Source organism: Furipterus horrens, unplaced genomic scaffold (genome assembly GCF_987537825.1).
Source record: "Furipterus horrens unplaced genomic scaffold, mFurHor1.1.pri manual_scaffold_2, whole genome shotgun sequence".
In the NCBI taxonomy this organism is placed as follows: domain Eukaryota; kingdom Metazoa; phylum Chordata; class Mammalia; order Chiroptera; family Furipteridae; genus Furipterus; species Furipterus horrens.
In genome coordinates, this window is record NW_028327172.1 from 187,777,693 (window position 1) to 187,899,588 (window position 121,896).

Here is a 121,896-nt window from a genome sequence, read left to right on the forward strand (position 1 = left end):
AGCACTTGCCCCTTTTCTAGGCACTTCACATGCTAGCTGATGCCCTTCTAGCTAGCTGTTGCCCTGGTTGTCGTTCCCAGAGTGGGTGGTTTTGTGGACTTTCTAGGACCATGGGGGCCCTCTGAACAAATGGACTCTGCTGAGAGACTGGAAGTTTCTCCCTTTGCCCCAACCCCCAAAGGTTTTCACAGTCAGAAGCAATGAGGCTTTATTTTCCCCGGCGCTGGAACAGTGAGCTGCATGATCTAGTTTGGGGCTGGGATTGCTCCCAATGTGTCCCTCCTGACTTTTATAATGTGTGGCTGCTCTTTCTGCCAGCCAACAACTGCCACTTCCTTGCTGCTGCCACCACTGCTACCACTGTCACCATACCGCGTCTTCTCTGTCCTTGCTCTGCCCCTGTTTGGATGAGTATTATTCCTTTATATCTTTGTTTGTTGGACTTCCATGCAGTTCAATTTTCTGATAGTTCTGGTTGTTTTTAGTTTTGAGGTAGATGTAATTCTTCTTATGGTTGTGGAGGAGGCAAAGCGTATCTACTTATGCCTCCATCTTGGCCGGAAGTCCAAGAGTATTAAATCTTTGAAATTGTAGAGAAAAATACGGTTGGTGAATAGCTTTGGAGTCCTAGATATGAGACTGGTTGGGATCCCTGTTTCTGCAGTGGGAGGTACTGCATGCAAGCTCATCTTCTCACAAGGTCTCCAGATGTTAGACAGCCAGCTTTCTCAGCATTCCTCAAAACTGCTGGCAATTAAGCTCAGACTGCCCAAGCAGTCCATTTGTCCCCATACCAGTCTCATCTTCACCTTGTCTGAAGGAATGAGGACTCTCTAGTAGAGGATGGCCCCATATTATAATCCAATGTGTCCTAGCTCAAGTATGTTTCTTTTTAGAATGTATAAAGAAGGGGGATCCATTCAACCCTTTGACCTGGAATTTCTGCTTGCTCCACATGACCCCACTGTTATCACTGTGGTTAGCCACAAAAAAAGCATCTTTACTTATTATAAATAACAATAGTGTGTTAGCTGAACTAGTTGTTTATTAAAAGCATTACAAATTATGTAAACTTCTATCATAATGTATCATAATATATAGGAATAAAGATAGTGATGAAATAATTTGTCTTTAGAGTCTCAGTATCTATCTACCAGACTTCTTAGCACATAGGAAACTCTCAATAAATGATTATTAAATAAATTAATTAAACTTTAAGATGTTAAAATTTTTATTATTTCTTATGAATATAAATAATTTAAAATATCTTGATTTTTAAAAAATATCTGAATTAAAATTCAGACCAAGATTTTTAGATTTTTATATTTAAAAAAAATCATCTTCATCTATGATATGAGAGGTTTTGCCTGGAGGGTCTTTAACCCTTTCAGCCTCTAAAAAAATGTAATTCTATGACTTCATGGTGTTCAGTTCACAAATGTCAAAAAAATTCAAAACTAGTTATTTTTCACATTTAAATATTGCTTTCTTTATTTTAAGAAAAATACCCCAGAACAGAATTGGCATGTTTAGGCCAGATCTATACTGTCATTGGAAACAGTTGAGAAGTTATCTAGTCAAGTGGATTCAAACAGCATAGTTGTGTGACTAGTTTAAATAATTCTTGCTTAAGATAACAGAATGTAGACTATTTTTATAGTTAGTGAGGATAATTTTTTAAAATGGCTCTGTGCTTTAAACAGTCTTTTTCACACTCCATGTTGACTATGCACATGGTCTGGAATAAAATAGAATTAGAGTAAAGTAGAAATACTCCAGAGGCAGCTCATTGACAGTCAACAGGTTTGAAAGCTTGGATTACAAAAATCACAGAAATTCCTGGAGAAGGAGGGAAAAATAAACTTTATCTAACAAAGTGCTCTTCAGCCTCTAGTCCAGAATTTTGTCTAGTTTCAATAGGGGCACAAAGGAGTGGCAATTCAGAACAAAGAGAATCCTGACAGGTCTGCTCCAGTTTAAAAGATCTATTCTAAGATGGAAAAATCAATCCCTAGTCTGGAGGTTCCAGAAACATTTCTGAAAAGATTGTGGGCAGTTTTAGGGTCAAATGAGGAATCATCTTCAGTCTAAGATGACTAGGGATCCCTTAATACTATGAACTCCAATGGCAGTGTTTCCCAAAGTGTCATGTCTAGGGTATTGAAGACAACGCCACTTTTCCCTGCCTACCCACCTATGAATGCACTACCATGGCATGCCCTGGTCCCGTGCTGTCCATACGGGGCCACTAGGCACATACGACTGGCTATTTAATACTTGAAAGTGGCTAATCCAAATTGAGATACACTGTAAGTGTAAACTATATACTTGATTTTTAAATTTTAGTACAACAAAAAGAATGTAAAGTGTCTTACTAATGATATTTTGTATTGATAACATGTTGGCAAGATCATATTTTGGATAAATTGGGTGAAATAAGACATTATCAACATTGATTTTTGCCTGTTTCTTCTTACTTTTTTCAATGTGGCTATTAGAACATTTTGATTACATGTGTTGTCTGCATTTGTGACACACATATATTTCTACTGGACAGTGCTGCTCTGGATGGACACCACTTGCCAGAACTCCTGTCGATCCCAGTACTCCACTCCCACAGCATGCTGGGAGTTGTATCTGGGCTCTATCTAGCTCAGGCCAGTGAGGAGGATTTATCTGATGGCCAACAGCTGGGGGCTGTGTTGGGAGCTTGGTGCTGGGTGCTGAGGCTGTCTGGGGCTGTAAGCAGATGAAATAGAGGGAGGAAGTAACAGATTTTTGAACTTTCAGTTTCCTTATTAAGTAGATTTATTAAAGTGAAAGAAATGAGTGTATTAAAAAATATATTAGTCTAGGTATGTCTGTGGATATATAAATAAAGCAATTGAAGTTCATTTTATATATCAAAGTGACTTTGAACTTAAGATTCTTTGAATAAAACCATTGATATATATATTATAATATTATTCACTAATTTTTATTTTAAATCCTTAACTTTCCTATTTCATAATAAATACAGCACGGGGTACATTTTCTTTATCACATCAGGAGATAGCTGGCTTTGGGCCATTCAAGAAAGGAGAGATGCTAACTTCTCTGCTCCACACCATTTCTTTTCTAAATTTATCTACACCTGCAGCAGTCATATTTTACACTAAAGTGCAACTGACACTTAACCAAAGTACCTAAACTTAGGACCTGTGAGAGGAGTTGGTAATATGCTAAGCTGTCAGTTTTAAATGTTTCTATTAGCCCTTGAGGACTGAAGTTGCAATTCTATGAATGGATGTTCAAGAACTTTCCGTTTAAATAGGATAAAAGAGTTCTACTGAAGATATTTTTTTCCCATTAAAGCCAACAATAAGGAAATTATAAAGAGCAGAAAAACAGCCTTAAAATGAAGGTAGTTTTGAAAATACAACTGAGTTTATTAACCATTTCTTCTACAAAGAGAAATTTATTTATTCTCCCATTTGGCAATTTGATGAGTCTCCCAGCTAGGTGCAAGGTGAAAGTATACAGTAGGTGCCAATTTCATGAACTCTTGCAGGCAATTAAGAAGAAATCTCACAGAGGTTGATTTCTAATCGACTTCTAGAAAACCCAAAATTGGCAAAGGGGGAAGAAATTCATTAAAAAAGAGAGAAATATCTTAATTTTTTACCTCTTGTAAAAGATCAAGAGTGCTACCATCAATTCCAGCAGACTCCCTAACAATAATGTGTCTGGTAGGCCAAATTTTCTAATGGGCTTTGTTCCCACTATTGTTTAGGAGCCAAGGATTGAGTTGAACTGAAGAAGCCTGGCTTGTTTTTGGTCATCATATTGTATTACCAATGTTATGAAGTAAAACGCAGTATTAGAAAAACAAGCACAGGAAAAGGGAGTTCTTCATAACTTCTTTTTTTCTTCTGTATTTAAATTATTCCTAGGGGAAAAGAGAACAGAAGAGGAAAAATGTTTCTTCCATTTTATAAACACATGTAATATAAAATCTTCTTAATTTGGAATGAATTTGTCTGAGCACCTCCGGGTGGGGGACGTGCCTTGATCTCAGCTAATTATATAACCAGTTGCAGCTATTAATGAATCCACGACTCCAGGGTGTAAAACATATCATAATCCTGATTTTCCTAAATTCAATGTTATCAGCTTTGAGCTCTCACCTGTTTACCTGGCAGGAAATCAAATTTCAGTTATTATTCAAGCCCCTTTCTTCCGCAGAACCATACAAACGTCAAAGGCTTACAGTGTCCCAGGAACTTTGGGAAGGGGCCCACATTTAGTCCTTGGGTGGTTTTTGACTTCGTTCGCATTGATTCATCTCCCTAAAGGGGCCACTGATTGCTGCTACCCTAATGGGCAAGACTGTGGTGAATGAAGCAGAGCTTTGCTTGGTGCAATCATAAATTCACTTGGAGGAGCTATCAGCATCTATCTCAGGTGCTGTACATGAATAGGGCCCAAATAGCTGCCATTCCTAGAACCAAATCCTTATTTAATCTGTGAGCATGCCCCGTGTTAGCTTGGGTTCCACCCAAAGAGTCGTAAGGACTTTTATGCAAGCAGTATACTTAGTGATCCTAAGACACAGGAGTGAGATAGTTGAGAGAGTGAGACAGGGAAGGAAGAAAAACCAATATGAGGGTGTGTTATCATGGTTGATGCTTTGGGCAACAGGGCTTTCTTTAATTTAGCTGAAACCTTCCGAGTATCATACTAAGTGCCTTGCATAATTGTCTGCTCAAATAACTGAAGGTGGAAAATTTTACATATACATCAGATAGTATCCCCCATTTGTGGTGGATTGCTGACTGCCATAAAAAAATTCCACAGACTGAGTGGCTTAAACAACAGAAATATATTTTCTCACGGTTCTGGAGGCTGGAAGTCGAAGATCAAAGTGTCGATTTGTCTGTTTTTTCCTGAGGCCTCTCTCCTTGGTTTGGAGATGGCCGCTTTCTTGCTGCGTCCTCACCGGGCCTTTTCTCTGTGCCCTGTACTCCTCTTCTTATAACAACATCAGTCCCGTTGGATTTGGGCCCCACTCTTTTGACCTCATTGAAACTTAATTACCTCCTTAAAAACTCTATTTCCAAATATGGTCATACTGGAGGTTAGGTTTTCAACCTATAAAATTTTTTGGTTTCACCCAAAGGCAGGGAAACTGGAGTATTTATCTTCCAGTCCTCATCCATCTTGGCTGGTGGCAGCTTCCTGGGGATGTTAACTCTTCTGGCGTTTCTGTCCTGCTCCTTATAGGAGCATCAAGAGAAAACTCTCAAGTGGAAGTTGTCCAAAAGTGACCTTGTACATCTAAGGGAAAGGCGAATGCCAAGGTGATACATGAGGAATACTGATAGATACTGCAGTGGGGTGAGGTAGGGAAAGGAGTAACGGCAGTTAGTTTGGAAAGAAGATGAACCAAGTAATTAATAGTATTAAAATAACTGGCCCATAGGAAGCTTTTATTTTTTATTTTATTTTTATTTATTCTAAAAATTTATTTATTTACTTTATTAAAAAATAAATACATATGCTGCAATATTAGCAGTACCTTTCAACGTTTGCTTTGTTATACTTACTTTAAAAATATTCTAAAATTTAGACTTCATACTAATTCTAAGGGTTGTTCTACTGTTAGGTTTAAATTAATGTAGTTTTAATTATTTTTCTCTCTCCATGGCTTTTTTATTTTTCGGGTGCAAGGTAATGTCGTATGCCAGGGTCTAAAAACTTTATCGTCTAATGGACCTGGTGGGTAAAATCAATGGGTGCAAATGCAACTAATGATTGTACCTGTATCATTGAGTTGTTGGGAGGATTAAATGAATCAAGTGCTTGGAACCATACGTAACATTAAGAATTTAATAATTCTTGACTTCCGGCCAAGATGGAGGCTTAGACGGACACGGTAGGTCTCCCTCTACAACTATAGAGGAATACAACTACTTCAAAACAAAGGATAACTAGAAATTCCAGAAAATAAAACTACACGGAAGTCCAACATATGAAGTTATAAACCAGCGGTGCCATTTGGGCAGGTAAGAGTTAAAGAGGGCAGTGCTGTTTGCGGTCGCACCCGGAGCGCGGGCGGCGAGGAATCCCCGCTGCGCAAGCCCCTGGCGGTGCGGGACCCCGGCGAGGAATCCCGGCGGCCAAGCCCCTGGCGGTGCGCGACTCCGGCGCTGGGGAGAGCGGCCGCGCATCGCCTTGAACAGTGAGGCCCAGGGGGGCGGGAGGACGGATCCCGGTCTCCTAGCTGAATAACTGTGTGAATCCATCTTGGACCCCCGCCCCCAAAGAAAGCACCACAGGGCTGCGAAATAGGTCGCGGACAGGCAGGCGCCGGTCGCTAATTTGTGACGCGTACACAGGCACTGCCCCCGACAGCCAGCCCAAGAAAACAAAACGCATCTGTCAAAATGAGGCAGGCAACTTTAGAAATACCGGTAACACAACTCACCAGGCAGCAGATAGAGAACCTGACAGATGAACAGATAAGAAACCTGTCAGAGGCTCAGTTCTGGGCCATTGTTATCAGGTGGCTTACAGAATTCACAAAAGAGCAGGAAAAAGATATGAAAGAAGCGAAAAACTTTCATAACGAAAGGAACAAAACCGCATACGAGACAGAAGGAAAGGAAATAAAATCCAGAGTTCATTTCAACAAACTGGAATATGGAGAAGGAACAAGCAGTCAACCAATGCAGCGAGAGGAAATGGGAAGCAACAATGAAAGGATCAGAAACCTCTGGGACAGCTATAAAAGGCCCAACATAAGAATCATTGGTTTGCCAGAGAATGAGGAAGATGAACTAGAACTTGAAAAATTGAGTGAAAATATAATAAAGGAGAACTTCCCAGACTTGGGGAAGGGAATAGACATGCAGGTCCAGGAAGCAAGGAGAGTTCCCAAGAGACTGGACCCAGGGAGAACCACTCCAAGACACATTATAATCAAAATGTCAAAAATTAAAGATAAAGAGAGAATCTTAAAAGCAGCAAGAGAGAAGAAAAGAATTATGTACAAAGGGGTCCCAATTAGACTATCAGCTGACTTCTCAAGGGAAACCCTACAGGCAAGAAGCGACTGGCAAGAAATATTCAAAGTAATGAAAATCCAAAACCTACAACCACGAATACTCTATCCAGCGAAATTGTCATTCAGAATAGAAGGACAGAGAAAGTGTTTCCAGGACAAAATAAAACTGAAAGAGTTCATTAGATCCAAACCACTGTTATATGAGATGTTAAAGGGACTGGTTTAAAAAAAAACAGAAGCTAGGGAGATGAAACAAAGGCAAACTAAATAGGCAACGAGAGTGGAAGAGGAACTGTGGGTACGGGAAGCATATTGGGGGGAGGTCAACAGGGAGGGGGAATGGGGAAAGGGAGGGAGATGATATAGGAATTGGGGATCAAGGTAGGAGGGAATGGAATAGACGGAGAGAGGTTGGGAGGAACTGTATGCACAACTAATGGACATAATCTAAAAGGGGGGGACAACTGGAGGGAGGGGGGCCACCGGGTGGAGGGGAGCAGAGGGAAGGGAAATTGGCACAAATGTAATAATTTAATCAATAAAACACATTAAATCTGAAAAAAAAAAGAATTTAATAATTCTTGGCTACTGTCATAATCAGCTGTTAATTACATTTTTAATTTTGGCATAATTATAGATTCCCATACAGTTGTAATTTAAAAAGTACAGAAGAGATCTCATATTTCTCAGTTTCCTCCATTGGTAACATGTCACAAAACTATAGTACAGTATGACAGCCAGGATATTGATGTTGATACAGTCAAGACACAGAATAGTTCCATCTCCTTCCGCATGGTTTCTGAGAAATCTACTGCTTGCCCCCTATAGGTACAGAGTCATGGCTCTCTTGTTTTTAAGGTTTTTTTCTTTGTCTTAGTTTGTGGATTTCTTTGCCTTTTCCCTGTATGAAGTTTGTTTAATTTCTTGATCTGTGGGTATATAGATTTTGCCAAATATGAAAAGTGTTTTGCTATTATTTGAGTACTTCTTTAGTCCTCTTTCTCCTCTCCTGATAGTCTGATGACAAAAAATGGCAGATCTTTTGTAACAGTCCCACAGTCGTTCATGATTTTTTGTTTTGTTTTGTTTTGGTTTCGTGCCTGTTTTTTGGACTAATTAACTTCTATTGCTCTGTTGAGTTCACCGATTCCTTCCTCTATCCCATCCATTCTGCTGAAGCCTATCCATGGAGTTTAAAATTTTTAGTTATTGTATTTTCAGCTCTTAAACTTCAGTTTGGTTTATTTCATATATTATATTTCTTTACTGAACTTTCTATTTCTTTGCTGAGACTTTCTGTATTTAAATTTTTTTTTTCAAGCATGTTTGTAATTGTTGAATCAGTTTTATGACGGCTACTTTAAAATTATTCTCCCATAATTCTAACCACTGACGTCTTGATGTTGGTGGCTATTGATTATCTTTTTCATTCAGTTTGAGACCTGTTTCTTAGTAAAGAGAGTTATTTTCAACAGAAACCAGGACATTTGGTACATTATGTTATCAAATTCTGGATTTTATTTTAGCCTTTGGTTTTAACTGGCTTCTCTAACACTGCTTTGGCAGAGGGAGGGGACACTGTCTTCAACATCTACTACTACCACCTGAGATTAGAAATTCAGATTTCCCATTGCCCACATTGACAATCAGGAGAATGGGCTCCCCATTACTGCTGGGTGGGGTTGGGAGTTCCAGCTCCTGACCTGGTCTCCAATGATATATCCCTACCTGGGAAGGATAGGAATGTCTTGTTCCTGCTTCCCAAGTGGCCTCCAGTGACACCAGGGGGTGAGGATGTGTGTGATCTCAATAACTGGTTTTGTAGTCTCATTTGAATCTATTTTGAAAATTTATTTTGGTTTTAAATATGTAAACTGCTGTAAACATAAACAATGCATAACTAATTTTATATTTATATGTATTTAAGTGAATTATGGTGATGACGTCTTTCAAAGGGCTTTATGTTTTACTCAAGCTTAAGAAACACTGACATGGATGACTACATGACATAATACCCACACCAGAAGTCCTGGAGACATTTATATTTCCCTTTAGGTTCTCTTAAGAAGGACTTGCAATCCTGACACTGTAGAATATCATGCTAGTCTGACACTGACTTCTTACATATAAGACAAAAATAAATTCTTACTAAGTACTCTATTTGTTGCCTATTGCTGCTGTAACACATTGCCACAAACCTATTGGCTTAAAACACAAATGTCTCCTTACAGATATGGAGGTCAAAATTCCAAAATCAGTTTCAGTGGGCTAAAATCCAGATGTCAGGAGGGCTGCGTCCTTCTGGAGGCTCTAGAGGGGAGTCTGTTTCCTTATCCTTGCCATCTTCTAGAAGCCGCCTGCATACCTTGGATTGTGGTCTCTTTCTTCATTTTCAAGGCCAGCATTGTAGCATCTTCAAATCTCTCTCTTGCTCTCTGTCCTCTGCTTCTATCATCATATCTCCTTTTAATTTTTGATTTTGTGTTCCCAAGGGTATATATATATTTTAATCTTAGAGAGAGGAAGGAAGGGAGAAAGAGGAGTAACATTGATATGAGAAAGAAACTGATTGGTTGTCTCTCATGTGCGCCCAGACTAGAGACTGAACCCACAACCTAGGCATGTGCTCTGACCTGGAATCCAACCAGCAACCTTTCACTTTGTGGGATGACACTCAACTAACTGAGTCACACTGGACCAGGGTCCCAGGAATATACTTTTTGATTTTGTGTCTGACATAATAAAAAATTGCACTCCTGGGAACAGTTGACCAATCATTCAAAGAAAGAAAAAGCATCATTACAAAGTATGTTTATAATATCATCACTAATAATAATAAAATAACTAAATGTCCAATAACAGGGAAATGTTTAAGCAAAATATATCAATATTATCAAAGGGGGGTGGAGGGGACTGGAAGAAATTAGCCAAAGAACATACATGCATATATGCATATATGCATGGTCCCTGGACACAGACAACAATGTGGTGAAGGGAGGGGGTGGTTGAGGTGGGATGGTGGGAGACAGGGTGGGCTGGGTAGAGGAACACAAACCAGGGGAAAATGGGGGACATATGTAATACTGTCACAATAAAAAATTAATTAAAAAATAAAATTCTTTTCTTTACATTGTTAAGAAAAAATGTTTTTCTTTCCTTCTATCAGTTCAAAGAAGCAACTATTTTCAGTACGTGATGGAAAGAAAGGCAGACACATCATACTACTGCAAAGAAGTCATCTCTATGTAGGAGCAGACTCTCTGTTCAAGACTGAAAGGTATGCATTATTATCATCATTGTTGTCATCACTCACTCATTCAACGAACATTTATCATTCATCTAGGATGAGCCAGGTTCCTTTTGAGCAGGAAGAACATTACAAAAGGAAGCCAGGGATTTACAAGAAAAGAGTGTGAGAAACTCCAAATACAAATACCACCTTATTTACAAATCTTCCAGTCTGATTCTATATATCTCCTTATGCATAATGTGGAATCTACATGCAAACCAAAAAGGAGAATTTTCTTCTACCAAAGAAATAAAATTATGTCAATCTGATATTGCTCATATACAAATGTTATAGAAGCCATGGAGATATCTTATAAAAAGGGAGTCCCTATCTCTAAGAAGTCATATAATGCCTCTTTTTTCCCCTGTATCTCAATTTTATTAAAATAAAGTCAGTAATAATATTGTTTGACTCTTCTTCTTGGAGGAAAGGGAGAAATCTTTTGAATCTTTTGGATGGGTACTCAGTGTAAAAGTTTGAATTATATAGGCCCAAATTTTGTACTCTTATGAGAACTTTTCACATAAATAATAAAGATTGACTTTTTTTAGCCTACCACATCCTGAGTTCCGTTTTACACCTTTTCATCAATGTAGTTGAAATTTCCTAAGTATCTTTCTGTCTCTGTCTTTTTTTTCCTCCTGACAAGAACACTTGCCAGTGCTCTTCACTAGATGCCTTGGGATGACATACGTGTGGCAACCACCTACTTAAACTGTTTGATTAATAATGTAATGAATGCTTTCTTCAGGAAATGGTATAACACTATGGAAACAACCCCAATTATCATGGATAAAGAATTATGTTGATCTAGATGTTTTGTTTACAAATCAGCCCTCTCTGCTTTTCTTGAGAATGAAGAGAGACGATATTGACATTCTCCTCTCTTTTAATTTTAAACTTTATGAAGAATTTGTTTCCCTTTCAATCAAACTTCATAAACTTTGACAGCCTCATTTCCATTAAGTCAGAAATACGAACCACCAAAATCGTCTAGCATAGGCAAAGCGAGTTAAAAATCAGTCTTTCTAGTCACAATGATCAATTAACCCCCTTAAGACAGCTCTTTTGGGGATTAACAATTTGATGGAAGTTCTAAGGCCTCTCCTTATATGTGTATGTATATGAGCATTTTTCTTGGGTGAAAACCAACTTTATTACCATAATTACCTAACTATAACACACACACTCTCTTTCTCACACGTACACACATTTTATTTTTTCATACAATTTCATGTTTCTAGCCTCTGCTCTGTCAAGAACACTTGCCTTGTGAGAATTTATGTCAACCTGTCAACATGAGTAACTGAATGGGCTAAGAGAGGCAGTAGAGACTGAGGCTGGGAGAAGACAATTAGATCACAAAAGAGAAATTTTACTAGATTCACTTTGAGGACAGGTCTTTCAACTGAAGGCTCTCACCAGAGTTAATGAGGATTTAGAATCAGAAGGCCTTGGTCCAGATCTGTATCCTCTTTCCACTCCACCCCCTACCTGTCCTTTCCTAATTGTATGACTTTAGGCAAGTCCTTAAACCTCCGTGACCCTTAGAATATTTTTCCTGTAAAATGGAAGCTTGTTGGATTTCTTCGCTGGATTATTGTATGATTAAAGGAGAGATAACATAGAAAAGCATATTTTAAAGTCCCAAACAAGCATGAGGTATGATAAGTTTTAATGCACTTGCCAGTCCCTTCTTCATCTTCAAGCTGACTGCTAACTCTGTCATTCAGCTCTCAGCTCCACTGTCACCTCCTCCTCGGAGCCTCCAGACCACCAGGTCTGAAGTAGCCCCCACCTCATCACTCTCCATTCCATCACCCTGCTTTATTCTAGCCCAAACACTTATTGCATATGCAATTGTTTCATTTTTACTTGGTTATTGATTACCGCTGGTCTTTCTTCCCACACTAACATGAAACTCCGCAAGGGCAGAGCCCTGTCTTCTATTCCCTAAGCCTGAAACATGGTTACAGTTCATGGGACACGGTGGACATTCAAATTTTGGAGTCAGGATAGCAGCGGTTTAGGGCACAGGCTCCAGGAGAGAACTACCTGGACTTGAAACCCAGCTTTTAAAGTTACTAGTTGGGTGACATTAGGCTGGTTAACTTCTCTATGCCTCAGTTTCACCACCCATGAAACTGAGGGATTCTGATAACATATACTCTATAGACATGTTAATATATGTGCCTGGAACTATGCTTGGCACATTATGGTCTTACACAGGGTGGGACAAACGTAGGTTTACACTTGTGAGTAAGCAGAAGCAGTTTATTCTTGTATTATTGTTTATTAATTATTGTATTATTTTCCATACAAACAATTGTGAACCTACTTTTGCCCACCTTGTATAAATTGTTTTTCTTCTTTTACTCTTCAATGAGTGAATGGAGTGTGAATATTAATCCTTTAGTATTAGTACATGTGATCCTTTAAGTATCAGATTTGCTCAGGTTTGACAGTGAAACTCCGTTGCTTCGCTCCACTGCATGGTGGCACCTGCCCGCTCCCCACCTCCTCCCCCCCAGCGGAAGAGGAGTTGCGGTCTCTAATTCCGACAGTCCCCTGTCACCCACAGGTGGCACTGCTCAGGCTTCTTTCAGTCCAGGACGTCCGAGCCCTCGCGCAGAGGTTCTCCCGAGGTAGGATGCTCTGGCCTAGGTAGGGCCAGCGTTGTGCCAGGGAACAAAGGGACCCTCCCTGGTCTTCCTTCGAAACTTCGCCGGGGCTCCCGGAGCTGGGACGCTGCTCCGACCCACTCAGGCCTCCGGTCTCAAACCCTTGGCAAGGCAGAGAACCGGTCTCTGCCGGCTAGTAAGAGGGGGCGGAGCGATAGGACAGGGCGAGGCAGGGTGATCGGGGGCGGGGCTGGCGAACTGCAAGCTCGGGACTCTGCGGCACTGGCCGGACTTCACACTCTCCCGGGCTCCGCGCAGCCGGCGCGCTCCAGCCAGGTAAGGGTGCAGTGGCCCGCACAGGGGACTGCGGTACTTCGGGTGCTTTGGCTGGGAAGGATCGGGACAGGGATGGGCGAGATGGAGGTGGCTTCAAGTTCAGAGACTGATCAGGAACTAACTCGTGGAACGAGGAAGGATTTTCTGTCCTCTGCCTTATGGTGAGCGCGAGCGCGCCATTCCGGTGAGGGACCCTGTCCTCTTTGGTCCGGGAGGAAGAGACAGGTGCGAGTACCAGCGCGGTCAGGGCGGCCGCCGCCTCTACACCTCCGGAGCTCCAGCGCTGGCTTCTCTGAGGAGCACCCTCCTCTTTCCCCTTAGATCCCGGGGCCGAGGCCACTCCGAGCAAGTTCAGCGTTGGGTTCACTTCCCAGCTGCGGGGCAGGGTAGAGTTCTGCTCTCTGCTTGGGTCCCAGCGCAGGCTTGATCGAAAGTTGGCAGAATCCATGGAGACATTACACAGCTGCACGTGTCTGAGTGCTTCACCCCAACAACCCCTCCCCCCCCTTTTTTAAATTTGGGAAATTGCGTTTGAATCTTAAAAACAGGGTTTCGGTGAATACTAGGCCCTTGACCCAGGAATGTGCACTTTCAGATCCTAAAATTCAGGTTTGAAAACACTCATCTATGGTCATTCGTCGGAAACTGGCATAGTTGATTAGACGGGTTGATTTCAATGTGATCTTGGAGCAACAGTGTGGTTGGTGGCTAAGTGGGTTTGAAGGTTAAACACAATAGTTAAGTGTTTTGAGGATATACCCTGTATTTTTCCAATGAGTGCCCATTTTTCCTCTTAGGAAATTCTGAGAATTTCCCCTTCCAGATGATTCTCCCTTAAAGAGCTGGGGAGGAAAAAACAACCCTGACAAATAAGTGGGCTTCCCAAATAAGTTCAGGATAAACGGATTAATTCATGACACCGGTAGTTCCTTAGTTGGTAAGAATCATGTCTAGTGTGTAATATGGAATGTTATGATTTGTATGGAGAAAAGAAAAGTGTGTGTAATTTTCTCATTATGTATTTGAAAGTATTTTTTAGTTTAGTTATATTTTCAGTGTCTAGGGAAAACATATACATTTCCTATACTCCAGTTAATCTGCTCAGTATATCATGACTCTTGCCAGCTCATGATGTGTTCTGCAGTGTGTTTATGTCAATGATCTTGATTCCTCTCACAAGGATGTATGCATTTTGGCTTGTGGAACTGTATAGTGCAAGTGTTTTAAACACATGGAAATCAGTGTTGTGCTTTAGTTGGCAATACCTTTGCCCTATATAGGTCCTTGAACTAAAATTTTCACATCTTGCCAAATAGGAAAGAATATAGAATATTAATGTATGTTCTAGCCTGATGTTCACCTACTTATTCTGTATCAAGTTCAAGACAGTCATCGTGTTTTCTCAACTGCTACTCACCAACAGGGGCCATGTTTTATCAAATCATAGTAAAGATCAGAAAATGGCAACTTAACACTCCCTGAAGTTGGGCCTTGAAAGGGTGGTTGGAGGGACTGTGGGCAGTGTCTGGCCACTTTTATGCTTGGGAAGGAATTGGTGTTCTCCCTGCCTTCCTCTGGTATGCAGAATGCTGAGAGCCTGGGCCTTGGGTCTCCAAGCACATCTCTGCCTACAGGTTCCCCCAGGTTAACGGAGTTGGTGCTTCCCCTCCCTGTCCCAGCTATTCTAACTCCTTGATTTCCATGCCATGCCCCTCATCGACTGCCGCTCCTAGGGAGAATCACCTTTTTGAACAGGGCAGGGAGACTTAGTCCACATGGTTGACAGGAGTGTTGACCCTTAAGCCTGGTGCTAGTTTCCATGTGAATTCTCCGTAAATATCTGTTGACAACAGTCACTTGTTTCAGAGCTCTTACTGTACTCGTCTCTCATCCAGGCTACACAAGAGAAGTGGAGTAACTGAAGTTGTATCCAGATCAGCTACTTCGAGAGCTACCTGTCTTGGTTGGATTAGGGTCATAAATTGGGCTATTTAAATCTGTTAGGAAAAAATGAAATTGGACCATGGTCCTGGCAATTGTAAAATTACCCTGTACCATGCGATTGTGCCGTAAGAATAGCTTTGGTGGCAAGAATCCCACAGGAGAGGGGCTTAGTCTTCCCCTCCATCTCCAAACTTGCCTCCATCTGGCCTTGACTTACTGTCTCTGCCCTAGCTCAACCAGTCCTTCCTTAGATTGGATTATAGCTATTAACTTTCCCACCACATTGGACTGCTCAGAACTCAGAGCTCAGATGACCACAGCTACTGTGGTCTAGAAGACTACATTTTCATTTGTTTAGGGAAAAGTGTAGCATGGTTCAGCCATGGTACCACGCTGCCATTTTCCCTGCCTTTACCAATAATAAACATTTTCTCACCAGTCTGGGCATATTCTCTCACTGAGCACAGTTTGGACCTCAGTTTCCTTCTTTTACCATTCTAAACATCCAATATCAATGAATCACATTTGTCATGGGAAAGCCTCTCTTTAGACTTAGTTTAGATAGTATGTAGCTTACTGGTCATAGTTACTATTTCTCAAATTCACTTGTCTAGGAAGACTCATTCTGTCACCTTGGCCTCTGACTCTCTTACCTCTCAGTGAAGCCCAGCTTCTGTAAGTCTAATATTTTAATCTTAAAGGTGAGCGTGGTATCATTGGTGACCTTGTGACCTCAGTGGAAGTTAGCTTGTTTCCTTCTTGATGCCAGTTTATCACATAATTGCCTTACCAGCAGTACCATCCTCTCTTCCTGTTTCAGAGCTCATGCCCTTCTTGGAATGTGCGCCAAGTTCCTGTTTCTGGCTGGGCTGGGCAGAGATGGTTGACCTTACCCTGCTTCTCATGGATCATCACAACTTTCCCAGCCCTGTTTTGCCAGTTGAGTCATTCCTCAGGCTTCCTTGAGGCACCGTGACCTTTCAGCATTCTATCTTAGTAGCTTGATAACATCAACATGACTTTATGCATACAGACAGAGGAATGATGACGAGTCAGCATCCATTGAAGTAGGAAGAGTATTGTTCTGCTCTACTTCCATGATGGTGGCTATGCATTGGGAATACAGAAAACCCAATGCTGGCAATTGTTGCAGTGCAGTAGGTGCATAGTGACTTGCTCTCTGGGGGGGTGACAGTGAAGGATCAGATGGTTAGAAGACATGTACTCAGCTAGAGCCCACTAGGTACCATTATGAACAAAAGCTTGGCCAACAGCAATACCTGCAGTGCCCCTCTTTCTTCTGTGCTTCCACAGGCATCCTTCCTTTTCTATATAAAACCTTTGAAGCCATTGAAACCTCTCTTTCCATGCGGCATAGTTTTGCTCTCATGTGCTGAGTGCTTCAGCTAAGTTCTTTTTTGTCTTCTCGGCTGGATCACAAACTCTCTTAGGGAAGAGCACAGTGCTTGATAAATACTTAATGCACTGAATGAATCTTCCAGATAATTCAGATAATTGTGGACACTTGGCAGTGAAGGAAAAAAAGATATTTGGTCATAAGTATTCAAGTTGTACCTAATAGCCTAAATTCTTTAAATTTTGATTAGATTTTCACTTCCCTTTGGCTGTATAGACTGAAGCATAGGGTATTCAATTTAAATTTTCTCAAATAAGTTGTTTCTTATTACTTAGAAATATTCTTCATTGAAAACATTCTTGAAAGAACAACATATACTATTATTATTATATTTTCCATCCATATAGTTCTTAGCATAGTGTTGTGATTATCTTGGTTTTTATGGCTAAGAAGAGTGGCTTTTGGAGGACAGAGGGAAGTTTATGCTGATTACTTTGTCCACCCTGGTGAGTTTAATGTTTTTAAAGGAGGAAGTCCTCTTTGGATTTCATTAATATATACATATTTCCTTTTGGAACTATATGTCATTTATTTTTCAGTTTAAAAGCATATATATGCTTAGTTGCATTATATCAAAGTGACAGACTTTAAATTATCATATACTATAAGAGATACTTATCATGCGGAATCCCTGTCATATACTGTTACTTCCTTTATCTTTAAATTTTGTGATGGTCTAGCCTGATTTAATAGGGAAAAATTTAACTTCTCTTTACCTTTAGTAGAGGTCCAGCAATGTCTTTCTGTTAACTACTTCCTTAGAAATTCTCATGTACTGTACTTATGTATCCCCCCAATATTACATTTCACCCACCTCTGTGGGATCTTCACATAATCACCAGAAAAATAAAACTGTGGCTTTTTTTTCCTACGAGGAGTGATTTCAGAGTTTATTTTCCTACAAATACAATATAAGCATGCAATAAAGGTACTTTTTACCACTGGGATTATTTGTTTCATAGAAAGCAGTTGGCTTTCTTTCTTATTCTCTTGCTTTGAGTGATAAAAATACTTGATTCTTTAACCATGCAGAGAAACAAGTACAATGTAACTGAGTTATGAATGCAGTTAAATATGTGAATTTAGGTATGAATGCTTTTCAAATTTTTAAAGGATTACCAGCTGGTTAAATTGTCACCTATTCAAACCAGTTCCAGAAGCATTGCAGTAAAGAATCCTTATTCATAGGTTGTAGCTGAAAAAAACTATTTGGGGCTCAGAGACTGGTGACCCACCATTCTGTCTTTCCCAGACTGAAGCTAGATCTCTGGATGCCACTGAGATTCTCCAGTTCTCAGTGAGCTTTTTGGACTCTTCCTGCCATCATTTAAAAATATGTCATTTTATATGTTTACTGTTAAAAATGTAAGCAATATGGAAGCTTACATAGAAGAAATTTAATGACTTCAACATCATTCCGGAGAGAATCTTAGTGAACCTCCTCTCAGTCATCTCTGTCACCATTGGAATTTCCAAAAATCTTTAGCCACTTTTGAGAAAATAATTAACATAATGAGCATTGTGTACAACTGTTTATGTAACTCAAATTCTATTTTATATATATATATGTATATATATGCCATTATTTTATGAGATTATAATGAGTCCAGGCATAATGTTCTTTGGGTAACATTATTTCATATAGGCTTTTTCTTGCAGGAATGATGATCATCTGTAATAGCTAGGTGGTAGTCTGTTGCGTTAATATGCTGTGGTGTTTTGAACCACTTCCTGAATGTTGGATATTCGGGGTTGTTCCCCTCATACTTTTATTTTTAGTAAGTAGTGTTACTACACGTTTTTCTCTTTGGAGGATTATCTCCTTGAGGTCTATTTCAAAATAGCATGCTGGGATTAAGGATTTCTAGCTTCTGTTAATTTTTGTCACAAGGACACAAAATAATAATTTGAAAAAGCTCATTAGTTGCAAAGTTATGTGTTTTTATTATGCTCTCTTTTGACCTGTTAGATCAACAGTATCCCTTGTGTGAAGACACAACGTTTAGCTGGAGCTACGGAGGCCGTGTTCCGTACCTAGTTGTTAATAGGTCAGATAATGAAGCCAGGGGCACAGGTCCATTTGCAGAGGCTGCATTCTTGTTGATAATGTCTAGAGCCTCATTTCATTTTGTTAAATGTCTGGTAGGAAAAGTGTCCAGGGATTAGTAATGAAAGGTGGAGAGGTTGTTATGTTATCTGTGAAACTATATTTCACCTCAGTACTTTGTCTAGGGTTCACGAACCTTTCTGGAAGTGGGATGAGGGCATTATAGGGCCATAGGAAACTCCAGCCCTCCCACCCATTTTCCCATTCCGACTGCAGGAGGAAGTGGGAGGGGCAGGGCAACCAGCCATAGTAAGGAATTTTGCATTCATGCGCAGTAATTTCTTGATAAAGAACCAGAGCAGAGTGAATTCCTATTCAGATTTCCCCCCTGACATCTTTCTGTCTATGTCTGGAGTCTGGGCTAGATTTCTAAGTCAGCTATTAACTGGTATTCCCATGCCTCAGGTTTTCCATCTGTTAAACAAAGTGTAATGACATGTAATTAACAGTTCAGTTCAGAAAGATTCATGGCCTAATGCTTATAAAGGACTTTGAGCTTTCCTCAGAGTGTTTTATACACATCATGAATAATGAGATGGCTTGCTCTGTTTGGCAAAGGGCTTCTGTATTATGCACATTTTATAGATGAGAAAAGTGAGCCTCATGGATGTTAATGGCTTGCTGAGAATTAGAGGGTAAATTTAAGGTAGTATCTATGGAATTTGTCCCGGGCTTTGTGGAACACGTGGAATCAAAAATAAATTCTGCCTGAGTGTGTATATGTTGGGAAAATGGCTTTAACAGTTTTTAAGCAAATATAGCCTTTTTGGGTGAAGGCTACTTCTTTGTAAGGAGGAATCATGTTTGAGAAATTTACTGAAGTTTTTAAAGATCATTAAGTAAATATGGAGGCTAGGGATAAACCCATTTTCAAAATGTTTTTGAAAAGACTCTCCACAAAGGCTGTTAAATAAATTGTCAGTGGAAGGTTGGGAGAAATGTTTTCACAAATCAGGTATGGGGAGGGGGCAAAGACAGAACAGAGATTAGGCATAGGTGGACCTTTTTCAGGATATAAGTGTTAGTAAACTAGTCTAATTATTATTTAAAAAAATAAACAATGTGAAAGAGGGAACACACAGTGTAAACTCCAAGTTTACAGTCTATATGAACTGACTGGGACACTAAAAAGTCAAACTGCTGGTCTCAAGTCCATGCAAAATGACAGGGAAGTGGTAAAGAAGGCATTTAGGAAATATGAATCCATCTGTACATGCAGATGGGCATCCAGTTTTTTACTCGGGAAAGAGGTTCAGATATTATTGTAAACTCTTAACTGAAGATGTTCACTAAGTGTATGACTTAGACCAACAAAAAGCTGGTAATTCAGAAATGCCATCTTACCCCATTTTTATGATATTTCAGTGTCTAAAATAGCTTCATTGATGTACTTACAAGACATAATGGACATAGAGAAAAGCAACTGTACTTATCAGTGGCACAGAGGATTGAGTAAAATACCCTCATGCAACTCTTCAGTCTAGACGGATAACTGCTGAGAGACATATAGACAGGGTGTGTCCTCTTATACCAGAGCCAACAGGGAGACCATTTATTTGCACCATCCTTATTCCCCCAAAATGCTCCACTCCCCTCAATAGTTAATGTCTATGGAATACAGAAGATGTGCCAGGCTCCGTGGAAGAGCCTGAAGCACAGGGAGATTTGGGGAGATTTGGTTAAGTATTGGTGCCAGAGTCCAGGATGACACAGTTGGACTCCAGAGGGTCCTCTTAGAGCTCTACTGAGCCATATGCAGTGAGCTACGCTCCTCTTCTTTCCCTCTTTTAATTATCCCTCCTAGTAAACAGAGTTGGACAACTTAGAAGAAAATGTGAAAGTCTGCTTCAAAGAAAACAAAAGCAACCATTCCCCTGGGTATCACTCCAAGCCCCTTAACCCTCTTGATCTAAGATGTCTTCAGAGCAGCACTTCAAATAAAAATATTCTGTGAGTCAGATATATAATTTATACATTTCTAATAGCCATGTTGAAAAGGCAAAGTGCAACAGGTGGAATTAGCTTTAATAGTGTGTTTTTTTGTAATCCGATATATAAAAATACTATAATTTCATGTAATCAAATTACTAACGAGATATCAGAAGCCACTCAAGATATGAACAATACAACACAGTGCAATGCAGTATAATAGCACATGCAGGGCAGTGGATAAAATGAAATGTAGTCCTATCAAACAATAAACTTGTGGTTAATGGAAAAATATTTTATATTGTTTCATTTTTACATTTTAAATGAAAATGAATTAAAATAAAGTAAAATAAAAATAGTTTCTCTGTTGCACCAGCCACATTTCAGGTGCTCAGTAGCTATTGCGGTCAGTGGCTACCACAGTGAACAGTGCAACTCTACAGCAAAGGTTGTTCTCTCGGTGCACTCCCTCTCTCGAGCTCGCTCACGCCTTTTCTCCTCTCCTCCCCCCAGGTGTGGACCCTCTGCTTTCCTTCTCTTAAGCTCCAAGGCTCTGGACCTTGTTTCCTGAGCCCACACAGCCCAGCTGACTCACCTCTTTCTACCTCTGGGACTTTCTAAATAAACTTTCTCATGTAATTTGAAAAAAAAAAAGTTATTCTCTTTTTCCAAAAGCCCACGAACTCCCAGATACTCCATCACCACCCCTAACTTCTCTTAACCCTCATCTCAGTTTTTCTGCCTGTGCCCAGGGCTACCATGTATGTACAGTTGTGTGCTGCAGAACTCTGGGATGTCATTCACATCATTCATCTAGTAACTGTTTTTTTCTTTTTTTTTTTTTATTGGACAGTTTTTTTGAGATGGAAGTAAATCATTTAAAGAAAGAGATACTTTTTCCTAATTCATGCAATGGCATTGTTTTGGGGGGTGGTGGTGATTGTAGCCCTTGTGTTCCTAGCATTTTAACAACTGGGCCTATGTGTTGTTCTCTTACACACTCAGCACTTCCTGGTGCCCACAGCCTATGCTTGAAAGTAATGAAGCAACTTCAGTCAACCTCTCCCCCCCCTACCCCCCACTGCCCAGTAATGTCACAAAGCTGTACTCACTCTTCATGGTAGTTTACCTTGGAGCCATATGTCTTATTCATAATTGTATCCTTGGTTCCTGCCATGCAATAGGTACTTACCGCATTTATTGATTTGAATTTATTTCTCAGTGTTCACTCAGGCCTCTGTATTGTGTTCTCAGTTGTCAGTTGCTCTTAATGAAACTTGACCCAGGGCTGATTTATCCAAATGTTGACATGACTCTCTGTTGCTGTCGCCCTTCATGTGGTACCCTTGTTCTGCATAAAAGTAATTGTCATTATTGTTATTTTTACTAATAATAGCTACCATTTATTTTGGGTCAAGCATTACACCTAGCAATTTATGTGCATTATTTCATTTAATCTTTCCAGACACCTCTAGGAAGTAGGTACTATATTATCCCCATTTTATAAGGAGGAAACCGAGGCACTAAGCAATTAAGTAATTCACCTGAGGTCACACAGCTAGTGTCAAGTTGGAATTTAAAACCAGTTCTGTCTGACTTCAAAGCCCCTCTGTACTTTAAATAGCAGGACTATGCTTCTCTTTTGGTATCTGGAACCAGACTGACAAGTGACCACACTGTAGGGGACTTATTATTTGCCCAGACTCCTTCCTTGGGGGGACTTCTCCATCCCAGTTCCAGTGGTTTGGGTGGGGCACACGATAACCCCCGGGTGGTCACGTGACTCAGCATCGGCCAATCTGGGAAGTGCTTCCACCTGCTCAAGTGACTGGATCTGAGGTAGCACCTGACCCAGGCTCTTTTTCTGCTGTAGTTTAGGAAAGGAGGCATTTTTGGCCTCTGGGATTTTTTTTTTGCTGCTAGAGTGATGTAACCTGGAGCTCCCGGTGACCGTCTTTCACAGCTACATGCAGGAAGCTGTTTGAAGTAGGAGAGGATGAACGCGGCCAGCACGCAGTGAGAAGTAGCAATGAGTGGTGGTGAGAGCCCAGACAGCATCATCCCCACCCCAGGATTCAGATGTGCCTGAAGCATTCCAGGACTTCGCTGTTACATGAGCCAGTACGGTCCTTTTGTTGTGTGGTTCAGTCTAGTGACAGTGTTGGCAACGGAAAGAGCCTGCCTAATATACGGACTTTTCAGAAGGTGGCTATTTCTGTGTTGGAGTGCACATGGCCTTTCTCCATCTACTTTTGGTTGAGCCCACTCCTTCTTGGGCCTTGGTGCCAGCTGTTCCCCGCACTGTGCGCGAAGGCCTTGGATCCCCGTAGACTGTTCATGTTTGACTTGCTTCCCCTCTTTTAGGTCTGTGAGCCCTGCCCTAGTGAAAGGAGATACCACACCCAGCCCCTCCTCACCACTCCTCCACCCTTACTGAGTGGCACAGCCCACACACAAGGATGAGAATTATGCATGAGCATTAGAGAAATCTATTCTTCACAGAAATCAGAAAAATTACTCATCAACCTGCTTTTGAATGCTGATCAAAAACTGTTGAACACTTAACTCATCTGACCTCTGACACCATCTGGGATGTCAGCCAGCTCTGGCCAAGGCTTTGCCTCTAATCCCTTGTTTCTTAGCTTCCAGCCTTTCTGATCAGCTGTTGTCTTATGTTTCTCAACTCCCCTGTGATTCTGAACTTCCATGCTTCTATTGGCTTCTCTCCAAATCTTTCCGGGGGGCCTCTGAGGGCGTTGTTCCATTGTGAATCAACACTCCCCCACCCCCCAGCCTCAGAACACTCCCTTTTCTGCAGCTGTTTGCTGTGCCCTTCCCCCTGCTTCTCTGTGCTGTCTGCAAGTAATGCAAAACCCTTTCTTCTTAAGAGTTCAAACCATTCAGGCAAACCCCCCCTGGTCTCTCCTTTTCCCACCAACTTCTCAGTCATTGTCCCTGATAGACTTACCTGGCTCCTGGTCTTCTCTCCCAACTCTGCAATTTCTGCGTCCATATGACTAACTTGGTATGCTGAGATAAGTTGTGCAATTGCCTGGGGGTAAAGGGAGTAGATTTGTGGTAGGAGTGGAAAATAAGGGATACTTCTTAAAAGAGATGACCTGTGATCAGGACCTTAAAAAATGAATACGATTTTAACAGGTACTCTTCCAGTCGAGAGAACAACTGAAGCAAAGGCATGGAGATATGAAAATGGTCACGTGTTTACTTGCTTGAAATAGTGGTAGGAAGGGAAGAGGGAATCCAGAAGGGATATGACATGATTATCTTTACTTAACTCAAGGAATGATCCTAAGGAGGGTTCAATATGGAGAATACAAAAGGAGAAACAGACTAAAAGGATAAAAGGAAGAAGTACTTTGAAAAGTTTTCAGAGGTGGGATGATATTGTAAACAAGATTGAAACTTTGGTTGATTGTAAAGGAAGAAAGGGGGTAATTAAAGCAGTTTAAGAAAGTTAATAATAAGACTACAGATGTAGAGAGAATAGGAGGCAGAAGAAGAAGTGTGAAGATTTGCAGAGCAGACTGGTTATGAGAGGGCAGGGAGCAGAGTGGAGAATCAGGCAAGACACCTGCTACTTAGGAGATAGGAGAGATTGAGGCTCTGCCTGCTGATGGGAGATTTGAAGGTGTAGAATGCTGGGAGAAAAACAGCTGCATACTAGATATGAATCAAATTGGTTGGCCTTTTAATTACATTTTGCATAAAAAGTAAAATAACTTTTTGGTAAAAATGACTTAAATTATGTAAGCTTAAGATATTTTCAAACTATTCTATAGAATACTACAACTCCAGGAGATGTCAGTAAGGTCCAGGGAAGTAGAAAGAGCTCTATGATCAAATAAAGTTGGGAAATGATACATTGTATATGATTCACAGTCTATTCATATATTAAAGGCTCAGAAATGCGCAAGAAACCAGTTTGACATTGCTTAACCCAGCTTTTTCTGAATATATTTCATTCAGCAAGCATGTGGTAAGCACATCCCATGATAGTATGTTTTTGGCACTGTGCTGGCCACTGGTCCTACAGTAGAGGATAAAACCAGCCAATGTCCTTGTCTTTATGAGATTATAGTTTGGTATCATCTGATAGGTTCCCAGAAACACAGTGTGGGAAACCTTGAGTTAAGGTGTTTAGATATTCCTGTTTTTGCTCTGGAATGGAATGGAGCGATTGTCTGCCAGCCTATCTCTGTGTCTCTGTCTCCATGTCTCCATATTACACCAATACCTTCACCTCTTTGAAGAATGCATCCTGCATCTCCTGCCTTGGCACAGACACATGATGACTAGGTGACTTCTGGGTCTGGGAAGTTGGTGACTTGCCCAAGGTCACCTAGCTAGTTAGGGGCAGAACCAGAGCCAGAACCCCAGCTCATTTGGTTCTAGGTCCTATGCACATTCCATTTTGGTGAGAAGGGACAATTTGAAATGCCTGAATATTAAAAAAAAGTATTTGGTAGAGTCAACAGCTTGAGTAAGATGCTATAAATTATGCCAATGTAATCAATATTAGCAGGGTTGACTTAGGTATCACTACCATCACTGTCATTGTCATCATTAATGTTGAGTGATTACTATGATACATGCTACGATCTTTACATATATTTTCTTATTTAATTTTCACAACAACCCTATGAAGAAGTAATTATTACCCCATCTTCAAGAAGAGGAGGCAAGCCCAGATATGTGAGTAGTATGTCTGTGTTTACATAGCTAGGAAGGAGCAGAGCAGAGCTTCCATTCTAGGCTGATTTCAGGGTCCAAGCTCTTCATTTTATAATTGAAATATTTACTCTGCTTCTAGACTTCCCTCTCAGAACTAGTCTGTCTTTTTTCCCTTACCATTTCAACTTGCCTAAGTCCTTCTTTTTTGTGAAAACCTGATCTCAGAAAGGATCTGATCATTCATTTATTCCAGGGGTCCCCAACCCTTGGGCTAAGGACCAGTACTGGCCTGTGGCCTGTGTGGAACTGGGCTGCACAGCAGGAGGTGAGCATCCAGCCAGTGAGCAAAGCTCCACCTGCATTACCTCCTGAGCTCCACCTACTGTCTCCCACACCCCATCCATGGAAAAATTGTCTTCCACAAAACTGGTCCTTGGTGCCAACAAGGCTGGGGACTGCTCACTTATTCTATGTCAGCTATCATTCATCAAATAGTTAATGAGTACCTGCTATGGGAAGAAATTGTTTTAGGCGCTGAAGATCCAGGGGTGAATACACAGATGAGGTTCCTGCTTGTGTGGAACTTATAATCAGTGGAGAGAGCATGTAATAGAAAAAAATCAAGAAAAATATCATTATTGATAAATATCATGCAAAGAATTAAAATAGAAATCTGACAGTGAATGGTTGTCTACTTTATTTGTTTATTTATTTAAATTAAATTTATTGGGGTGACATTGTTTAATAAAATATAGGTGTCAAGTGTAGATTTCTGTAATACATGATTGTTTTTATTGCATTGTGTGCCTACCACCCAAAGTCAAATCGTCTTCTGTCGTCATCTTATATTTGGCCCCGTTACCGTTTACTATTCCCACTCCTGACCCCCTTCCGTCTGGAAACCACCACATTGTTGTCTGTGTCTATGAGTTTTTGTTCGTTGTTTTTCTTGTTTGTTCATTTGTTGCTCTCAGTTTTACATCCCTCATATAAGTGAAGTCATATAGTTCCTAACTTTTTATGACTTATTTCGCTTAGCATTATATTCTCAAGGTCCATCCATGTTGTCACAAATGGCAGTATTTCATTTTTTTTTCAAGTTTCAGCTATTTTTAGTTAAAGAAAAACAGCCTTTTCCAAGGGCAACAAAGTGAACTGAATGACGGTCAGAAGGAAGCAGGTATGGAGCAGGTTTGGAACTCTTGCTCCAAAACCTGGCCTTGAGGAAAGAGGGCCCTCCTGGGAACTCAGGGGTGACTGGCCAGCACGGGGATGACTTTGGTGGGTTGGGGTGGAGCTGCAGCCCACCTTTGTCACTTGATTGATCTGCATGGGCTCTAAGATGATTTCTACCGGCCAGTCAGTTGACATGATTAACACTATTATTCTTGGGGGGCATTAAATAAATGAATAATGCATTCGGAAAAGACAGTGGCTTATTCAGTTGGATTCTGAATCACAATCAGGAAATAGTCTTTATTTGGTACAACCAAATAAATTTCATTTTTCTTGAAGCGAATTTGAAGGAAGGTGAGGTCATTCTGGGGGTCAATTTCATGTGTGGTGCTCTGGGCCTTTAAGACGAAGTTGTGCATGAGGTTGGCATACTGTGTGGTGGTGGGCTTGTCCATGGTGCTCTTAATGGGAATGCCGTCTGTGTTCACCATGATGATTCCCTGCACGCCCTTCTGGCTCTGAAGTCGTTTCAGTGTCTCTTCCACCTCTGCCATCGTGGTCGGATCTGGTAGCCCCACGTTGCCAAAGCACAGCCCAGTCTGTATCTCATCTTTTCTTATGGCTCAGTAGCATTCCATTGTATATATGCACCACATCTTCCTTATCCAGTCATCTATCAGAGGACACTTTGGTGGTTTCCATGTCTTGGCCACCATGGATAATGCTGCAGTAAACATAGAGGTGCATATATATTTGTGAATACATTTTTTCAAGTGTTTTGGGTAGATACCCAGAAGAGGTGACTGGGTCATATGGTAGCTCCATTCTTAATTTTTTGAGGAACCTCCATGATGTTCCCGCTAGTGGCTGTACCAGTTTACATTCCCACCAGGAGTGAACAAGGGTTCCTTTTTCTCCGCACTGCCTGTCTATTTAGATTGGGTAGGCAACGTAAGGCCTTTTTGCGAAAGTGACCGTTAAGCTGAAATTTGAGTTATAAGAAGTTGTGGTTAGCGAGAGAGAGCTAGAAAGACCAGGTGAAGTAATGATTTTCTAGGTAGAGGGAACACGTGTAGTGACCCCACCATGCCTTGAATTTGCTGTGTTTGAAAAAGAGGAAGAAAGCTGGTATGCTTGAATCATAGTGGGCCAATGGAAGAGTGGTACTAGATGTGCTTGGATAAGTAGGTGGCATGCTAGGTTACGAAGACTTGGTTTTAGTCCAAGCGCAGGGAAACAATTGGAGGGTTTAAGCAAGACTTAGGACATGAAGTGATTTATGTTTTTATAATTTGTGTTGATTGGTGAATGGAGAAAGGATTATAAGAAGTTGAGGAAAGAAATAGTAAGACCTATTGAAAGGTACTGATGTTAATTGCCCCAGTAATGCCAAGTAACAGACATCCCCATAAAACTCAGTGGCATACAGAAATAAGGATTTATTTTTGCTATGAGTTGAAGGGATGTCTGGGTAGTTCTACTGATCTGGGCCATGCTCAGCTGATTGTGACTGGTCTTGCCCGTGTCTGTAATCAACTGTGGGCTCTGTAATGTCGCCTGCGTTCTCTGATGTGTTTGGGGGCCAGCTGGCTGTTGACTGTCTAGGTTGGCCTCAGCTGAGATGGCTAGAACAACTCTGCTGTCCTCTGTATTTACGTAACATCCCTCTTTTAGGCTAGCCTGGTCATATTCTCATGCTGATCACAAAAAAGTAAGAGAGGAAGTAGAAACAAGCAAGAGATTTTTAAAGCCTTAGCTTGTGCCAAGTTTGCTGCTGTCCCATTGGTCAAAGCAAGTTACATGGTAGACCCACAGTTAGTGTGGGAGGGCATTGCTAAAGGGCAGGAATAAAGAGAGGTGTGAAAAGATACAGGGAGGTGTGAAAAATCAGGGCCATTAGTGCAGTTGAACTAATGTGCTAATGGGAACAGAATGAAGTAGAGACTTTAATATTAAGGTTTAGAATATTTTGGAGGTACAGTCCAAAGAATGTGCTGATGGATTAGATATGAGGTATGAAAAAGAGGACTGAATAAAAAATAACTTAAAATTTTGGCTGAGCAGGTAGGGAGGTTGTGAGACCATTTAGTCAGATAGCAACGACTAGGTAAAGGGCAGGTTTTAGGGGGGTACCTAGAGTTCTATTTTAGCCATGGTATGTTTGAGATACCTGTTAGACATTCAAATAGAGACATTAGGTTTGCAATTGGATATATAAACCTTAGGATTTGGGGGGCAGGGCTGAAGATGTAGATTTCAGTTATCAACCTGTGGATGGTATTTCAAGCCACGGAAATGGATGAGGCCACCCCTGAGAAGAATGCATACATGAAGAAGGAACGCAAGCCCAATGGAACCCTGGTACACACCAGTGTTTAGAAGTAAAGCAGAAAAATAGAAGCCAGCAAAAGGGACTGAGAAGTTAATATGCAGCCTCTAAGATGGCAGAAAAATCCAGGAAACTTTGGTGTCACAGAGAACCAAGAAAAGTTAAGCATTTCAAAGAGAGAATGGTCAGTTGTATTAAACACTGCTGTGAGGTCAAGTAAGATAGGAACTGAGAAGTGACCACAGGGTTTGGCCACGAGGAGGTTCTTGGTGACCTTGGCAAATGCAGTCTTAGTGCAATGCTGGAGCTAGAAGCCCAGTTGGAGTGGTTAGAGGAAAGCATGTGACGAGAAGTAGAGATAGCAACCCTAATCCCATTTCCAAGAATTTGTGCTGTAAAGGGAAAACAAAAGTGACATAGCATTTGGAGGTGAATCTGGGTCAAGTGAATGGGAATGTAAGTGATGCTCCTGTGCCAAAGGGATGACCCAGTAGAGAGGGATCAGGTGCATCGCAGACAGGGGGAGATGCAGGCCAGAAGTGTTTGAGATGGCAAGAGGGGATGGGATTGAGAATTTTAAATAGACTAGTCTGTGTATTACCTACTTCAGAGGTATTTGCATTCTATATTTTATTTCTAATTTTGGAATGAAAGTGTACATCCACTATTGGAACAGTTTCAGCCACCAGCCAGGGTTGGCACATACACAAGTTCTGTCGTCACACTAGGCAGGTTGAGTACCTCTGTGTTAGGCTTACTCAGCTACTATTGTGGAGAAGATATCTCTTGGGAATTACTCTGCTCTGTAGGTGGTGCTCGGTGTTTCTTATGATGATGGTGAAACTGGTATATTCAGTTCCTTTGATTTTGATATGGAGAGCAAGTTGGGCAGGTCCTAGGAATTAATGTGCCACTTCCTTGTCCAGGTTCTTACACCAGTATGACTCGATGTTGTGATCGATATAAAGCACCAGTTGCACCCAGCAATGCATGCAATACCATTTTTGCACAGACCAGCAGACATTAGGATGATTGGCTAATGTTGTTCAGTAGGTCCTGGACAAGGCGCGTGTTCTAGAATTTCAGATGAGTGATTGATAGAATTTTTGCCTTTTATGCTTTTTAAGCAAGTGTAACTTCAATTTTAAAGTGTGATTTAAAGCAAATGTATTAAATAAATGGCAAATTATAATGTATTTTGTGCAAGTCCAGGTGTACATTTGGTGGTATTTAAGTAACTATATTTTATCACCCCTCCGTGGTATGGGTTCTGTATAGTGGATAAGAGCAGTGGTATGAAAATATGCAGTACCCTGTCTTAGAGTGTCTTGACAGCTTTGGAAGATTTCTGTTCAAATGCTTTGAATTTGCTTTGCTATTTTGCTTCTTTTAAATATGTGTCTATTTGTGCAACTTGTATTGTGAACTGAGAATCACAGTTGTTGGAAAGGGAGAGAGAGACAGACAGACAGACAGACTCCAGTGAGGCCTGTGTCTCCTGTGGAATACTTGAGTAGCCTAGATCCAGTTTTGCCTTATGCGCTGATGTGAGAACCAATCCTCACATAAACTTTGGTTCCACTCTGTTTTTTCTACCTTTTGTTTTCTGGTTTCTATCTTTTCCTTTTAACTCTCATCAGTGTATTTTTTATGTGTTGTACATGTATTTTTTCTTAAATCTTTTATTGAAAATAGATTTGGGGAACATAAAACTCACCACTTGAACTATTCTAAAGAGTACAATCCAGTAGTTTTTAGTATATTGACAGTGTTGTGCAGCTGTCGCCACTATCTAATTCCAGAAGATTTCTGTCACTCCAGTAAAGGAACCCCACTACCCCCAATTCTTTCATTCCACCCAAACATTGGACTGAAAATGGTGAAAAGATGGATAAGTGATGAAGAGGAGACATGTAAGTTGAAAAATGAAGGTTGGCAAAGATTATAGATGAGTGAAATGATAATGGGATCGTCAAGAATGATATCGTATAGAACCTTTTTAGTTTGATATAGTCCTGTTCATTTATTTTTGCCTTTATGTACTTCCCTTGCCTTTGGGGTCAAATTCATAAAATATTCTCGAAGTCCAAGATCCATAAGTTTAGTACCTGTGTTTTCCTCTATGTAATTTATTGTTTCATGTCTTATATTTGGGTCTTTAGTCCATTTTGAAGTAATTTTTTACATGGGGACAAACTGTATTTTAGTTTCATTCTTTTGAATGTGACTTTCCTATTTTCTCAGCACCATTAATTGAGGAGGCTTTCTTTTCTCCATTGTTTGTTTTTGGCTCCTTTATCAAAAATTACTTGCCCACATACATGTAGTTTTATTTCTGAGCTCTCAATTCTGTTCCATTGGTCTGTGTGTTTATTTGTTTTCCTGCCAATACCATTCTGTTTTGATTACCGTTGCTCTGTAGTACTGAAGATAATTTGAAGTCAGGGAGTGTGATACCTTTGGCTTCATTCTCTTTTCTCAGGATTGCTTTGACTGTTTGAGGATTTTTGTAGTTCAATACAAATCTGATGATTTTTTGTTCTATTTATTTGAAAAATGTCATTGGCATTTTGATGGGGGTTGCATTGATTCTGTAAATTGCTTTGGGTAATATGGACATTTTAACTGTGTTTCTTCTTCCAACCATGAATGTGGAATATTTTCCCATTTCGTTGTGTCTTTTTCAATTTCTTTTAATAATACTTTGTAGTGTTCAATATATAGGTACTTCACATCCTTTGTTAAATTAATTCCTAAGTATTTTATTTATTTTTTGTTGCAATTGCAAAAGGATTTTTTCCCATTTTTTTCCTGAAATTTCATTGTTAGTATATAAAAAAACAGTGGATTTTTGTACATTTATTTTGTATCCTGCGACTTTACTGTATTTGTTTATTGTTTTTAATAGATTTTTGGTGGAGTTTTTAGGGTTTTCTATATAAAAATCATGTCATCTGCAAAAACTGACACTTTTATGTCTTCATTCCAAATTTGTATCCCTTTTATTTCTTTCTCTTGCCAGATTGCTCTGGCTAGAGAAACTGCCAACAAAACAAAAAATCATCCAACTGAATGGTAGAAGATATTTTGCAAACAACAGTTTCAACAAAAGGTTAATATCCAAAATATATAAAGAACTCATGTAACTGAACACCAAAAAACAAACAATCCAATTAAAAATTTAAAAATGAACAATAGACACTTCTAGGAAGACATACAAATGGCCAACAAATATATGCAAAGATGCTAAACTTCAGTAGCTATTAGGGAAATGCAAATGCGATACCACCTTACAACTGTTAGAATGGCCGTTATCAACGAGATAAGTAAGAACAAGTGTTGGAGGGGTAGTGGAGAAAAAGGAACCCTCATTCACTGCTGGTAGGAATGTAAAGTGGTGCAGCCACTGTTAAAAACAGTATGGCACTTCCTCAAAAAATTAAGAATAGAATTACCATATGATCCAGAAATCCCTCTTCTTGGTATCTACCCCCCAAATTTGAAAATACTTACTCTCAAAAATATATGCACCCCTTTGTTCACTGCAACATTATTCACAGTGGCTAAGACATGAAACAACCTAAGTGTCCTTTGATGGATGATTGGATAAAGAACATGTGGTACATATCCCACTGTACTCAGCTATAAGAAAAGGTGAAATACTGCCATTTATGACAACAGGGATGGACCTTGAGAATATCGTGCTAAGAGAAATAGTCAGAACAAGCTAAAAACAATATGATTTCACTCATATGTGGGATATAAAACTGAAACTCATAGACACAGACAACAGTATGGTGGTTACCAGGGGGTGGGGGTAGGAAAGGGGGCCAAATATAAGGTGACAGAAAATGATTTGACTTTGGATGAGGGGCACACACTGCAATGTACAGATCATGTATCATGGAAATGTACACTTGAAACCTATATAATAATATTAACCATGTCACCCTAATGAATTTAATGAAAATAAATCATTATACAAAAAATACAAACATAACAAGGAATGATATCATATATGTCCCAGTTACATATTGCTACATAACAAATCACCCTCAATACTAAGGCATCCAGCAACAGCCACCATTTTATCACACTCATGGAATCTTTAAGTTAAGAATTAGCACAAGGTGTCTACCCCACAACGTCTGTGCCCTTATCTTAAAAATCTTGATAGTCAGATAAAAAAAAATAAAAATAAAATATGATTGCGGGAGAGGGGGTGGGTTGGGTGGGGGAGAGAAATTGGGGGAAAAGGGGACAACTGTAATTGAAAAACCAAAAAAAAAAAAAATCTTGATAGTCAGGAGTGACTCAGACAACTTGGGGCTGGAATCATCTGAAAGTTTTCTCTCTTATATGTCAGGCCCCCAGGTGGGGGTGATTTGAAGGCTGTGCTCAGCTGGGATTCTCTGCTAAAACACCTATATGTGGCTTCTCTCACTGTAGTAGTTGGATTCTAAGAGGGACTGTTGAAAAAGTGAGAATCCAAAAGAACTCAGGGGTGGAGCTAGTTGGCCTTTTCTGACCTAGGCTTAGAGGTCACATAGTATCTCTTCTGCTGCACTGTGTTTGTGAAAGGTGTCAAAAGCCCACTCAGGTTCAAGGGGAGGAGATGTCAACCCTGTCTCTTAATGGAGGAGTGTTCAAGAATTTGCATGTATTTTAAAAAACAGGAGCATTGCATATCATAAATGGGCCAGGTAATGATGATGATGAGTAGAGCAAAGAATAGGAAAGTATATTCTCAATTTCCTTTATTAGAGATGGGACATATGGAAAAGGTCACTGGGATGCTTTCCAAACAGTTAGATCGTGGCTTATAGCCATGATGCTTTTTGAATGTAGTTTATAATTTTTATTTGTTATGTGACGTATGAGAATGTTTTCTATGGAATTAGTATTTTTATCAGTTTTTTCCCCTTATAGAGATTAGCTATATGACAAACAGCATTTCAGTTAGAGAAATTCTTTAGCAACTGAGCTCCGCAAACCTTAGAAGTAAGGGTAACTTACTGATCAAATTTGCTGTCTTTTTTAGTATGTGCTATCATTTCAGCTGTGGTGGTTACCTTTGGTGATCTTTTTAGTGACTGCGATTTGAACATATGTGCTACCCGGCTGCCCACTGTGCTTTGGCACTTTGTTGATCTGTGCAGAATTTTCCTTTTATCATGCTGTAAACTTGAAAAACAAACTTCTGCCATAAAATTTGAACAGGGGAAAGGAAAATAAATAAGGGGAAGGGAAGAGTTACAAAAAGGACGAATGTCCCATAGACTGTGCTCTTATTTTTGGTTGCTAGAGATGCACATTCCTATTTGTCCAAGAAGAGACAGTATTACATTACATTATTTTTTGGCTCAGTTGACTGAAGGAATCACTGGAAGAGTTTTCATGATGAGCTAGGTAGGGTGGTAAGAACACCCTCGAGGAAGACATTATTCTAAAGGAGAGCTTACCCACCTCTTTTCTTACTTTTACGTGTCTGCCTTGGTTCCTTTATCTCCCCTCTCTCTCTCTTGTCTTCCTGCTTTTGCCTGTTCTTATTCTCTTTCTTACCAGTTCCAGAGCAGTGGATGACAGAGACATGGAAAACCACTTAAGGGAAAAGCCTTAAACATATTTTAAAACCTTTTGTTATGGAAAATTTCAAGCCTAAGCAAAAATAGGATAGCATAATGAATCCTTGTATCCATCACACAGCTTCAATTTTATCAACTCAAGAACAATTTTATTTTATGTCTATGCCTGCACACCCCTTACCAGATTGTGAAGCAAATCACAGACATTATATTATCTCTAAATTTTTCAGTATGTAGCTCTAGCAGATAAGAACTCATAAAACTGCATCACAATATCATTTTCATACCCCCAAAACTCCAAAGCAACCTAACACTATTTGATATCATCAAATTTTAATATGATCAAACAAATCTTACCCCAAAACCAATGTTGTCAATATCTAGTTCATCAATATTCAGAATGCCACAGTGTCTCATCATACATTTCAATTTGTTGAGATGTCTCTTAAGACCTTTAAAATATATTGAATTTTCCTCACTCCTTGATTTTATTCTTGAACTTTTTAATTAAAAAGCTTTCTCATTCTGTAAAAAAGTTGAATGCAATAATGACTTGGATTTTTTATTCCTATTTTAAAAACATTAAGGAAAAAAATATGTTGACATAGACACATGTTTCTCATTAAAAACAATTTGAATACTGTAGCCCAGGAACACATATTGGTATTTGATTATTTTATGTATAATTTCCAAATTACTTTTCTTTATTTTCATGTTTTCTCCTAGTAATAAGTTCTGAAAATTACTTTACTCACTTGAGATACTCAGTATTCATGCCTGTTTTTATGGGTTATTGTTTCCCTTTGAAATAGCATGAAGGAGAAGAAGAAATATTTGTTTTAAAGAAGAAATTCTCACATGTCGGGAGAATTAGTGCCAGAATATTGTCACTTAAAGTGAATCCACTTAAATTTCATAGTAAGCAGTAAAAGAAAAGAAAAAGCCCAGTATGATTCAGACTTTATCCTGAAAAATAAAGTGAAAATATATTTATTTTATCTCATAAATGGCACTATTTAGGTTATGCTAGCTAACTCTTAGAACAAAAAGTGAATCAAGTATTAATTGTTTTATTGAGATAATTTTTCTGATGGAAGTGCACGATAAAATTTTACTTCCTTCACTTCATTTGACTCTGTCAGCACAGCCTAAAGAGGACCATTTTTCAAAAGCATTAGAAAGCTTTCTCAGTTTCTGCAAAGGTGTGTCTGTTAGGTGGAATAAAGTTTAAGCCACTACAACAAAGAACCATTATATGGAATTTCAAAAATAAGATAAAAGCGTGTTTCTTTCTTACAATTTTAATTAGCTATGTAGGCTGATTGGGCAGCTCTGCTTCGTAAAGTGAGCCAAGGTCCAGATTCCAGTTCCATTTTATTCCTCCTCCTCTCCCTTGGGTGATGCCTGGAATGCATAGGAAAGTATATACTTTCCAGCTGGTGGGTAGGTGGAAAATGCTCTAAATCCAGGGAAAGTCACTTGTCTTTAAGTTGAAGATGATCCAGATATCACTTCTGCACATATTAAAGAAAGAACCAATAGGTCAAAATGGAGTCACTTTGGTTAAGCCATGTCACCAAACTAAAACTTAGTAACTAGCCCATTTTCAGTTTCAGACTCTCCCAGGAGTGGAGTCTCTTGACCAACACTAGTGAGATAACCTGCTTGATAAGACCCCTTTCGTGCCCCTATGAAAGCTGTCCTTGCCTGAAACAATCCACTCTTTTAATTTCTTAGTCCTACACTTTTTTTCTCCCCCTCAAAAACCTTTTATTTTGTACAACCCACTGGAGTGCCCTTCTGGTTGCTAGATGGGTTGCTGTCCAATTCATGAATCATTTAATAAAACCAATTAAATATTCAAATATACTCAATTGAATTTTGTTCTTTAACAGGCATTAACTTAGATGGCCACACCTAGCTGCAAAGGAGGCTGGGAAATATCGTCTCTCGCCCATATATCCAGGAAGAAGGGGAGGGTGGTGTGGTGTGTGTGTGAGAGGGAGAGGGTGGGAAAGGGAACAAAAAGCGCTCTTCCACAGTGTTATCTTAATATTTAAATGTCAATCATTCTGTATTCTGTTTTGACACTTCCGTTGTGTAATTTTATTTTTTACTAGCTAACTAACTGCAAGATTCTCATTTTCCAGTGGTGCTGAGTGTGACTGAGCAATTCTCCAATATCACTCTCACTTATACCTTGAAAATTCTCATCTGTCAAATTTTTGATATTTCATTTGCACCTGTGTTGTTGACTGTTGCATCTCTCATTCAGTGAGAGAGAATGGCTAGCAAAGCAGAACGTATAATGTGAAAGGGATGTTTGATTGGGGCCATTGGGGTCAGGTGATTAATGACTATTTTTATATTATAACTTTTGCTTCTCTCTAAAACCACTTAATTATGAATTTCCTGTATAATAAGTATATTTGTTGATTGTTGGAAGTATTGCATATGGTTTCTTTTCTAAAACTTTCCCCTCCATTTATTACTCTTTTAAACTCTTATTTTTTCTGCTTTACAAATGGAGAGGTCCCCAACCCCAATCATAGCCAGAGACCACAGAGGGGACCTGTGGTGTGAGACCGGAACCTGTGTTAAAAAGTACCTGTTATATCTGTGTGTATACCTGTATTATATGGGCAATAAGAAACATCTGTTCTCCATGCAGCACTGCTTAGTCTATTTCCAGGTTCACTTGCCCCCCTATCCAATCACCCATCATGTGGTAATGAGCTGGGGTCAAGGGACGATTACCAGGAGAGATAAGTCAGCTGGCCTCTGTAACTTTGGCCTTTGGTTCCAGGAAGTCTTATCTTCTCTTTAGATGTCATTGGTACTGAATGATAAGTTTTTCTAGACATCTTTTTTAAAATAATTTTTTAATTTTTCATTTACTGTTGACATATAATATTATATTAGTTTCAGGTATACAAATAGTGATTAGACATTTATATAATTTACAAAGTGATCACCCCAATAAATCTAGTACCCATCTGATACTATTCGTAGTTATTACAATAATATTGACTATATTCCCTATGCTGTATACTTCATATCCTTGTGACCGTTTTTATTACTGGCAATTTGCACATGTTAATTCCTTGCCCTTTTTTGCCCATGTCCCAACCCTCCTCCCATCTGGCAACCATCAATATGTTCTCTGTATCTGTAAGTTTGTTTCTGTTTTGTCTGTTCATCTATTTTGTTTTTTAGATTCCACCTATAAGTGAAGTCGTATGGTATTTGTTTTTAACTAATTTATTTCACTTAACATAATTCCCTTTAGGTCCATCTGTGTTGTCTCAAATGATAATAATTTCATTTTTATGTAACATTCCATTGTGTATATATGTACCACATCTTATTTTTTTTATCCATTTGCCTGTTGTTGGGCACTAGCTATCTTGGTTCTTGGATTCCTCACCAGTCCAGCTGCAATAGGTCAATAGACAAGCACTCAAAACTTTGTAGTCTACTGCAAAATTACTTAACACTTTAAAATTACTTAACACTTTAAAATTAGTTAACACTTTTAAGAACATACAGATTATTGCTGGGTGCTTTTGTTTAATAGATAAGAAAGGCTACAGTGTTACCTTCTTCTGAGAGCTAAAATGTTACCTGCTTCTGGAATAGCTTCACTTCATATCTTAAATGGGGAACCTCAATGTACCCTTTATTCTGATAGAAGTCAGCCTAGCATTTTTTTCTTTTGCTTATAGTTCTGCCACCTAATTCTGCTTTTAGAAAAATAAATTGAACTTAAGCTGAGAGTATACATTGCAGAAGAGAGCATAGTTAGATTTGTTTTTACATAATAGCTACACTTTTTAGGTTCTTTTGAACTGAAATATAATCTACAGATATTGTTGCCAGGTGCACAGCATTTAATTTTTCACATAAATATCAGTCTGATGTTTATTCATGCTAGATTTCTTAAAATTGCAAATACATTAGCTTTTTCATAAACCTATGATGAGATGTATAATAGGAAATGCATTCTGATGTATCAGTAGGTGTTCTGAAACCAAGGGCTTTAACTAAATTCTATTAATCTTTGGGCATTACCAAGTGTTAGATCAAATTATATAATATTGCTAATTTTGAATATTGACAGTGTCATATGGCTCAACCTAATGTGATGAGAGTTTCAACAACGTTAAATTACCCTGCTCCTTCCTGTAATGGGTTTATCTTTCCCCTGCCCTGATAATGAGGCTGCTCTTGTTTCTTATTCACTGTACCCCTTACCATGCTATATTATTTGGTAACTCATAATCACTTTTGTTGTTAACTTGACTACCTTTCCTGGTTAGCATCTCTGTTCCCTTGATTAAAAATATTATGAAAGGTGTAGACTAGAATGAACAGCCCTAGCAGCGGCCGTTTCATGATGAAGAAGGTACTAAGATCTTTTGGATAAAATTGCCAGACTGTGAAACTGAGAACCATTAGTCTGGTAATCAGATTTGCAACACTGGACAGAGATTATAACTTCTTGGTGGTTTGGGTTTCTCATGGGTGAAACAGTAACTGTTTCCATTATTAGTTCAAAGTCTAATGTGTTAAGTTTTCCAAACATTGAAAAAATGTCAGTCTGCAGGAGAACAGTCCAACCAATTGAGCCATACTGACCAAGCATGTTTTTTTTGTTTTGTCTTGTTTTGTTTTTTAAGAACCCACATATAAAAGTTATATGGTATTTATCTTTTTCTGTCTGACTTATTTCATTTAGTATAAGGCCCTTGAGGCCTATCAATATTGTTTACAAACGGCAAGAATTTGCTATTTTTTATGGCTGAATAATATTCTGTTGTGTATGGATGCTACATCTTCTTTATCCATTCATCCACTGATAGACACTTAAGTGGTTTTCATATCCTGGCTATTACAAATAGTGCTGCAGTGAACATGGGAGTGCATGTATCTTTTTGAGTTAGTGTTTTCTCTGGATAGATATCCAGAAGTGGAATTGCTGGATCATATGGTAGTTCTGTTTTAAAAATTTTTGAGAAACCTCCATACTATTTTCCAAAGTGGCTGCACCAATTTACATTCCCAACAGCAGTGCACAGGTTCTCTTTTCTCCATATCCTTCCCAGCCCTTATTATTTTTTGTCTTTTTGATAATAGCCATTCTAACAGGTGTGGGGTGATGTCGCATTGTGGTTTTAATTTGCAGTTCCCTGATGATTAGTGATGTCAAGCACCTTTTCACATGCCTGTTGGCCATCTGTATGCCTTCTTTGGAAAAATATTCAGGTCTTCTGTGCGTTTTTAATTAGCTTATCTTGCTACTGAGTTGTATGAGTTCTTTTTTTATTTTTATTTTTTTTCACTGTGTGGTTGCCTCTCACTCACGCCCCCAACTGGGGACCTGACGTGCAACCTAGTAGTAATGTACCCTGACTGGGAATCGAACCAGCGACACTTGACTCACAGGCCAATGCTCAATCCACTGAGCCACAGCAGCCAGGGCCTGTATGGTTTCTTTATGTATTTTTATATTAATCAAATTGCATGTCACACATGTGATTTGCAAATATTTTCTTCCATTAAGTAGGTTGCCTCTTCATTTTGTTGTGGTTTCCTTCCCTGTGCAGAAGCCTTTTAGTTTGATATTCACACTTGTTTACTTTTGCTTTTATTGCCTTTGTTTTTGATGTCATATCTAAAAAATCATCACTAAAAACCTATGTCAAGGAGCTTACCGCCAATGTTTTCTTTTAGTTTTATGATTTCAGGTTTTATATTCGAGACTTTAATCCATTTTGAGTTAGTTTTTGTGTATGGTGTAAGATAGTGGTCCAATTTTATTTCTTTTGCATGTGGCTGTCCAGATTTCCCACTACCATTTATTGAAGAGACTGTCCTTTCTTCACTGTATATTTTTGGCTCCCTTGTCATAAATTAAGTGACCATATGTCCATTTATTTATTTCTGCATTCCATATTCTGTTCGATAATGCGTCTGTTTTTCTGCCAATACTGTACTATTTTGACTACTATTGCTTTGTAGCATAGTGTGAAATTATGGACCATGATGCCTCCAGTTTTGTCTTTTCTCAAGGTTCCTTTGATAATTTGGGGGTTCTGTGGTTTCATACAAATTTTAGGATTGTTGGTTAAGGTTTCCCAACCTTTAACAATTAGCAAGTAAGGTAAAGAGAATAGTGTTCTTGTGTTTAACTCCAATGAGATACAGAGAAAGCCACTTAAACTGCAGCTTTGAATTTTATTTAAAGAAGATATTTGTAACCAAGAGCTGGTTCCTTTGTGCTTCTTATTTATGAATGTGTCAGCTATTTATGGAGTGGAGAATTGCTAGGGAGATTGAGCTGGAGTCTCTGAAATTTTGTTTTATCTTTATTTTCTAACTGAGAACATCAACTCTATTATTTCCTTCATTTAAAGAGAACCATCACCCTTTAGTTTTTGGTACTGAGAGGTTGGTGTGCCTTTGAGTGTTGCCTTGGAAGTCATAAATCATCTCTGTTACAATCTAGAGATTAAATCCCATTGTTTTCTGAAAGTGGCCTGTTATGCTTTTTCCTTCAGTTCTCCCCTCTCTTCTAGTAGAGAGGCCCTGAGGTAGAGTGGTTAATAGTGCAGCCTCTGTGGTTAGTCTGCCTGTATTAAGACCTGGCTCTTATTCTTACTATGCGACTTGTAAATACAGATAGTACTAGTACATACTTGAGAAGGTTTTCTGAGCGTTAAACGATTTGCTACGTCTAAAGTGCTTAGTGCTTAGCACAGTGCCAACATTAAGCAAAATAGTAAAAGCTTGATAATGGTAATCATAAATTTTATTATTTCTTTCTCTATAAATAATAATTCGATAGGGATACTCTGTGATTCTCCCATGGTTGTTTATTCCTTTGGATTTCATTGATCTTATCAAAAGGTCATTGGATTAACCTTTCAGGATAATGATATTTACTTTTAGAGAAATCTACTCTCAGCCCCCTCCTCTACTTCGGTCTACTTTTTCCAGTATTTGGCAGGTATATGTTTCATAGTTTGTAGACTGGGATTGAAGGCCATCTTTTGTTCATTGGAACATGGAATTATTTTCCTCTGGTTTTTATGTTTTATTGTTTTAATGGACTTTTCGGGGAGGAAAGAAGAGAACATGCATCTTTTCACTGCCATCTTCCAATAATTTTTTTGATTCTCAGAGGCAAACATTTTTATTTTTAAAAAATGTTTAGTACCATCACTCTCCATAACCTACTTATGTTGCCACTTCTTGGTTTTTCAATTTTAGATATGCTCTATTGACTTCTTACTAATACTGTGGAAGACATAGCTCTTTCACAATGTACTCTCCTGCCTACACATAAGCACATTTCCTGCACTCATCCCTGATATACTTATATTAGCAGTAAGATTATTATTTTTTGTTTACCTTCTTTTGATGTTCTAGATGTATGTAGCTGAACTCTGTAGAATACTGTGATTAGTTTTCCTTTTTGGCACAATTATTTTGTTTTCCCTGGAATTAATTGATTTATTTAATATTTTTAAGTTGGCAAAGTTTTACTAATTCATTGTAAATCTCTCCCAATACCTTCAGGTTCATCTCTGGGAAGAATTGTTTCCAAGAAACTTCTAACTTGATCTACTTTGGCCTAGTTGCTTTCCTGGCCTGCTGTTCACTGTCATTTTAGGATTTCCCTTCACCATCATTCGGGAGATTCTCTTTACCTTTCTTTTGTGTTAGAACCTTGGTTTCCTGGATTCTATGTATTTTGTGGCTTCTTTATTTTGGTGGAGTACATCCTCAAGTGACTTTTTAAGAAGGTTGAATAGGAGATAAAAGTTTTAAAGCCTGGCACATTTGAAAACATGCCTTTATACTCTTGTCACTGCATTGATAGTTTGGCTGAGTATAGAATTTTGGGCTAGAAATGAATTTGCTTTGGGATTTTTCTCCATTATTTTCTAGCTTCCAGAGTTGCCTTTGATGATTGCCATTCTGAATTTCGATCCTTTCTGTGAAACCTACTTTTAAGCTTGCTAAATCACCTGCCCCTGATGTTGAGACATTTTTGCCTCTAGAATTACACATAAGCCCTATCTCACTTATCCTCCTGGGCCTTCCAAAGGTCTGCCTTCCATTGGGTAACTGTGGTATTAGTCATGGACTGGGAACTGTGGATTTGCGTGTGGCCTGTCTTTCAGGGCATAGCTTGCTTTTCCCCTGTAATCCATTTTTGTAAGCCCGCATTTTCACCCCGCGTTGAAGATACTTTGAAAAAAGGTGAAACAATAATTTTCAAAGAAGTAGCATTTATAGGTCAGCAGTTTCTCAGGAAAAAAATTAGAGTACCAAAATTTTAATTTAGAATAAGGAGGACCAACTTAGATGCACAAGGAACAAGAGCATTTTTCTGACTTATCTTTGGATGGTAAATGGGTTAATTGGTCCATTATCCATCTGTGCACTGAGAGGCTGCTGAAAACACCATGAATGGTATAGAGTTCGTGTAAGAGCCCAATCTCTTTCTTTAAGGTAGTGGCTCTCAAATCTACATGCACATTAAATTATGATTCCCTTGGCCTCACCCCAGACCAGCTGAATAAAAATATCAGAGTGTGGATCCTGGACATCTGTATTAAAAACAATTCCCTTACCCTGAGCATTATGGCTCATTTGGTTGGGCACCATCCCACAAAGCAAAATGTCACCGATTAGATTCCCAGTCAGGGCACATGCCTAGGCTGTGGGTTTGGTCCCCAGACAGGGTGCATATGAGAAGCAACTGATCCATGTTTCACTCTCACATTGATGTTTATCTCCCTTTCTTTCCCCCTCCTTTTCCCTCTCTCTAAAATAAATAAATAAATAAATAAGTAAATAAAATATCCTTAGGTGATTCTAATGTGTACTTTAGGTTGAGAACTATTTCTTTAGGAGCTTAAAATCTAGATGAAAGTTAAAATATGTACATTAATTGCTATAAAACATGGAATATTATGACAAGCTCTATGATGAGTGATACCGTGACCATAGGTGCATGAACTGGAAGGTTTTTAATTAGTTGGAGTCATCAGGAAAGGCCTCATTAAGGAGGTCAGTTTTGAGCCAGTAGAGTTTTCATAGGGAGCAAGAGAACTTTCTAGACCAGGGATTGAATGCCAAGTATTTTGACTGGGTGTGGAATACTTGGGGAATAGTAAAGATTCGATGTTAAGTTGCAACCAGATTCTAGAGAATCTCCAGTGTCAAACTAAGAAGGTTTGACTTTATCCTGCAGATGGTAGGGAGTCTTTGAGGAGGCGCTGAGGATTTCTGATTAATGAAATGACATGATGAAAGTGGTGTCTTTGAAGAGAGATCCAGTGGGAATGAGGGGTATGTAGTACGAATACACAAGGCAAGAGCCTGAGGAAAGGAAGACCAGTTGGAAAGCTACTTTATGGTCCAGATTGTAATGCTCTGAGCTAGGAAAAGAGCAGTTGTATTAAAAAATAATGGTAAATATTTGTATAATGTTTTCAAAATAACTAAGTTCTTTCCCACATCTCATTAAACCTCACAGTTGCTTTGTGGTATTTACTTTCCTATTTATAAAGAAGGAAAGTTAAACTGCTGTAAAGTAACCATGTAGAATTTGGAAGGGCCTGATTGGATGACAGCAGCTCAGCGTTAGGGAGCAGCAAGGATGCTTCCAAGGTATCAGGTTGGGTGTGAAGATGGTGGAAGTCCTCAGTGGCTAACTCAGTGTCAAGTCTCTGGCTATGGTCTCAGGTATCTCCTTATCTTCTTCACGTGACTTCCGTTGCCTTTATGGTTTGAAATGCAATGACTTCTTACAAAGGTGTGGGGAAGGAAGGGAAGAAATGGCTGTCATCGATTCAACTTATTTCAAATAAGAATCTTCAGATGTTTCCTGAGTGTCTTTGCTTGAATATTACAAGGCTTAGTCTAGGTGTGGACAGTCTGGAGATGGAGCTCCAAATTTGGGCTGAGTAGATTAGCTATAACTGGGTTTCCTTTTCTCTTGTGGTTGAGAACTGTAGAGTATGGTTGTGTAGACACCAGAGAACATCCTCGTGTCTCTCGTGATTAAGACCTTTGATCAAGATCACATCCTTGTCTGAGCTGGAGATTGAATCACATCCACCACTGTAGTGACTTACTTTGTTCACATGTTTACCGTGTCTATGAGCTCGTCCATTTTGTGTACCAAGGTACTGAGGTGATTTAAATACCAGCTTCAATCAGCCCTGCACATGATGAAATATACTTTTCCATCTGAGATATTTGCTTCCTTGGAATCAAACAGCAGAAGAGTGTGCCAGCAGGCTAAGGGATACTGGGGAGATACAAAGGAGTGAATCATCATCACAGCAAACCTTGATTAGATGTTCCTATAAAATGCTAAGGTATAAGTGAACAGAATGAGACTGGGGATGGAGAGGAGGTTGAGCTTTTGTGCCCTGGGCATTCTCAATCCAGGTGCATCGAGTAACATTCGTTGGCTCCAGCTGTGGTGACGATAAACCCTACTTTGGTAATTTGAAATGACAACAAGCTTGGAAAATGTCACATTTTATTTCAACTGTTTATTTTCTCACTTTAGAATACTGGGACCTTCAATGGCAGGAGGAGGAGTGATCAGAAGACCGAGATGAATTTTAACACTATTCTAGAAGAGATTCTTATTAAAAGGTCACAGCAGAAAAAGAAGACATCGCCCTTAAACTACAAAGAGAGACTTTTTGTGCTAACGAAGTCCATGTTAACCTACTATGAGGGTCGAGCAGAGGTAGGAGACAATTAAAATTTAGTTTGCTGCTTTTTGTGTTGATGCTCCTTTATAATACTGGTCCCCACCCCCAATCCTATGGAATAAGCTTTGGGTTAAGGAAATTAGTAATGAAGTTAAGGTGACAATATGTTATCATTTTGATTTGAAAGATAAAGTTTAGCATATGGATTGAAATTATTCACAAGTCCATTAATTATGAGTTTAGTATATACATTTTTATCAGCCTACTAAACTATTCTGTTAGTGAAAACAAATTTGATCCTTATGGACTTCATTAAGTATATTGTGTACATGGCTCTTTCCCATAAATTACTGCATTATTATCAAAGCCTCCCTTAGCACATGAAAACCATGTCTGTATCAATCATAAAGTGAGACAGACATCTATCCTCCCCTGGTTCTCTGGGCCCAGGCTCCTTCAGTATGATGTCAGTAAGGTTTTATTGAAACTCATCCTGTTCAGTAGTTTATTGTGCTTTTGGAAGTATGCTGAGAAATTCTGTTCTGGATGATGAGAAATTCAGTTAAGCCATATGTTGGAAAACCTGTGTTTCAGCTTCTGCTCTGGGCCATTCTTTGGTATGCCCTCCTTGTTCATATTACTCTCAGTTAACTCGCGCTTCTGCATATTCTAATGAACTGGTAATTGATCTTCCTGGCAACTTATGTTGTTTGAACTTACTCATAATAACACAGAACAGAAGGTTTCATAAGTGATCTTGCTTTCTGGCAGGGAGCTAAATGACACGTGAGTCAGGTCATCTGACATTCTAGTGGAGGCTCTGTGTGTTGTTGAGATGGGATTAATCAGGAAAAATGCCTATTTAATAATGGTGAGAAAACAAGAAGTGGAGCGATTTCTCTATGTTGAGATGTTGAATAAAATGTTTTCAAGTGCTAAGTAAATCTGCACCTATCGTTAGCTAAGAAATCAGGACCTTTTTATAGTTGGATTTTGGTACTACTAATTTGGTTGGTGTGTGGTTTCTAATACTGCTCCAGTATGGAAACTGGCAAATATTTTCTAAGTCAAGGAATAAAGAGACCAGTTGTGTCACGAATCCTGAAGGCCACCTCCAGGTTCGGTGATTTGCTAGAACTCAAGGGACTCAGCATATAATTGTATTCACAGCTGCACTTTATTACAGTGAAAGGAGACAAAGGAAAATCAGCAAAAGGAAAAGGTAAATGGGGCAAGTTTGGAGGAAACTAGGCACAAGCTTGCAAGAGTCCTTTCTCAGGGGAGTCACAGAGGGTATACATAATTCCTCCAGCATCAAATTGTGACAGTTGTGTAATGTTGTCTACCAGGAAACCTCATTAGAGACTAGTGCCCAGGGTTTTCACTGGAGGCTGATCATGTAGGCACCTTCTTCCCAGCATGTACCAAAATCCAAAACTCTTCAAGGGAAGCAGGTGTTCAACATACACCATGTTGTTTGTACAGACAGTTTAGGCTCAATGAACTGTTCTTATTGGTGCTAGGAATGGCACGACCCTCCCCACGTTCAAGCCACAGGCCACCCTTGTAAGCAGGTCTTTCCCAAGATAGTAGTTTCAGAGACCTGCTAATTTAACTCTTTTTGCAAATCAGTAGTAATAATGATACAAATTTTTGAGCACCAAATGTGTGCCAGTCACTGTGCTAAATACTTTACATGCATTATTTTTTCCCCCTGAAACCAATACTAAATTGTCTTATTAGTACCCCCATTTCAAAAATGAGTGACAAGAGACTTAAAAAGGTTATACACCTAATGAATTACATGGTGGATTTCTTCAAAGCCTCGCTTTGAAACCACCTGATACTCCAGGGGAAATTAGGATAAAAAGTCTATTAAATATTTCTAAGCAGAGGTAGAGTTTTATTTTAAAACAAGGATATTTTTATTCCTTTCAGTTATGAATTTTTTGAATTTCCTTTGTGATAGAAGAAAATTAACGCTACTCTCTACTTGAACACCCTAAAACAGTGTTCTTCAGTCTATTTATTTAATTTAGAAATTATTTTAATATACTTTATCTATCTCTTTACACTCTTAACTCCTCCTTTGTCATTACTGTTTCAACCCCAGCACACTTCTGATCTATTACCAAGTCCCATTGATTCTTCTCTTTGTTACAACGTCATCACAGCTTTCAGCCCCATTTTTGTAGGTAGGTTACTGCTCTACCTGATTTCACTCTTGAGTCTGTAGTTTTAAGAGAGATACTGAAACCTGTACCTTTGTATCTTTTCTGGGATCAAGTTAAAACTCCTTCCCTTGGAATACAAAGTACATGATGCAATCTCCTTATCTGGTGCCTTTCCTAATATTGTTCAATCTACTTGGAGTGATACCCTCCTTTGCCTTCCTGCAAGGGTATCTATCTCTCCATCCACTATCTCTTTCAGCCATCAAAAATGTATTGAGTGTCTGGCAAACACTAATCTTTTCAGACTTAGCTCAGTCCCTACTTTCTCTGAAGCCTTTCCTTTATCTTTCCCACCAAAATTAGAATCCCGAGCCCACGTCAGCACTCTGTGCCCTGTACATACTTTTATCATGGCATCTTGGTTGTCTGACTTTATTTACGTATCTTTAAGCTTTTCAAGGGCTGAGTTCATAGCTTATCCATCTTTTCATTTCTGAGGGCCCAGTGCAGAGTTGGGGACTCAGCTGGCTGGCTGGCTGGCTGGAATGAGAGATGGGGAGACCACAACCTTAGAAACAGGTAGCACAGGTTTATCCTAAACATACATCTTGAACGGTGACAAACAGAAAGGTTGTCATACTGCAAATGAGTGGAAGAGTCAGAATTTGAACCTTGCTATTCCTTCTCCAAGTTCAGTGCTTTCCCCATAATGCCACAGGTGTCTACCTTATTATTTTATTCCAGTTGTACCAAAATCAAACATTCCTTGTAACGAGATGCTTGAAATTTTAATCTTTTACCCCGGTTAGCTGACAGTATGGTTGAGGGAATCAGTTACAAGAATGATGTGGCACGAGTCTCTCAAACGTCCTGGGCAAACTCTCATGTTTCTCTGGAGACTTCTGGGTCATAGAAGGTTGTTTTCTTGACCAGCTCTGGGAGCCTGGAGACTTAGTGATTAAGGATAAGAGCCTGTCAAGGTTTGGTGATGATCTGAGGTTTCTCTCTTAGCTGTGTCTTTAGACTAGGGGACCTCCCAGTGGGAAGCTTAGGTTTACAGGACGCTTCTAATCCCTACCTGAAGATTTGTATCTTTCAGCACTCCCTATGATTCTAGAGAGTGGTTTGAGGTGGAAAAAGTTTCTTTTATTTATTCCAGGACAGTTGGAAGCATTTGCATCAGATTTTATACATTACCAGACAGTTCACTAGCTTGTAAAAAGTGATACAGCTCTAAATATTCAGCAGATACAGTGCAGCTGTTATTGTACAAGGGAATTTTTTTTTTTTTGGCTCTGAAAATTCTCAACTATATTATTTCATAAAAACTCATATTCTTATAGGCAGTTGAGTTTTCTTGTTTCTGAAAAAAGGTAGTATTGACTTCCTTTCTTGTGTCTCAATTTCCTTTCTTATGCCTCTTCTTCTGATTAATATCTGTCTTCTTAATCTACTGTCCTGGATATGAACTTCCTCATTATTAATCACTTGAAAGGGCTAAGATGCAGGTCTGAAGTCCTAGGGTCTGATTTAGTCTCTTAATTTGCTAAATAATCCATTTTTCATTTAATAACATTTTCTGTTTTTCCCCTTTCTGGGAAGCAGAAATACCATTCCTTCCATCCACACCCCTAAAAAGATTTTTTTATAACTGTATTTTTCTGTAGTCTCAAACTTTAAAAAAAGTTGCAAGAATAGTACAAAGAACTCTCAAGTAACCTTGACTCAGATTTGCAAGTTGCCTATTGCTTTGTTCCATTTGCTCTATCATTCTCTTTGTATCTGTCTCTTTTTCTTTATATGTATGTTATTATCTGAACAATTGGAGAGTAGGTTGTAGACATTGCCCCTTTTATCACTAAATAGGTCACTATGTATTATCTAAGATCAGGACCATTTTTCTTCTATAACCACAGGATAATGATCAAAATTAAGACTTTGAACACTGATTCAATATAACTATTGAATCTATAGTCTGTAGTCAAATTCCATTCATCTTCCTGCTGATATCTTCATAGCTATTTCTCAGCCCCAACCCCTTGCCAAATCCAAGGTCTCATCCCTGATCATGCATTGCATTTAGTTTGTCAAGGTGTAAAGTTTTGAAGTGTCAGTGGTGAGAGGAAGAGAGATGTAAGGAAGAAATGCTGTCTTTTGTTACATATTATAAAATGCCAACTATGTCATGAATATTCAGTGAGTAAGAGCCCACAAACATGAAATCAGATTTAAAAATTATTATAGTCTGTTTTCCTGCTCTTGTTCTGTTGCTCATCATTAGGATGACCATAATTTCCCACCAAAGAAATTATTTTAGCCTGGTCCACTGCAATGAGTAAAAATCATTTATTCCTGTTTTCCAATCTCTAGTCTTACCTTTGTTTTAACTTCTTATTCTTCTTTGTTAAACAGTTGCTGGGCATGTCAAATATTATAAGAACAGTAGAGTATCAGTAATTTCTAGTAAATGAAGAGGGATCTAAATCCAAGGCTTGGTCCTCATGCTCTTCTTAAAACTAGAAATAATAAAAAGAGTCTAGATTTTGAAAAATGCTGTAGGATCTGGCTGTGATAGTTGTGGTTTATTCATTGATTATTTTGTATTATGATGGGGAGCAAGGCTGTAAGAAAAATTGGTGTTTTTGTTTAAGAATGTTATTACCTAGTTTATTTTATTTTTAAGACTTAGCTCTTAGCAATTGTTAGTGATATCAAAAAGTCAAATTTCCATCAAAGTTTTACTTAGCAGTTTTTCACGGAATGTATTCAAAAGATTGTGCTGTAGGCACTGAAAGCAATTATGAAAAGAACAATTCCCAGAATGTTTGGGAAATGGCGTTATAGTTGAAATAAAAATAAGGCTTCACACTACCTCTCCTTTCCCACCTGACTATCTCGAAAGAAATTTGCCTTAATTGGAAGTGTTTGTAACTTGTTGCAATTTTTTTTTTAAAAAAAGAACTATATTTGACATAATGATTTTTGTAAGCTGTGTTTTATTTCTCTCTTTGCATCATGAACTACTGGGCTGGGGATTCTTAGAAATCTTTGAAGCTACTTCTGTAATTATTTTCTATTAAGTGTTTGTTGACAAAGGTAGGTAGGATAGCTTTTTCTTTAGGGACAGTCAAAAAAGAGACCAAATTATATGAGTGGAGGAGGCTTTAGTAGCAAAAGTATAGGCATATAGATTTGGAGGGGTTGGAGGTTGAGGAGGGGTTGGGGAAAACCTCCACTTAGTGAAGGGCTGGCATATGAGCAATGCTTTGCAGGGAAAGCCCTTTCCATACAGAGGGACCAGCACGTGCAAAGGCTCGGAGGTGAAAGGGAGCTTGGTGTGTATGTGGAACTGTTCTGTTCTAGACCTACATAGATTTATGTAACTGATAATTACCCATACAAGGGGACACTTGATTTTTTTAGTAATAAAAAAAGAATAATAATTTTGGAGCTTGAAGGAACTTTAAAGAATGACCCCCAGATGTTTTCCCTTCTGGAAAATGAAGATAAGGAGATATTTGCTCCAAGGCACCCAGTAAACTGGTTGGTTGCTAAGCTGGGACCAAAACTCAGTTCCTAATGTTTCTATATCAGCCTTTGATTGCACTCCCTTAGTCTAGAAAGGGTGTGTTGGGTTACCCAAGAAGGCAAGGGCACTTATACAGCTTAAATAACATGGTTGTTCACAAAATGGACACCATCTAGTTACTGTTCAGACCCCTTTGCTTAAAAACACTTGTTACTTTCCTGCTTTTGAAAGTTTGCTCTTGCTGTGACTAACAGTTCTCCTTCTCTCCTCTATTTACCCATGTCCCATCTCAAGTCTTCTTAAGTGGGAGACCTTTCCCATCTCTTTGGTTGTAAATGCCTTTTGCCTTTTGTGAATTACTGTTAAATTTATACATGTTATTATTATTGCCTTTTTTCTCACCAACTACATAATGATCACAAGAGCTAAGGTTGCTGCCTCATAATTTAAACATATCACATTATACCTTTCACTTATTAAGCTCTCTAAAACTTTTTGTTGGTGATGATTAGTTAGTATTCGAGGAAGCAAAATGAGACCTTGTAATAGTGATTTCCCATGAAATTTTGTTCTATTAAACTTATTTTATTTATTTTGAGGAGGTGCATTACTTAAACTTGGAAATACAACTATGTTTTTATTTGTATTTATTAGTGTTAATCTCTCCCCCAAACTAAAATGTGGATGTTATTATGAACAATTAAAGGTATGAACTGTCAGAAGAAGTTACATAGCAATTTGAGAAAGTGAAACTCCATTTCGAGTTCTTTCTAAAACTGTTTAAGATACTCTCTTAGCCACTGGTTGATGCTGGTCAGGTACATGTAGAGACTTATCTGCAGAAAGGAGCTCAGAAGCACCTGTGTTATTCAGCAATTAATTATATGACTTTTAGGAGAATTCCTGTTATTAGCCTTTGTGAATATATGTGCTTCTGAGATAAATATTTAAGTTTGATGATAACTACTGCAGAGAATTAAAAACATTGTTACTGTCTTTTTTTACCAAAGCTTTTCATTTACCTTTTTAAATTTTTAATCTTAAGAAAACTGTATATAATAGTTGCATGATTCCATATTGGTAAATACTTGAAATGTAAAATTGCACAAAATATATGCAATATAAGTTGTTTGTTAAATAAAATTATGTAAGAGACTTAATTGAAATCTCTAATGATTTTTAATAGATTGTGAGAAAGGAATTTTCTCCCCATTATCGTACTTGTATGAGAAAACCTTTTTCCATTCTATCTTTATTCTAAGTAATCACATAGGTGTAGCTGTTCCCTTGATTTTATTTGCCACTGCAAAAAGTAACATGGATAGGTTTAAGTCCTTGCTAGTGACATTGTAACACGTGCATTTTGCTCCTTTTACAAGAATACATATATTATATATGTATCTATACCTATATGTATATCTTTATCTTTATCTCTGCGTATATTCCCTGACAGAAGAGAGTCTATATATACTTTTATCTGTCATGTAAGACTAAGCTCTTTTGCTTTAGCTTACTTATCATTTGTACCACAAAGATTTAGTGAGTATGCACAGTATGCTAGGATGCAGGAATTGAAAGATGAGTGATTCTGGCTTTGTTAAGTGTACTATCTGACTGAGCAATAGTTCTACTTTGGTGGGTTCATAATGGCAGACTCTCTTATGATGCATCTGCTCTATTGTGAGGGGACCTCTTGAGACCCTTTTATGTGCTCATAATAGTAGACTCTCTTAATACTGCATCTTCTGTATTGTGAGGGGGCCTAGAGTTCTTCTCCCGTGCGCCACTGTTGCCTGTGCTCGTGCATGCATTTCTGGATTACTTTGGACCCTTTGGTTTCTAGGTGTAACCGGAGTGGTTACATCTACAGGATTTCAAGGTTTCCCTCTGTTCTTAAATTTTCCATAGCGTGGAGTTCACAAAAGTATTGTGTACAGGGGTTTTGCGTACATACCTGACATGCAGTGTTCTCTCAGCATCTCTATAAAGTAGATAATACATTTGTCCACCATGTATTTTACAAGTGAAGAAACTGATGGAAAACCAGAGGTCAGTCTCAAGTAACAGACATGCCATTTGAGTACATGAAACAAAACCTTTTATCTTTCTGGCTAGTGTTCTGTTAAACCACATTGTGCTACTTCCCACAAAGGGGACTTCCTTAAACAGTAACTTCACTGACCACTTTGATACATGTTTCCTTCCTCCTCCCCTTCTTTGGCTTTATAAAAGCATCCTTAACAGTTTTTGAGTTTTGCTTGTTATTTCCTCATGGTACCGTTGTGAGGTGGAGGCGGGGGGGAGCCCTGTGCATTTCAGTAAGTTACAGTTGTGGAGACAAAAGACTCACAGAAGGAAAATTTTCTGTGAATGCTCAGACGAAAGAAGTTGAAAAGGGTTATACTTTGTTTGAAATTCTTAAGAACTTCAAAGTGGGTTTGAATAAGTAATATGAACAAAAATTCATATCATAAATACTTTAAATAATTTGTTACAGAGAAAACTTACAAGTAACTCAAAGAAGACTTTCTTACATTCATAGTCTATCCCAAGAGGAGAGAAGAATGTCACAGTTGAAAAAGACCCCTGTAAATCTACCTCAATATATTAGTAAGTTAGTTTAACACTGTTTTAAATAGTAAACTAAGCTGATTTTTAGCTTAACTCAGCCTTGACTAGGATTGATTATAGTACAATATCAAAATAAATGGCAGAGATTTGAATTTTCTTGGAGAAATATGAGCAGTTTGATGTTAAAGATCAAATATGTAAGTTGGAATGAAAAAACAAACAAACAAACCGGGGTCATTTCTTTATTTTCAGAAGTCACGCTTAATCACTTTCTAAGGATAAGTATTATGACTAAAACACCACCAACATCCACTGGCCGAGATAATGTTTAGCTAGAAGTAGCTTATCAGCTTTCTGTTCCTTCTTCCTTACAGGGAACTTCAATTGTGGTCTAAGGTCTTTCTCTAAGTTGATAGAATTTTTGTGAATTAGAGAGTAGACTTATGTATTCTGGAGCCTCATTACCTGGGTTCAAATCCTAAATTTGTTGATTACTAGCTGTGACCTTGGACAACTTACTTAATCCCTCTGTGCCTCATTTTCCTCATCTTTAAACTGGGGTAAATAATAGTATTTCCCTCATAATCTTTTGTGAGAATTGAGTGGACATGAAGTGGTCAGGACCCTCCCTGACACATAGTAAGTACCATTGTAAGTGTCAGTGGCTGATACTCCAGGTAGGTTGCATTGCCTCCCACTTCTATCTGTTTTGCATAATGCGTTTCAGAGTTTCTGTTCTTGTGTCTGGCTTTTCTCAGATTTAGAAATTATAGCAATAAGCCTAACTGTTTTATTCTCCTGGGAGGCCACTAATCACAGGCGACGCGCTCTTTAAGTTGGCCACTGTTGCTCGTTGAGTTGTATGGTGGTACTGGCTGGAAACGCCTACCTTGGGGTGGGGCAGCTTAGCATTCTCAGCATCTTGCAGCCTGTACTGGTGGAACTCTTGTTAAGGACCATCTGATATGGACGTTTTTCTCTGGATGTTTATACGTGGGGTACATGACAGGGTTGCGGTTGTGATACATGTGGTGTTACTCCAGTTTTACATTTTTATAACACCAAAGGTGGCGCTACCTTGAATCACATTAAATAAATGTAAGGATTAGAGCCTTTCAATTCCACAGCCCTTTCTCAGGCCCCTGAAAGGGTCCTAGCAATTTTGTTTCATAATTTTGCAGTTAAAAAAAGAGAGCCTTCTCTCCAAAGTATTGGCATCAGGTCATTCAAAACCTGGATCTATCTCTGCAGAGCGCATATAAGAATTAATTTATTCTAATATCTGATAATATCCACAAGTTTTGCCAATGAAAGATCCCCAAGAATCTCCACTGTAAAACAGCTAAAAAACAATCACATTTATCATTGGTTTATGTTCTTCAAAATCTTCCTTTCAAGAGCCAAGTGGTAACTTCAGGCATGATGGCGACAAGTTAACGCGGTAATTGCCTCCTCTCACAACCACATACAATTACAACTAAACTACAGAACATCCGTCATTCAGAACCACCTGAAATCTGGCAGAATGGAAGTCCTACACCTAGGAAATTAAAGAAGTCACATTAGACTGGTGGGAGGGGCAGGGACGCAGAATAGGCTGGTCCCACACCCACATGTGGTGGCTAAAAATTGGGAAGGATATCTCAGCAGCAGAGATACCCCCTGTGGAGCAAGGGGTCCCATCCCTTTACCAGGCCCCCCACCTGAGGGTTCCAGTCCCAGGAAGAGAAGTCCCCATAACTTCTGGGCAGCTTTAGCCACATTGAAGCACCACCACCCAACTACCCCACAAGCAAAACACTCAAGGAGCAGCCTCAATGGCCACCATGATCCCACAGAGCAAGTCCTGTTCCGTGGGGTAGGCTCATACATAGCTGATTCTCCACAGTGGTTGGAGGTCAGTGTTTGGTGGTTGCAGTCTTTGCAACTGATTGGGCCAAGGGTAAATCCCTCCCATTGATGTGCCAACAGAAATCAAGGCTCAGCTAGGAGGGTGTACACAGCCCACATGGGGGTTTCACACCCTGAGTGCGCAGCTTGGGTTATCGGGAGGCTGTGCCACTGGACCCTACAAAAGACCTGCTACATTAGGCCACTCTACCAAGCCTGGGAGATGCAGAAGCTCTACCTAATACATAGAAACAAACACAGGGAGGCTGCCAAAATGAGGAGACAAAGAAACATGTCCCAGATGAAAGAACAGAACAAAACTCCAGAAAAAGATCTAAACAAAATGGAGGCAAGCAATCTACTAGATGTAGAGTTCTAAACACTGGTTACAAGGATACCTAATGAACTTAGAGAGAACCTCAACAGCATAAAAAAGGATGAGTCGAGGTGAAGGAAACATTAGCTGAAATGAATAGTTTACAGGGAATCAACAGAGTAGATGAAGCTGAGAATCAAATCAGCAATTTGGAATATAAGGAAGTCTGTTTAGAAAACAATCAGAACGACAAAAAAGTAAGGATAGTGTAAGGAACCTCTGGGACAACTTCAGATGTGCAGACATTTGCTTCACTTCACACCAGTCATCATGGCTGTCATCAATAAATCAATAGACAACAAGTGCTGGCGAGGATGTGGAGAAAAGGGAGCCCTCATGCACTGTTGGTGGGAAGGCAGGCTGGTGCGGCCACTGTGAAAAACATTATGAAGTTTCCTCAAAAATTAAAAATGGATCTGCCTTTTGACCTAGTGATCCCAATTCTGGGAATGTATCAGGAAAAACCCAAAACACTAATTTGAAAGAATATATGCACCTCTATGTTCATTGCAGTGTCTTTACAATAGCCATATCTGGAAACAGCCCAAGTGTCCATCAGTAGATGAGTGGATAAAAAAGCTGTGGTACATTTACACATGGAATACCATGTGGCCATAAAAAAGAAGGAAAATTTACCTTTGTGACAGCATGGATAGACCAGGAGATTATTGTGCTATGTGAAATAAGGCAGGCAGAGAAAGACAAATGATCTCACTTATATGTGGACTCTAATGAACAAAATAAACTGACGAAATAGAAACAGAGGCATGGGACAGACTGACAGCTGTCAGAGGGGAGGGGGCTTGGGGGACTGGGTGAAAAAAAAAAGATGAAGGGATTAACCAGAAGATACATATATGGCACAGGCACAGACAACAGTGTGGTGGTAGCCAGAGGGAAGGGGGTTTAAAGGTGGGCAAAGGGGGGAAAATAGGGCTGAAAAGAGGCTTTGCTTGGGGCAATGGGTGCATGATGCCATGTGCACAAGGTATTTTGCTGAGTTGTTCACTTAAAACTATGGTTTTGTGAACTAGTTTCACCCCAATAAATTCGATTTAAAAAAAAAAAAACATTAAAAAAATAGAACTACTGTATGATCCAGCAATTCCATTTTTGGTATTTATTTGAAGAAAATGGTATCACTAACTTGAAAAGATATAATGCAACCTCATTGCGTATATGAGGAGGAGCCCCCAAAAACCTGGAATTATCTTCTGGAGGGTAGACCCCTTGTAGTACAGGCTTCTCCTGGTAGGTGACTGTTCTAGGAACCCATCTGTGTCAGTGTACCAGCTGGCATTGTTGTGAGAAGCTGTGTTCAGCTTCAGTGAAAAAATTTTGAAGACTTTCAGTGCATTTGCCCACTTCATGAGGGGTGACCTATGAGCACACCTGCCCACACTGCGCTGAGTGTCCAGCGGTTTTTGATCAAAAGTGGCATGATCCCTGTGCCCTACCCTCCCTATTCACCCAGTCTCACCCTAAGCAATGTTTTCTTTGTTTCTCCTGGATGAAAAAATCCTCAAAGGGAAACATCATGCCAATGTGGAAAAGGTGAAACAAAAAATGGCAGAAGCACTAAAAGGCATCAAAATTGATGAGTTCAAAAACTGTTCTAAGCAGTGGAAAAAATGTCTCGATAGCTGTATTGCATTAAATGGAGAGTGCTTTGAAGGTGACTGAAGTTTAAACATGTAAGAATAAATACACAAATTTTTATAAATAAATTCTGTTTTTGGGTCCCCCCTCATATTTCTATTTATTGCAACATTGTTTATAATAGCCAAGATATGGAAACAACCTAAGTATCTACCAATGGATGAATGGATAAAGAAGATGTGATACATATAATGTAATATTACTCAGCCATAAAAAAGAATGATATCTTCCTATTTGTGACAACATAGATAGGTCTCGAAGACATTATACTAAGTGAAATAAGTCAGCTGGAGAAAGAAATACCATATGATCTTTCTTACGTGTATTATCTTAAAAAAAGAAAAGAAGCTTACAGATACAGAAAACAGATTGGTTGCCAGAGGTGGGGGTTGAAGGTGGAAGAAATGGGTGAACGGAAATCAAACAATTAAAAAAATTAAAAATAAAGTGATCAGTGGCAAAAAAGAAATCAACTCAGAATTCATAGTTTTCCTAATTTTACAATAAACTTATAAGTTTATTAAAAAATGTCTTTTGAAAGTAAAGGTAAGTTATTTTCTGTACATTCTCAGATAATCTATTGGTTCCTAAGTTGCAATAAATTTTCTCAGCACTAAGATTCAAAAAGATTACACACAAAAACTTAAATGACACTTTCACACTAGCACACCACTAGAAATATTTTGTTGTGTTTTTATTTAGAAAGAGGTTTAATTAGTTTCTATTCCATGATTTTAAATTACTAACTCTATATAAAACATCCTGCACTTCTGCTTCTAGCAAGTGCCTTACCTATTTCACACAGTTGTAAAAATCTAATTAGAAAATAGTGGTAAAGACATTTTGCATCTTTAAAATAGTTAGTCATCACTAATGCTGATTTGATTGCCATTATGTATAAATTATCTGAAAAGTCAGAAAATGCTTGATCATATAAATCCAGATGGCACAAAATTACATAACTAACACCCAAAAAACTGCATATAGCCTGGGTCACTCCTCAAGTCAAACGAAAAGGAGCTGGAAACTAAATGTTCAAAGAGACAAGCTGCCAGTTGAAAGGAATAGACATGAGTCCTAAATACTGGTACAAGGAAGGCCAAGAAAGGAAAGCAGTGGGTATTTAAAAAAAAAATTTAAAAAGAAACCTTATATTCACTAAGCAGTCAATCCTCACTCTGCCATCCTCTCAGCCCCTGGCAACACTGATCTGCTTCCTGTCTCTATGGATTTGCCTATTATGGATATTTCACATAAATAGAATCTACAATATGTCACTTTTTGTGGACTGGTTTCTTTCACTTAGTGCAATCTTTTCAAGGTTCATTCATGTTGTAACATTTATCAGTACCTCATTCATTTTTATAACTAACTAATATTCCGGTATGTGTATATACCACATTTTGTTTCTTAATTCATCTGTTGGTGTATAGTTGGGTTGTTTCCACCATTTGGCTTATTGTGAATAGAATTGCTTTGAATATTCATGTACAAGTTTTTGTGTGGGCATGTATTTTCATTTCTCTTGCTGGGTCATGTTTAACATTTTGAGAAACTTCTAGATTGTTTCCCAAAGGGGCTGTGACATTTACATTTCTACCAGGAGTGTATGAGGGTTCCAACTGCTCCACATTTTCCTTACAACACGTTTTATTATCTCCTGTTTATTCTAGCCATCCTAGTTTGTGTGAAGTGGCATCTCCTTGTGTTTTTGATTTGAGTTTTCTTAATGCCTAATAGCATTGAGGATCTTTTCATCTAGTCTTATTTCTTTTTTAGAAAAAATGCATGTATGCTTGCTGTCTTTGGTTAGGTGGTAAAACCTGTCTGGGAGAAACTTCATCCTTATTTGACTTTTAAAAAAATTGTCACGCAAGGGCATACTCACTGATCTGGGGTGGGGGGAGAGAAACCAAGAGGGAGGGAAGAGAGAGAGAGAGAGAGAGAGAGAGAGAGAGAGAGAGAGAGAGAGAGAGAGAGAGAGAGAGAGAGAGAGAGAACAAAGAAACATCGATGTGAGAGAGAAACATTGGTCAATTGCCTCTTGTATGAGCCCTGACTGGGGATTGAACCCACAGTCTAGGTATATGCCCTGACTGGGAATTGAACCTCCAGCCTTTTGGTGTATAGGACAACACTCCAACCAACTGACCCACACCAGCCAGGGCCATTTTAATTTGATTTCCTAAATGAAGGGGACAGTGTGGTGGTAGCAAATATTTAGTAACTGGAAGTTGAGGGAGAAACCCTGAATTTTAGCATTTGCCAATTTCTGTGATGGAAGTACTCCCACCATGACCAATTTCCAGCCACCACCATGATATTAAAAGTGGCTCTAGGAAATGGTGCACACAATAGACTCTCATGAGCTGGCATGAACTGACTCCAGTGGAAGGGAGGAATGGTGAAGTGAGCCTCTTTAGGGCTGCTTGGTATTGGGCACACTGGACACTGCCCACCCTTAGGGGTACCATCCACATGTTAGTCTAAAGAGAAAAGGATATAATATTTATTGAGTGTCTACCACGTATTTAATCCTCACCACACTCATCTTTTGAGGCAAGCTTTACTATTTAATTTTCAGAGAAATCCAAGGCTTACGGAACTTAATTAACTCTGATTCGCAGCTATGTAAGTGTCAAAATTGAGATTTAAATAAGGTCTTTCTTACTCCAAAGCTCATCCCAGTTTACCAAGTGTTTTGGAAGGTTGGGGGGGTTGCCCACCCCAGTTTGATTAATTGCTAGGGGGACTCACAGGTCTTAGCATATTGCAATACTCATGACTGTTGTTTATTACAGTAGAACAAGACAAAGTAACATCAGCAAAGGGAAAAGGCATGTGGCATAAAGTCTAGAGGAAACCAGGCACAAGCTTGCAAGAGTCCTTTCTCAGTGGAGCCACGTAGGACATGCTTAAAATGTCCAGCAATGGGTTGTGATGCTATATGTGAACTACTGCCTACCAGGAGGCCCAGTAGCGACTCCTTGCCCGAGGTTTTTTATTGGAGACTGGTAGGTTATTTAGGTACCCACTGCATAGCATGTACCCAAATTTCAGACTCCAGAAGGAAAAGCAGATGTTCAGCATAAACCTTACTGTTTGCACAAACAATTCAGGCAAATTGAGCTGCTCTTATCAGTGCTGGGAATAGTGGGAACCTTCCTAAAGTCCAAGCTCCCAGATGCCAGCCAAGGACCAACTGTAGAAAGGCAATAAGGCCTTTCTAAGAATAGCAGCAGCAGGCCTGCTGTCTTAACTCTTTTCTGCACACTAGCCAAGTGCAAAAATAGGGAAGAAAATGGGAAAACGGCAGAGACCACGTCTACTTATCATACACCACCCTTCCCCTCCCAGCGCCTGCATGGAACCTGATACATGGCGGCTTTCTAATACTGGCTTGCTGAGTTGTGCCGTCTTCACTGACCCTCAGCCCATGTGTGTGTGTGCTCTCTGTAAGCCTCCGTGCTTGAAAAGTGCTTGTAAACTCTCTGGGTCAACCCAGAACCTCCAAATCATGATCCCTAATGACTATTTAGCTCAGACATCTCAGTGTGGCTTCATTAGCTGGATTCTGAATTCTCAGTGACTTTTCTCTCTTGAAAGGCCTTCATTTGAAACACTGAGGTCTATTTGTGTCTTCAGCGGAAATACTGGTTCTTTTGTTCCAATGCCCCAGACGCGCTGCTTCAGACTCACTTTTACATGAGTGAACTTTGACTAAAAATGGAAATTTCCTCCACCAGACCTTTTCTGTGTCTGGGTCACATGTTGGGGTCACACCTCCCTTTGGGCAGAACTGACTGGATTGTCTGCCCCGCATCCAGTTGTCGCAAGCACATTCGAAGGGGTGCTGCCTTAGGGGAACAGTTCTGGGAAAGAGCAGACCCGGCAGCCAGGAGCGGACTAAAACCTGGGTTCTTTTTATTCTCATTTACCAGACAGACCAGTTAAAGAAAAGAAAGTCAATGGACCATGTCTTTGACTGGTTCTCAAGTGAAGTAGAAGTTATTTTCCTGCCTATGTCTTTGCTTAATTATAATATTTTTCCACTTATTAATGCAATGGCAAGAAATGTTCATTTTTTTAGAATTAGCAAAAGTAGATTTTCTTACCAAAACAAGCAGCATTGGTTCTTTTTTTTTTTTTTGCATCACGAAATCTTTTAATAACTCTTTGCATCCCTCATCTATGCTTCAGCTAGTACTGCCAAGCTATTTTACCTATTTTAAAACTAAGACAAAACTTCAAATTGTAACAAATTTGAAAATTAACAGGATACACTCCACTTACACAACCCTAACCCATATAGTACACACAAGGTGTGACTTTACCCTTTCAGCTGTAATAATTTTGATTCATGGAATGCCTAGTAAATTCTATTAACTTGTGATCACCTATTTCCCCCTTGTAACCAATCACTGCACATAAATTACCAAATTACATCATCAGTTTGCTTGTGTCCACTGTCAAATCTTAGCAACTTTATTTCCTATAGTTATTTAAATTTCAAACATTTTCAAAACTAGATCCTTCTCATTTGGGCCAATTTGCCATTAGACCTCTTTTAAACTCCAGGCTTACTCTCCAGATGTAGCAATGTTTCTTCACCCAACTTTTGACTTTTTAAGATAAAAATTCCTATTTTTAAGCATTTAAGTGACAAAACACACTCAACTTCCAGCATCATTTATTTTTCCTAGAACCTGGATGCAATTTACTGTAGCAAGACAGTACTCAATACTATTTAAGCCTCATTTTAGGTTCTTTTAAACTATCTCAGCATTTGTAAACGTGAATTCACATTTCAGTAAAGATGGAAACTAAAATCAGACATAAATGTACTCAATATTTATGTTAACTACAATTCTTTTATATGTAACACATGGACTTTAATATAGCAGAATTTGGCCTTTATAAACTAGCTTACACGTAAACAGTTACTTTATTTGTCCTAATCTATTTAGTGTTGCACCAGAGGACCGCCCCCCCAGCTCTATGTAAATAGATTTCTCCTGTAAGGACAAGTGAAAAAGTCCCCACCCAGAAAAAAAAAAATGCTAACAGAATTACCCTATTCTAAATTATCAGCAGATATAACACCAGAAACATATGAGCTACTCTTAAGTCTTTTAACCTAAGTAATATAAAAGTTACAGTGTTGACCAAAAGAACATAGGTTTCTCATTAAACTTTGTTGTAGTGGGTCTCAAAAATTCTGTGACAGATTTTGGTCAAGTTGTTTCCATTAAGAAGTACTGATTTTAAAAACTAATAACTTAACTGCCACACACACACAAAAAACCAAATGGTCCACAAAATTCTCCTTTCCTTCTGAAGGTTTTACGGTGCATTGTAATCATTAACCAGTCCTTTACTATTAAACTTAAATGGCCAATTGAGACAAAGAGTTCTGAGACCGTTCTTCCACCACCGATTAAGACTGGGGTGGCAGGTGTTGGGGATAATATTCATTTAGCCTTCTGACCTTTCTGGGCAGACTTAGTGACTTTGCCAGCTCCAGCTGCCTTCTTGTCCACTGCTTTGATGACACCCACAGCAACTGTCTGTCTCATGTCACGAACAGCAAAGCGGCCCAGAGGAGGATAGTCAGAGAAGCTCTCAACACACATGGGCTTGCCAGGAACCATATCAACAATGGCAGCATCACCAGATTTCAAAAACTTTGGGCCATCTTCCAGCTTTTTCCCAGAACGATGATCAATCTTCTCCTTCAGCTCAGCAAACCTGCAAGCAATATGGGCTGTGTGACAATCCAGAACAGGAGCATATCCAGCACTGATTTGGCCTGGATGGTTCAGGATAATCTCCTGAGCTGTGAAGCCAGCTGCTTCCATTGGTGGGTCATTTTTGCTGTCACCAGCCACATTGCCACGACGAACATCTTTGACAGACACATTCTTGACATTGAAGCCCACATTGTCCCCAGGAAGAGCTTCACTCAAAGCTTCATGGTGCATTTCAACAGACTTTACTTCAGTTGTAATGTTGACTGGAGCAAAGGTGACCACCATGCCCGGTTTGAGAACAGTACCAATACCACCAATTTTATAGACATCCTGGAGGGGCAGACGCAGAGGCTTGTCAGTTGGATGAGTTGGTGGCAGGATGCAATCCAGAGCTTCAAGCAGTGTGGTTCCACTGGCGTTGCCGTCTTTCCGCGTAACTTTCCATCCCTTGAACCAAGGCATGTTAGCACTTGGCTCCAGCACGTTGTCGCCATTCCAACCAGAAATTGGCACGAATGCTACTGTGTCAGGGTTGTAGCCAATTTTCTTAATGTAGGTGCTGACTTCTTTAACAATTTCCTCATATCTCTTCTGGCTGTAGGGTGGTTTGTTAACACCAACAATTAGCTGTTTCACACCCAGTGAGTAAGCCAGAAGGGCATGCTCACGGGTCTGCCCATTCTTGGAGATGCCTGCTGCAAACTCACCAACACCAGTAGCAACAGTCAGGACTGCACAGTCAGCCTGAGATGTGCCTGTCATCATGTTTTTGATAAAGTCTCTGTGTCCTGGGGCATCGATGATGGTCACATAATACTTGCTGGTCTCAAATTTCCACAGGGAGATATCAATGGTGATACCACGCTCACGTTCAGCTTTAAGTTTATCCAAGACCCAGGCATACTTGAAGGAGCCCTTGCCCATCTCAGCGGCTTCCTTCTCAAATTTTTCAATGGTTCTTTTGTCGATCCCACCACATTTGTAGATCAGATGGCCAGTAGTGGTAGACTTGCCGGTATCTACATGTCCAATGACCACAATGTTGATGTGAGTCTTTTCCTTTCCCATTTTGGCTTTGATTTAGTAGTGGTGGTTCTCGCGACACCTGTGTTCTGGCGGCAAACCCGTTGCGAAAAAAGCAGCAGCATTGGTTCTGACATCAGATGACCAGTGTTCAAATCCCGGGCTCTGTCACTCACTAGCTTATATGACAGCTGACAAGTGAACCTAACCACTTGTGCCTTAGTGTCTTCATCTGTGAAACGGGATAATCACAGTCCCTACGTCATGTAGTTGTTGTAGGGATCAGCTGAGATAATGCATCTAAAACACACTAAAATGAATTTAAAGCAAAATCTGCCATATAGGGAGCCTTGAAGAAAGGTTGGTAATACTGCTGTTATTGTTAACCCTCAGTATCTAAAGCTCCATTCTTTCTTCTTGAGGGCTCACTCCACTTGAGTAAATTAAATTCCTTACTCTCTACCCCATACTCCTTTACCACTTTATTTAAGTAACAATGGGAAATTTAATATAATTGTTTGAAAGGAGCTTCAGTGCTGGTGAATGAAGCCTGTCGACCTTAAAACAAGCCACTCTGTGCCGGAGGCGGCCGCCCAGGGCTCTGCCTGTGACTGGCTCTGACTTTGGGCGCCTAGGCACAGCTCAGAGGGGATGACTTCTCCTTCTTCTCCCCTGGAATATAGGCCCCTCCGAAGTCTATCCAGTCTCGGAGCCTCCTCCCCCCACACCAGCCTCTCAGTCCATTCTGCTTCCCCAGTTCCTTTCTCCTCTTTCCTTCTCCTCCTGGCTTGTCTGTGTCTCTTAGATCCCTCTTCCTTGATCTGACAAGGCCAGCTAGAAGTGATCTCCCTGCCTCTTTGATGGCCCCTGGCCCTCTGTGTTCATGCAGCGAATAACTGCCTCCTGCCTCCTTGGGCGACCTCCATGGTGTTCCTGCTTCCCCTCCGGCTGCTCCTTCTGGTCTCCTGCAGGAGTTGGTGTTCCCTGAGCTTCTGTTCTAGGGCCTCTTTCCTCACTCTGCACTCGCCTTAGGAGACACATCTGTTCCAGTGGCTTTGGATTAGCATCTAGATACTGGTGATGACTTCTCCAGTCTGTGTTTCCCAGCCTGATACCTATTCTGAAGCCTAAGAGTTTATACAGGCAACTCAGATTCAAAATGTCTGGAAAGAGACTCAAGATGTCTCCCACCGTTTCGAGCTCAGTAATGGTACCAGGAACCTGGGAGTTGGTCTAAGCTCACCCCGCTCCCTCACCCTCTCTCATGTCTGGACTTTCAGCAGGTTTTGCTGATTCTACTTTCTAAATAGATCTCACTGCTGCCACTCTTCCCCATCTCGGCCACCACCACGATCCAAGCCACCATTGCTGACTTGAGTGAATAGCCTCTGTGTCATTTGGGATTGAGTTGGGCTCTATATCATATTAAACCACTAAATAATAGTGGCTTCAGCAAAATAGATTTTTTCCCCCCTCTTACAGTGTGGAAAAATACATCTTGGGGGCAGGTTCTCCTGAAATGGCATGGTGGCTCCAACCTAGGGATCTTGGACCCTGTCTTTTCTGTCCGTCATCCTAGCTGATAATTTTTATTTTGGCCTAAGATGGCTGCTGAATTTCCAGTCACTTTGTTTGAATTGTAGGCTGGATGAAGGGAAAAAGACAGAAAAACAAGAAGGGACTTCTTCCACCTGAGTCAGCGCCCTTTAAAAGCCTTCCCTTATGTTCTACGCGTGGCTTCTGCCTGTGTCTCATTGACCACGGTCATGCCTAGCTGCAAAGGAGCTAAGAAATAGTAATTTATTCTGAGTACCCATGTGCCCAACTAAGTCAGGGTTCTGATACTGACGAGAAGCTGATACGTGGGTAGACAACTCGAGATCTTTGCCACGTCATAACAGGCTCCTCTTTTCTCTCTTGTCCTCTTCAGTCTGTTGCACACAGTGGCTCTGGTGATCTTTTAAAAACACAAATATAATCATGTCCCTTCCCTGCTGAAAATATTTCAGGAACTTCTCATTATCCTCAGTTTAAATTTCAAAGTCCTCATGGCCTATGGTTCAGTAGCCTGCTCACCTGCGACACCAATCTGCAATTCCTTCTCTTCCTCACTTCCAACCTTCCTGCTACCAGTCTTTCTGTTCTTTGAAGGCAACTGGCTTCTTTCCACCTTAGCACATGTGCTTTAGCCATGTTCTCTGTTAAAATCCAGGTCGTCCTCCCTCGACTGGCTAACTTCTCCTTCATGTTTCAGCTTAAATATCACTTCTTCAGTCCAACCTCTCTGATCCTCCGGGTGAAATTTGTTTTCCCTGTATAATGTTGTCTGATGCTTTCACTTCGTACCTCCTATCTCTGTTTCATAAACTATTAACACCACATTTCTTTTTTCAGTCTCTTTCTCCCTCTCTCTGTCTAAACTATAAGCTTCACAGTACTGGCTGTGACCTTGGGCATTTGCTAAAACTCTCTGAGTCTCAGTTTCTTTATCTGTTGTAAATGGAGAAACTACCTACCCTGCTAGGCCATTTGTATGCAGAGAGAATATTACAAACTCTGTTTGATTAAAAAAAAACACTTTAAGAAGGAAGATATTCCTGCTTTAAACACAGAGGCAGTGGGAAACATATTCTTTTTTGTCATTTCCTGGTCATCCTAAATGCACACCCTTTTGTGCAGTGAATATCAAAATTACCTTTGGGGTTTAGAAACACAAGGGCCTTGGGGCCTTTTGTAGGCTTTTTGTTTGTTTTAAATTTAACAAGTGCTTCTATAGTGTTTATCACATCTCATGCATGGTCTTATATATTTTGCAAGTATTAATATTAATCTTCTTAACTTATAAGGTATATGGAATTTGCATTCCCATTTTACAGATGAGGAAGCTAAAAGACAGAGAGGTTGAGTGCCTCCTTAAAGGTTATCAAGCCAGTACTTAGCAGAGCCTGGAACCCCGCCTAGGCTGTCTGATTCTTGAGCCTGGAACCATTCATTACACTGCACTGCCTCTGGCTAGTTTTGTGATACTTTTTGGCTGGCTAAATTATATATATACATGGAATCAGACTTACATTAATCTTTACATTCACCAGTACATGAAGCCCTCAGGAAAGCCTAACAAACTGGGGAAAGTGTGCCTTTTTAATATTATCATTATGCTCAAGAGGAAAAGAAACTTTTAATCAAAGGTGCTCTCTGCTCTGTGTGTTATGGCTGTGAGTTACCAGTGATCAACTGTTTCTAATGTAAAAAGGAAGTGCTAGTATAGTCACTTGCTGATTCAGTCAGTATTGGTTTCATACTGTATGACAACTAAAATAATAACCCCAAAGGGTAAAAATAGTGTAGTCACATGAAGCCTTAACTGTCCTTTTTCAAAACAGAATGATAAGACCCATGAAGTAAAGGTTAATTTTTTTTGTTGGTGTTGAAAAAGAGTGGATGTTGGTAGATACTGACCATTTCTATTATGGTCTCCTATAATTTTAGGGACCTGATAATTGTCATGGTCCAAGGAAGAATCTCATTTGTGCCTTTTTATTTTATAAGACCCAGTGAAATTTGACATCAATTATAAGAAGATCATTCCTGATATCTAGAAGGCAGGTGTGAGGATCTTTTCTTAAACAAAACTAGTTGTTTTTGCTTATATTTTCCCTAAGGACTAATACTATTTGAAAAATAACATTAATAGTTAAATTTATCAAGCCCTTACCATTTGTCATCCTTATTCTGAGAGCTTAACATGAATAAACTCTTTTAATTCCTACAACAAAGTTATGAAGTTGTGATGCTAGTATTTATCTCATTGTACAGCTAAAGAAACTGAAGCACAAGTTAAGTAACTTGTCCAAGGAGACACAGTGAGTAAGTAGCAGAGCCAGGATTCAAACTCAGGCATTCTTTCTCCGGAGTCTTTGAACTTAAGCCATAAACTCTTGTTAGAGTCCTGCTGTTCTTAGTCTAATGAGATGAGATATGTAAAACAAAGAGATTTGTCCTTTTATTTTTGTTTTTTAAAACCTACCCAGTTTTTTTTCCTTCTAAAAATAATAATACTAAGTAACAGAGCCAGGCTCAACTTTCTATTTTAACACCCTGGGCCCTTAATGCCAAAATATAATAATTTAAGGGCATGGTTCCTCACTGCCCTGAGATGAAGTGCAACCCCTTAGCATTGCGTACAGAGCTCTTCATAATCTGGTCCCATCCTGCCCTCCCAATGTCTTCTCCTGCCTCTTCCACCTCTGTCCCTCAGCACATCTGAACACACTGTCACACTGCAATCCCCAAACCCGCTATAGTCTTTCGGAACTATACGCCTTTACTTGTGATGTTCTCTTTTCACCTTTCTTTGCTGGACAAACCTTTATTCATGAGTCAAGGTTCAGCTGAAAGAGGTACCTTCTTGGGGCAGCCTTCTCTGACTCTTCTTCTGGAAGAATTAACTGCTTCTTTCTTTGTGTCTCACTGCACATTGTTCAGTAATGAACTTCTCACACCGCCCTAGGAGTGATCATCTCTTCCCAATGGGCTGGAAGTTCCTGAGAACAAGAGCAGGTGCCACACAAATGTTGACGGAAAGAGCTGAAGGGGTTAGGAGCCGTAGGGAAGTTACTAGAAAGGTGTGAGGGTATCTGAGTTGGTTCCTGACTTTGTTTAATATCCTGTCTGCACAGTAGAAGGCTTTTTCATTTGGGACATAAACTATTCAGGGTGACCTGCTTCCTTTCATAATGAGGAACAAAAAGTTTATAAATTGTGAAGTTCATGATGATGATATCTGTGCAACATGCAACAGTGAAACATCAATTTGGCAATCAAAATAGGATATGATTTAAAATAATTGCTACTATTCTAGGTTAACTGTATGATGTTTTAATTTGGCTATTTCAACATTTTCCTGGAATGTCTATAGCAATTACTGATTGACAGCTGACTGTGCTGGGTGCTGGGGTGGGGGAGGTGACAGCACCATGTGGGTGCCACGCCTGTCCCCGCTGTGGACATCAGGCGTCCAACATGAGTCTCACTAGTAAGAGCTGCATTTATGATATATAGCATAGGTGACTTCTATTTCAGACTGTGAGCGATATCTGAGTAGGACTAAAAAGTGCTAAAGGTACATAGCGGATTAAATTACGCCATCTGAAATCACCACCATTTGATCATTTTTGAGTTACAGAAATGGCAATTTCTTATGGTTTGACCTGAGGTTACCATAGTGAACAGAAGACAAAGGTCATGTCTCTTTTTGAATCCACTTAAAAGCTTGTGCTTGGTAATATGGAGGTTTCAGATATACTCAGTGCAGTTACTACAGGAACTCCTACAAGTTCCTCGAAAGCCTTCCAGGATCGGTTGTTGTCAAGGTGGTGCGATGCAGTACCTCTGCACCACCAGAAGGGAGGTAAAGGGGTAAAGAAAAAGAAAATTAAACAGATAAATCCCCCACTGCAGGTGCTGGTGCGCTCACAGTGAGTGGCTTGGCTCTTGGGCTGTGGAGATCTTGTATTTGGCATTGAGGGACATCTCTTGGAACGTCCATATATTTTGTAACTAGGGTTAATTTTTACTAGAGTATTTGGGAGTTAAGTGCATTAGCAATAGCATACTAAGAGGGGATGAATAGTTTAATTATGGACTCCAGCTGGGATAGCCAATAAACAGTCTAGCTCCGCAACCTGGAGTTCTGTATCTTCATTTGTCTTTGGTCAATTGGTTTAACCTCAGTGCCCCCTTTACCCAGTTGTAAAATGCAAATGCTAAATAACTTGTGAATTAAGCAGAGTCAGTAATCCTGTAATTAATTATGGAGAATGATGGGTGCAAGGTGTTGTGTAAACATCAGGGATTCTTGTTTCTTCTTCTGAATCCAGGCTACACATTTCCACAGGATGGCTGAAGCTTTACTAGTAGCAATTATGTGCCCATCCCAACTTTTTAGCAGTTTATAATGGTAAATACCTTTCTGTAGTCTCTTAAAATGTTTCTGTAAGACCTAAATGCAGCTTTGATCAGGATTTTTAAAAATGTGATGGAAGAAATACTTTTTGACTTTTTAATGGAAAGTTTGAAACACACTCAAGAATAGTACAGTGAACTCTTGTACCCACTGTACCAAGTAACCCTGACTCATACTTCCCCCACCTCCGTTATACTTCCCCACCTCCGTTATCTTGTAGCAGATCCCTCCCACTCCTGTTGTGCAAGTCACATCAGTCCTTCTCCAGGGGTTTCAGTGTCTGTCTCCAAAGGACAAGCGGTCCCCATCTTCAGTAGAACCTAAATGCTATCACACACCTCAACACAGCAACAGAACTTCCTTGACATCATCTAGAGTCCCAGTTGGTGGAAGAAATTGTTTTAGAAATAATTTTGTCTCTTGAATGTTCCCACTTGAGAGGCTGTGCTACAGAAGTTTTCTGTAAAGTTATTAATTGTAACACAGTGTGAATATTCCCATAGAAACCACAGTAAAAGCAGTGATTGGCACCCATTTGGCCCACAGAAAGCCACAGAACAAGGCAATTCTGTATATTTCTCTCTGAATAGCTTACTGAGGAGAAAATTGATGGGCAATTCATCTTCTCTTTCTAGAAACCTCCATCTAAAATCCAAGTTTCCTCTTTCTTGCCAGTGTTCTCATGGTGATTCCTTGTCCCTAGGCCAGCTCCTCACTCTCCCACTCATGCCCCCTTCCACCCCTAAGACCCCACTAGAAGCCAAAGAAAGGAACTTTTTCCAGCACAGCTAATTATTTTTTCGGACCAAAAAAAAAAAAAAAAAAAAAAAAAAAGGAGGGGATGTTGCTCTCTCTGGGGCAGCAAACAGTACAGGGAAGCTGCCAATATATACAGTTTAATATTTTTAAAGTATTTAGAAAGCAAATTGCAGTGTTATCCCTTTAATGCTGGAGAGACCTATAGAAATATTGTATGTGGCCCTGTAGAAGCTTCTGTAAACACCAGGTTCATGCTCTGCTTTTGTAGTACCCGAGTGAAGCTCTGTTCCCCTTTAAATCAATCATGTTTCCAGTTCACACTGCCTTTCACTGACATCAGAGAAGCAAAGATGGGTTTTTCTTAGAGGAGAAAATGGTCTGGTACGAGCAGTGCAGAGGTAAATTTCCCTAGAGACTTTGAGCCTCCCAAATTTTCAACTCTCCAGAAAGCAATCCTGCCTGTGAGCCATGGGTCAGTTCTTAGGATGATGCTGTGGGGCATGGTCACAGGGCTGTCCTCCCCCAGGGCTGGCATTTCTTTGCATTAGCACTTCGTCCATCAGTTCAGCCATGGTGGGCATATTGGAGCAGGCATGGGAGTTGTGCCCCTACTGGTGCTGCAGCAGCACGTTCATACCACATGAAAAGCCACAGAGCATGCCACTATGTGTTTCTATTACTGGTTGTCGCTGCTACCACCGCATATCCCGGAACTTGTGTTTTCTATCTTGCTTCGTTTATTGGCTGTAACTCCTACCCACCAGCAACTCACACAGCTTATCTCCCCCAAGTTCCTCTTGATAAGAAATTGTGTTCGTGTGATTCTAATTATTTCTAGAATAAAGATATAAAGTGTCATTAAAAACAAACCCTGAGCACATGAAGTGTCCACTGGGAAGCCTCAGAACACACACACTAACACTCATACTTATGTACACACAGGCACACAGAATCTTTACTACAGAAGCAAAGTGCTATTTACTAGTGAGTGTTAATCAATCATACAAATCCAGGAACTGAAATCTAGGTTAGAGTGCCTTCCTTCCTTCCCTTTGGCTACTTAAAAGAAAAAAAGAGAGCAGAGATTTGCAGTGACATCCAATGATTACCGTCTCTGTGGTTAATGGGGATCCCTGACACTAGTCATGACTATCTCTGAGGATTGTGACATGACAGTTACTCTGTTAATGGAATAGTCACACATGAAACAATGTCTGTCAGTGAAACAGGAAGCAGAGGAAGCAGGATCTCTTAGGTCCTGGTGATTCTTGGCATGCCCGTGCCCACCTGGGATAGTATGTGTCTGAGAGAGGAGTGGCAAAAACAAAAGGTAGCCAAGACTCTTCTCTGAAATGGTTTAGTCAAGAAAGTGGTGGCAAGACCTGAGGAAAGCTTCCTCTCCTCTGAACCAATGCCCCTCCTATTCACTTATGTGCCCATTCATTCCTTAATTTATTCAACAAAGGCATTGGGCACCTGCTCTGTGCCAGGCTATCACATGCCAGCCACCGTTGGTGCTGGGAAGTCAGGTGAGTATGTTCTCACTGAGCTTTATCATGTCTGCCTCAAAGAAGGGGCTCCTGAGAAAGGAAGAAAGAGGAGGACAAGATGAGGCACCAGTCAGGGGGGAAGGTGTTCACTTTTTTTCTTTTTTTACTCCTCACCAGAGGATATGTTTTTATTGATTTTAGAGAGATAGGAAAGGGAGTGGGAAGGTGGAGAGAGAGAGAGAGAGAGAGAGAGAGAGAGAGAGAGAGAGAGAGAGAGAGAGAGAGAGAGAGAGAGAGAGAGATATTGAGAGAGAGAGAGAGAGAGAGAGAGAGATCTCAATGAGTTGCTTCTTGTACATGCCCGACCTGGGGTCAGATACCAGCCTAGATATGTGCCCTGACTGGGGATTGAACCTTCACCTTCTGGTGTACTGGATGATGCTCCAACCAACTGAGCCATCGAGCCAGGACTATTGTTCTCTTTTTCTTCTTTTCATTGTTTGTACTTTTTAAAGTCTAGATTAGTTGTGGCAATTAGTAGGATTAATTATATTTTAAGAACTGGAAAATTCATGGTTGTAATCTGATTAACAGTCATCTGGTGTTTCAGGGTCTGTGAAATAAGACTCCAGGTATCAGCATGTATATTCAAATTGTAAGAAAGATCTTAAGAGAAATGAAGTATTTCTGTGGTATTGTGCTTGCAAACCTGATGTCAATGTCTATAGTGATAGTAAGAACCCCGACTTCCCATGATGCCTAGCTCAGTGTACTAAGCATATGATAGGCATTTCATGTGCTAAACACTGGCCAGAGGCTGTTCTTTCTTGCAGATCTGCCATGTAAGAGCCTTTTCTGCCACTGTGACCCAGTTCCAGATTTCCCACAGCTATTTTTGCTCTTGACATTTTTGGAGAGGTTGGAGTGGTATAATGATTATTAGAAGGCTTAAATGAATAAATTTATATAAACTCATGAGGCAGTACCTGGCACACAGTGCTATATGAATGTTACCTATTATTATGTTTGTTATTTGAATCTGGGTTAAATCAAATGCTCTGATTTAGTATATTTAAGTTTATCCCAAAGTGTCTCATCATTTTTACCTATGCTGCCAGTTTCATATAAACCCTTACTTCCCAGTAAAACATTTCCCTATGCATCATTCTAGGCAGGAAATGTCTGAGTGAGAAGTCTGCCCCAGAAGCAAAATGTTGCTATAAAAATTCATTCTCTATTTCTGCATTTTTGAATCCTATCAGTAAGAAGTATTGAAACTTGATGGCAGTAGGAACAAGTAGGCATTTGGGATTTGTGCTGGAATGCTGGTCACTGTGGAGAGCTGGCTAAGAAACATTCATTATATATGACTTCCAGTCAAGATGGAGGCATAGATAAACATGCCTCAACTCCTTGCACAACTACAGGAAAAATTACAACTAGATCTCAAAACAAATATCACCCAGAAATATCAGAAAATCGAGCTGTGGAAGTCCGACAACTAAGGATTTAAAGAAGCCACATTCATCCAAATGGGTAGGGGGAGCGGAGGTGCGCAGAGAGAGAGGTGGAGAGGTGCAGAGAGGCGGAGGGGCACGGAGACACAGAATGGGTGGTCCCACATCTACACATGGTAGATAAAAGTAGGGAGGGATACCTCAGGAGCCAGGGATTCCAGCCCCAGACCAGACCTCCCTGCCCAGGGTTCCAGCACCAGGAAGTTAAGTCCCCATAACTACTGAATGTAAAAACCGATGCGGATTGGAGCAGTGGAAGAAGCTGCTGGACTTACAAGAGATTCCTCTTAAAGGGCCCACAACAGATTTAAGACTTATGTAAATGCACTCCCTCTGGGCTCCAGCACCAGGGCAACAGCTGGAATGGTATCAGTGCCATATGGGGAGAAAATGAAGCGACTGGCTTGAGGGCAAGTGCCAGGAGACAACTTTCTCCTAAGAAAAACTCCAGAGGCCAGGCAGAGGCTTTGTCCCTTTTCTGAGCCTTCTCCCACACAGAGCCACAGAGTGGCGACAACATATCTAAGACTTCATCAACCTGGTTTACGTGGGTTGCCCACTCTGGTGATTGCCTAAGGCTCTGCCCAATACAACTTTTACAGGTGTGCTTTTCTATAATAGGCCATGCTACTAAGACAGGGAGTCAAAGCAGCTCTACCTAATACACAGAAAGGAGGCTCCCAAAATGAGGAGACAAAGAAATATGGCCCAAATGAAAAAACAGAACAAAACTCCAAAAAAAGAACTAAATGAAATGGAGATAAGCAACCTATCAGATGGAGAATTCAAAACACTCATTATCAGGGTACTCCAGAAGCTCCGTGGGTACTTCAAAAGCATAAAAAAGACCCAGGCAGAACTAAAGGTTACATTAAGTGAAATAAAGAAAAGTCTACAGGGAACCAACAGTGGAGGGGATAAATCCAAGAATCAAATCAATGATTTGTAATGTAAGGGAGAAAAATGTATTCAATCAGGACAGCAAAAAGATAAAAGAATACAAAGAAACAAGGATAGGCTAAGGAGCTTCTGGGACATCTTCAAACGTACCAACATCCAAATTGTAGGGGTGCCAGAGGAGAACAGGAAGAGCAAGAAATTAAAAACTTATTTGAAAAAATAATCAAAGAAAACTTTCCTGATTTGGCAAAGGAAATAGATATACAAGTCCAGAAAGCACAGGGAGTCCCAAACAAGTTGGACCCAAAGAGGACCACACCAAGACACATCATAATTAAAATGCTAAAGGTTAAAGATAAGAGAGAATCTTAAAAGCAGCAAGAGAAAAGCAGAGAGTTACTTACCTACAAAAGAGTTCCCGTAAGACTGTCAGCTGAGTGCTCAAAATGAATTTTGCAGGCAAGAGGAACTGGGAAGAAGTATTCACAGTGATGAAAAACAAGGAACTTACAACCTAGCTTACTCTATCCAGCAAAGCTATCATTTAGAATGGAAGGGCAGATAAAGTCCTTCCTAGACAAGGTAAAGCTAAAGGAGTTCATCATCCCAAGCCATTATTATTTAAAATGTTAAAAGGACTTACCTAAGAAAAAGAAGATCAAAACTATGAACATTAAAATGACAACAAACTCACAACTATCAACTATTGAATCAAAAACAAAAACAAAACAAAAAACTAAACAAACAACCAGAATAGAAACAGAATCATAGACATGGACATCATTTGGAGGGTTCTCAGTTGGAAGGGAGAAGGGGGAGAGTGGGGGGAAAGGTGCAGAGATTAAGAAGTACAAAATAGACAGGGGGGTGTTTAGAATAGAATATGAAATGAAGAAGCCAAAGAATTTATGTACATGACCCATGGACATGACCTAAGGGTAGGGGATTGCTGGAGAGCATCTGGGTACTGGGAGGAGGGATGCAAAGGGGGAAAAATTAGGACAACTGTAATAGCATAATCAATAAAATATATTTATAAAAAAGAATCATTATGTATAGCATTCATGTGGGTTTAGGTGAATGTGTATCTGTGGATCTAATCTCATCCCACAGAGCTATACCAGGCAGGCCAGGTGGTGGAGGAATACAGTGACAAGTGCAAAATAACAAAAATCAAGGATTAATTGATTTGCATATGAAAAGATAATTTAACCTGGTATTGCCCAAACCTCAGCCATTATGCATATGACTTACACGATTTTGACACATATTTGTTCCATCTGTATAGTAATGTAATTTGCTTAGTGTTTTCCTTTAAATAATTTCACATTCACTTCTTAAATACACTGTTTATTACAAGAAAACTGTATTAATAAGTGAGAAACAATTAATATTCAATAAAAGGTAACCATAAAACTAAATACAATAAAAGTAAATGTCAAAATTTTACTTGAAACCACCTTAGTTACCACCATACAGTATACTTTGGGAAATACTGATTTAGTTCAACATTTTGCCTTTCTGAATACAGAGTCTGAAGTATTGAGTAGCTGAGATGTGGGGTCTTAATATTCTAGAATGTGTTATTCAAGGTAGTTCACTACTATAACATATGGTCCTCTCAAACCCAATGCCTTACCACAATAGAAAGTTTATTTCTTGCTTATGTTATGTATAACTACCTTCCACATGGTGATTCAGGAATCCAGGCTCTTTCCATCTAGTGGCACATTGTTTTTTGTTCTTGTTTTGCTTTAAAAAAACAGCTTTATTGTGATATAATTCACATAACATACTATTTACCCCTCAAAGTTGTGCAAATTAGTGGTTTTTAATATGTTCACAGTGTTGTGCAACTGTCAGTGCTATCAGTTTTAGAACATAGTCATCACCCCAAACAGAAATCTTGTACCCATTAGCAGTCTATCATCTTGTAGTTTTGTCTTCCACTGGATCTTCTGCATCCAACTGTGAGACAAGGGATGGCACATGGAATATGGTGTGAAAGGTTTTAGAGGAAGTGAGTGCATCACTTCTGTCTGCATACCCTTGACTGGAGCTCAGTCTCATGGCCCCATATAAATGAATGGAGCTGGAAAAGTCCCCCCCAGCTGGGCATTTAGGAAGAGAAGAAAAATGTGGCAATCTGAGATCACTGTCATTGTCTCTGCTTCAAAGGATTTGTAATCATTGGATTGAATGTATTAATTCTGGAATGCCTTGGATTTGAAGTCTGTTACAAGAAATTTATGAAGTAAGGGTCCATATACATTTATTTCTATGTAACTCATTCCAATTTTTACTAATTAAATTAAACTAAGTAAATCACTTTTAGACTTATTCCAATACACTTATGTTAGTGAGTTTTGCTTTCAACTCTCATAAAACATACATGGTAATAGTTTTTAGAGGTGCTCTTGGGAGTTGGAAGGAGGGTTGCCGGCAGTATAAAAAAATCATAAGAGAAATGACCATTAGGATAAAACAAACAAACTTTAGCTTTAAATACAATAAAAAAAACCTTTAAAATCCTTATAATAATCTACAAACGTGCAATCTAATATGAAGTTTATTCTGTGATTTTGGAAATGGAATTTTTTGCCTTTTGATTCCTTATAATTTATAGAGATTTTTTCAACATCCCATTTTTATTCTGGATATTATATTAAAAGCCATAATCTTCATAATTAAACCTTCATAAATCTTAATGCTTATGTATGTAACTGTGGTTTCTTAATGTAAATGTGCTTTTTTTTTTAAAGCTTAGAAGCACTTTACAAAATGTAAAACACCTATGCCAGTAATTACAATTATGAGATGATTAAAGGGAGAAAATACATCACAATGCCGAGTTTTTGTTTTTGCTGTCTTTCACTTTTCCCTGTAATTTAGTCCTTGGCAAAGATGGGGCATTTTATTATGAATCACCAAGTTGGAAAAGACTGTATTTTACTTATTCTACTTCTGATTCCCAATATGCACAGGAAAAAACGTGAAATTCTCCGAGACCTTGTTTCTCCTTCTGTGCACTTCTGGTCTATTCTTTTAACTCTGTTCTGAGTGGAAAGGGAAGAGCTATCCTCATGCACAGAGTAGGCTTTTTAGCTCATCTGTAATTTTTTAGTGTGGAATGTGCCATCTTCTTTCTTTCCTTTTCAAGAGCTGATTGGAACACTTTATCCCTTTAGTATTGACCCATCCAAACTTTCATTGTCCACATTATCATTCCTCTCCTTAACCTTAGCAAATGCCTGGGTATAACTGCCTTAAGGGCAAGAAATTTTGTACTTTTTATTCTCCATCGTGTGATTCTTTGGGATCTGGGCCTTGCTGACGGCAGGAGGAAGCCAGAATCAATCTTTGACGAATGTGGCTGAATGACGGAATGGTCACGGCACGCAGTGAAAGTTAGCAGGAGGTTGTGGTGCCATCCAGCTGCCGAGGGCTCCAAGTTCTAGGCATTTTATTTCTATATTATTGTATGTAATATGTGTTTGGTCTGTATTCTCCGGAGGGTCCCTTGTCACTATCTGTGCCACATCAGCGGCCATATTTGGGTTTGTACTTAGGGTCTGTTTTCATTGTTGTGCCCTATTGAGCAGAAACAGAGGCTGAATGAACAAGACAGTCTGGCAGTGCCAGATGGAGGCCTAATGACAGGATGGCAGGGTGTGTGCAGACAGGTTCCATAGTTGGAATTGAGAGAACAGGCGAAAGAGGACATCACAGGGTTCCCAGTAATGCAAGCATGTGGACACCAAAAGAACTGGCACTGGGAGAGGGCTTCAATTCCAGCACTCCTCCTAGCCATCATTTTCAAGTAATGTGGTTAATTTAGATTTTATTTATTGTGGTTTTGGCACTGAAGAATTCAGGGTTGGAATTAGAGGTCAAATCTTGGTTTATTATGACTTTTGGCAAGTTGGTTATACTCTAAGTTCTGATTTTTCTTCTGTTAATGGGGTGGCAAGAGTTCTGTTTTAATGTTAAGATTATTGAGTTATCCATGTGAAGAGGTAAATACAGTGCCTAGTTCATAGTGAGTGCTCTGTAATTGTAAAATTTTGACATAAGATGATTTTCTTTTTTATAATAAGCATCCAAAAACATTCTAGCTTGAGGCATCTGGAGTTAGGGAAAATCTTAGTGTTTTTTGAGAGCTCGGGGTTCAATTCTGGATCAACCTCTTAGCCAGTCTCACAACTGCTCTGATGCTCAGTGTCCTAACTTCCCGGAGTTGTTGTGAAAACTAATAGTGAATGTTGCCATTTAGGGAGTGACTTTCCCTGCCAGACACCATACTGAGCACCTGTGCACAGTTATCTTTATTCCTGTTAAAAGCTTAGCAAAGTTGAGAGGTACTACCCTATTCCTACAGAGAAAGGAACTGAGAGGAGACAGAGCTTGCCCTGGGTCTCAAGATCTCTTAAGTGGCAAAGAGGCTAGAGCCAGGGTCTACCTGACTTCAAAGCTCATGCTTCCTACCTGAGGTCCTGCTGCAACGCAAAGGTGATTCATCCAGTAACTTCTTCTGTGGCAGGCAGCTGGGAATTGCCACATTAGGAATAGAAGTTTTGATGGGGAACAGGGAAGGGTCATTTGCAATATGGAGGCAAATTCTGGTGCTTCTTTCACTCTGCATAACGGGGAAGAAGGGTGTGGACGGTGGACATGAGGTGTCCTGAAAATTTACAATTGACTTCTCAAATTCACCTGGGGCAAGCCCTGGATATTTGTATATGTTTAAATTTTTAGTTTTGTTAATTTAGTATTGATAGTGATATTTTAAAAATACTTAGTATCCTGGAAATTAAAGGAAAAGAGTGTATCTTGTAAGACTCACTGGGGGCCAGGATCTCAAGCTTTGTGAAGTAGACAAAAGATCTGTATGTCCTGTACACACACACACAGACACACACACACATACACACACATGTGGGCAGGATAAAGAATATAGAAATAGATGAGAAACTTCACATGAAAAAGTAATGAACTTGGATATTTCTTCTTGGGCCACAATATTAACAATAATATATAGCACACTTAAGTGATCATGAAATAATTTTCTTATTGAAGAAATTCTGAGTAGTCTAAATGGAGAGAGGAATTCATGGTATATGTCCTTTCTCAGTGTTAACTATGGTTAATCAGCACATGAAAACCAGGTGTTAAGAAACCAGGTTTTGGAGTGTACGTGGCTCTTCTATTAACTCTCCGGGTTTCTTTTCTATGGTGAGTTTCTTAATGTTTCCAACCTCTTCTTCCTCGATGCTGCCTAATCTCTCAGGGTTACCACTAGAATCACGTGCTACTAAATATACTGTATATGTATTGTGAAAAGCAGAATTCTCTATTATTGCATAAACACAGTGCTAAGCATTTCTGAGTTTGAGCCACTCCCTTCAAGCATTTCGACCTGGTTGTCTAATAGTCAGCTCCAACAACACTCCCAGCCTTGCCTCCTCACCCTTGATTCTCCTTCAGTATTCCGTGTTGTGGTTTGTGGAATCTCTGTTTCAAACTCAGATTCCCTGCTTCTCCTCTTTTAATCCCCACCTCTAATCCATCACAGATGTGTGGATTCTGCCTTCTAAGAAAAATAAAGAAAAGCATCCCTGCTTTTCTCCCCTTACTGCCGCCTACAGGGTCCACAGCCTCATTATCCCTCACCTGAATCCTTGCACCATTCTCCTAGCTAGCCCCCTTCTCCGCCCATGTCACACTGCCATTAATATCTTTCTGAAAACAAACCTCAATTCAGCGCTTCTCACTCCCCTCTTAAAACTGCTCAGGATCAATCCAAGCTCCTAACTCTGGCATATAAGTGTCTTTCTAATTTTGTCTTAAATAACCTTTTTGGTGTCATTCCCTATACTTCCCCTGAACCACTCTGAGCTTCAGCCACAGTGAATTTCTGTTCCCTAAATCAGTGCTTTTGTTTTTTTCTTCTCTACTTGAAACTCTTCTTCCTTTTATTGACAGGAAACTCTCCTACTTATCCTTTAAAAACCAGATCAAAATGTTACTTCCTCCCTGTGACTTCTCCAGCTTCTCCTGGCCCAGTCACCGCCCAACCACAGCACACCAGATGTTTGCTGACTTAATCATTACTAGATTATAAAGCAACCACTCCAACCCTTCCACCCACCATGCTATAGTGAAATCCTCTCGAGGAGACCCTTAGCCCCCTCCCCGAACTGTGAAACTACTGTACTGAGTGTCTCATCAGTGTTTGTTGGTGGAATAGATAATGGAGTAAATGAGCAACCTAAATTTGAACTTTTGTCTGCAAACTTTATAGCAAGATAGTCAGATCAATAAGACCAAATATCAGTATAGTACATGAATAGATTATATATCACAGAACATGAATTTAAGGGGTGTAAGTAAATTCAGTATACATGTCTTCCCCACTTTTTCTGCATAGACTGACCTGCATCTAACTGATCGGTTAGATGGTGGGTGGAGATGGGCATCCTGGAAGCAGACCTACACAGCCTGCTGCTCCAGGGCTAAGAGAGCTGGCAGGTGATATATGACCCAGAGCTATGTCTGGAAAAACTTCATGATGTCCACGTTGACTTTTCTCCAGGGTTGGGGATTAAGGGTCATTTGATTCTCTTTTGCTGTTAGCATTTTCTAAGACTTCTACCATGAACATGTGTCATTTGTTAACAAGAGGATGGTGCTCTGGCACCTTCTTCTGTCCATGAACTGGTACAGACCCCGGGAACAGGGTGGGTGGCCTTGTCTGGCCAGACCCCTTAGCAGGTTCTTTATAGGTTGACCCCTGATCACCTTTCTATCCTGCCTTGTGCACCCTATACATCAGCCACGCTAACCTTTTTTTTTTTTGCTACTTATTTATTTTATGTAGTGAACACTTACAGATATCATACTATAGGTCAGACAATCTTATAAGCATTTTGCAAATACTAACTCATTTAATTCTCATAGCTCTGTAATAGTGTCCATGAAGTAGATGCTATTATCATTTCCATTTTACAGATGAGGCAGCTGAGGTCATTCTGGAATATGCTTTTCTTCGTGTGTGCTTTTCATTCCCTCCCTATCATAGATCAGAATTTCTCTGCCCAAATTGTCATTTAAGCCCCGGTTCCTCTGTATTCTCTTAGCATCTTTCTAATATACAATACTTACTATATTATGCAGGGTGGGGCAAAAGTAGGTTTACAGTTGTTTGTATGAAAAATAATTGAAAATAAGTAATACTACAAGAATAAACTGTGTTTCATACACTAACAACTGTAAACCTACTTTTGCCCCACCCTGTATAATACATACTGTGCTTGTCCCTCCCGCAGGTAAACTTGGGAAAGTTGCTTTGTTTTAGTTTCTTCCCTCTGTAAAATGTGTCTGGGAATGCTTACCTCCCAGAGTGCCTGTGAGGATTAAATGGCGCACTACGTGGACTATATGCTTAGGACAGGAGCTTCTGCAACCTGGACTTTGTGTGCTCCCTGACACAGTTACTAACGCAGGACAACTGTTGTCCTGTGAGAAACTAAGGGGAAGGGAGAGAAGGAAAACCAGGGTGACCCCAAGTCAAGGCCACTAAGGGAGAAGAGTGTCGGCACTCCCAGAAGCCTCGTAAAGGTGTGAGCAGATGACAGCTGGGTAGACAGTCGGGTTTGTTCATCGGTGATGTTTCTGAGAACGGCTTTAGCAGGCTGTGGTGACGTGGGAGGTAAATAGCAAGTGGTTAAGGATGAGTGGGTGGGAAGGAAATGAAAGGCTGAGGGTGTAATCACGTTTTCTTTCAAGAAGGGAAGAGAAGAGCTAGGGCAGTAGCAGGGCCAGAAGAAGGGTTCTTGGTACGGATGGGAGAAGTAAATGCCTTAGAAGAACGTGACTGGGGAGACTGTCCCTCTCTGTATCTTGGCTAAAGCACAGTCCATGCTCAGAATCCATGTTGTCCTCTTGGGAACTTGGCCCCATTAATTCTGTCACCTGCTTGCAGTTGGGGCATTCCATGGTCTAGTTGGCTTTGGGGTCAGTTGGGGTCTTTGGGTCATGTATTTAAATAGTCTGAGCTGCAGTTTCCTCATCTGTAAGATGAGGAGAATTTTGTGAACATAAAATGAAATGACTTCTATTAAGTGCCAACTGTAGTATCTTACCTATTGTATCCCTTTAACCTCTTAGAGACAGGATGAAAGAGAAGAGAAAGGGTAAATCTTAGGAGTGCTTTTGACCTGCAGAAGGAAGATTTTGGGGGTGTGCCTGTGGAATGGCTGCTTTCTTCTCTGTAAAGTAGTGGGACAGTTGTCCCCAGGGATAAGGGGAATGGGAAGGGTTTGTTGTTCCATGGAGGTCACCAGGTTCCTTCAACCAGAGATTAGAAAAGAACCCGGATGCAGCAGTGAAGGTCAGGCTAAGCAGCAAGAAGACAGTTAGTATTGTTTTTTGACCTTCTGCAGCCCGTATGCGGGAATAGGGAAAGGTATGAATCGAACTAGGGGCTGACAAATATGTCAAGGGATGTATGGGATTAGTGTGGTGGGGGGAGGGGGAGGGGAGGAGGGGAGGGAAAGGGAGGAGATAAACTGGTGAAATGACCTCCAGAGTGGTCTAGTCAGATGGGAGCTGATGGCCTGGGACAGGTGGCAGGCCTGGAAGTCCTGTGGTGACAGTGAGGAGCAGAGCAAGTTCCTGGGAGCAGGGTAGGAGCCCAAAGATTGTGGTCATTAGTTATTTGTTGTGGGGAGATTTGCCGTGCCCTGGGAGAAAAGGCGATGGGAAGGAAGTAGAACATTCACTAAGAGTCTGAGTGGAGGCTTTATGTGAATGTGCTAAGGCCACCTTCTGTCCTCCTAGGTTCTGTACACTGGAGGGGAAAAGGAAGCGGGCTGGAGTTTGCATCTGTGATTGAGTACACAGATTTTTGATTGGTTTGGTCTTTAATGCTATCTTTTGGGAGTGCTGTCATCAAGAAGTTAAACAAGTTAAGGTGTGTGTTTAACAAGGGAAGGCGACAATAAGAGGGAGTCCATATCCCTGTCCCAGAGCTTTGGGGGGGCATGGACAGAACCATTTCTTCTTTAGAAATAGAAGGGCTTAATTATTTTGATTATAGTCCTCACAATGTTAGCGTTTTGAACAAATTTAACAATAAGAGGAGACATGGTTTAGATAATTATTAAGGAAATTGCAATATATTGAGTCGGTGATTTCATTAGCAAATATTACCATTAATAACGTTCTTATATCTTATGATTGTAATGGTTCTCCTTTTTTTTCCTTTTAACAGAAAAAATACAGAAAGGGATTTATTGATGTTTCAAAAATAAAGTGTGTGGAAATAGTGAAGAATGATGACGGTGTTATTCCCTGTCAAAATAAATATCCATTTCAGGTGAGCTGAAATGTTTTTGTAACAATGTTATTCTGGCTTTTAGTCTTTGGCATTACAGTTCTCTGTCATTGCTTTAGTGGTTGATTTTTTTAAAAATCAGCTTTATTGATGTTTATAACTGACATAGGAATTATATATATTTTAAAGACTATTTTATCAATTATGCTGTTATAGTTGTCCCAATTTTTTTCTCCTTGCCCCCCTCTGCTGAATACCCACTTCCCTCCTGCAATCCTCCCTCCTTAGTTCATGTCCATGGGTTGTGCATGTAACTTCTTTGGCTTCTTCATTTCCTGCTATTCTTAACATCCCCCTGTCTATTTTGTTCCTATCAATTATGCTTCTTAGTCCCTGCACCATTTCCCTTTTTATCCACCTTCCCCCTCCCAGCTTATAATCCTCCAAATGATCCCCATACCTAAGATTCTGTTCCTATTCTGCTTGTTTGCTTAGTTTGTTTTTATTTTTATTTCTTAGATTCTGTTGTATCTGCCCTTCCATTCTAAATGATCACTTTGCTGGATAGAGTAATCTTGGTTGTAGATTTTTGCTTTTCGTCACTTTGAATACTTCTTGCCAGCCCCTTCTTGCCTGCAAAGTTTCTTTTGAGAAATCAGCCGACAGTCTTATGGGAATTCCTTTGTAGGTAACTCTCTGCTTTCCTCTTATCTTTAGCCTTTGGCATTTTAAGTATGATGTGTCTTGGTGTGGTCCTCCTTGGGTCCAACTTGTTTTGGACTTTCTGTGCTTCCTGGACTTGTATGTCTATTTCCTTTGCCAAATTTAGGAAGTTTTCCATCATTATTTTTTCAAATAAGTTTTCAATTTCTTGCTTTTCCTCTTCTCCTTCTGGCATCCCTATGATTTGGATGCTTAAAGTTGTCCCAGAGGTTTCTAATCCATTTCTCAGTTTTTGGAATTCTTTTTTCTTCTTTCTGTTTCTGGTGAATGTTTATTTCTTCCTTTTGTTTCAAATTGTTGATTTGAATCCCAGCTTTGGTTCCCTGTATATTTTTCTTTATGTCATTTTATGTAACCCTCACTTCTTCCTTTATTTTGTGGCCATACTCAATCATTTCTCTGAGCATCCTGTACACCAGTGCTTTGAACTCTGCATCTAATAGGCTGGCTATTTCCATTTCATTTAGTACTTTCTCTGGAGTTTTATTCTGTTCTTTCATCTGGACTGTATTTCTTTGCCTCCTCAATTTGGGAACCTCCCTGTGCTTGTTTCTGTGTTTTGGGTAGAGTTGCTTTGACTCTGTGTCTTGGTAGTATGGCCTAATGTAGTAGGTGTCCTATAGGGTCCAGTGGCACAGCCTCCCCTGTCACCCAAGCTGGGTACTAGAGGTTGGCTGTGTACATTCTCCTCTTGTAGTTGAACCTTGGTTGCTCTTGGCAGATCAATTGGAAGGATTTACCCAGGCCAGTCAGCTGCAAAGACTGGCTGTGACCTCTGACCACCAACCTCTGCGCTCTGTGGAGGATAAGCTGTGCCAGGGCAGGGTAGAGGTGCTTTGACATGGTCTGTAGCCATCCTTTGGGTGCGTTGGGAATTGTATATATTTAAGGTGCAAAACCTTGATATTTCAATATATGTATACATTGTGAAATGATCACCACAATCAAGTAATTAACATATCCATCACTTCACAGTTACCACTTTTTTTCTTTTTATTGTGAGAACACTTAATATCTACCTTCTTAGCAAATTTCAAGTATATAGTCCCGTATTGTTAAGTGTAGTCACCATGCTGTGCATTAGATTTCCAGACTTCTCATCTTGTATAACTGAAACACTTGGTACTGTTGGCAGCCAGAATGGTACCAGGTGTTAGACAGGTGGAGTCACACCAGACCTTGGTTCAGCAATCTCAGTACTTTAAGTTCTGGCTAAGAAAGAATTCAGGGTTAAGACTCCAACTCTAAGAGAAAGTTTATTTAGAAAGTTGCAGAGGTAGAAGTGAACTGAAGGAGAAATGAGCTCAGGATACAAGTTACAGAGGCAAAAAAAGGGGCCCTTGGGGCATAGGTGAAAGAGAGGCAAGGAAAACGTGAGTGTTGGGGGTTCAGGGGATAGGTGGTGAAAAGGTGAGGTTGTGCTCCCCAGGGAGAGTCACTGGGTCTGCTGTCTTGAGGGTATTTATTTGGAGGTCTCAGGGAGGACCCAATAGAATATTCATCAGCTTTCCAGGTGTGTCCTTTCAGGGTCATGGTCTCTGAATTGGTTGACATCAGGGCAGGGTGTCATTTCTCAATGTTGCTGGTCCTTATGTCAGCCATGGCATTGCTTGTCTGGTTTTGCTGCTTTTCTGGGCCTGGAACTGAAACACCACTGAGGCCTAGATGTATTTGAGATGGGTCAGAGCCTCATTGTCCTTGGGGCTTAATGCTTAAAGGCTATTCTCTGGTCTTGTTTGCTCCCCCCTCTAAGGAGGTCTAACCTGCGTGACTAGCAACATGCCTGGGGAGGAAAGGTCAGGGTAGAGTCTAAACCTCATGAGCAGCAATATGAAAGGTCAGGGGGACTAAACTGCCTGACAAGAGACAGATATGCTAGGGGAGGAAAGATTACCTTGGGGGCAAGGTCCTTGTTTTCCTGGTTTTGCCTGTTGCTAGGCACCAGGGCTTTCCTGGCCTATTGTCTTTTCTCTGTTCACGTCTGTCTGACTGCCTATCACAGTGCCCTTTCCCTATTTTCCCATCCCCCAACCCCTGACTACCACTGTTCTATTCTCTGCTTCCATGAGTTTGACTATTTTACATTCCACATACTAGCGAGGTCATTCAGTATTTGTCTTTCTGTGTCTGGCTTATTTCACTTAGCATGTGCTTTCTAGGTTCATCCATGTCATCAGGAATAACAGGATTTCCTTCTTTTCTTCTAAAGCTGAATAACATTCCATTGTGTACAGACACAACACATTTTCTTTATCCATTTATCTGTCAGGGGACATTTAGGTTGTTTTCGTATGTTGGCTATTGCAAATAAGGCTTCAGTGAACATGGCTGTGCAGAGGTATCTTCAAGAGCCAGATTTCATTTCCTTCAGATAAATACCCAGAAGTGGGATTGCTGAATCATAGGCTAGTTGATTTTTAGGTTCATTTGTAGTTTAACAGTAATTGCTTTCCTTCATGAACTGTTTAAATCTTTGTTGAAACATTCTTTTATTCTTGTTTTTGGTCTGTTAGTTTTGACCCGTGCCCTGAGTTTCTAAGCCCCAGACCTAACTTACTATTATTCAGATTTATCACAGAGAAGTTAGGAGGAGCAGAGACAGAGATTGAGTTGTGCACTGGAAACCTGTATGGTTTTGCAAACCAATGTCACTCCAATACAGTTAATTAGTAAAAAAAAAAGAAAGAAAAAGAAAAAAGTGGGGTGGAATGCTCTCTGTGAATTTGAGATGTTGAGAAGGGGCAGGCTTGAGCCACTCAAACAGAAATGAGGTTAAAAGGTTGCTTGTGATGCAAAATATAATATTAGAATTGTATATAGATTAAGCTACACCTTTTAAACATTTCATGTTTTCCTTCACAATGATCCTGTTATATAAGGGAGATAAATACACTGTTCTCGTTTATGACAGGAAACAGGTTCACAGATGTTCAATGACTTGTCCAAGGTCATTTTGCAAATGAAAAGCCTCTGTGGAACACACACTCACATCTTGCCACTCCCCAGGAGGATCAGTGTGACTCCTGAGCCATCCCGGTCACGCTCTGCAGGCTCGTGGTGCATATACACCTTGAGAATTAGGAGTGCAGAGCTGGATCTGGTACTCCAGATCTCACGGCAGGCAGCACGTGGCCCCTCTCCAGAACACCACTACCGTCTTCCCTGGCTGAGGACAAATTTGTGCTTTCCTTTGAGTAGCCGACTTGTCCAATGCGAGTCGCCTTTTGACCATGGCTGTGGTCTCGCTGTGGACTCAGGGGAAAACTGCAAACATCTTTACAACATGGTATCACAGAGGAGACCTTGGTTGTTTTTAATTGCTACTATGAGCTTCTCAGTTACATTTGAAATTAACGTTTTCAAGTTGAGGGATTAAGAGGACCTGAAAGCAATAAACTAGGGTATTCAAGCTTTAAAACCATGTCTGATTATTTTCACTATGGTGGCAAACAACACAAGAGGAGGACGGACTGCATTTAAGTTTGCTTTTTTCAATTGATTGTTTTATATCTAGCTTTTATTTTTTCCCATGAAGAGCAGGGACAGTATGGTGCTGAAAGAGGCAACTCTGAGGCCACACTGCCTGATTCCCCACTGACGGGCTCTGTGACCTTGTTCATGTCACTTAACTGCTTTGTGTCTCTCTTCTCTTCTGAAAAATGAGAATAATAATATTAATAGTGCCCACTTTCTAGGGTTGTTGTGAGGATTAACCAAGGTGATATATAAGTAGTTTAGATACACAATGAGAGCAAGATCAGTGTTAGTTGCTATTATTACTGCTGTTGTTACTGCTCTCACTACTACTAGTAACACTCCATCTACCTCAGATCTAGAAGTAAGCCTGATTTAACTCTTTTTTGATTAAGTACATTAAGCAAGTGTGTAATTTCCTGTGAAGTTTAGCAGAAAACCACTGCTACCACACTTCTGATGGCTATTAGACACTTGAGGGGTGGCAAATGGTTGTGGGCAGCTATGGTTTTCATGAGTCTAGACCCAGAATTAGAAATTTTGCTGTCTGAGAGAAAGAGATCTGATCTGGAAGATGTGGGTTGGTTTTTAGAATGATGAGGAAAATAGAAGAACAGAAAGCATTATATCCCAGGACCACTTTTAAGTGTTGAGATGAATAAATACAAGAAAAGTTAAAAAACCATCTTAAAAATTAAGAAAAAGTCAACTTGAGCTTTAACTATGTAATTTAAACCAGCAAGATTTGAAAGGTGAAAGATATCCTCTTATTATAACTTAAGTGTAACTAAAAGTTTGGGTCCTAATTTCACATCTTTACAGTGAAAGTTTGCATTTTGTGCAGATGCAAGACCAAAAAAAAAAAAAAAAGAAAGGTAGAAGTAGACATTTCGAAGCCAAAGGAGGCTGCTTCTCACCTAAGCATATTCTAGCCCTAGGAAGGAACAGAGACCATGGGAGGAAGATCCAGCTACTTCCTTAGCTGAGTCTTCTGACATAGCTGGGACTTCCCCAGAAGGTAGCCTTTTCCCCCCAAAGTTTTGAACCCAGATCTGCCTAACAGCTGTTAGACCCATAATCAATGAAAGTCTCTTGAGTAAATGAATGAAGATGTAAATAGGAGGGAGAGTACTAAGTTAGGAGTGTTGCTAAGGGAGAGTGTGTTTCCTCCTTGTTGAAATGGCTTCTGTTCCTCGAGGTCTGCAAAGCTCTTCCCCTGCCAACCTCCGCTGTGCTGGGATGACTCACCAGCAAATGACACATGGGAGGAATGTGGCTCCCTGTATGCCCTCTGTCAAAGTCAGCTGTCACGTGAATGACACAGCAAGTGACTGCCAGGTGTGCTCCAGGGTTTGCTGAGAGGATAGATACTGGACCCCAGATAAGCTCACCCATTGCCTTGCCTGAGATGCCAAATCCATATTTACTATTTGGGTTGAGGGTGCTATTTTAGAAATGGTTTTTAGAAATGTCTCAAGTTAGCTAAGTAGTATAGCCAGTCTTAGTTATCAGAACTCTGCATTTGGATTAGTTTCCTACTGATTAGCTAGTCTTGAACACACTTGAACAAAGTTACAGGTTCCTAGTATCACTGTGAGGTGAGTTTTGCAGAGAAGTTAGACTGGAGCCTGAAGAGACAGATTCTAGGGTGCTAGGAAGGTGTTTGCAGGAAACATGAATAGGAAGAGCCTTTGGGGGTCAAACAGATCCTACTCAGATGAATTAATCTCACCTGCTTTTGTTTTCTCATCTGGGAAATGAGGATCCCATTGCTAATGGAGACATGGGCTGCCATGTGGATTAAATGAGGCAATGCATGTAAAGGCTTAGCCTGATGTAAAGACTCAGAAAAATGAATTATTGTCATGAATTATGATGCACCCAGGTTTCTGGAAGGTTCAAAGCCCTAGCTGTTCTTTCCAGATACCCTTGTGTCAATTCACAATGTTTCATGGTGCATTTTTACCTAATTCTTATGTTCAGAGTGGATTGCATTGACAGACCTAGGTAAGGTGTTAAGATTCTGACACCCAATTCCAATATGTGTGCATTTTAACACACCACAAGCAATTTCCCAACACCAGCTGGGTGTTCAAAAATTCAGTTCAGTTCTAGCTCCATCTTACCAAAGATAGCATCAATTCCACAGGTCAAGGGCTCAGTCCCACGAGACTGGCCCCACTTCAGATGCTAGTCACAACTTCCAGGCTCTCTCCAGGTGCACTGTTCTCCCCAGATCTCCATATTCATTAACCCAGAGTCTCTCCAAACCCTCTCCTTATAGGGGTTTTATGGAAGCTCCGTTACAGAGGCATGATTGATGACATCTTTGGCCATTGGTGATTAAACTGAATCTCTAGTCCCTCTCTCCTCCCTGGAGGTGGTAGTGAAGGGTGGGAGGACTGGAAGTTCCAACCCTCTAATCACAAGGTTGGTTCCATTGGCAACCAGCCCCCATCCTTGGGTGCTTTCCAAAGTCCCTCATCAGTGTAACAAAGACACCTTTATCACTAAGCACAGGATAGTCCAAGGGTTTTTGGATTTCTGTGCCAGGAACCAGGATGCAAAACAAATAGGTATTTCTTTTCTTATTATAAATTGCAATATCACAGCTGTAAAAATCAGGGACCAAATGAGGCAACATACATCCCCACATCTCTCTTATTGCTTTACCTTTACCTCTCTATCATGTCTCACTTTGTCTAGTTATAAAGTATTTCTGTACATGTCTTGAAAATAGGCTCCATGTTTGATGTATTTTTGTGTCTGTGTAGTCCCAGCAAAATGCTGGTGTGATGAATGAATCACTGAGTGAAATATAACACTATTTGTTCTATGGTGTCCACACTGCTGTTTGACTGCATTTATTTGATTGTAATGAATGGTAAGGAATTATCTATTGAAGATGGCCAGGAATAGCCATTTATCAATGAAAGAGTTATTTATGTTCAATTCAGTGGTTGTTGATATGGTGAAGGGAGGTTTCTGGCCATACCTATTTTTAAGACAGTCAAGGTGTTTCTGCCTTGTGAACAACTGATGATATCAAGACCACAGATAAAATTCTTGGGTTAGTTTCCCAGATTTAATTTTATTATTATATAGATATTAAATATCACATTAAAAATATGAATAATAAGACTATTTAGTTGCTTGACAGAAATTACCTCTAAAAGAGGCACTGTGGTTAAACGTTTGGGCATTGAAATCGGATCATGGCTTTCTGGAATACCAGCCAATGATGATGGGCAGATTAAGTAGCACAATATTAGGGGGCACCATCTGCAATGCATTCGATGTGAATGGTGCCACCTGGAGTTATACAGACGTGGAGGCTCAGTGTATAGGCCTTAGTCTCCGCCTCCATAAAATACTGATGCCTTGATGGCAGGAGTTTTTGAGTTAAGGTCTGTAAAGCACATTGCATGGAGTTAGCGTAGACAGTGCCTAATTGTTAGCTACTGCAGTTATTTATAGAAGCAAAAGGAAGGGGGAGGAGTGATGCTGAAAGAGCAGTCCATTTATCTAAATATTATTCAGGAAAATACCGGATTAGGATAATCCCTGTTACACCAAGTTTACCTAAGGAGCTTCAGTTAATTAGGTCACAGGAAATATAGATTAGTGAAGTGTTCTGGCCTCTGTATAATTCTTTTCTTCTATAAGACACGGTCCTTTGTAAAATGTGTATACTACTCAGTGTAGGCATGCAGAAATAGATGTTTTGTAAGGCAGGAATCTAGGTTCTTTGGGTCCAAAGTAATGGACTTTTATTCAGTTATTTCAGAATCATTTATTGGTGTCTGTGCTAGACAAGAGCTCTGTACTGGACATAGTGCTGTGTCTGAGTATTTCTCATTGACTCCATCTTATCTTTTATTTTAGGTTGTTCATGATGCTAACACACTTTACATTTTTGCACCTAGTGCACAAAGCAGGGACCAGTGGGTGAAGAAGTTAAAAGAAGGTAAAACTCCTATAATGCAACATGAATTTGTACATAATTTTAGGCTAGAGCATTGTTATCATGAAAACAGAAACACAGCTAATGCATCTTGCATTTTTAATCTTTTAATATACAATAAGTGTTTCTCCAACGACACTCTGTTACTTTACTCTAAGTGGTACATATTGATGACAGCTTCTTTTTTTATAGTCTGATTTCTTCTAGTGATGTATACATAGTTTCTAAGAAAGCAGGCTTTCATTTAATGCATGATACCTTTGGAGATGATAAAGCACTGAGCCTTTATGATAACAGGATTTGATATTTCCTAAGAAATTGCCTGTGTAGTCAACATTTAGTGTGGATGAACTGACTTCTGCTTAAAGTGGTTAAATGGGGGATTTGTCCTGCACAATCCTCACTGCTTTTTCTGCAGAACAAAAACAGTGGCAGGCTGATCCCTTACAGTGTAGCAGAGATTACCTCTCCTAACAAGGACGTTTCACCAAAAAAAGGAGGCAAAAGAGCACCACATGAATTTCATGAATGCTGGGCTGTGTGATGTTATGGGGGTGTTCTCATAATAAGTATGATATCTGAGAGAGAAAGAGTGGTTGACAGTGTTACTTATGAAATGTCGTTACCTCTGCTTTATTCCACTGATTAATTAATGTATTTGTGAATTCCAGAAATAAAGAACAACAATAATATAATGATTAAATACCATCCTAAATTTTGGGCAGATGGAAGTTATCAGTGTTGTAGACAAACTGAAAAACTAGCACCTGGATGTGAAAAATACAATCTTTTTGAGAGTAGTAAGTATTCATTTTATTCTATAATTATACTGTTCATATTGGTAGAGTGAGAAAGGGACATGATTTTGATTCTGATGTTGGTTAAGTATGACCCTCACACTTTCTAGCACAGTGTAAATATTGGACAAGTGTATTTTGTAAGAATAATTATATTTAGTTAGCATGTGGACCACTTCATGGAATCAAAATGTCTGATAAGTTCGGGGGACCTTTTATTTCAATGCGGAAGCCTGCTAAAAATGACTATTAGAAAATATGAGTATAACATGTCACCATCATCAGCTTTTTCCCCCAACCTTATTGAGGAATAATTGACATATGAAATTGTAAGCTATTTATAGTGTACAGTGTGGTGATTTGATATACTTATCATTGTAAAAGGATTTCTCCGATTGAATAAACACCTCACATGTTTGCCCTTTGTTGTGTATCAGTGAGAACATTTCAGTTGTACTCACTTAGCAACTTTCATTTAAATGCTGCAGTTATCAGTTACAGTCACAATGGTATACATTAGATCCTCAGGCCTTGGTCACTTACAACTAAAAGTTTGTGCCCTTCTACTGACATCTCCATTTTCCTAACCCCAGCCCCTGGCAACCACTTATCTACTCTTTGTTTCTATGAGCTCGATTTTCTTTTTTTAAGATTCCACATATAAGTGATACCATGTGGTATTTGTCTTTCTCTGTCTGGCTTATTTCACTGAGCATAACACCCTCCAGGTTCATCCATGTTGTTCCAAGTGACAAGGTTTCCTTCTTCTTTTAAGGCTGAATAGTATTCCATTCTCTATCTCTGCCTTTTTCTCTGTCTCTGTCTCTGTCTCTAATTTATCTGTATCACATTTGCAACACACTTAGGTTGTTGCTATACCTCGGCTATTGTGAATAATGCTGCAACAAAGATGGGAATACAGATATCTTTTCAAGGTACTGATTTCATTTCCTTTGTGTATATATCCAGAAGTGGGATTGTTGGGTCATAGGGCAAGTCTATTTTTATTTTCTTGAGGAACCTCTGTACTGTTTTCCAACTGGCTGTACCAGTTGACATTCCCACCAACGGTGCCTGAGGGTTCCCCTTTCTCCACATCCTTGTTAGCATTTGTTATCCCATGTTTTTGATAACAGCCATCTAATAGATATGAGATAATATCTCATCATAGTTTTGATTTGCATTTCCCTAATAATTAGTGATATCGAGCACTTTTTTATATACCTGTTGGCCATTCATATGTTTTCTTTGAAAAAATGTCTTCTACTCCTTTTCCCATTTTTAATTGTTGTTATTATTATTATTTTATCGTTGCTATTGAGTTGTATGAATTCCTTGTACATTTTGGATATTAACCCCTTATCAGATATGTGATTTGCAAATATTTCCTCCCTTGCCTTTTCATTTTGTAGACAGTTTCCTGTGCTAAGTGGAAGCCTTTTAGTTTGTGTAGTCACACATATTTATAAAGAGTCAGACATGGCCCCAGTCCCTATGGCATTTATAGTCTGTTCAGAAAGACAGAAATACAAACCAACTTCAATAGCATTTTAAAAAAAATTATTTGTTTGTTTGTTCATTTATTTATTTTTAGAGAGAGGAGAAAGGAGAAAGAGAGGGAGAGAAACATCACTGTGTGGTTGCCTCTCACTCACGCTCCCAACTGGGGACCTGACATGCAACCTAGTCATGTGTCCTGACTGGGAATCGAACCAGCGACACTTGGTTCGCAGGCCAATGCTCAATCCACTGAGCCACAGCAGCCAGGGTTTCAATAATATTTTAAAGTTCTGTTTCAAATAGTGATACGAGCACCAGAATGAGAGAGTCGGACTAGGCTTCTTGCCTCTGTGTTCATTTTCACTTTTCCTTAAAACTGTTGATCATTGGTGGATGCATTTGGACTTATTTCTGTTGTTATCATTTTCAGGTATAAGAAAAGCACTACCTCCAGCACCAGAAACAAGGAAGGTAGGTGGCCTTTAACTTTTGGAAGCATTTACAGTTTAGAGTATGTTCATATTAATTCGTATGATGCTGTTTGTTCCTCCCTCTACCCCATCATATCAGAGATATGCTATAGCTTATTTGATTTTTTTGGTGTGTCAAATAATATTAAATGTATCAAATATTATCATTGGGGCCCCTACTATCATCATTTTGCTTGTATTTTGGCTTCAAGAATTGTATAAGAGGTGCAGGACTTCAAAGGAATATTTCAGTCTTAAAAACCCAGTATTATGACAGAAGAGTGACTTCACTGATTTAATGATGTACCTTTGAAGGTGGGATCTGGTGAGAAACATTGGTACTTTGGACCCAGATGGGACCTGATCCCACATAAATCTGATATGAGTGACTTTGAGTGGGTTACTTAAACCCTTCTTTCCTCCATTGTAAATGGGGAATTATGTACTCTACTTTGTGGGATCAGTATTAAGAAACAATGAGAAAGAGTGTGTTAGGTACTAAGTGTGTGCCTCGCACACAGCAAGCACAAAGAAATGCAAATTTCTTTGAGTGGTAGGGGACCTTATTAAAGTCTCTACTCCGTGGTGTGTTTTCCCCATTGCAGACTATTTTGAGTGGTGGGTCTCCCTTTAGTCCTTCTGGTTTCTGCTCACATGTTACCCTTCCCTCTCCCTAGAAAGCTACCCCTGACCCTGAGCAGAAGCCTCTTGATGTTTAAAGGCAGTTTTTACTCATGTCCTGTATTCTGAAACCCATGAGAGGTCCAGTAGCATCAAACTCATGGGAGGGTTCACTACATTAAATTGGGTAGACTTGTGGTTTCTGCTTGAGTCTGTAGCGATGTGTGAATCATTTAGGGTTTTAGTTCACACAAATATAAGACTAAACTTTCACATGCTATCTCTCATTCTTAGCGAAGACCTCCCCCACCAATTCCGCCTGAAGAAGATGATGGTGAAGAAATAGTTGTAGCTATGTACGATTTCCAAGCGACAGAAGCACATGATCTCAGATTAGAGAGAGGTCAAGAGTATATCATATTAGAAAAGAATGATGCTCATTGGTGGAAAGCAAGAGATAAATATGGGTAAGTATTCCCTCTCTGTGAGTGGCACACAGTGGTTGGGAGGGAGTTAAGTGCTTAGCGAGAGGAGGATAATCTGTAACTCATGGAGTGAGGCTGGTTCTACTGGCCGTAAATGGAAGTTCACATAATTACTTTGCAGTAACATGATATGTTCTTCTTAGTGATGCAGAAAATGTAAATGGATCAACCACTTCTTTCCAGAGATTAGAATACATTACACTGGTCTTTTTTTCCATCCATCATATGTTTAGCTGGATTATTTTGATCTTAAGGAAAATTGTATTTTATGTTTTTAACCCCTGAGGTAAGCGAGTAATCTTAGATTTTTCTAAGAGAGAGAGGGACTCTATATGTATATGCATGTGTGTATAAATACATGCACACACATGCAAGGAATTAAAAAAAGCAAACAATATTTACACAAGATAATTTAGGATATAAAGGAAATAGTTTTTAGTGTTGTTATTGATAAATAATGGGTAAGTATGAATAAGCCTAGGGGATGAGTATCTTTTAGGTTTCATTAAGAAAACTCTAGGTTCTGTGCTTACCTCTGAAATGTAATCCTTTCCATACTCTGTGTTCCCATGGATAAGAAGAGGAAGACTTTGTCCTGCCCAGACACGCCCTCCCTCCAAATATGCTTTCTCACCTCCCTGTCCCATCCCCAGGTCCAGTTCTCTGGTCCTCAGTTCACTTTGGAGGGCAGGGCAATGGAAGGCTCTGGGTTAGGCAGCATCCTCTCTTCGGCTCTCCTCAGCAACGGTGCATCTCCTGAGGAGCACTGGTTCTCTTACCCTCCTGGGAACCCTTACCCTGTTATTCTGTGTTTACAAGAAGTTTGTCACTGCTTTTCTTCACCAAGCACTGTAGAAGACTGATTTTTATTTTTTATTATAGAAATTTTCAAGAGTCCACAAAAGTACATAATAATATAATGGAGCCCCTTGTCACAACTTCAAAAACGACCAACATTTTGACAATTTTCACTTACCAATCCTCCTCTTTTTTCTAGAGTATTTAAAAGTAAATTCAAATCATCAGGTCATTTCACCTCTAAATCTAACTGTTACAGCTTTAAAAAAAACAACCACTATGTCATTATCATACTTAATAATAATTAAAAAAATATTATCATCTGCAGACTTTCCCTAACATTTTCAGGACTGGGAGAGGAGTACACATGAAAGCCCACATATCATGCGTCCAGATATTTAGAAGTTATAAGCCAAGCTAACAAACCAATACATAACATATGATTTATCCTCCAACTGGTCAAAGAGACCTTTGAAATGACGAGGAAGGCCAGGGGCGAGAGAGAGTTTGGCTGGAATGTGGCCGTGTGCAGAGGGCTGGCTCATCAGGTTGCCTGCTTTTCCATTTCCTTCTGCCCTGGGCTCTCTCACATACACCTTGTGGGTCTCCCAGCCCTGCACTCAAGGTCTGTCCATGTCAGATGCAAAGGCCACCCCCCAACTTGGCCCACCCCAAGATCTGATCTTGGAAGAGGGTACACATGACCAACATCATTTGCTTTCAGAGGATGAGACCAGTGGAAAGACCTGTGTAGACCTTGGCAATGGCAGAAAATTCCAGGGTTCTAATTACTCAGATGGCAGTCTGGAAGAAGGCTGCAGGAACATGGGTAATCTAGCATGCTCCTGAAAGTATGTGGTCAGAGCAAGGGTCCCTCTGGCCCAGGTCAAAAGATGGTACAAATGATATAATACTGTCTCAGTATATATTTTTATACTTTTATCAAGATTATTAAGACAAGGTCCACACATTGTTTTCTGGCCAATGTGTCTTTTATGTCTCTTTTATTCTACAACAGTCACCACCCTTTTTTTCATTTTTGATTTATTGATGCAACCAGGTCATTTATCCTAGGAATTGAACTACCACCTAGATTAAACTAATTGCTGCCGCAAGGTGTCATTTAATATGTCTTTATGTCCTATATTTTCTATAAACTGTAATCTAGGGGCTTGATCACATGACAAGTTGATATCTGGTAGTCCCACTTCTAATTATGAAGATTACTCCATGCGTCAGGTGCCAACCTTGTCTTTCCTTATAAAGTTCTTCATCAATGTTTCTTTCACCTAAGGGTTTTGGCTTCCATGAATAATTCTTATTTAGATCTATTATTTCATTAGGAATTGCAAAATGGTGGCTTTCAAATTGTCATTTTGTCTGCATTTATTAATTCTCTCAAGAAGAACTGGCTCATCAACCAGTTCATTTATTTCATGCAGGAAAGGCAAGATACACTTTTGATTCTTTTACCAATTTTCAAAATAATGAGTTAATGACTGAGCTTCTGCTGGTGGTGACAATGGTAACCAATATGTTTTTTAGTGTTATTATGGATTATAGATTTGGTTTCAATCCATTGCAGTCATTATTATTTTTGCCTGATTTGTCCTATCTTAGGTCAGTGGTAACTGTTCTGGGTTGGTGTGTGTGTGACGGGGGGGCTTTAGTCTTTCTTAGCTTCCTTGCTTTTTGGGTAAAATAAAAGGGCTCAAGTTCATCTTAGAACTTTCCTGGCCAAACCTACACTTTGCCATTTTGTGTAGCTCCTCTTAGTAAGAAACAGTGTTTGGAAACAACAGTTGGGGTATAGGATTCTAGCTTCTACTACCTTGTCATGGCTTCTTGGTCCTTCCCAATGTAATGGAGCTACATATGCCCTTTGTGTGTGTATGTGTGATTTCTTACTAATAGTTCAAATTCAAACTTAACATTGCAAGGTTTTTACTCAGTTTTTAAATTTTATACATGTATCTCTTTTATCTTATGTGGAAAATCTTGGCTTCTACCAAGATTCCACCTATTACAAGTCCTTCTTAAACTGCAATGTACGTAAGAGTCATATGGGGTAAAATCAAAGATTTCTTGGCTTCTCATAGTCCTTCTCAATTCAGATCTCTTGGGGAATCACCCAAGAATTTGCCTTTTAACAAGCACCCCAGATGATACTGATGTAGGGATCAAGAACTACCCTCTGTGAAATAATGCTCTACGTGAACTGCAGAGATGTTGGAGTGGTGGGTGTTTTTGTCCAGCACTTCAGCTTTTCTTAAGTAATCATTTTTTAAAAACATCCCAAGAAATTCAGAATTCAAGAGAAGCATCATGGAATAGCAGAAAGGGTTCTGAACCTAGTCGCATGTCCAGAGAAGACATCAAATGCTGGTCCTGTTGCTGGCTAGCTTCAGGGCCTTGAGAAAGTCTCCTAATCTTTCTAAGCCTTGGATTCCCCACCAGAAAGTGGGTATAATAATACCTGCCTACTTCAGAATTTTCGTGAGAATAAAATGAGGAGGTACTTTGTAATGCATCAAATGCTGTAGATATATTGAATTATTGGTGGTCAACTAGTCTTTCTTATAAGCTTTAGGCAATATTATCCTTTCATTATTTCAAGAAGGCAATAATTTTTCTTTTAGTAACCTCTCAGTAAGATACTTTTAGTTTACCTAAAGTATTTTTTTCTTATTTCTAGGAGTGAAGGATATATCCCAAGTAATTATGTAACAGGAAAGAAATCAAACAACTTAGATCAATATGAGTAAGTAAATGTGTATTTTATGAATGTGGAGAACCAGAAAATGTTTTCATTTTTCTAATTATGTAAGGAATTTTGGAGATTAATGGATATTTTTCATTATCTTTAGAAGGTGGTACTAACATAGACTTAATTCAGCTGTCTGGTCTGTAAAAGATGTTGAGAGAACTAGTTTCTATAATACACTTTACCTGAAGGTACTATTGTGTAAATGGATTTATACAAACAATACAATTGAATTTTAAACAAATCACAGCTCAGCTTGTTTTGAAATACCAATCATTGTTCATTTAGTCAAGAAATCAGCATGTAGTTTCCCAGAATGGCCTCTAAAAAATGTGTTTGATTATTTTTTTCTAAGTATAATAATATGTGGTTAGTATTTTAAAATTATTTGAAAATATTACAAAGTTAATAAGAAAAATTACTCACAAATAAAGTAGAATTGATCTTTGTCAACATAAGTCTATTTCCTCATGCCATTAAATATTCTTCAGAAACACCTTTATAACTGAATTATATTTCATGCAGTCATAAATTCATCAAATATTTCCTTAGATCTTTGCATGTGCCAGGTATGGTGCTAGGCCTTAGGGGGTACAACCAGGCATGTGGCACATGGATGTGCAATAATTTATATGATCATTTTCTTGTTTGAGTGGCATTATGTTGTGTAGGCATCTTTGTATGTAAAAATAACTAGAATAACCCTCTTCCTGCTTATTGTCTTAAGCTAGATCTCTAAAAATCTAGTACCGGGCTAAAGGCTAGTTATGAACTTGCTAAGACTCCTAATGCATGCTGTCAAATTGCTTTCCAGAGAAAGCAATGGGCTTACTAACTAACTGCATGTGGCCAGGTTTCAATGAGAGGCTCATATATACCTAATACTCTTTTGTGGTCGTTCTGAGGAGGTATACTAATTGTTCCATTTACTTCTTCAGAAATATCACCACCACCACCAGTGATGACAATGGATAGCTGTTTCCTCTGTCTATGTTGCTTCTTATAAAATGAATATACCTTAAAAATCTAGAAAAGGATGAATAGGTTCAAAAGTTATAGCACTTAGTGGTATTATCCCTCAAGGTTGTTTATAAGTAGGTGAGGGTATAAAAATATGTAAATAAAATAATGTTTCTGTTCTTAAATGATATTTTTTGGAAAATATAGCCCAATTCATAGAATTAGGGAAGATGCTGAAAGGTGAAAACTTGGACCTGACTTTAAAGAGATCTGAGAACTGCCCTGGTTGGTGTGGCTCAGAGCTGGCCTGCAAAGTGAAAGGTTGCCGGTTCAATTCCCAGTTAGGGCACATGCCTGGGCTACAGGCATGTGAGAGGCAACTGATTGATGTATCTCTGGCACATCAATGTTTCTCTTCCTCTCTTTCTCCTTCCCTTCCCCTCTTTCTAAAAATAAATTAAAAAAATTTTTTTTAAGTCATCAGCGAACTAAGTGATAATTTAGGGAGAGGTATGCTTGGAAACCAGATAATCCTTAATCTAAATGTGAGAACTCCCTTATGACTCATGGAATTACAAAGAAGGATTTTAGGACATTTATGATTCACTGCCATGAGTTCTTGGATAATTAGTTTGGAAATTTTCTTCCTTTGGAGGGACTCTCCTCCTCTTGTGTGTGACTAAGTAAACTTGCTATGTATGGTCTTCGGTGTGGGAGTCCCCTCGGCCTTCATGCTCAGAGGTCAGGGCTTCCACATGGCACTGGGCCATGTGCAGCTGGATGAGAAAGGGGAAACTGTTCTTAGTGTGCCAGCCGGAGTTCCCCTTCTCCTCCTGCCCTGTTTCCACTCTGTGGTTTCTGTTATTTTTTGCTATCATCTATCCTGTAACACATCTTAAATGTCCCCAAGGTTAAAAAGCCTTTTTCCAGCTGTTGAATCAAGAGTTCTCCTGCTGTTCGTTTGGGCCTCGGAGCCCAGGCAATGCCCCCTGCTCTGGGCTGGACTCGGGATTGCCAGACCCGAGGCTTCTGGGCCTGTCAGCACCCTAGTTGGGCTTCTCAGTACCCTAGTTCTGACCTCCACAGCCAGGGAACAATTTGGGGAGGAAATGATCAGAGGAACTGCTGCAGGAAAGAAAGTGGGTTCATCGTGATGGTCAACAAGATGTTCTTGATGGAAAGATACTAAATGAAAGAGATGACAGAAATGAAAGGGCCTTAAACAGGAGAAAGCCTGGGATGAGGCTTTGAGTTGGTGGCAGAGGTGGTAAGGGCCAAACGAGAGAACTAACAAAGATTCATAGCTGGTTGGTTGGTTGGTTTCTATCTTTTCTTCATTTATACCTTTTTTTTTGTTTGTTTGTTTGCTCTTGTTTTTGTTTTTTTATGATTTACCCAACCCACTCTGTCCAAGGAGCTTGGCCAGGATCCTACCTTCACAGAAAGGACTGAGACCACCGCTAGCAAGTCCTGTTCTTCTGGAGCGTTTTGAAGTGACTAGCGAATCCATAAACCTCATTCACCTTGGGGTTTTGATATCTAATAATGGAATGACAAATTACTTACAAGTCCTGGGCATTATTTCTGGCTGTATAGTTCCTTCATCCAAGGGAGCTAACTACCCTCTAAGAGGAGCATTTCTGTGACTGGCTTTGAGAGCTGTACATGGCTTGGCATCTGTGTGGCAGCACTCTCTGCTCACCAAGAGGGCTCTTTGCATTTCCCGCGCGCGCGCGCGCGTGTGTGTGTGTGTGTGTAGCAGATCCTCTATTGCCTGATGATACGTTTCTTAGAAGAGGGAGAGAAGCCACAAAGAATTGTTAGGAAATACTTGCCACTAGTTGATTCATCTGTTTATTTGATCATCACTCCTTCCTCCTTTCCTTCTTCATCATGTCCTTAAAGGTCTGCATTTATATCCTGAGGAGGGAAAATGGCCTTTCTGGGGAGTCTGCAAATGCCATAAACATAACCCCTCAGAGCAGTATTGCAAAGAACCTGTCCTTTGTGCAGTTGGTTCCTTTTCTTTCCTAGTTCTTTGATCCCTTCCCAGGAGCTTGAAGATGCTAAGCAAGGAAAGACCCTCTTTCTTTCTCTGAGTGTCTTATATCTGAGTTCCTCTTGAGAGCCACACTTTAGCTTTACTGATCTCTTGCATGTGAGACAGGCCCTCCATTGCTATGCTCACTGTGAAGATGTGGGGTTGGATCTTCTGTTACTAATGAAGGGAATTTAAATTTTTGCTGATTTATAATGCATAATGAGAGCTCCAGTTACCTTTTTTTAGTTAATTTTTCTGACTGCTTTTGGCGTTCTGATTAGTATTTCTTATACCAATGGGAAAACTTTAGGGACAGAATCCATTCTGCTCTCATTTATTATATTTCTTAATTGCATTCAGAATTGATTGATCAGAACTGCAATTTTGTTGAACTTCAGCTCAGTTCATAAAGTGGGGTCTACTGCAGTGAGATCTTAAGGCCCTCAATTCTGAGGCCTGGTTGATAACCTCAGGCTCCAGATGAAATAACAGTCATTGAGATTATAATTTGTGTTTGACGTCTACAACTGCATAAAAGAATCCAGACCAAAAAAGATCTTGTATTGTATTTTCTTCTTTGTGTTTTTCCCTTCCTCCATCAGGGAAGGCCTTTGTGTTTGCTTTCTCAGGGTGCTTGCTGGGCCCAAAACAGGTGCTGGTTCTGTTATAAAAGGCTGAATCAGTGGCGTAAGATTTCGATGTCCAGAGGGGCCAAGCTGATTTCATAACATTGGGAACCTCAGGAAATATGACCTTGGTAGAGGGTTCTCTGACCACTAAAGGGCATCTAAAACAAGCAAACAAAAACATAAATATATAAATAAAGTTTAAGACTGAAGGCCAAAGAAAACAATATAAGTTTATGACCTTTAACCTAGTTGCCTATACATTAGGCCCTTGAACAACATAGGTTTGAACTGTACAGGTCCACTTATACATGGATTTTTTCCCCCCAGTAAATTCTGTAAATATATTTTTTCTTCCTTATGACTTTCTAGATAACATTTTTCCCCTCTACCTTACTTTATTGTAGGAATACAGTGTATGATATACAAAATATGTGTAAATTGACTGTTTATGTTATCCGTAAGGCTTCTGATCAGCAGTAGGCTCTTAGTAGTTAAATTTGGGGGCAATCAGAAGTTATACTTGGATTTTTGCCTTCCGGGGTGGGAGGGTCAACAGTCATGTCATGGAGAGTCTGGGCTGGGGAAGCAGGGAGAGTGGAACAACTCTGAGGATGAGGTGGTGATGGCAGTATCCATCTTTCCTTAGGAAAGATTTCCCAAGGGTTCATAAGGGACGCAGATCAGCAGGCGCTTGGGGTTGTGGCACAGAGTGGTGGCAGGACCTCATGGGTAAGGGCATGTTCCACTGCTTGGCCATGTGGGATTCCTATAGTAGAGCTTCTGGTGACCTCCAGGGCTTGGAGCTATGCTAGAACCAGTGAGTTAGGAAGACCTAGTAGGTCTGTTTGCTCTTCTGTTTTGTTCTGCTTCTTTTGACTCTTCCTGAAATTCAGTGGGGTATCCTCCATAATGGACTGATGTAAAATCTACTGCCTATTGGTGAGATGGGGGCTTGGGAAAAGATTTAACTGGATTAAAGACAATAACGTAAAGTGACATTTCCTGCATGTTTGAGTCTGTGGAGTAAAATTGATTCTTACCTTATTATAATAGTGAAAAATTGAAAATAATTTTTATGTTAAATAAGGAAGAATAGCTTAAATAAGTGATGGCACATCCATACTAGGTACATAGAACTATATTGCTTTGCAAAGATGTCAATCATGCAATTATATGAGGAATTCAGGTTATGAATACAGCAAGTATATTTTGATCCTACTTTAATAAAATGTAGAAATATTGGCATACATGTGTCTTCCTAAAAGTATTGGAAGAAAATGTCTGTATATATATACATTAAATGTTACTAGTAGTTGTCTGTATTACTGAGATTATGAGTGATGTTGTGTTCTTATTTATTGTACTTGTTATTAATGAGAACTATTATCTTGTTAATTCTAAAAAGAATAAAAATAATTTGAGAAACCTAAGGTCTTAAATGTATCTTTTTCTATTCAGATGGTATTGCAGAAATATGAATAGAAGCAAAGCAGAGCAACTACTCAGAAGTGAAGTAAGTATATTTGCTTCATGGGTTTGGTTTCAGCACATGTTAATTGTAATGAACCTAGTAATTATATGTGCCTTCATCTTTCCTTTTGTAAAGAATGATATTCAACATTGATTTCCAGGAGAATTAAGGGTTGGAAAAACATTCTTGTAAAGAGCACTGAGATATATTACAGGAAAAATGCTATTTGGATAGAAGATGATATTGGGTTAGGATCCAAGCTTATAGCAAATACTGAAAATGTACGAAGTGAAACCCAATAATTAAGAAATACATTTTCAGCATCTGTTTTCTCCCATGTCCAGGACTTAAAGGAGTTGCGAAATCTTGTCTGCTAGCTCTGAAAGGGCCCTGAGAGATGATCTTGTTGAAATGTCTCATACCATGGGTGTGAGAATATTTGTGAGTGGGGGTGGGGCGTTGTGAGCATGTTTTCTTTAATCCCATGGCCCAGGAATGTCAGGTGGGGAGTCATTGAATGAACTCAACTGCTAACTTGTGCTTCTCTAAAGTGGATTCTCTAGGTAAAGGATAATAATCAGAAAGTCTTAAGATTGGGCTCTTGAGTCTTCTCCATGGCGTTGATATTTGTGAGTGAGTTGAAACAATTTTGTCAACTTGGTTTTTAGGATAAAGAAGGTGGTTTTATGGTAAGGGATTCCAGTCAACCAGGCATGTACACAGTCTCCCTTTATACAAAGTTTGGAGGGTAAGTAATCTCTCTCTCTTTTTAAGTTTATAGTTTTTGTATGAAGTTGCTATATAGTTTGTATAGATTCCTAATTTAAAAAAAAAAAATGCTGCATTTCACCATTAAAAAAGAAAACCTGAACTTGAGTTTTATAGTTTACACTAGTTTTTATATTCATATTTCAGTAATTTTCCTCATAGTTTTCTACATATATATTTGTTGAGAACGGCTATAGAAATGTTAGCAATGTTGAACAAATAATTACTGTGCACTGGGTTAAGCACTACAGATAGCAAAGCAGACAGACCCTGCCCTCCAACAGCTTAGTGGGGTGTTCAAGAAGGCAAACAGTGAGTTATGATAGTCTATGAGCAAGTGCTATGCTAGGAGGGCAATGTGTGTGTGTTGGGGAGGGTAGTGGGGTACATAGCCCAGGCACCTCTGAGTTAGTCGTTAATGTTGTCTAGTGACATTCAAGTGGAGACAAGAGGGGTGAGGCGGGCAAATTTGGAGGGAGCGGAAAGAATGTTTCAGACCCAGGAAACTGCCTGGGCCCCAAAGTGAGGGTCAGACAGTGAGTTCCAGGAACTGACAACAGTGTATTGCAGCGGGATTGCAGAATGGGAGGGGCGGGGTGGAGACAGGAGAGAGAAGCCCAGAAATACAAGTGGAGGTTATGTTAAGTCAATGTCAAGGAGTCTGAGTTTCATTTTAAGAGCAGCAAGAGTCCTCTTTAAAGGATTTTTAGCAAGAGATGACTCCAGACGATCTGTGTTCTAGAAAGATATCCAAAATAGATTTTATGTGTTTTTAATAAGTCTAGTTGATTGGCTTTTAGAGTGTGAGTCCTCTAAATATTTGCAGGTTCACACCAACAGCAGGGACTAAAGCAGTAGCCAGCTAATAGCTATGGTAAGACTTTTAACTATTGGTGGATGCAGTTGGTAAATGTTCTCTTTCACCTTCTCAGGCAAGGGACCAAGAATGTTATCAGTGATCACTTTAGAAATGCCTGCCTTTTAATGTGAAAGGCAAAGCTAAGATGAACATGGGGAAAAATAAAATGTGTGCAGCAAATGGAAGGGGTCATACATGAAAACCCTGTGGTGACTGGTAGAAAACATGTCAGAGTGAAGTTACATTGTTGCAACTTGGTTCTGACACATTTTGACTTTTGTTACAGAGAAGGTTCATCAGGCTTCAGGCATTATCATATAAAGCAAACCACAGCCTCCCCCAAGAAGTATTATCTGGCAGAAAAGCACCCATTTGGTTCAATTCCTGAGATTGTTGAATATCATAAGCACAATGCAGCAGGTAAGTGAGCTCTTCAAACCTATTTCAAATATAAGGTAGTGATTAAAATGATCAGACACATTGTGATGAGTTCTCCCTTGAGCAGTTATATTTTGTAGTTAGCTGTAGAATATGGTTGATTTAGAATCATTGCATATTAAGGAAGTGCTAGATACAAAGAAAAATCAGAAATAATATCAAGTCTCATGAAAAGCTCTGTCTGGACCTTAGGACAAGAGTTATTCTTATTGTATATGGTAGGTGTCACATTTCTGTGGTTTCTGTTGTTGCTACTGGCAAAGATTCTTTGCTTGACCAAACTGCAGTCAGGCTCCTGACCCTCAGTCCCCCTGTGCACTTCGTTGTAAAACCCAGTTGTAGCAGAAGCCCTGCTAAGTCAGTGTAACCAGAAGCCCTTTACCCTCAGTATCTGATGTCTGATCACCCTCAGAATCTGGTCATGTTCTTCATCATCCACCATCTCCCAAGTGATGTCTGGTCACCCTGGCTTGTCTTCAGCAAGAACCTTATTAGATTGGTTTAGCCAAAACTGCCCACTTCTCTTACCTCTGATGTTTCTCTTAGTGATTTTCCATCCACTGACCTCCAACCCTGTTCCTTGGCTATAAATTCCCACTTGCCCATGGTGTATTCGGGGTTGAGTCTGGTCTCTCTTCCCCACTGTGAAATCCCATCACAGTGGTGCTTATACTTGTCACAGTGGTCCTGAATGAAACCTGCCTTACCATCTTTAAAAGTGTTATTGAATACTTTTTTCCCTTTAACAGTAATAAACTAAAATCTAAGCTATGTCTGTGTAAGAGTTGTCATGAAGCTGCCAGACGAGCCCGGGGTTTGGGCTTAGACTGTAGGCTTCCTAAGATGAGAGTAACCATGTCCAAGACAAGGTTTCCATCTTCCTGAAACTCTGCGACACTTACCACCAGAGTGCAAACAAGCCAAACCCCCAAAACAAAACAGAAACCACATTTGTGCCCATTGAGGCTCCATGGGATAAGATAGGAAAGATTTCTAGTCTTTGACTTCAACAGTATAAGTGAGCCAAGTGTCGAAGCCAATTTATGGAAAATTAACTCTTGAAATTTTATCAAAGGCATCTTTTGCAAAGTCTGTTGCTATTTGTGACCGTTCACTTTTCTCAGATAATGACAGTTACTGAGATATAATGTATACAGCATAGAGTTTACCCATTTAAAAGTGTGTAATTCAGCGGTCATTAATATATTTACAGGGTTGTGCCAGCCTTCACCATAATCTAAGAATGCATTCATCCTCCCAAAAAGAAGTCTTGTACTCCTTCACAGTCCAGCCCCAGGCAGCCACTAATCTGCTTTGTGTCTCTATAGATTTGCCTTTTCTAGACATTTCATACACATGGGATCATACAGTGTGTGCTTTGTTGTGACTCGCTTTTTTTCGACTTAACACAATGTTTTTGATGTTAGTCTACATTGTAACCTGTATAAATACTCCATTCCTGATTTGATGAATAATAAATTGTTGTGTGGACTTCGTTATGCATTTTGCTGTCATTCTTCAGTTGATGGACATTTGGGTTGTTTCCCCATTTTGGCAATTATGAATAATGCTGCTATGAATATTTGTGTACAAGTTTTGGCATGGAAATATCTTTCATTTCTCTTTGGTACTTACCTAGAAAAGGATTTGCTGGGTCATATGGCAATTTTATGTTTAACATATGAGGATTTAATGCACTATCAATTTATTCCCCCAAAGGACTCTTCCTTAGCTCTTATTCTATTATTTTCTTTTTCATTATTTACATTCCACTATTTCTTTCACCATTATCTCAGTTCACTCATTTGACAAACATGTATGAAGTGCCTAGTGTATGCCAGGACTGTCTAAGATCTAGGGAGACTGTGGCGGACTACATAGTCATTGATTCTGTCTCTTCCAGATCCTACCATCTGGCAGGGAAGACAGAGAAGTATATGAGAGTGTTAAGTTAGGATAAGATATGCTGTAATAGAGAAAATACAATGTGCTATGGGTGTTTGTAGGTGAGATACTTGCCATTTCTTCTTATTTGGTGTTATAGCAATTTAGATGAAAGGATTTAATGTTCCTCACTGATTTCCAGTAGTCGGTATTCCCAGTTGTTGCTATTTTAGAGCCTGATTTTTATGCTAAGATTCCTAATATTGTTATGTTAGGTGAATCCATTTTTATTAATTACTGCAGCTCCCTCTCATAGTTCAGATCACATATTAGAAAAGAACATGAAATAATAATCGATAAAACTGTTAGAAACATCCTTTAAAATGTTTAAGAAGAGAATATGCTAGCATGGTGCCTGATAAACACTGTTATTTAAAGAAAACATTTATTGAATGAATAAAAGTACATATATATTTAAATTTATATGCTCTGTAAAAATATGAAACTGTAGTATCGTCTTCCTCCCTCTTGCCCTCTTCTCTTTTCATTCTTTGCCAGCATACAGCCAGTGCTGTATGTGCACACAGAGGATAAGCACTAAGTGAATAAATGAATGGACTGCAGGTGAGTTTCTGGTTCTACACTTCACCATGTGGAATGATGAAGAATGAACTTGACTGCAGTACTTTCTTTAATTTCTAGGACTTGTCACAAGGCTGCGGTACCCAGTTAGTGCAAAGGGGAAGACTGCACCAACCACTGCAGGATTCAGCTATGGTAACTCATTTGGTAGTTGCATTGGCGAATTTCCTTTGAAAGGAACCCATTATCACAAGGCTAATTTAGATGTGTAGAATTCCACAGAGTGGAACTGTTTTTCTACTTTTTCTAAGTGTTTGTTTTTAGATGATTGTACGTATAGCTGTAGTAACTCTAGGTTTTCTGTTTTTATCAAATTATAATTCAGCAGAAAACCCTCTGTCAGTAAAAAACAAGAATGACTGTGTGACATCCAAAATGAATCAAAGCCTTTCCTGGTTCTCACTGGCTTTCTTGGTTCCTCACAGGAAAGTAAGGATGGTGGTAATGGAGAAGGCATTCAACTTGATTGACTTTGTTGCTTCTGGCAAAAACCGTTTACGCAGCGGGTTACATGATTTCCAACTCGCTGGAGTTGGAAACAAAACAATAACAACAAAAATTGAAGGGAAAGAGTGGTAAAGGAGGAATCTTTAAAAACGTACCTTTAACTTTCAAGCTCTGTTATTATATTAGCCTGTTATGCAGCATCTTCTTGCCTTCATAGTTCACTTTGCTTGTATTGTGACAGCATAGAAAGGGGTACATCCTCCCCAGAGGGTGAAAAGCCACCATTTGCAGTTTAGAGGCAGGTTGCCAATTTGCTCTGTTTCACCAGTCATTGTATTATCCCGTAACTGTGAGATTGGCATGGTTTATAGTTCTTTGTTTCCCACTGATTTGTGCTGAGTTCTTCTTAAACATTATCACTTCCTCCCTCTGTCTCACAGAAAAATGGGAGATCAACCCTTCAGAGCTGACCTTTATGAGGGAACTGGGGAGTGGACTCTTTGGAGTGGTGAGGCTTGGCAAGTGGCGAGCCCAGTACAAAGTCGCCATCAAAGCGATTCGGGAAGGTGCAATGTGTGAGGAAGATTTTATAGAAGAAGCTAAAGTGATGATGTAAGTTACTATGTTCTTTCCGGTTCCCCTTTCTGCATTAAGAAGTGGCCCCTCACTAGCATTAGCCTCTGATGGTTTCTTTTTCTGTAGTAACTGTGTGTGTGCATGACTTCCCTCCCAGGAAACTGACACACCCGAAGTTAGTACAGCTTTACGGTGTATGTACCCAGCAGAAACCAATTTACATTGTTACCGAGTTCATGGAAAAGGGCTGCCTTCTGAATTTCCTCCGACAGAGACAAGGTCATTTTACTAGAGATGTGCTGCTGAGCATGTGTCAAGATGTGTGTGAAGGGATGGAGTACCTGGAGAGAAACAGCTTCATCCACAGAGATCTGGTAAATTATAAACGACCTGGATTCCCATTCATTGGCCAAATTCCTTTGTAACAGTGGGCCAGCAAATGAGCAATGATATGTTAATACGCAATTTGTGTGCTGAACAAAATTTCACTTTTATATTTAAACTTGGTAAGTTTGACTTTTACCATAATTTTAACAGAAAGATTTTTTAAAAATCTAATACAGCCCTGGCTGGTGTGGCTCAGTGGAATGAGTGCCCACCTGTGAACTGACAGGTTGCTGGTTCAATTCCCAGGCAGGGCACATGCCTGGGTTGCAGGCCAGGTCCCCAGTTGGGGGCGTGTGAGCAGCAACTGATCAATGTATTTCTCGCACATAGATGTTTCTCTCCCTCTCTTTCTCCCTCCCTTCCCCCCTCTAAAAATAAATAAATAAAATCTTTAAAAAAATCTAATACACAATTACGTAGGCAGTTGTATAAGTAATACATAATTGCATAGGTAATATGTCCCAGCAAGTTATCATGCATAGACTCTTTGATCTCCGTAAGAATCTCATAAAATAGCTAGTCATGACAGTGTTTCTGACCAGCATTATTTTGTAAACAAGCAAATTAGCTTTAGAGGCATGAAATGACTTGCTTATGGTAATAAATGAGGAAGTTAAGCTTGACTAATTTTTGATCTAACCCCTAAACTCTTTTCCACCTCACACACTATTCAGCAGAAGCTATGTAACAGAAATCCTTGTTTTATTTTCTTTATTTCTCAAATCACTGGGAAAAGATGGAAACCCCATATTAATCCCTGAAAATACCAGTAAAAGTAAATATTCTATTAATGGTTCTAAATTATTGTGATGGAGACACTTCTTAATTTTCTTCTCTCTTACTCCTTTCCCTTCTCTCCCCAATTATTTTCTTACCTTTTTTCTTCTCTGCTTATTCCTCCCAATTATGTCTGTTTTGAGCATGTTTGGTAGAACCATGAGTCCCCCATCCCCTGTAATCACCATTTTATTCCCTGGCTTCTTCTTCTTCTTTTTTTTAAGTTTTGACTCTTTAGATTCCACTTGTAAGTGATATCATACCATACTTTTCTCTGTGTTATATGGCAAAGGTCCATTCATATGGTCACAAATAGCAGAATATCTTTCTTTCTCATGGCTGAATAATATTCATTGTGTGTATATATGTACCACATCTTTTTAATCTATTCATCCATTGGTGAGCATTTGGGTTGTTTCCCTATCTTGGCTATTACAGGTAATGCTGCAGTAAATAATGGCTGTGCATGTGTCTCATCAAAATCCTGTTTTCATTTCCTTTCACGTAGTGAATCTATTTTTAATTGTTTAAGAACCCTCCATATTGTTTTCCATAGTGGTTGGACTCATTTAAATTCCCATTAATTTACATACATAAGGGTTTCCATGTTACCACATCCTTGCCGCCACCTGTTGTCCTTTGTCTTCCTGATGATAGCCATTTTCACAGGTATAAGGAGATAGCTCATTGTGGTTTTGATTTGCATTTCCCTGATGATTAGTGGATATTGAACATCTTTCCTTCTTCCTGTTGGCCTCTTTGATGTCTTTGGAAAAATATTTACTTAGTTTTCTGTCCATGTTGTTGATTTTTGTTGTATTAGTTCTTTGTGTATTTTGGATATTAATCCCTTATCTGATACATGGTTTGTGAAATGTTTTTTTCTCATCACGTGGGTTGCTGCTCCCTTTTGTTGATTATTTCCTTTGCCATGCAAAATGTCTTGAGTTTGATGTAGTCCAATTTGCTGATTTTTACTTTTGTTGTTGGCACTTCTGGTGTATGTCCGAAAAATCATTGCCAAGACCAATATCAATGAGTTTCTTCTCTACATTTTCTTCTAGGAGTTTATGGTATCAGGTCTTATGTTTGAACCTTTGATCCATTTCAAGTTAATTTTTGTAAGTAGTGTGAGATAGGGGTTCAGTTTCTCTGTTCTGCATGTTTCTCCAGTTTTCCGAATGTCATTTGTTGAATAGATTCTTCCCTTGTTGAGTGTTCTTGGCTTCTTTGTGGAGTATTAGTTGACTATAAATGCTAGGATTTAATTCTGGGTTCTCTCATCTGTTCCATTGGTCTATTTCTATGCCAGTCCCACACTGTATTTATTACTATGCCTTGTATAGTGTAGGTTGAAATCAGTAAGTGTGATACCTCCAGCTTTGTTCTTTTTTTTTTTAGGATTGCTTTGGCTATTCAGGGTCCTCTGTGGTTCCACACACATTTATGATTGTTTTTCTATTTCTGTGAAGAATGCCTGTGATATTTTGATGGGGATTGTGTTGAATTTATAGATGGCTTTGGATGGTATGGCCATTTCAACAGTATTTGTTCTTCTGATCTGTGAATATAGGATGTCTTTTCACGTGTTTGTGTCTTCTTTGATTCCTCTCAGCAAAGTCTTGTATTATTTATTGTACAGATCTTTCACTTCCTTAAATTTATTTGTAAGTATTTTTTGGTTTTGATGCTATTGTGACTGGCATAGTTTTCTTTCTTTCTTTTTTTCTGATGCTTTATCATTAGTGTAAATGAATGCCACTCCTGCCACTTCGCTGATTAATTCCAACAGTTTTTTTATTGACTCTGGGATTTTCTGTATGTAAGATCATATTGTCAGCAAATAGCAACACTTTTAATTATTCCTTCCCAATTCAGATACCTTTTATTTCTTTATCTTTCCTAATTGCTCTTAGCTAGGTCTTCTAGTCTATGTGGACTAGGAGTGGTAAGAGTAGTTAGCCTTGTCTTGTACCTGATCTCAGAAAAAACTGTTTCAGTTTTTCTCCATTGATTATAATGTGAGCCGTGGGTTTGCCATATATGGCCTTTATGATGTTGGGGTATGTTCCTTCTATAATCAATCTGTTAAGGTTTTTTATCATAAAAAGATGTTGTATTTTGTTGAACGCTTTTTCTGTGCCTACTGAGTTGATCATGTGATTTTTATCCTACATTGATGTGATGAATTATACTTGCTGGTTTGCATATGTTGAACCATCCTTGTCTCCCAGCCATAAACCCCACTTGATCATGGTGTATAATCCTCTTAATATGTTCTTGAACTTTGTTTGCAAGTATTTTGTTGAGAATTTTTGCATCTGTATTGATCAGGGATTTGGTCTATGGTTTTCTTGTTATATCCTTATCTGGTGTTTGTATCAAGATAATGCTGGCTTTAAAATGAATTTGGAAGTATTCTCCTTTCCTCAATATTTTAGAAGAGTTTGAGGAGAATTGGTATTAATTCTTCTTTAAATGTTTGGAAGAATTTACCAGTGAAGCCACCTGGCCCTGGAGTTTTCTGTGTTTGGAGTTTTTTGATTACTGACTCTCTCCTGACTCACTATTGGCTTGTTCATATTTCCTCCTGATTCACTCTTGGCGGGGGTTGTGTGTTTCTAGAAATGTGTTCATTTTTTCTAGGCTATGTAATTTGTTGGCATTTAATTGTTCATAGTAGTCTCTTACAATCTTTGTTTTTCTGTAGTATCAGTTAAATTGTTTCCTCTTTTACTTCTAATTTTATTTGTCTTTTTTTTCCTCAGCTAAATGTTTGTCAGTTTTGTTTATCTTTTCAAATAACCAGCTTTTAATACTGGTCCTTTCTGTAATTTTTCTGGTCTCTGGTTCATTTATTTCTGCTCTGATTTTTATTATTTCCTTCCTTCTGCTAACTTTGGGCCTAATTTGTTCCTCTTTCTAATTCCTTGAAGTGTAAAGTTAGGTTGTTTATTTTAGATCTTCCTAATTTTTTAATACATGTATTTGTTATGTGGAACTTTCCTCGGAACTGCTTTTGTTTCATTGCACAAAATGTGGTATGTTGTATTTTCATTCGTTTTGAGATAATTTTTTATTTCCCTTTTGATTTCTTTTTTTGACCCACTGGTTGTTGAAAAATGTGTTGTTTAGTATCCACATATTTAAAGGTCTACTCACTTTCCTACACAGTTACCTCTTTGTGTGGTGGTGAGTGCTCAGTTTTATTCTGTTAGCAAATCTCAAGCTTAAATAGAATTTTTTTTTTTTTTTTGCTATTGAGTTGTATGAGTTCCTTACATATTTTGTATATGAACCTATTATCAGATATTTGGTTTGCAAATATTTTTTCTCCATTCTGTAGTGAGGCAGAAGAGCCTAGGTTTATGCTTGTGTATATAATTGAGCCCTGGACAACATGGAGGCTAGGGGACCCAGCCCCCACACAGTGCAAAACCTGTGTATAAGTTTTGACTGCCTCAGATCTTAGCTAGCCATTGCCTTCTGTTGACTGGAAGCCTTACCAATAAAATACACAGTCAATTAGCAAATATTTTATGTTTTATGTATTATATACTGTATTCTTACAATAAAATAAACTAGTAAAAATATTATTAGGAAAAACATAAGGAAGATAAAATACACTTATAGTACTGTATATATTTATTGAAAAAAAAAATCATGTGTAAGTGGACCCATGCAGTTCAAACCCATGGAGTTTGGGGGCCTGCTTTAATGTTGGAGACATTTCGGTAGCTGTACAAACCATTCTTAAAGAGACATTTCCACCCTCTGCAGATGTTGACTGGGACAAACCTAATTTAATATAAACAGAAATTATGTTTTCCTACTTTTATTGTGGAACTTTGTAATTAATATATCATTATAATGTTATTTTCCAGGCTGCCAGAAATTGTCTAGTAAATGAGGCAGGAGTAGTGAAAGTATCTGATTTTGGAATGGCCAGGTAAGTCTGAGTATATGTGAATATTTTCTATCAGTTATTTTATTTTATTGTTTAAGTATATTTTATTGATTATGCTATTACAGTTATCTCAATTTTTCTCCCTTGGCCTCCCTCCACCCAGTACCCCTTTTCCTCTAGAATCCCCCTCTCCCCCTTAGTTCATGTCCATGGGTCATATATGTAAGGTCTCTGGCTTCTCCATTTTCTATGCTATTCTTAACTTCCCCTATTTTGTTCCTACCAGTTATGCTTCTTAATCTCTGCACCACTTCCCCATTCTTCCCCTCCCCCCTCCCGGCTGAATACCATCCAAATGATCTCCATATCTATGATTCTGTTTCTGTTCTAGTTGTTTGCTTACTTTGTTTCTTTGTTTTTAGATTATTACTGTTAGTTAGCTTTGGCTTTTTCTCAAGTACACCAATTATTGAGAAGTTCTGATTGTTTAATGCTTTATTATGTGATATTCACCTTAGCCTGTAGAATGAATAAAAATGGAAATAATCTTCACTAACGAAGCAGAAAGGCAATCTTGTTAACTAGCTGTTCTGAAACAAATAAATTCATTAAAATAAACAAGTAAATACTGTGTGAATTGTTGTTAATAATTCTCTCCACTAGGTGGTGGTATAGTCTGTTAAACACACTTCATTCTTTTCTCCCTGGTGTGTGGATTAGAGTTCTAGAATCTTTTGTTTTCACAGAAATCTGTTCAAGGGGTCAAGTTCTTAGAATACCCAAATCAGTGGTGTTTCATTTGCTTAATTTTTGTAAGTTTAATTTGACTCTCTTTAGTTTGTCCTTCTTTAGTTTGTCCCTCTGTCTGTTCATTCATCCATACATCCACCTAGAAGAAATGGGGCGCCTACTACGTTCTAGGCTCAATGCTAGACTGAACCATAGTGGAGAGGCCCTGCCCACCTGCAGCTCATATTCCAGAGGAGGGTGGAACACAGGACCCGAGACAGGCAAAGAGGGGAAGACACAGAGTGGTGTGACTGAGCAGGGGCCAGTGAAACACATTCTTGGGGCCAAATCTGACCTGTCTCTTTATGTACAGCCTGCAAACCAGCAATGGCGTTCACATTTTTAAATGGTTGGGAAAAAATTAAAAGACTGTAACACATGAAAGTTCTCTGAAATTCAAGTGTCCGTGTCCATAAATGAGGCATTCCTGGGGTACGCCTCTCTCATGAGCTTCTGTGGCGACTGCAGCTGCTTTCACACCACAAAGGCAGAGCGCAGGGGTTGTGACCAGGCTGTCTGGCCCGCACAATCTGAAATACTCATTCTCTGGCCCCTAAGCTAGAGATAACTTGGGGCTGGGGGCGGGGTGGGTGCTGAGAGCTGGCGGGGGAGGGGTGCTGGGGGCGATTTTAGATCTGGCTCTCTGCAAGGCCTCTTTGAAACTGGGGTATTTGACTGAAACCAACACGGCAGAAAGTAGCCAGTTTGGTAAAACCCGAGGATAAAATATTCCAGGTGGAAGAAACAGCAAGTAGAAAAGTTTGAAACCTGAGAGAAGCTTGGCCTGCACAAGGAATCTGAAGAGTTGGGGTGGCTGGCCCCTTGCCAGCACAAAGAGCATTAATAAAGGGAAGCAAGGACCAGGTAACTCAGGTCAAGTTCAGCTCCTAAGGAAACTCAGGACCCAGGGAAGTTAGAAAGCTGTGCTATTCTCAGAAAGGGGGCCAGAACTGCTGATGGTCAGTGCTCTTTGTTTGCTTGACATAAAGATGGCCTGTATCTGGCAGGCAGGCCTGCAATTTTACATGTTCAATTTTTATATGTTTGGCTTTCATGAAATCTGTGCTTTTATATCAGCTCCTTTGAAATATGCCTTATACATTAAATTAAGATTCCCCTGATTGACAAACAAGTTGGCCCAGGCCGTGGTGGCATGTCACCATCTTTGTCTATACAGCAAAGGAGGTTTGTGCGATTATTTGAATATTTTTTCAGGGAACTTGTTAACTTTGTATGTTCATTTAATACACAATCACATTCCTCTCGTAAATACATATGGAACACATCATAGAAAGGGCTGAAGTTATCATATGTACCACTCCAATCAAGGATTCTCCCAAGACATAGCCATTGTTATCAGCTTTTATGTATTCTTCCAGAAGGATATCATAAGTATGCTCCCATAAGAAAATGGTCTAATACTGTTTTGAGTGTCTGCATGTGTATGCATGCGTGTAGGAGTAGTGTTGTGGTTTATAAATATATACTCCACCATTGACATATGTCGTTTTGCAATTTTCTTTTTTTGTTCACTGTAGTTTTAAGTTGTGCTCTGTGGAATCGTGGAGGCTAAAAGCACGTGTGTCTCCAAACACTTCTCACCACTTCCTTTAGTGCAGCTTTGCTTTAGATGTTTCACATGTGGGCCTTTGGGTAAAACTTGGTAACAGCATAGCTTACAAAAAAACCTTGCAATCTATTTTATTGTATTCTGCCTCTATTGCTTATTAAAAAAGAAAAACAAACAAAAACAAAAGTACAGATACTAATGTTACAATATATCCATTTCAAATGCTTAAATAAAGCTGAGGTGGAAATCACTAGGCGTGGCCACCGAGGCAAACATTTAGCTTCAACAGGATGCTTGTTGGACTTTAGTCAACTGTGTTTTTGATTCAAAGGGGAAAAAATTAAAGAACGTGTACAAAATGCAGATTGTAACTCAGAGGTGTAAGCCTGTGATGTGTCTTACTCTAGGTATGTTCTGGATGATCAATACACAAGTTCTTCCGGTGCTAAATTTCCTGTGAAGTGGTGTCCACCGGAGGTGTTTAATTACAGCCGCTTTAGCAGCAAATCAGATGTCTGGTCATTTGGTAAGATCCGTGGCCCATTTTCACTCAGCTTTGCTCTGAAGGAGGAAGTGGATTCATCATTTGGTCATCCTTACTCTTTTCCAGGTGTTTTAATGTGGGAAGTATTCACTGAAGGCAGAATGCCCTTTGAGAAGAACACCAACTATGAAGTGGTAACCATGGTTACTCATGGCCACCGACTCTACCGACCTAAGCTGTCATCCAAATATGTCTACGAAGTGATGCTGAGATGTTGGCAGGAGGTATAGAATTTTGGGGTTTGTTTTTTTTTTTGAAACTCTAAAACATTTATGGATCTGGGCTTGGTAGCTTAATAACATGTAGTCTTTATAGCCTAGTGAGTTGGTGTATGTGTTACATGATTTCAAGCTCTATGTAGGAAGCCAACTCTCTCAATGCACTTCTAAATACTGGGAATAAGAATGTGAAGAAGTGGAAAATGCTAATAATTAAGATAATGAATTCAAATTGCCCCACTACCAAATGGGCACCTTTCCAGTTGCCTGAATTAGGGATTCAAGGAATAAACCTGGGAAAGTGGCTCTTCCTTCAATGGGCATCTTATATGGTTGAAATAGAGAGGATTTCTTTCTCCAAACCTCAGCTTTCTCATGTCTTTTTACTCACATTCTTTGGAAAGAGTTCCTTCCTCTTGTATTCAAATGTCACCTTATAGAAGAGATTAAACACCACAATGACTTTTGAAAGATAATAATTATTAAAAACAATAACATTAACTCCCATGTATTGTGTGCTAGACACTGTACTAAATGCTTTAGATTTAGTTCTCAAAATAACCCTCCGAGGTGCTATTACTTTTACTGTGGATGAGAATGCCAAGACTTATGAAGTTGATGCTTATCCAAGCCTGCTTAGCTACAGAGAACCAGAGTCCTGTCTGGATTCCAAAGCCCATGCTCTCAGTCATTCACTATAAACCTCCAAAGAGCAATGACTAGGATGGGCAGAAGCCTTCTGGCCAGGAAGCAGTATGAGGGGTAGAGAGTACAGCATGAGCAAAGGCAAGAAGGCAGCCATGAACTCGGTGTGTGTATATGAGGGTGGAGATTGGTTTGATTGATCAGAGAGCCCATGTGAGCGTTTTTCTGGGAAATGAAGTTAGGTAGCAAGGAGGTGGGGGATGGGCAGTGCATATTAGCAGCACTTGATTTTTCAGGCAGTAAGGAGCCTATCAGGTTCTTGAATGAGGACAGAACAGCAGTATGGTAGAAAGCTAGCCTAGCGACAACATACACAGGATAGGTTAGACCCTTTTGAAGATGCCTACATGTTCCAGCTCCAAAGCAACGAGTACCTTGCTCTAGGGTACTGTTATCTGAGTTTGAGAAATTAGTTTTGGAATGGACTCTGGAACCCACAGTTTCTCTTTGATTTTTAATTGTAGAAACCAGAGGGAAGGCCTTCCTTTGAAGATTTGCTGCGCACAATAGACGAGCTAATTGAGAGTGAAGACACTTTCGGAAGATGAGAAGCGTTGTGATCAGTGGCTTCCAGCTTCCAAAGCACAAGGAAGAAATGGCACTTCGTGGCTAATTTTTAATTTATTCAGTACTTGGATGTGTAGATGGTTTTACTTATAAAGTAAAAAACAACCTAAAAGCATCTGCTTTTAGATTACCCTTAGCTCCATGACTGAATTTCCCAGATTATGGAGATGCTGCCTTAGAGATGCTGATTAAAAGCAGTCTCACCCATTCCACAGGGCTTGGGCGCCCACCATAGGTGCCATGCCCAGGCCCCAGGCTTTGCCATTGGAGGGGTGCCCATGGGATCATGCTAGCTGGTGCCAGTGGAAGGCCAGAGTGTTTAGGAAGGGCAAGGGCATGAGAGCCATGTTCCAGTAACCTGTCTCTTCCCTTTAACTTCTGCAGAAATCTGGGCCTGGGGCATTGTCTAGAATGTGGGTTCTGGAGGAACCAAGAACCACATCGGATAAGTACTCATCTTTTGTTTTGTAAACATCTGTTTTTCAAGACTGCCAATAGTATTACATTACAAAATATTTGTATGCTGTACATATTGTAAATATATATAATATATAAAGTTATATATTTATAAGAAAGATGAGGTGTCCTTTAATTGAAATTTTTAGTTCTGTAATATATGAGCTAACCTTCTTTGACTTGGGTGGTGTCTTATAGCTGTCAACTCCTTTTTCCCCAGAGATCAAATATTACTTACAGAAGAGAAAAAATACAGATCCTTCTATCATTAACGCCCTCTCCTCGCTTAGGTGGACATGTTTGGGGGTGCCTGAACAGCTGAGGGCCCCAGCAGGACCCATGTTTGGACTAAGTGACCCTGCCTGTGGTATCCATAGCTAATTGGGGTTAGGTGGAAAATTGAGCTAATGGCAATCAATCAGTTTCTACAGCTTAAGAATCTGCCCCAGGACACACAGGCTGTAAGTGGAGGTGCTGGGCTCTGGAACAGAAGGATCAGGTGACCTTCACAACAGAGGCTACCCCCACTGTAAGCAAGACCAGGAAAAATGGAGAGTGTGGTGTATTGAGCTCTCTCCAATGGTTTTCAGGAGGTAATTGGACTTCAACTCCTGGATCTGAGAGATTGTAGACCATAGCCTCACACAGTAGACGCTGCAATCGAGTTTGTTTGAGTGGGTTTCTGACTCAAAATCTCTGACTTAGACACCTGTTGAGTGAGAGCTTTATTTTTCCTCATGAACCCAGAGAAAAGAAGCACAGGCTCCATCATCAGTAGCAGAGGCCAGGTGGGTAGAAAGCCAAGGAAGACACAAGGCCTTTCTTCAGGGTTCTGTCTGCTCTAGGGACTGTCCTGCTGTCCCCTGTGCTGGGGAGCATTGTGTGAATGCACAGCTGTTGCTCGCTTCTCTGAGCAGCACCTCCACTATGACCCTGGGGAACCATCTCTTTCCCTTTCGGTTGGTCCATCCACTGCAGGCTGTCTTCTCTCCTTCCTGATCCCCCTTATAATGGGAAAAGAAGACAGTCTCTCTCCTAAGTCTGTCACAGTCTGTTTGCTACCTTCCTCCTCATCTTTCTGTTTCACTAACCCTCATCACAAAACACGCACATCTTTCACTCAAGGAGTCAGTCATATTTGAGTTGTATGCTGCTATGGTTGTCACCCTTTTCTCCTTCATCCCTCACCTGGACTCCTCCCTTTCTCCCATCGCATCCCATCCTTCCCTTGTCACCTTGAGAAGCTGTGTTCAAAGTGCTGGATAGCACTGAAGAGAGCGAAGAGGAACAGTCCTTGCACTGTTACATTTGTAATAAATGTGGAAAACAAGGTGATACTTGACAATTGGAAACTATTTTTTCAAAAATCTTTAAATGTCTCACTAAAACTTAAAAAAAAAAAAGTTTTTACATAGAAGCATAACTAAGGCAAAAGGTGAAGTAAAAATAAAAGTATCCACCCAGAATGCTTAGAGATCTTAATCTATAAGGCAGGAAATAGGAAGGGCAATGT

At 39.5% G+C, this 121,896-nt stretch overlaps 1 protein-coding gene and 2 pseudogenes across 3 annotated transcripts; 1 reads left to right on the forward strand and 2 right to left on the reverse strand.

Annotated features, from left to right (window-relative positions):
• Positions 1–13,092: 13,092 nt before the first annotated feature.
• TEC (tec protein tyrosine kinase) lies at positions 13,093–120,502 on the forward strand. 3 transcript variants are annotated; one of them, XM_090266910.1, is made up of 18 exons: positions 13,093–13,291; positions 45,065–45,250; positions 84,090–84,194; positions 92,235–92,316; positions 92,985–93,113; positions 95,041–95,081; positions 95,996–96,168; positions 99,680–99,745; positions 104,837–104,891; positions 105,518–105,597; positions 106,763–106,896; positions 109,501–109,575; positions 110,328–110,499; positions 110,621–110,837; positions 115,512–115,576; positions 118,301–118,419; positions 118,504–118,661; positions 119,825–120,502. In XM_090266910.1, exons 2-18 carry the CDS (start codon positions 45,113–45,115, stop codon positions 119,906–119,908), a joined length of 1,893 nt encoding a protein of 630 aa, XP_090123036.1. In that variant the 5' UTR covers positions 13,093–13,291; positions 45,065–45,112; the 3' UTR covers positions 119,909–120,502. The 3 variants fall into 3 exon arrangements, with proteins under 3 accessions (XP_090123036.1, XP_090123034.1, XP_090123035.1); XM_090266908.1 differs by lacking the exon at positions 99,680–99,745 and having other exon boundaries at positions 13,234–13,291; XM_090266909.1 differs by lacking the exon at positions 84,090–84,194 and having other exon boundaries at positions 13,234–13,291.
• LOC150020157 (dynein light chain roadblock-type 1 pseudogene) lies at positions 26,817–27,110 on the reverse strand (annotated as a pseudogene).
• LOC150020158 (elongation factor 1-alpha 1 pseudogene) lies at positions 62,641–64,285 on the reverse strand (annotated as a pseudogene).
• Positions 120,503–121,896: the final 1,394 nt, after the last annotated feature.

Coding starts and splice junctions, on each gene's coding strand:
- TEC (XM_090266910.1), top strand. CDS start 45,113: ATGAATTTTAACACTATTCTAGAAGAGATTCTTATTAAAAGGTCACAG. Junction 96,169..99,679: donor AAAGCAAGAGATAAATATGG/GTAAGTATTCCC, acceptor TCTTATTTCTAG/GAGTGAAGGATATATCCCAA. Junction 118,420..118,503: donor ATCAGATGTCTGGTCATTTG/GTAAGATCCGTG, acceptor ACTCTTTTCCAG/GTGTTTTAATGTGGGAAGTA.